General features: G+C 34.8%; 6 protein-coding genes and 1 long non-coding RNA gene across 33 annotated transcripts; 3 read left to right on the forward strand and 4 right to left on the reverse strand.

Annotated features, from left to right (window-relative positions):
- The first annotated feature begins 9710 nt into the window (after nt 1-9710).
- On the forward strand, nt 9711-13562 carry LOC122051329 (peptide chain release factor PrfB1, chloroplastic-like). The gene is made up of 7 exons (XM_042612403.1): nt 9711-9928; nt 10156-10224; nt 10470-10690; nt 11021-11224; nt 11667-11882; nt 12351-12537; nt 13119-13562. The coding sequence occupies exons 1-7, from the start codon at nt 9748-9750 to the stop codon at nt 13418-13420; spliced, it is 1380 nt and encodes a 459-aa protein (XP_042468337.1). The 5' UTR covers nt 9711-9747; the 3' UTR covers nt 13421-13562.
- Nucleotides 13563-14966: 1404 nt separating this feature from the next.
- On the reverse strand, nt 14967-27399 carry LOC122051330 (protein SON-like). 3 transcript variants are annotated; one of them, XR_006131429.1, is made up of 12 exons: nt 26925-27399; nt 26805-26853; nt 24813-25256; nt 21840-22192; nt 21561-21764; nt 21283-21483; nt 18734-18808; nt 18589-18655; nt 17369-18491; nt 17253-17297; nt 15203-15718; nt 14967-15107 (listed from the first exon to the last, which is right to left on the reverse strand). XR_006131429.1 is itself a non-coding variant. In XM_042612406.1 (12 exons), exons 1-12 carry the CDS (start codon nt 27345-27347, stop codon nt 15445-15447), a joined length of 3093 nt encoding a protein of 1030 aa, XP_042468340.1. In that variant the 5' UTR covers nt 27348-27398; the 3' UTR covers nt 15115-15444. The 3 variants fall into 3 exon arrangements, 2 of the variants coding, with proteins under 2 accessions (XP_042468340.1, XP_042468338.1); XM_042612406.1 differs by lacking the exon at nt 14967-15107 and having other exon boundaries at nt 15115-15484; nt 15650-15718; nt 26925-27398; XM_042612404.1 differs by lacking the exon at nt 14967-15107 and having other exon boundaries at nt 15115-15718.
- A 4579-nt stretch (nt 27400-31978) lies between these two features.
- On the reverse strand, nt 31979-57264 carry LOC122051331 (protein SEMI-ROLLED LEAF 2-like). 23 transcript variants are annotated; one of them, XM_042612421.1, is made up of 24 exons: nt 56825-57264; nt 56683-56742; nt 56550-56596; nt 56454-56461; nt 53835-53901; nt 53518-53697; nt 52577-52651; nt 42837-42952; nt 41635-41749; nt 40230-40358; nt 39584-39631; nt 38192-38394; nt 37857-38053; nt 37478-37773; nt 37203-37352; nt 36684-37124; nt 36377-36526; nt 35856-35931; nt 34421-34539; nt 34163-34348; nt 33895-34035; nt 33692-33820; nt 32428-32628; nt 31979-32346 (listed from the first exon to the last, which is right to left on the reverse strand). In XM_042612421.1, exons 6-24 carry the CDS (start codon nt 53650-53652, stop codon nt 32200-32202), a joined length of 3054 nt encoding a protein of 1017 aa, XP_042468355.1. In that variant the 5' UTR covers nt 53653-53697; nt 53835-53901; nt 56454-56461; nt 56550-56596; nt 56683-56742; nt 56825-57264; the 3' UTR covers nt 31979-32199. The 23 variants fall into 23 exon arrangements, with proteins under 23 accessions (XP_042468355.1, XP_042468348.1, XP_042468354.1 ...); XM_042612414.1 differs by having other exon boundaries at nt 56358-56461; XM_042612420.1 differs by having other exon boundaries at nt 56454-56464.
- Nucleotides 57265-57484: 220 nt separating this feature from the next.
- On the reverse strand, nt 57485-61609 carry LOC122051334. Its single transcript, XR_006131430.1, has 3 exons — nt 58364-61609; nt 57884-58171; nt 57485-57819 (listed from the first exon to the last, which is right to left on the reverse strand). It is a non-coding gene; the product is annotated as an uncharacterized LOC122051334 (long non-coding RNA).
- An 824-nt stretch (nt 61610-62433) lies between these two features.
- On the reverse strand, nt 62434-71160 carry LOC122051335. Its single transcript, XM_042612432.1, has 7 exons — nt 70849-71160; nt 67856-67927; nt 67470-67537; nt 64771-64915; nt 64597-64680; nt 63808-63894; nt 62434-62740 (listed from the first exon to the last, which is right to left on the reverse strand). The coding sequence occupies exons 1-6, from the start codon at nt 71137-71139 to the stop codon at nt 63811-63813; spliced, it is 744 nt and encodes a 247-aa protein (XP_042468366.1). The 5' UTR covers nt 71140-71160; the 3' UTR covers nt 62434-62740; nt 63808-63810.
- Nucleotides 71161-79274: 8114 nt separating this feature from the next.
- Nucleotides 79275-84095, forward strand: LOC122051336 (E3 ubiquitin-protein ligase RGLG2-like). The gene is made up of 11 exons (XM_042612433.1): nt 79275-79689; nt 80624-80708; nt 80803-80943; nt 81361-81474; nt 81555-81652; nt 82265-82344; nt 82435-82540; nt 82625-82752; nt 82848-83034; nt 83410-83466; nt 83569-84095. Exons 1-11 carry the CDS (start codon nt 79459-79461, stop codon nt 83647-83649), a joined length of 1308 nt encoding a protein of 435 aa, XP_042468367.1. The 5' UTR covers nt 79275-79458; the 3' UTR covers nt 83650-84095.
- Nucleotides 84096-94405: 10310 nt separating this feature from the next.
- On the forward strand, nt 94406-103762 carry LOC122051337 (actin-related protein 3-like). 3 transcript variants are annotated; one of them, XM_042612434.1, is made up of 11 exons: nt 94406-94789; nt 96480-96711; nt 96992-97216; nt 98567-98713; nt 100241-100333; nt 101143-101262; nt 101498-101614; nt 101896-102006; nt 102108-102233; nt 102302-102400; nt 103339-103762. In XM_042612434.1, exons 1-11 carry the CDS (start codon nt 94743-94745, stop codon nt 103417-103419), a joined length of 1398 nt encoding a protein of 465 aa, XP_042468368.1. In that variant the 5' UTR covers nt 94406-94742; the 3' UTR covers nt 103420-103762. The 3 variants fall into 3 exon arrangements, with proteins under 3 accessions (XP_042468368.1, XP_042468369.1, XP_042468370.1); XM_042612435.1 differs by lacking the exon at nt 101498-101614; XM_042612436.1 differs by lacking the exon at nt 96992-97216.
- Nucleotides 103763-105467: the final 1705 nt, after the last annotated feature.

Genomic DNA, 105467 nt, shown 5'->3' on the forward strand with positions numbered 1-105467 from the left:
GACAGAGATGCCCGCGGGTTTATAAATCATGCAGCCGATTGACCTGAGCCGTTCGATCCAGGGTTGCAAAAAACTAGGGGGAGATCCATCCGTTAAATTCGAAAAGGCACCTGTCACATCGTCAGCGGATATTCGCCTGTCACGTCAAATGTGTTGGTGCAGCGGGACCGACAAGAGGGGGGTGAATTGTCTGTCATTCAAAAAGTATACCCTCCTCAAAGAACTTTAACTCAAAATGAAAGCAACAAGAGTATTATAAATTAAATGACAGAAACAAAAAAAGAGACGACTCAGCTATTTGACTTGATTACAACCGAGACGGTTGTTAATCCAAGGCGGTTGGAAAACATACTAGAAACGTCTCTTTCTTTGAAGGCGGAAAAGTCTTTTACACTTTGAGAGCACAAAAGTTGCTAAGAATGAAAGTACATAGTTGTTGTTTCGAATAACTATTCGAGACCCCTTTATATAGGGGTTCCAGAACTTATCAGATCACCTAATCTTCGGGATCAGGTTTTGACTCGAGAGGGATCGGTCAACCGATCTCCAAGTTCGGTCGACCGAACCTAATGAACTCTCCCAGCTTTCTGTCTAGATGCAGGCTCTGTGGATCGAGCTTAGTTTCGGTCGACCGATCCTTGCGTTCGGTCGACCGATCATCTAACGGTCTCCTTGAGCTGGCCCGATCAGCACACTCGACTAGGTCTTCTGGTTTATCTTCGATTCGGTCGACCGATCAGAGGGTCCGGTCAACCAATAAACCAACGGCTGGATGTTGACGTGGTTGCGACGGCTGGCTTCTGAAGATAGGGGTTTGATCGACCGATCATGGCGTTTGGTCGACTGAACACTTGCCAAGTCAACTCTCGGTTGACTTGCCCTGGTTCGGTTTGCTTGGGTGATTTCGGCCAACCAGAATAGGGCTCACTTGAACCTAATTCCCGACCTTCTCCTAGAGCAGTCTTCCGTCTCGGCTTTACGTCTCTCGAACGCCGCGCACGTTCTTCTCGCCCACTGGTGTACTTTTCCGCAGCTCTCTCGTCCTTCAGACGCACCGAGCCCGTCGGCTCCCTTCCGTGCCGTCCTTCTCGCTAGCTGTGTCTTCCGCTCGACTTCCTGCGCTCCTAAACTCCTACACACTTAGATACAGGGATCAGACAAACAGGACCTAACCTAAACTTGGTTGATCACATCAAAACAACCATGGGGTCCAACAATCTCTCCCTTTTTGATATGCATCAACCCAAGTTTGAGTTAGGGAAAAACAAGCAAATAGTAATTTTAAGAAAATTACTAAACTAACATTTTAAGCACAAAAATAAAGTTTGCACCATAAGGTAGAAAAAAAATATTTAAAAAAATTAATTTTCCTAACTTCCCCTAAATTTGTCACTTAATTTTCCCCCTTTGATCACAACAAATTAAAACGGGGTGAAAATAATTTTCCAAGCCATTTTGAAAAAAATTGCTAAGTGAAAATTTAATATTATTTTCAGAAAAACTTAGCTTAGATAAATCTAATTTCAGAAAAGATCTTAAGTAAAGAAAAATGTGAATTTTTCTAAGTAAAACTTTCAAGAAACATTTTTCTAGATAAACAAATATTTATAAAGAATTTCTAAGGAAATGTTTAAAAAATTTTAAAAGTATTATTTAATTCTAATTTTAATACTTTTATCATAAAGCTAATTAAACATTTTATTTCGATATTTCGGCTTCCAGGTTGTGGCGAGGCACTAGGCCTTCTTGGTTATTGGAGCAACAACCACTTCCTTAGACAAAGCTTCCATAAAGAAACTCATTGTTTAATCTTCTCATTGTAAGCTTTTAACTAAAAGAAAAATTTAAACTAACAAAGATTTTGGAACCCAGTAAAGGTTCCTTCCTACAGGGTTGGTCAAAAACTTAGGGGGTACATATCCTTTAGGTATTCTTCTAAGTTAGCCCTGATGTTTTCTTATATACCAGTTTAATTTTTCATAAACTTTAATTTTTGATTTTTGAAAAGCATTAGTTTTTAAACATGAATTTTCAATTTTCAATTTTCAATTTTTCAATTTTCAAATTTAATTTCTCATTTTCTAAATTCAAATTTTCTAACATTTTTTTTAAATTGACAATTTCTTTTTCTGATTTAACTAAGTCTTTAGTAAGTACTTTGATAAACTTAAAAAACTGAGAAGGAGTGAGATCACATACCTTACTTACGTCACTTGGTGATGCTCCCCCTTCATCATAACTTCTTCTTCTGATTCTCCTCCTTGATCAATGCTCATCTCTGAGTCTGAGTCATCTTCGAAGAGATGGTTGGCCACCAGTGCTACTCCCGAGAAAGCTTCGGCTTCTAGCTCGGAGGATGAAGAATCATCTCATGTAGCCTTCAAGCTCTTGCGTGTAGAGGACGTCGATTTTTTAGGCTTCTCTTTGTTCTTTTTCTTCAGTTTGGGACAGTCATCTTTGATGTGCCCTTCCTCATTGCAGTTGTAGCATCGAACCGTCCTTCTGTTGCGTTGATGCTTTCTCGACTGCGATTTAAATTTATTAGTTTTAACAAATTTATTTAGTTTTCATACCAATAATGTTGCTTCGTTTTCATCGATCGAGGCTTCGGAGTCAGAACCGTTTATTCTTGCCTTTAAGGCAATGTTCTGACTAGTTTTCTCTACTTCATTGGGCTTTGCAACTCGAGATTCGTGAAGTTCAAAAGTAGAAAACAAATTTTCTAAAGTACTTACCTCGAAGTCCTTAGAGATGTAGTATGCATCTACTAAGGACGCCCATTCTGGAGTTCTGGGGAAGGCGTTGAGCACGTACCGGATAGAGTCTCGGTTCGTTACTTCTTCTCCAAGGTCGCTTAGTTGAGTTATTAGCTCCTTAATCCTTGCTTGGAGTTGCGCTACCTTCTCACCGGTGTTCATCCGGAGATTCGTTAGTTGTGTCCGAAGGATGTCGCGCCTCGCTAGCTTTGCTTCCGAGATACCTTCGTGGAGTTCTAGGAATTTCTCCCAGAGGCTTTTGAGGAGTCGTAGCTTCCGATCCGATTTACCTTCTGGGGCGGAAGAACGCTGAGCAAGTGGAACTCAGCCTTTCCGTTAGCCACGAAATCAGCCTGCTCCTTCTTTGTCCATTGACATTCTTCTTTGTCTTTTGGAGTTGCAAAACCATATTTCTTTGTAATAAGAATGTCAAAATCTGTTTTAAAGAATACCTCCATTTTTCGCTTCCATGTAGCGAAATCTCCGTCGAACTTTGGGGGATGAAAGCTCGCGTCGGTGATTGTCCTGATCTTTATGCTTCAGACGACGGTTAGTCCTTCTGAGGCTGTTAGGCTCTGATACCACTTGTTGGTGCAGTGGAACCGGCAAGAGGGGGGTGAATTGTCTGTCACTCAAAAAGTATACCCTCCTCAAAGAACTTTAACTCAAAATGAAAGCAACAAGAGTATTATAAATTAAATGACAGAAACAAAAAGAGAGACGACTCAGCTATTTGACTTGGTTACAACCGAGACGGTTGTTAATCTAAGGCGGTTGGAAAGCGCACTAGAAACGTCTTCTTCTTTGAAGGCAGAGAAGTCTTTTACACTTTGAGAGCACATAAGTTGCTAAGAATGAAAGCACAGAGTTGTTGTTTCGAATAGCTGTTCGAGACCCCTTTATATAGGGGTTCCAGAACTTATCAGATCACCTGATCTTCAGGATCAGGTTTTGACTCGAGAGGGATTGGTCGACCGATCCCCAGGTTCGGTCGACCGAACCTGATGAACTCTCCCAGCTTTCCGCCTAGATGCAGGCTCTGTGGATCGAGATTAGGTTCGGTTGACCGATCCTTGTGTTCGGTTGACCGATCAGCCAACGGTCTCCCTGAGCTGGCCGGATCAGCACGCTCGACTAGGTCTTCTGGTTTATTTTCGGTTCGGTCGACCGATCAGAGGGTCCGGTCGATCGATCAGAGGGTCCGTTCGACCGATAAACCAACGATTGGATGTTGACGTGGCTACGACGGCTGGCTTCTGAAGATAGGGGTTCGGTCGACTGATCATAGCGTTCGGTTGACTGAACACTTGCCAAGTCAACTCCCGGTTGACTTGCTCTGGTTCGGTTTGCTTGGGTGATTTCAGCCAACCGGAATAGGGCTCACCCGAACTCAATTCCCGGCCTTCTCCTCGAGCAGTCTTCCGTCTCGGCTTTACGTCCCTCGAACGCCACGCACGTTCTTCTCGCCCACCGGTGTACTCTTCCGCAGCTCTCTCGTCCTTCGGACACACCGAGCCCGTCGGTTCCCTTCCCGTGCCGCCCTTCTCGCTAGCTGCGTCTTCCGCTCGACTTCCTACGCTCCTAAGCTCCTACACACTTAGACACAGGGATCAGACAAACAGGACCTAACCTAAACTTGGTTGATCACATCAAAATAACCACGGGGTCCAACAAAATGTGTGGCTGCAGAAAGGAGGGCACGTGGCACTCAATCACCGGACGACATTAATGAGGCTTAATTAAAAGGTATGACCGCGTTCTCGGCCATAATGATTGGAGATTTACACAATCTTCGAGAAATCTCGATGACGTCAGGACGCTCGGCTGAGGAGCGCAGGAAAAGAATTTTTTTCTCCAAGTGTTGCCACTCATCGGGTGAGCGGCGTGGTTATGCAGTTATCATACCATTGAACAATGGAGGCACAACTGACTTTGAGGGGCTTGTGCCAAATGGTGTCTACATGACCAGTCGGGTGACGCGAAGTCAAACGACGAAGGCATGGTAGCCACCGAAGATTACTGGTCTAGTCAGTCGGATTTGCAGCCTCCTTCGACTAGACTTGAGGGGGAGACTTGTGATGCGGCGATGGAGGGAGGCCTACCTGGCACGAGGTTAACTGCCAAGGTAGAGGTCAAAATCAAGGTGGTCAACGCCTGGGTGCCAAAGGGCTGAACGGAGGATAAGGGCAATGACCGGTCGGGCGGTTAGTCCCCGACTGGTAGGATATGGGTCCGAACCGACCCCCATTCGGCTCGGGATGATGCAAAACAGGCGATGCTCGAGACGGAGCAACAGGATGTTGAGGGAGACCGAGTAGCCTGCCTGAACGAGGAGAAGGCATGTGTTATAAAACCATTGCATAGGGGAGCCATCGAGGTTGACAGAGTGGAGGGGTCCCGGCCGAGCGGCTACCCCACTCGACCTAGCAACGGGATCACTGTAGTATCTCTCAACATCGTTTTGGGAGATAGTGCCGCTAACACGAGACATGGTCGACAGACATATTGTACGACAGAAGCTTCTACTGTCGTGTCATGGATATGCATGTCTTATTAAGGTATGGTGTCAGTAGTACTTTCCTGGCAAAGCCCTTTCATGGGACACATGGCTCATACCTCAAGAAGTACGCACGCTGCTCACCAGGGCTCTATATAAAGGGGGATCCTTCATCGACAGAGGTACACGTTATTATTAAGTTCTACTGTTACTCCTCTTTTCTCCACATTCTGGTGACTGACTTGAGCGTCGGAGGGCCAACACCAGAGACACCTTCCCTGGTCCGACACTGACGTTGTTTGTTTTGCAAAATGGAGCGAAGCCTGCATTTGGTCAGTGAAGCCACCACCTCCCAACTTTCCAGCTTCACATTTTCGAATAGGATCAATTATGTTATAGTATCTTCTATTGTTCATAACTATTATAATATGAATACTGTAATTATTATCAACACTGGTAAAAAATAAGTATGGCACGATCATAGTTGCTATAACCTACATAATTTATTTCCTATTAATACTAATTATTATTATTATATTATAGTAGCTATGAGATTATAGTTATTAATTATTATAACATTATAGTTATAACATCTATAGAATTATGACTACTACAATTATGTATTAGTTATATGATTATAGCTACTATAATTATATAACAGTTATGGTCTTATAACTGTTATAATAATACTAAAAAAACTAAGGATAATTTTTAAAAATAAAACATATATATTAAGGTAAAATGAAACGTTATTTTGATAATAAATAATAAAAAAAGAAATGTTCTTGACAATTCTAATAAAAAGGAATGTCCTTACATCAACTCACTAAATTTTTTAAAATTATGCTAGATTGTTATCCCATAATCCTCACTTCAAACTCACTACAGACTACCTTCAAACCTTTGTATATATTTACCTCATCTAAATTTTCAATTGATTAGCTAAGTCGATTTCACTTTACTTAAACTATGAGCAATTCGAGTGAATTAAACTCTACTTGTAGTCAACTTCTTTACCAAATAGAGTTACATTTGTTATAGTTCTTTAAAAATTAAAGAACTTCCAATTTAACTCCATGCAAATCTTTCTTTCTTCCTTGAGCATATACATTTATACTCATGGATGATAAAATTATAGTTTTTTTTAAGCCGCAGTTATCCAGTCATTCGGACAAAGTTACAGTCTTTACCAATGATTTCACAAAAGTTTTTTTATAAATCATTAGGATAAATATGAAAATGTTCACCATTAAAAGTCCAATATCTCAGATTTATATTTTTATTGAAAAATATGTTACATTGTAATTCAGAATTAAATCATGAATTTTAAAGAGATTATATGAGTACATTACCCCCATATATATATATATATATATATATATATATATATATATATATATATATATATATTTTATTGTAGTAGGTAGTGTTATTTTTTTCTTTTAATTTTCGCCTTCTGTAACCTAGATATTAAATCTTAAATTAAAAAAAAATTGATGAGGTAATATATATATATATATATATATATATATATATATATATACCGTCGTTCCTCATCGTGAGACCCTTTCTTATTATCAATTGATGTGACAGAGGAAAGAAAAATAAAAGGTAAAAAAAAAAACAAGTAGGATGCCACGTCGATAATTGTGCACAGGTGCGCAAAATAAGCTCGCACATAGTTTTTTTTTGCCTTTTATTTTTCTTTCCTCTGCCACATCAATTGAAATTTCCTTTTATTTCTAAAACCTAACCTCTCAGCGACGAAGTTCCCGCGAGGCCGCTTGTCGATCCCCACCTCGACGTTCCTCTTCCTCTCTCGCCGATCCTTGCCATCTTTCGTCGCTGCCGCCACTGTCTGTCGAGAGCCCCCTTCAGGGCCGTCTCAAGGTTTCATGAGGCCCTAGGCCAAAAAAAAATTAGGTCTTTAATATTTTTTTTTTAAAAAAATATTTCCCCTCACCCTTTTTCATTCGGACTTGGACCGACAATGGTAGGTTTAATTTTTTTTTAAAAAAAATAAATATTAATTTAAAAGTAAATTTTTATATAAAATTTAGTTTTCTAGCTTTTTGAGATGCAAAATTATTAATTAAATTTCTATATTCAAGTTTTGATAATAATTTTTTTCAATTGATAAAATTGCTAGATTATTTAATCTTTCTTGAGATATTGTTGAACGTAAATAAGATTTTATTAATTTTAATTTTGAAAAACTTCTTTCTGTCGAAGCTACACTAACTGGTATAGTTAATAATATTCTATAAGCTATCCATGCATTAGGAAAAGAATTTAATTTTTTTATAAGGTTCAATACCTCAAGTGCGGTTTTTAATTCTGGATTTATTATTTCTTTTAAAACTTTTAATTCTAAAAATAAATCTAAACCATCAATATCAGGTAACATGTACTAAGATTTTTCCAATCTCGACATCCTTCATTTGCTAATTGAACTGTAATTGATTTTTGACTAAATAATTTACAACAAAAACAAAATACTTTATCTAATTTTTTTTGAATATATTAACCATTTTCTATCATGTTTTTCTCCATTTGGCAATTTTCGAATGTAATGAATTATAGAAAAATGTCTAGAATTTTCATCATTTGGAAAAGAAATATTGATTTCTCTAATTGGACCTTTTTCAACTAATAAATCTATTAAATTGGTATTTATATTTTTCCATTGTACTGGATCATATATATTTTGAATAATAGTTTCATCAATATTAATTAAAAAATTATCTTCATGGTCTATTAAGTCATCTTTTTCTTCTCCTGAACTACAATTATTTTCTTCATTAATATTAATATTTGATGAATTCGATTTATGATCATTAGAAAGTTCTGGATAGATTTCTGTTTGTCCTAAAGTATTATCCTACGGTGAAAATTCAATTAATTTTTCATTTAAATTTTCAATTGTATTATTTTCTGAATTTTGATTTTGATTATTAATAATAAATCTATCAAGTGCACCTTTTTGAGATTGGATAAATTCTTCTATTTTTATTTTTTTATACGTTTCATATATCCAGAATCATATTTTTTTACAGACATATTTATATTAAAATAATAATAACAAAGAAAATATAAGTCTCTACTATTTTATCAAAATAAAATTATATAAAATTAAATTAACAATAAAACATGATTTCGCAATGTAGTTTTAATTTAATGATATTTCAAACTTCGACTATTACCTGCACAAATATAATAAGAAAATAAAAATATTAAATTTAATTTGCATTAATCAATTTAAATAGTATATAATAAACTGTACTTAACAACTAACCGTCTAACAAGTATATAATAAATCAGATTATTGTAGTTAAAAAGTATTAAAAATTTATGAATCATATTTTATGATTTTTTAATTGCATAAATCAGGTTAGTAAATAGTAATGCTAGTAATTTGCTTGCATCGAAAAATAAAATATGGAGAGAAAATTTTCATACAATTGGTCAATTGCTAATGATCTATTTTTCTAAGATATTTGGATTCATTCTATCTATAATTTATTATTTATACAAAACAATAAAGAATATTTCGATAAAGAAGAAAAAATCGGAAAAAGTATTACCAGATGATCGAGGAAGACGAAGGACGTCTTCTGAGATTGAGAGTTGAGAGAATCACTGATGCGGCGACGAAGGAGAAAAAATTCAAAGAATGAAATTTGAGAGAATTAGTAATGAGAATATGAGAAGAATGTGATTGTGTGAAGAAAAGAAAATGAAATTCAAATGTAGAAGGTTGATAGCTTTAATAGAATTATATATGAATAAAATAATTATAATTAAGATATCATTAATTAAAGTTTCATTGGAATTAATTAAAGTTTTCATTGGAATTGATAACTGACTTTGACTTGTGGAAATCGAAGGATTATATTTCAAAAGCAACGGTTTTATCATTTGACAAAATTAAATTTTAATTATTAAATATATTTAAGAAAATTTAATACTAATGGGCCTCAATTTTATTGGGGCCCTAGGCATAGGCCTTAAAGGCCTATGCCTTAAGCCGGCACTGGCCCCCTGGCATAGGCCTTAAAGGCCTATGCCTTAAGCCGGCACTGGCCCCCTTCGTCGCTCTCTGATCCTCGCAGCCCTTGTCTCGGCATTCCTCGCTCGTCGATTCCCGTCGTCTTTTGTCGCTGTTGTCGCTGTCTGTCGAGAGCCGCAGACGCCACGCTGCCCTTACCGTCGTCCCTCATCGTGAGACTCCTCCCTATTATGTTTAGAAATAAAAGGAAATTTTAATTGATGCGGCAGAGGAAAGAAAAATATAAGGTAAAAAAACAAAACAAGTAGGATGCCACGTCGACAGTTGCGTACGTAAATTAAGCTTTGCGCATAGTATCATAATGTGTATATATATATATATATATATATATTCTTTTTTATTTATTTTTATAGGTATTATTTTTAAATTATAAAATTTTCCTGATTCAAACCCGGCGAAACGTTATCCTCTTTCTCCCTTCGTCCATGGAGACCGCGAGGACGATGCTCCGGTCTGCGCTCAAGATCCCTCCAACTCCCTTATCTGTCTCCACCAACGGCGGCGGCGGCGGCAGATCCCTCCGGGTATTCTCCGTACCCACTCCGAGTCCCACAGCAGCGTTGTCTCTCTTCTCCAAACCTCTAAAACCTTCTCTTCCCCACCCAGGTAAAATCCTCTTTCGAAAACCCTCTTTGGCTTGCGATTTTACCAGGAAAATGGTTCTTTTTTTATTTCGAACCTTGTAGTGCGGACCAAGATCGCCTTTTTATTCATCAAGTCGGTTCGTTCATTAGAAAACCCTCATTGGCTTTCTATTAGACGAGGAAAAGGTTATTCTTTTACTGGTGAAACGGTTTTTTCCCCCACTAATTTGGTCTGTTCGTTTGGTTCAGTCCACCTCGCAGTTTCTAGTGGTCAGTCAAGCGTGAGTGCCACTTCGGAAACAGAATGGGCTATGCAAGGTATGTAACTAGAGTACAATCATCACTAACAATCAGGTATAATTCATATAAAAATGTACTCCTGTTGAAAATCAGTGTAATACTTTTTTGATTTCTGATAGATTGCTTGGTTTATTCATGCTATTTATGCTTATTAGTTCGACGTTTTGTGTTCCACTATTTTCTTCTTTTAGTATCAATCGTTCTTACAATCCTTAGGGTGAATCAAAAGATCCAACAACTTAGTTAGATTGTGAAAAATGCAGATTTCTATGCATTGAGAAAGGATGTTGAAGTTGCTGCAGTGCGTGTGGAAGACATAAGGATGTCAGCTGGTCTGGAACTGTTAGAAGCTGATCTTGCTTCACTGGAGAAGAAGGCTGCAGATGATTCTCTATGGGATGATCGAGCAAAGGCACAGGAAATACTTCTTTCCTTGACTGATGTGAAAGAGAAAATCAAGTTGCTCAATGATTTTAAATCTCAGGTTTGGATGTTGAAAACTTTTGATTGTTTCAAAAACAAAAGCATCAATGGCAATATAAGGTCAGAAAGAAATCTTATGGCCTCTTCCCAACAGAAAACAGCACCATTATCTTTGATTCTCTCCTTTGATAATGTCGCAAGGGATACAACAATGATTCATTTGAAGTTGAAATAGTAATAAATGTTGAAAATTATACTTTTCCTCTTCATCATACATTTTGGTTAAATAAATATTTGTAGAAATCTATGTCCTTGGATGATTATAAGCTGAATGATAACTCTCGTTACCTTAAGAAACTAATAAAATTATGTTTTTATTTTGTGATTGTAGGTTGAAGAAGCTGAAACAATAGTGGCGCTGACTGAAGAGTTAGAAACTATAGATAGTAGTCTCCTACAAGAGGCTTCTAAGATAATTAGAGGGTTAAGTAAGGCTCTAGATCGGTTTGAGTTGACACAACTTCTTTCTGGGCCTTATGACAAGGAAGGTGCAGTAGTTACTATAACAGCTGGTGCTGGCGGTACTGATGCGCAGGTATGCATCCATTTTTTCCTGGATTATATTGTCTGTTTGTTAACATGGAACATTTAGCAATTGGTGATTAGTTATCTTATCTGTGTAATATGTTGATTGTTAGAGAAAGCCTGTATAAGTCAAACTGATCTTAATCAAAGAGGAAACATCTGGAGTGTAATGGAATTTGCTCAAATCAATAGAATTTGATCATTCTAACAATTAAACACTGCAAGTTTTAGCTTTGTGCTATGAAGATAGATCCATATACAGTCTTCTAATAACATAATTAACTAACTTGAAGTATGTGATTGCCAAGTTCAGTTGATAAAGTCTGCGTGTTCCAATTCTTGAAGAAGTAATTGCAGACAACCTGACACTAATTACCTGTTCTTGGTCCATGGAATGAATATTTCATGTGCACTTCTCTTCTAGTAAGACTTTTGCATGATATCCAGTGCAGGATTGGGCAGATATGCTACTTCGCATGTATGTGAGGTGGGGAGAGAAGCAAGGATACAAGACAAAGGTGGTTGAGAAATCTCCTGGAGAGGAAGCTGGAATTAAATCAGCTTCAATTGAAATTGAAGGTCGTTGTGCCTACGGGTATCTGTCAGGAGAGAAAGGAACACACCGTATTGTTCGCCAATCACCATTCAATGCTAAAGGCCTTCGCCAGGTAATGAAAAATACATTCACTGCTGTACTGTTTTGTAGACTCTGAAAGTTGTGTCGATTAGACAATCATCTCAGTGTTCATCAATTAACTCTGCCTGCAAATCTTGTTACAATGTAAAAGGTATCCTATTAGTTGTCCTGCCACACATTTGCATTCCACCATCCTCATTTCCAAACTTGTTTTCGTATATGTATCCATTTCAGTCTGCTGTTGATGACTCTTTTCTCTAATGAAATCCATCTACTGAAAAGATCTATGCGAATGATATTGATTCCCTGCAATGTTTTCTTGCCATGTGATATTGTTATTGATGGACACTGGCATATTTTACGATCTGTAACGACTCCAGTGTCATTTGAGGTTTCATGCTTGCAGTGTTGATTTTGATAAGTTTCGCCTGCAAAAAATCTTGCAATAATGGAGATGATGATTGATGAATATTCTAATTCTCTGTAATGCTACCTGCAGACTAGCTTTTCCGGTGTGGAAGTTATGCCCCTTCTTCCTGAAGAATCTCTAGATGTAGATATACCCGAAGAAGACCTGGAAATCAGCTATTCTAGGGCTGGAGGAAAAGGAGGACAGAACGTGAACAAAGTGGAAACAGCTGTTCGGATCGTTCACATTCCCACTGGAGTTGCAGTTCGCTGTACAGGTTTGTCTTATAAGGAGTTAGTTGAAACAAACTCATTTCTTTTAAATGAAATTAACTAGTAAATGATGATAAAAGTTGAAACAACCTTTTCCACTTTGATTCTCATATTCCCAATATGTGTTGAACACTAGTATTGTTTATTCCGAAACATGACCAATTTTCGCACGACTCATGTGTCATGATCTGTCTTTTAGGGTTAGACTAATAGCTTATCTTAAGTGAGCTTAGCTGAACCTTTGGTATCTGCTTGTACTTATCATGAAATGAAACTTAATGCCAAATAAACAATAGCTTGTTTTTGAGAGTTAATGCATAACTATGTCAAGTACTATTCATGAACTACGACAGACTTGAAAACAAGTAAATAAATATTATAATTAGACAAGTGAAATTGGTGTAAGGATCATTTGGGACCATGTAACCAATCTCAAATAGTTGAGACTCATGGTTTGCATCTTCTTGTTATAATTTCTATTAGGAACAAACCTGTTAAATTATCAAGTTCGGCTGTCAGTTTAGCATGCTCGAGCAAAAGTTATGAGTAGTTTCATCAGTAAAACCATTTTGTTTTCCTGTTCCAGAGGAAAGAACTCAATTGGCTAACAAGATAAAGGCCCTCGCGCGTTTGAAAGCCAAACTGCTAGTGATTGCCGAGGAACAGCGGGCTTCTGAAATCAAACAGATAAGAGGTGATGCAGTGAAGGCAGAGTGGGGTCAGCAGATCCGCAACTACGTCTTCCACCCATACAAGCTTGTAAAAGATGTGCGAACTGGGCATGAGACCTCTGATATCTCATCGGTGATGGATGGCGAACTCGAACCATTTATCAAAGCTTACCTGAAGCACAAATACACTGCAAATGTTGCTGAAGCCAGAGCTTGAACTAGCAGAGCTTTCCAAGTATTTATATGTTGTAGTATTCTGTAACTACATGATAAAACCGATGGGAAAAAAAGGAGCTACTTTTATCAAGGACATGTAAAACCTGATATTTTATCAATTAATAAAAAGGTTTTTACTAACCTATTCAGTACCTTCACTGATTAAATAAGAGAGTGTTTGCTTTAGGGGAATATGAGTAGGAAATGAGAATGAGAATTATTGATTGTCATTGTTAATGTTTGGATTATAGGAATAGGAATACAAATAAGGGAATGGATCCTTGAAATTAGATAATAACTCATTCTCATGTACCTCTCTTTCAATGAGTCATTATACTATTTTCATAATCAAAATATCTCTTATCTTAAAAATATCCTCGATCTAAAATTAAAATTTTCTCTTAATATCAAATATCAAAATATATTTATTTATTTTTTCTTTCATTACTTCTCTTTCTTTGTTCTCTCTCATCATATTTTCTCTTATTATTTTATCACACGCTTTCTCTCTCAATCTCTCCTATCACATTTTCTTTCCTATTTTTTTCTCATTACACTTTCTCTCACATCATGCTTTCTCTCTCCTCAATCTCTTCCATCGCATTATTTTTCTTCTTTTTTTCTCATCATACTTTCTCTCTCCTCAATCTCTCCCATTACACTCTCTTTTCTCTTTTTTTTTTCTAATCACACTTTCGCTCTCATCATACTTTCTCTCTCAATTTCTTCCATCGCACTGTCTTTCTTCTTTTTCTCATCATACTTTCTCTCTCCTCAATCTCTCCCATCACACTCTCTTTTCTCTTTTTTTTTCTCATCACTTTCGGTCTCATCACACTTTCTCTCTCCTTAATCTCTCTTGTCATACTCCCTCTTTTTTTCCTCAACACACTTTCTCTCATCATATTTTCTCCCTCATTATATTTTCTCTCCTCAATCTCTCCCATCACACTCACTGTTCTCTTTTTTTCTCATCACATTTTCTCTTTCATCATACTTTTTCTTTCACGATACTTTCTCTCTCCTCAATCTCTCTCATCACACTCTCCTCATTTTTTCTCATTACATTTTATATTTTTATCCGCTCCTATCATACTTTCTCTCATATCATATTTTTTTCTCTCATCTTCTCTCATTATGCTCTCTCCTATCACACTTTCTTTTCTAATTTTCTCTCATCACACTTTCTCTCTATTTTTCTCATCACACTTTCTCTCTTATCATATTTTTTTCTCTCATCATTCTCTTTCATCATATTTTTCTCTCACATTCATCTTTTTCTCACATTTATTTTTTTCTCTTATTTTCCTTTAAAGGTAAAAAAAAAATTTTAATTTATTCCGATAGAAAATATACAACCAACCAAACATTATTTTTAAGAATGACATCCATGCTCATACCCATTCTCATTTCATAATACAATGATTCTCACTCCGATTCATATTCTTAGGAAAAAACGAAAAGCTTCCTAAATATCTAATATCTAATAAGGACACCAAATGCACAAAGTTATGACACAATTTTCACATGCAACAAATGCACAAAGCTTAGGAATTACCTTTTTGATTATATATATTTTCTGCCTTAAATCAGAACTAAATCATTAATTGTTTGGACCATGTCATCAGAAACATCCACCCAAACTTGACGGTTTATCATCATTCATGACATGCCATTTCAGTTGGATACTGCACATTAACAAACAAGATGTAGGTAAATAAAGTTAAAATAATGTAGAGATCTAACTCCATTTGGCTTTCTAACAAATGCCACTTTCATTTACCAATTTGTGATTACAAATCCATTTAGCACTGCAAACATATCTGCCATCTGAAAAGACCATTGGCAGATCTAAAAAACACTATTGATCAAAAGCTCATGTTCCTCTGCCAGGTGCGCATGCATGCTTGATTGCTGATCCACTTTCTCCGACGATAGTTTTATCGAGGTACATTCATACTAGTAGTAGTTTTCCACTACTTCCAAACAAACAAACATGGACCACCTTCTCTGTTACTCTCAGGTTTATCGCCTTCGATGAACTGGTGTGCCAGATCTAGACCTCCTGTAACAAAAATAAAAGAACTTTTATCAATAGCTACATAAAAAATAAAACCAATTTGAAGGAAGCAGAGCCTTCGAGCTCAATTCACATTCACCTGGATGAAAATTGTTTTTAGGTGCAACATACAATGTTAACCTCAAAAATGATGGAAATTTCATGACTAACCTCCGTTCAGAAGAATAAGGAGAATGCCTGTGATGAGAGTGCTTCCTATTTGGAGGCCGCGATACTTGTCTAGAAATTGAAACATGAATACTAATTTGGTAAGTAAAAGCATTTGAAAAAACAATGTGTTTCTGAATTCTTTACTCCCTCAACTCAACCTGCAAGCTATTTATCAGTTTCTTTAAGAAACACGGTTTTACACAAGTCAAGACTGGTAAATTAACCATCACAAACAAACTAGAGAAAGGCTAAATATGTGACAGCTAAAAAGAATTCCCAACGTATCAAAAAAGAAAGATTTCAAAGTTCTGTTTGTCAACAATGTTAGAGTACATCCTGAAGCATCTGAGAACATGAAAGTTTAGGAGGAAACCCTACCTTCAAGTAAGGACAAGCATGAGATATATTGAGGATATCGTGAATTGCCTTCACTGAAAGGGAAAGTAAAATCAATTCTTGTAAAGCTTATTCCAAAGTAATTATTAGAACTTTGGACAACTTTTGATCTGCTTTTGTCCTTATCCGTCAGGTAGCATATGGCATAAAAAAGCGAGTTGGCTACATTGACAGGGAAAGTTATCTGAAGAGCTCCATGGCAAAATTATCCTTACAGCCAACACCAACAAAGCTTGAAATAGAAAATTTGCAATTTCAACCAATAACACTAAACCCATCATATTAGAATAAATTTCCTATAAAAAACACTTAACTAAATAGTATGGAGTTTGCCAAGAGGCTTTAAGTGTGATAATTCTTCCTTAAAATTAGCATGCACTAATCAGTATGCACATGGAGATTTCCACATTGGAACCTAAATTTTGGTTTAAAAGATCTATAGCTAATCCTGGTTTCCAATATCTGAATAAGATGTGAAGTGCAAACACAAACAAAGAGCAGGCATAAATCAGCAACAACACTTTAAGGATTACCAAAAGATAGTGGGACAGGACCTAGAGATACAGGCATGAATAATATATTTGAACCTCCCATAAATTTGTTGAGCTAACTTAAACATTGATCTTCCAGTAACTTGATTAGGGTCTCTCAACCTCCAGCTTATACCATTATTTTTCACATGTTAGACTAGTAAGTTTTGAAAGAGATGCAGTAAATCCCCAAATCAACTGAAATGACCTACATCTAGTGTCAGTAAAATCTTACTAATTTATTTAATGAGCATGTGCAAATTGGGCAACTGAAAATTCAATATTCATGTTAAGGTTGATTGGTTGATGACTTGTCACAATGCTCAACTCTGAAGTGACCGGTGGTCCAGTAGACATTTATATTCTCAATACCCTCTCCTCTCTTTTCATGTGTCAAAGACAAACTAAATTCATTGACCTAAATCCATCACATGCATGATAGTGACATGGGGAGTATTCAAATACAGAGGCTCCAGTTGCATAACCATGTTAAAGTGGATTGACTAACCGCTGTATAAAAATACATTTATATTCCGAACAACTTAGAAGGATAAAACTTCCCTAGAAAGAACTATATACAAGTCAAATGCAAAGAAAGGTCAAGAATGAAGACTGCTACATGGTTTAATCTCAACTCTTGATTAGGCAAAAAGATCATGAAAGATGTTCTATAATACCTGGCCTTGGATCTGCTTGGTGATGGTGAACGAGAATGCATCCTCCTAAATTGAGATTAGATTTATCAAGGTGAGCAGGAAACATATGCTAGCTCAATAAAGAAACCATAGCATACCTCCTTTTTGACACCTCACATGATTCGTCATTTGAAATACCATGACTGTGCAAGGAACCTTCCTTGCTACTTCTACTCCTTTGACTAGGTGATTTTCTACTGACATACCTTGAATCCTTTGTATCGCGTTTAGACTTACCTTCTCTGTTGTCCTTTGATTTATCTGTTTTCCTTTCAGTATCCTCTTTGTCTCTTTCCTTTTTATCTTTTACAACACCCATCTTTTTGTTGTTGATGCTATCATGACCTTTTGCATCAGACTCCTTGGAATTTGCTCGTCTTTTACTCCTTTCCTCAGTTGTATCATTTGAATTATTCCTCCCTTTAGCACTTTCTTTCAATCGTTTGTTTTCATAATTGATTGTCTCAGTGCAATCAGAAACCTCACTGATTGATTTTCCTGTGATATGTGATTCTTTCTTAACAGTTTCTTTGCTATAACTCCTCTTTTCTGGGTATCTTTCGCTGCTGTTAAACTTTTTCAATTCCCTTGCATGCTCCTCAGCAGTTAGAGATTCTCCAACTGCATTAGCAGTAAGTGCATTTTCCACTTTCATAACTTTATTACTAACTGTCTTACCTTTTGACTCTGAAACATTGTAACCATCTGAAGAAATTTCAGATGGAAGATCATTCTTGTGAGGTAGATGTTGTGAACTAGTGACAGAGGAATCTTTTGGTTCCTTAGCACGATTGGGTAATTTACTGTCAGAAACTGTGGGATCCGTCCTGACAGAATTTGCAACATGATTTCTTGAATTGGACTTAGAAGAACCAATGGATTCTAATCTTCCATTAGCAACACCATCTGGATCTCTTAGAGGCCCCTTGTTATTTAAATTCTTCTCAATCTCACCATTTCTTGGTTCATTTTCAGAAGACCTACTTTCATTAACTGATAATGATTTGGAGTTTTTGGCTACATCCTCATCCTCATCCTCATCGGAAGCATAACTAGCAAGACCCAGAATATCACCTGCAGGAGACCGCATGCCAGAACTTACATGAACACCATTTTCAGTCTGGTCTTCTTCAACTGTTGCCAAAACCTTTGCAGAAGCCTTAGTTGTCGATACTCCTACAATAGGGACCTTAAGATTTCCTAATTCTTTGTTCTCAGTCACTGCAGGGAAAGATGTGAGAAGTTAAGAGCCCAGGACAAGTTAAACCTTCAACAGAAGAATGTAAAACTTTCAATTGTTTATAAAGAGATTCTTTACTTTCATCAATTAGATCATCTTCATCAAGAACTTTCATAGCAATTTCATCAAAAAGCTCATCTGTAACCTGCTGGTTCAAACAAGATAAGCACTACAAATGCACACTGAGAAATATTAAGAATAGACATCCAGTGAGAAAGAAAACCTTCAACAAAACTTCAGTTAGCACGCGTTTTATCTCCTGGTTTACTGCTGCTGATCTAACAGCTTCAGCTCCATCCTACACAATATAAAGCTGGATTTTACAACAAAAAGAAAAAAAATTGAAAGCACTTTCTTCTGATTATAAAAGAAATCTAACTTCATAGTGCAAGGGCAATAGCATAATTGGAATTACAAAAGCTAGTACGAAAGCCAATTGACAGAATTTACAAAGCTTGTAATGAATAATTCCAGAGACCAACAAAGGCATTTAGGCAAAGATAAATAGAAGCTACATATAAAACAAAATTCTAGCTTCCATAAACTTTATAGATGCATCCTTGTAATATATGTTGCTAGAGTTAAGAAAATAATATATCATAAGTAAATACTAGTTATAACAGATAATGGCAATGGAAAGCAGGATAAAGCTGATAAAAGACTATTGATCAACTAACAAACTACAAAATTTTAAATGTAAGCATGCTACTCAAGAAAAAGTGGCACCAACAGTAACAAAGAGAAGTGATATTGAGAAATAAATATATAAGAAAATAAGTTCATGTAATGGGATTAATTTCAATAGTAAAATAAAATCATCAAGGAAGAATGATAAATTCCTCAGCTAAAAAATGATAATTTTTTCATCAGACTTTCTGTACAACAAGAATTCAACATTAGAGTTCAATTCACAAATATGAATAGCCATCTGGCAACTGACAAATTTCAGAACGTGAGATAAACTGGTAGTGCCAGATCAAAATCTCCACTCAATCAGAGTCATCAGGTAAATACCATGTAAACTTTAATCTCTCTAACGTTCACCTTGCATGTTCATTTGTCATTCCACTAGGTAATTTTACAATTTAAACAATCTTATGAATCATTCAGCTACAATCCTAGTTGAGGAACCAAAATAGAAAAAATAATGTTTATTGAAATCTCAAGAAGAATATCAAACAACTATCTTTCAAATGAACACTAGGTATACACAAAAAGTACAAGACCACACATGATTTTGAGTTAGAATAAAGTCACTACATACTCCTGGCAGCCACAAGCCACTTCCAATTATGTAGGAGTGTATCAATTCATGTCAGCGTTTCCATCATCAAGTCTCATGGCGTCTACATTCCCCAGTTTCACAATATTCTAAATATGCTTTCTATACTTTTCTCATATATATTTTTATGCATATTTTTCATACCTATTTTAAATGTTTTCAGATTTATTTTAAATGTGGTTTATAAAATCACATTTGGTTATGACTACCAAATGAAAGGGGGTAACTCATATTAATTGTGCTAGGTTCTCTTAATATCAATTTAATGGTATAGGGGGAAATATTTCCCCTTGAGAAGATCAAAACTAGGGCATACTATGCAGCAAGTATAGTGCCACATCATCAAGTAGGTGATTAGACTGCAGCAGACAAAGGCAGGACAACAAATATAGTGTTCTCTTAACTGTCTAAAGCTATCACAGTTAAGGTTTCAACAAGTGCATGCAAATGGTATATGATCGACCCACTAAATAGTGAATATATGATAAAAAAAGATATGCAGTCAGTATCCAAAACATATAAAATATAAATATATCAATAGAACTGATTAACATATATACAATACAGTATACCAATAAATACATCCAATTCATAATTTCACATAAAATATATATATATATATATATATATATATATTTGAATCAGACATGACATATTACAATAAATTTAATTATATAGATATATATAACATTCACAAAATCACACTGGTAAGAAAGGAATTTGTCCCTTAAAAGTTATAAGCTACCAAATAGAGTAGCTTAGGGTTCATTTAAACCAGTTCAAATGAATCAAATTTTATTTTCTTACATTTGTGTGTCAGTGTAAAATACCAAAACCCAACCTGACAGAGTAAAATACCTAACATTTTAGATTGTTACCAGAGCTATGTTAGGTTGTCCTAAATTCTAACAACCTCTAATTGAGAATATCAAGGCACAAGAATGGGATAAACATCAATGACCAACACATAAGGATTAAGATGTAATCATAGCATAATTATCTTTATTTCAGAATTAAATGGTCACATGGTGTGAGTGATGAGATGTACCAAAACTTACTGGACAGTTTACCCTTATATATAAGATGCTCCTAAAACCATAATCTGGGAGCCATCACCTCATTCAAATGCTTAACATGCTCGCTTCTGCGTGTCACAATTTTCAGGTATTCTGTGAGGTTCACCAGTCAATATCTAAACATTAAAGTTAACTTTACACTGTTTTTCTTGTGAGATACTACTGTGGTTTTACATGTATGTTTTGCTATATTACCATAAACGAAGACAAGCACTTCCTATAGAGACAACATATGCATTGACCTAGGAACCATCAGAGTATTCAAAAGATAATACTCTTTCTTATGTTTGCACATAAAACCATGTATAATAAGTGAATAAGCAAGCTTGATTAAATGCACTGCAGCTATATGATTCAGCATAAAAAAGAAAGTCCAATATCATAATATTTTGACATCAAAATCTAAGGCAAAACCTCGTCATCATCCTCGTCTACAGAAGATTTGGTTGAATCAGCACTCTTGTTGTCAATTTGATCACCTGTCCTATACAATTTATCATCATCCTCCAGTCCCATAGAATTGTAAGAATTCCCACTTTGATGACCGACATAAGTACTTGCAATCGATGACTTATTTTTTATGATTTCTTCTCGAAGCCAATTAGGTACTGCAGCCTTGATTTAGAAACAAAAATGTTGGTTACACTTAACATTGAACAAAATGAAAATTCAAAGTACACAATCCAACCTACTTTTTTTGGACGTCCTGAAAGATTAAAATTGGCACTTGCATCAGCAGGCATTATTGTTGCATGATTAAGAGATGTCCCTGTGACTAAACCAAAAGGAGGACTAGTAGGTGGCACACTAGGCCGAAATTCAGGCCCCATCAACCTTCCATAGACTGGTGATGGTTGTGGCCCTAAGGTAGGGTGTGGAACAAAAGGATGATCCAACTGTACTAAAAAAAATGAATTCAGATCAGAAATTCAAATACACAAACTACATGGTTATGAAACACCAGTTGTGACCTGTGATACTGATTCAGAAATGGAAACTTGGGGAAGAACTGCTGGAGCAGCTGGAGGAGCCCAAGCATGAGCAGGCATGGTAATCGCATCATGATCCATCATTCCCATAGACTCAGATGGAATGGGAACATAACTGATTTTTGAATGTGATTCAAGGCCCAAGAGAGGCCTAGATTCAAAATCAAGAGGCATGTTGCTGGGATCAGTTGCATACTTAGCAGACTGTCCACAATGGGTCAAATCATACTGATCAACAGCTACATTTGGATTAGTAAATGCTGGTGGTGGATGAGCAAAGCCTTTTTGTGTGGATAATGCAGGCAGATGTAACTTACTAACAGTGTCTCTGTTACCTGTGTTTACAATCAAAAGTCACTTGCAGAAGATTGTGGCACAAGCAAAAAAATGTACACTTCTATTCAATGAAAGTGAAATGGACACTGTCAAGAACACAGAGTTTGCTCTTATAAAAGAAATCAACTTTCTCAACTTATAACGATGATAATTAAGAAATGGCTGAAAAAAAAATATGGACCAAAAATCCAGGAAGCAGTCCAAAATTCAAAACTGATAGATAGTGTGATGGAGACGTGGCAAACTCCATTAAAAGTCTATAAGCGCAGAAATAAAGATTCTAAAACTCCACTATTAATTTGGTATGTCTTGGAAGATAATAAGTATACTTGGGAAATGATATAAAGTTAATCAATTCCTAAGGGTTGAAGTCAAAAAGTCAGCATTAAAGTGACCAACAATTCCAATATGCTTTAATTTCCCATGCTTGGAAAATTGTAGCATATGTATGAGTCTTTTAAGTTTCCTATCTGTGAGTCTTCCTATGTATCTTTATGAGTCTTTTGTGTTTTCAATGAGTCTATCTACTAGTATTTATGTTGCTTGAGTCCTTTGTGAGTCCTGCTGTAATGCTGGAATGCTGGAATATGGAAAAGATATCAAAGTTTTGAGAGTTCTCTTTGGTTGTGTGATTGTGTGATACAATCTCTCTATGGTCTGATGCCTAGGAACCCTTAGATGTAGTTTCTACATTTCTTAATACAATCTGATGCCTAGGCATCCTTAGGTATGATACCTAAGTTTCTACAATCCCTTTACCACTTCATTCCAAATTACTACTTCCCAAACCACCCAACCCTCAATCTCCGCTTGTGCTGCATCATAGTGGCTTTCTAACATGCAGATCAGTATATCAACAAGAAAGAATTACAGCCTCAGTAATTTAACCGAAGTTACAAACTTGATACACAGTTATTAGATCAGTAGTTTTTTTTATTCCAACCTTGAAGCATGCTCTTTTCTGGTCAGGCTGTCTAGGGAAGCCTTGACCAAAATCATAAAACAATAAGAGACTGCCTCCCTTCCCCTCTTCCCCTGGCAAAGATCGCAACAATTCTAAGAAGCTGATGAGGATACAGCCCATCTTCACTATGTTATCATTCCATGATGCCACAGACACTAATACACAGTCACAAGCACCACATAAGATCATCAAGATATCAAATGAGCTTATTCACTTTATGTTATCATTTAAACATTGATGACTTTATCTTCAACAACTTTCTTTTCTACTGCTTTTATATAACAATTATTCTAAACTTGAGCTAAAGAAATTAAACTTAATAGCAGTTTTTCCCTATCTTTTTATGCCAATAATCCTTGAGTGGCATGACTAACCAATACAAACTATCCAGCTAGAATGCACTATATCGAGTTATCCACAACTGTTGAACACAGTTTATGCTAAAAGCATTGAAATACTTGAGTTCCAACATCATTATTCTATCACAAGGCAGTCAACCTCAGAAATCTCTTCAGACATATTTAATCTCTTATGATATTGATCATATACTATAAAGTGTCTTCATCATAATCTGCCATTTTGCAAATGAGTTCCAAAGTGATAACAGTCATAATAATAAAATTTATCAGTGCTGCGGCTTAATAAGAGGAATTACCTTTACATATAACAGGAGGCAAAAGTAATATAAAAGATTTTCATATTGCAAAAATATAAGCAATCTGAGCAACAGGTTTAATTCCATTCTAGAGCAGTAAGCATTTAACATTTACATTCATTCAATTGGATTTGCAAGATAATCACAGAAATGAAACCACCATAGTAAAATATCAGAAAGGAAATTGTTGCAAACAGTGTAGCAAATGATCACAACAACAACCATAATCACACTAAGTGGGGTCAGCTATATAGATCCTCCTTCGCCATTGGGTTCAATCTCCTATTATATCTTCATCTATATTTAAATGAATTTTATTTTTCTTTATCATCACTAACCAAGTTTTCTTTGATCACCTTCTTCCTCTATTAATGTGTGTATCCTAACTAGGACATTTATTGGACATGTAAATATATGCTCATATCATCTTAAATGTGTGTTTTTCTTTAATAGGCGCAAAAACCAACTTTCTCTCTTAAATTCTCATTTCTATCATGTTTGCACATCCACCTTAACATCCTCATTTCCGCGACTCTCATCTTTTGCTTATGCACTCGTTTAATAGCACAACATTCAACTCCATATAACAGGTGTAACTGCCGTTTAATAAAACTTTTCTTCAAGAAAAATATTTTACATTGTAGCAAATGATTGTCTAAGAAAAATATTTTTCTTTGAAGTCATCATATATGCAATTGCTTGTAGCAATAACAGTAAGTAGCTACTAGAAATAAATGTAAGCAGAAACTAAAAACCATCAATAACTAATTGCTCTTGAAGAATTTATACAGTGTTCTGACTAACATAAACAGTGAAACTGAAAATACTTCACAACCACAAGCTTGTTTGTGTATGAAATACAATGTAACATATAATGCTAAGCTACAAAACGCCTTTCTAAAACCAATGAGAAGGAGAAAATAACAATCCAACTAAGATTATGGTCCTGGAAATTGGTACATCATCCAGATGCAAATGAAATTACTACAAGGAACTTTACCTGGGATAGAAGAATAACTATAAGGTACCTCCTGCTCAAAAATGGATGGCGTACGCCCAAAATTTTCCCCAGGCGAAGTATGATCCTTCCGTTGGGCAGCAGCTTCTTCTCCAGTAGTGGAATGGATATGCATGTCTCCTACATAAATTGGACCAGAGGCCAATGAAGCAGAGAGATATGCATGGTCAACTTGTTTCTGTTGATTCATTGAAAAATGGGGTGGCTGTTGGTTAGTGGACTGAGAAAGCAAAGATTGTTGAGCATCTGTAGGAGGACCCATTGTGGCTTGATATTGATCACGATAAGTATGACTATGCACTTCTGTTTTTCCCTCAGGCACAACCTGAGGATGACTATGATGGATATCTGTCCCTGATTTGGCAGTTGCCCATGCTTTTGCTCGAGCAGCCCAGTCATCCACAGCATTATATGTTAGGTTTCTTTCTGAAAGAAATAGAAGGCAAATAACCAGCATATAAGCAATAGAAACCTTCTAATAAAATGTTTTCAAGTCTAAGCATTTCAAGGAAAGAGAACTTTGTAAATTGTGGGCCCAATGGAATCCAGCTACTTAACTTGAAGGATGGTCAAGGAGAACAATTGGATTCTAATAAATGGAAAAGCAAAAGAAAACTGTCAATCTCCATATACCATGATTGTCTTAAAAAGTCAGAAGGCAGTCTAGAGTAGTGTCACTATGAGCTTTCAAGAAGTGAGGAGGCTTTCTAAAGAAAATTGATCCTGTGAACACACTGTGACTTCTCTAGAATGAAAAATGCCTCCAGCCTAGGTGTATTCAAAAAAGCTTGAGACTCGCACTAAAGATGGACTGAAGTATAAAGTCATAACATGAACAGATCCTGATGAATGCAGTTAAAAAGTGTATATAGCATGGTGTTGCATGGAAAACAATCTTAAATAAGTAAAGAAACAACCAAATTGTGGAAGACCAATGCCAATAAGTTTATTCAATTTCCATTGGAAAGCAATTTAATCATAAATAACTAACATATGTCAATATATGATAGATCCGACAAAGACACATCCTTGATTCCTAATTATAATCTTCAGGTCTCAGAAAAAAGGGCCAGCTAGGTAAAAAGATATATAAAATCTTAAATAAGTAAAGAAACAACCAAATTGTGGAAGACCAATGCCAATAAGTTTATTCAATTTCCATTGGAAAGCAATTTAATCATAAATAACTAACATATGTCAATATATGATAGATCCGACAAAGACACATCCTTGATTCCTAATTATAATCTTCAGGTCTCAGAAAAAAGGGCCAGCTAGGTAAAAAGATATATAAAATGAGCTTATATAATTTACAAAATTGCAAAGAACTAATATTTTCCTTGCTTTTGATAGTAAAAGTTTTTTCATAGTATTCTAGCTTGTGGTTTCAGTTTTGAATATCTTTGAATGTCTATAGATTAGTGTATAATCAGAGGGGTTATTTGAGAAAGAAGAGATTGTTTCTCCTGGAACCTAGAAGGCAGGTGTAAGAATTTATAAATATGCTAGCATTTATTTGTTATGGAAAAAAGAAACCCCTACAAGGAGGTCAGCTCTAGTGCTATACCAAATCAAATTAAACACTTTGAGGCTTGTGTCTTATGGTTTTGAAACCCAAAATACCCATCAGCACCTCTCCAAAGCAACAGAAGCAAGAGGCTAGCAAATTGTTTTCTCAGTTATCCGTATTTATTCTTCCTAGAATCATGCAGTTGGTTTAGATCTGTGGTTGTTTTCTATTTGCATCATTACAAAATATCTATTGTGATGTTCAGTTACTAGATAAACAAAGTCTCTAGAGATTTTCTAACCACAAAGGGCAATGAAATTTAAAAGCTATGCTAGGATAAGGAATAAAATGTAATAGATGACAAAAATGCATGATTTATGAAGCGATGACATGGAATAAGATGTCTTCAATAATTAATGATGAATAGAATGAATTCCGTGCATCAACTATAACCTAAGTCTGACCTGAGTATTCCCATGCCTGATTCTGTGGCCAAGATTGGCCTCCCCACCCCTGAAAAAAATCCTTCGATATTAAATAAATATATGCAGCTAGCTCCTTAGGATCATTTCTTCAAAACGAACCTGATGCGGTGGCGGAGGGTAAGCAGAAGGGGGGAGCGGAGGCGGCTGCATCTGCGGCGCATGGTGGAGCGAAGAGTGAGGAGGGTACTGATGTTGCTGCACGGGCTGCGCTGCGTAAGGCGATGGATAGGGCGGTGGAAAAGCCGGGTGATGCTGCTGCTGCTGCTGAAAGTGGCCATCCGGATGAACCCACTGCGGTGGAGGCGGCTGATTCTGAGAGGAAATATGATGCGGAGGGGGAGGAGGAGGAGGAGACGGATAGTGGTTGTGGTTAGGAGGCGGAGGCGGGAAGGGATAACTAGAGGCAGGAAGGGAATGAGATTGGGGTTGATGATGGTAGGGATTAGGGAAAGGGTTCTGCTGCGGCTGCTGGAGATCTCCACCGCCACCGCCGGCGAAGCGGCGACCTTGGAACGAATCCATCGAGAAGGTTAGGGATTCGAGAGGAGGAAGAGAAATCAAACTGGAAGGCTGCCCAAGTGGACTCATTTTTCATGGTTACCGAATGGGCTTATTGGCATCACAATAGGCCTATTGGGCCCATTGGGCCTATTTCATATTCGTATTTCATTGTTTTTTAAAATAATAGTCAGTTATGAAGTAAATAATTTTATCGGACTAGTAATTTTAAAAGCATCTTAATTCTGATAAAAATGTATAAGTGAATTGTTCATTTTAATAATCAGTTATGATATTTGATTGTTTGTTCACTAAGGCCTGTTTACTTGGAGAAAATAGAAATGTAGATATAATTTGACGATGAAAATCTTTTTCCGTTTATTTCGTTATAAAGGATAATTATTTTTTTTCCTCTGTTTACAGATTAATTTATGAATATATTTGTGAATTATTTTTTTTATTATTTTGTGACTACCTAATGTAGATCCGTTACATTAACGGTTTTTCTAGAGATGGCAATGGGGCGGGGCGGGGCGGGGGCAGATTTGTCATTCCCATCCCCACCCCGTTCTCATTTTTTCGGGTTCGGGGATTCCCCATCCCCGTCCCATTTCTAAATTTAATTTATATTATTATTATTATTATTTAATAATAATTATTAATGATAATATTAATATTAATATCAATATCAAAAATATTATTATTAATAATATTTTTAAAAATTTTAATATTAATATTAACACTATTATTAATATTTTTAAAAAAATCATATTATTATTTATTAATATTAATAATAATAATATTCGGGGCGGGTTCGGAGATGGGGATAGTATTCCCATACCCGTCCCATCCCCGAAAAATCGGGGATCCCCATCCCCATTTCAGATTTTCCCCGCAGGACCCCAAATTCACAGGGAAAATTGACATCCTTAGGTCTTTCTAATATCGAAGTATATATAGATACACAACATGTCAGTTGCATGAGATAAATTCTAGATCGTTAGTTCATGATCTCGATCATTACATTAAAAATATTATGTGTCCATCATCTATATCATATCTAACTAGGACAGAATATAATTTCCTTCCTCTCAATTATACAATACAGTTAAATTTCTCCCAACTCAATCGGGTCTGGATCGGCCATGCATGGCCGCCCCATGCGAATGTGAAAGTAGGCTCGTGCGATCGAGGACCACTGCCCCACTCAAGGTTGCCTTGTGTTGTTGAGATAGGCAATCCTATGTGAGGTCGCCTAGCAGGTGCGGAGCCATCCTAGCCTATGGGCTTCAGGCCTATCCATCCTTAAAAAAGAAATAAAACTAAAAAAAAATTCAGCCTTGTTCCTCGATTTTTTTTCCCTATTGCTTGGCACGTGCAGTTTATTAAATAAAAATTGATAGGTGTTGTTGTCTTCCTTATTTTTCTTTGTAACCGTGGAATCATAGGTGTAAAAGATTTTAGCTTCGATTCTCTTTGTCTTTTTTTCGTCACTGGGTTAGAGTAAATTTGTTCATCTTTGGATAGATTTCCTTCGAGCTCATTTCTCAACGGTATAATCTTTTAATTTTTTAAAGATTTTTACATTATTATTCACTTAATATGTCATATTCATGTACAGACATGCAGTAAAGGTTTTTTTTTTCTTTTTTTTGATATTATTGTATGAGTCAATTACTATTTTTTTTTCTTTTGATAAATTGATTAAATTTATTGATAGGTTTATTAATTAATTTGATTAATTTTATTTATATAATTAATTACTTTTCTTTATTGTTGGCTTGATATTATATATTCGATAAATATTAGATTCATCATTAAAAAATATTTTTTCATCATTGGATGAAATAATTTTTGTATTTATTTACTTTAATATAGAAAATTCAGAAAAGAAAGAAAAGAAAAATAATTATGTGATTGATACAACTGCTGCAATACTTAAAAAGGAAATATTTGATACTTTTGGTCATCATGACTTACATATTCACAGCATATGAGAACAAGAATATGATAGTACTAGCAATATGCGTGGTTTCTAAAATAGATTATAAATTTTTTTTTTTTTTTTTGAAAGATTGTTCATGTGCATATTATGTATATTGTTTCACTCTCAACAGTCAGCCCCATGTAAATTAAGATCCTGGTTACGCCCCTGCCGCCTAGCGCAGCTATGACCAACTGCCCTACGTGAGGTCACTTCGTGTGGCCGAATGCAGCGACACCACGATGTCGCCTCGCGTGGCAGCCCCGTGAGGTCTCCTCGGACAATCGAGACATCTCTCGCGGTCACAATGTCATGATTGTATTTTTTTTTTTCCCTTCTTTTATCCTTTTTTTCTTAGGTTTTGTTTCTTTCCTGTCATATGGATTTTTTTTTTGTTCTTTCCTTTCCCTTCTCTTTCACTAGAGATTTTTTTTTTTTTTGGTATCCCTGCCTATACCTACCGACATAGATGAGTTGATATTCAAGATATAGAATTGAATCCCTACTGACATATTTGAGTTGATACTCGAGTTATAGAATTGAATCACTGAAGCAAGATTCGAATCTTCTATGATTCATTTCCTCATGGAATTAGTTCTTTACCTCCTTTTCACAAAGGTTTGGGGCATACAATAGATGAACACCTCTGACATGAACTTAATCATCTTTGATATCACCAAAAAATTCTTTTTCTTGTCAGAGTAAACAAAGGATAATTTTTATTTATAATTATAAAGTACAAATTATAGAATCTGGTTTGAACTAAATTTGATTTGTTGATGAATACTTAGCAGTCATCTTCTTTACACTCGTGTAAGTTGTGCTCTAAATTTAACCCAAGTAAATAAACAAAAAGATGTCATCATCTCAAATCTCAAATACAAATATGATGATTCATTCTTCTTCCAAAGAAAAACAAAAAATTCATGTTGCATAATGATAAAGTACACAAGAAAGCTATCCACAAAATCGAATACAAAGCTAGTACCCCTTTCGAAGTTTCTTCATCGATCTCTCTAAGTTGGCCTCATGTATAAAATAGTCCCTGGGCCGATATCGTCTGTGTCACCTATATGAGGGTTATCGTCCAAGATAAAGATGTTATTACACTTGACGCTTATCGTCTGGAGAGTCTCCCCTTGCTCGGCAACATAGAGCTCGTTGCACGGGCCATGCATCAGCCGCGAGGCACCAACGGAGAAGACGAAGCAAACGACGACGGCTTGAAGGACGAGCAGGATGGCTGAGGATCTCTGGCTCATGACTACAGCTTTGATGTATCATCGAAGGAGGGGAATTGGGGTTATAAACTGGTTGAAGGCTTGGAGAAGTAGAAACTTGAAGACTTTATCAAAGAAATATTCAATTTGGTCCACAAAGTTTCTACATTCTCATCTTAGCCGTTGGCAAGGGTAAAATGGAAAAAAAATAGTTAGCATCATGTATCCAGTTTATATCGACTAATCTTAGGGGTGATCTGTTCAACTCTACGAAAGTTTTTCATCGGCGATAATAACTTTTTTAGATTAACCGTTCATTAAAAAAAAATTATCTGTTAATTTATCGGAAGTTGAACTTGATTCTTAGATGTCTGATAAATTAAGAAGACACCCTATTATTATACTATTACCCGGCAGTATTTTTTATCAAGAGATTCACCAACCAAGTAAATTAAAAATATAACTTATGCACAATTAGAACTCAATCCTAAATTAATATCACATGGGGAGGAAACCCAATTGAAGAAAAATGATCACTGTTTTATGTTGGCATTTGCATCTAAAAACAAAAGTATTGTTAAAAACTTCAAAACGAGGGGTGGTTAAAGTGAATTTCCTCTAATAATTGGTTCACCTAATGAGAGAGACTGATGGGGAGAGCGTTGTTGGTTGAACGACTTGGGTGGCCTTGGCCCTTGTGAGAAAGTTATCAGAAAAGTCCATGAACTTTATTAAATTGGCTGATTACGGAGATGATCATCGTTAAATGGAGTAGGAAATTTGGAGTTGATGGCATGTTTAACATCGCTGTTTGACAAAGAGACAGGGGTGTCTTTTCCATCTTTTCTTTTCTTTTTCTTTTTGTTTTAGAGGAAAAGGAGAAAATGCTCTGAGCTTTGAGTCAATTCCTTGATGAATGATGTTTTTTAACCTGAGATTCAAGAGTAAATCTAAAGTATAACTTGTGCACAATTAGAGATATATCCTAAATTAATATCACTAGACAGGCAGGAAATCCAATTGAAGAAAAATGATCAAACCATTCACTAGACGTAGACGAGAAACACAATCGAAAGGAAATGATCAAACCATTTGCTTGTAATAGATAAGATTGAGCTTGTGTTCACTAAAATTGCAATGTTTGAGACGTCAATTTTATCCTTTAATTTTATGAAGTGCCAGTCATGTCAGTCTACAACGATTCCAATCGAATACGAAGAAAAATTGAAGAAATAATTGACGTTTTACCAATAAGGCTTCACATCTGAAGAAAATGTGGTAAGTTAACCTCATTTTAGTCTTGTGTTCAATTATCACAGTCTTACAAATTGATGGACTATGGAACCCGATTCGTGGTCCATGTCAGGCTTGATCAAGTGCCCATTAATGGACACGAGCTCACGGACCGATTAGTGTCGGGCAAATTTGGAACAGATTTTTGAAATATTACGTAGCATATAATATTATCCTTTTTATTTGAATGAAAGGGAAAAAAAACACTTAAACACACCAATTCCTTGTTTACAGTCGCTTGAAAGAATATATTAGCTGATAAAAGAATAAATGAAAGGAAATATAGACACACTCTATAACATGCATTATTAGATTTTAGCGCATTTGCCTTTTGCCACATTATTAGATTTTATCACGCGCAAACTGATCCAGTATTGACTCAACAGCCAGCAGCTTTCAAGAATTTGTCGTACGGGGTCGCGGCCGGTAGTCTGAAGGACTCCTCACATTCATTTGGCAATGGGTTACTGTGTAGAGCTTGCTCCTCTTCGATTGATCTTAGCGCTGCTGCAGGATAATGCAGGACCTGCCAGGAGATACAGAGTCTCTGTTGTGTAAATAGTCACTGAAAGAAAGATGGTCTGAAAATATATTTAGGGAGACTTGCCAAGTTTGCATCCACTGCATCGGGGATTTCCTCTTCTGGCATGACTCTGCAGTCGACTTGCGGTTGCTTGAAGCTTCGAAGAACCAACATCTTTTCTTTCTTCCCGTTCATTAGGGCTTCACATTGGCTTTTCATCTGGTCATATGGTACTGGAATTGTTGGAGTTGGCGAACTGGCAACTTGTTGCGCTGTCTCGTTAACCTGCAAGTTCAGTGGCAAGAATGCTCATAATTTAGGAATGCACGCATGGAATATCACTAGACTACAAGAACATTTATTTGATAAGCTGTAAACTTGGTGCTAAGAGTTTCAATATCATTCGGGAACAAGTAGGGAGACGATTTTCAAAGTCTGAATTACTTCTTGTGAAGCTAAAAAAAAGGAAAAACAATCTGTAGCATTATCGTTTTCAAATTATAAGGCAATGTCATGCATCTAAATTATATTATAGGATAATATCATTTACTGCAAAAAAAAAAAAAAAAAACATCAACAACAACAAATTCATGAGTCCAGTATTTGTCTCGTCATAAGTTTTTCTAAATCAATAAAAAAACATGTGCAAACAATAAGTCTACCTAAGCATAAAAATCATGTTCACATCTTTTTTCCCATATATTTCTCCATTCATTAATTTAAAATAAATAAATAAATAAATAGCATTCACAGTTCTCTCAATCATCATTTCCCAATGTTTCACAGTTCAGCGGAAGTTCAGACAATATTTTGGCTATCAAAATCTTGCTGACCTGAGTTTGAGGATAATCATCATCATTAGGCTTGGACATCTATAATAACACAAAATTCATAAACCAAATACACTAAATGGAAAAAGACAACCCAAGTTTTGGTTTGTAAGCCAAGTAAAACTTATTTCAGTTCAACCCTGTATGTGTAGCAAAATATTACTATATTAATTAGTATCCCTATTAGAATCATTGGCTATTTGTGTTCATTGTCAAACAAAAAAAATCTTAAACTATAGCAATTTTTGATGTTATTAACCTTGCTTAAAAAGTAGCCATTAATTAATTTTTCATTGATATATTTTCAATTTAAAACTGAACCAACCTGAAATGGAACAGATAATTCAGTTTGGTTCCAATGGCAAAAATGATTTGGATTCAGTTTTGGTTTATATTATTCAAAGAAAAATATTTAAGTTTGGATTTGATTTTTCACAATCTGATACACCAAACCATGCTAATGTTCATTACTAAGTTGCTGTAAGATCTTTATGTAGGATTTCAAAGATAGCACATACCGATTCAATCAATTGGTTAACATTCAAGACATCAAAATTTTTCATAGACTCGGGCATCTTCCCATCAGACTGCCTCCTGAATGCTTCTGAAAATGGGTCCGCATCCTCCAAAAATGTAGGAGTCATGACCTGCATAATGAAAGTAGGAAGATCTCATTTATGAGAATGTTGACCTAGACTAACAACTGAACACGAGAGAGTACCTCTTCAAAAGATTGATGTCCATTTTGAAAAAGAGGTGAAGACGGGTAAGATGTCTCCATGAACAAAGGTGCACCAGTTGGAAGGGTATCATCAGGGGAAAATTCTTGTAACATCTGCTCTCTTACACAAATGAGCTTTCCCTGCAATGTGGTTGATAAAACATTTTAATATTAGCTGAACGGAAAACAAAAAGGGAAAAATTATGAAAAACAATCAGAAAAGTGGAACTAGTTAAAACATGAAAGTATGAGCAAGCAATGAATTTACCTTTGGTAGACTCTCAAATTTCTTCGTCAGCTGTGAAATGACAGCTTCTTTTAGTTGCGTATCATTTTCAACTTTCTCAAGTAACTCCATTGCAGCAATGTCATCTTCCTCAGAACCATAAATGTAAGAGCAAGATTCTATTTCTTGCAACCTACCCTCTTCAATTAGACAAAGATGAGGATCAACCTGCAAATCAGACTACTTAGTACAACCTTAGGAGATTCAAATGAAGTGCATAAACATTATGAACTGTCTAACCATTGTGTCCATCTTCACCGATGTAATCACATCTGGAATATCACCTACCCTGGCTGAAAATATAAGCATCGATGTTGCCAGTGTATACAAACATCTCCTACGTGAAGGCTGCAAAGGGTCTGCATTACTGATGATATGTTAGAACAACAGGATGAAACTTTCAGGGCGCCCTGATGGCACTAATACTGAAAGCCCACACAAATTCTATTTAAACATTTAATTTCCTTATATGTATGTTATAACTAGCATTCTATGGAAATGTAAGGAAAAACATAAGGTTTGTTATTTCAAAATTTCATTTGCTCTAATGATATGTTAAACTTACTGTAACTGCTCCTGAGTTTTGAATTAATATTCTATTCACTATCTCTCTCAATCAAACTTAGTCTACTTAGTTGAATCTTAATAGACTGAATTTATTATAAAGACAATAAATTATCCATGAAATACACAGTTTTGCAGTTCTAGTCTATTAATAAAAAAAATTCTCTTTGATTCTATAAAATTGCCAACAGAGGCATGAGCCATTATTGTGTAATCTCATGGCAAACAATCATATTTTTCCCCTCTCTTACTCTTCATTCTATGTTGTGTTAAGCCCTGTGTTCCATAACCATTGCTGCCACATCACCCCTCACCATCCACAACATCTTCCCCACCTCCACATTACTCAATTCCTTTCCGATCCTACAAAAGAAAAAAAAAGATTGGATTCATTGGAAGGGACCTAGTGAACTTTTATTGCAAAAAACACGAGGGAACAAAGCTTTAATTGGGATCTTCAACGTGCAAATTTCAATTGTCAAATCAATTTGTTTTGTAATATTGCAAACTCACTGAACATTGTTTGTGGTTATTTTGTTGGAAAGTTTGAATATATTGCCAATATATATATATATATATCAAATTCTCAGAAATCCTATACTTGTCATATTAGAAACAATGGGATTAGTTAGTCCCTACATTGTTAGTTCAAGTAGCGTCAGGCTTGGGATTATATAAACATTGGTTGTAAACACTGATTGAAATAGACTTTTCTCCACTTTGTATCAGAACACCCATATCTCTTTATCTCTCTGTAGCCCCTCCTCTTCTGCATCTTTGTAGATCCTACATCAACTCTACTCTTCATTCTCCTTCCACCATTTCCCCTCTCCCTAATCATCCCATCCCTCCTCTCAACCAAGGTTCTCAACTTGACTATTCCACTCAGTTTATCTTCAACTCAACTATTGTGTGTTTAATCCATAATATGCACTAAAGTCAATATATTACCCAGTATTAGCAAGAGGACCACAACTTGGAAATTAAACTTTAAACATTGAAACAAGGAAGATAAAATTTGTCGGTCATGAACTGATCTTTTCACATTGAAAACTAATCATATTGGAGTGATCAAGGAATAAAAAGTAGCATGATAATCAAAGGAACTCACTTTTGATCTCTAGAGCAATCTTCCTCAATGAGAATGCTAACTGAAAACAACGAACCAGGACCACATGACTAGAATTCTAGCAAGAGCATATGAATGTGTCAATCAAACATGAAAAGAAGAATTGGTATCGTCACTGATAAAATGGCACAAGTTGACAATCATTTCTCATGACAAAACAAGTTAGAGTAAGCATGCTGCTCCATTAAAATTATAAATCAGGTAGTTTCCTAACATCCAAAATCATTGATATAGATGATTATCTAATCAAATATTTTTATGTAAGCACTGCACATATGATAATCTGAATCTTCACAAATCTATCTTAATTTCCATTATGAGATTCTCGAAGTCTTGGTCAGCCGTCTAGCCTTGACTTGCACTTTGGCTTTAGTGCAATTTGACTGCGATGGAGATACATTGTAACTTCTTGAGCTTTTTAAAGTAGTGGTTACCAGTTGACAATATGAAAAAAAGAATACTGTACACCAAAATTGTAAGAAACTGGTCCAAGAAGTAGGTACCTTTGTTCGAGAAAATAATAAAACCAGATTGCATGTGTGGGCCAATGCCTCAAAATTTGCAGGGGTATTTTCTGGTGACATGGCTTGGACCCAAATTGATGACAGCAAAAGACCCAGTTGGTGACTACTCAGTCGCATAAGAATCAACTCCTAATTAATCAAATGAAATTAGATGATTAGTACAGACAATTCCATCAGATATGAGAATATAAGTCCAATTTAAATCTATTAGTACAAATTTTTTCTTTCAAGAAAAAAGTCATTGTAAAATGTCATTATCAACAGCTAAAGAAGTAACAGCGCCTACTTCCTCGGCAAGTCTGCCAGTTGCATTCCCCTCAGTTGAATTATCATGATGAAGAAATGCCATGCTCTGACTTTTGTTCTGGCAAGGGTCAACTCTGTACTGCTCAGAGCTTGCATAAGAGTTTTGCAATTCTACCTCCATCCTCTTTCCGGTGGCCTCATTTTTTTCCTTTACATTTACTAGGGATTCATTGACATCGGAGTTCTTGAATCTGAGCTTCTCCAAAATGATTCTAGAGGACGCATAACCTGACAGTGCTACCAAATGTGTTCCTTTTGGATCATATCCATTGAAAGAAAGTGGAATAACTGGAGTTGACCAAGGACAAACAATTGTGGGCGTAAGAACAGAAGAAAAGATCCGATGAGAGCCAACTCTTATATCATGCTCAGGATGTGACATTGCTAGAAGCAGCTGGTGAAATAGTGCATCTGGAAAAGCCTGCGATGTATGGATACGTCATACACCTGAATTTACTAATATATTGGAAATAATAAACAGAACATAAGGCGATCTTACCTTTTTTTGATACGACAAGTCAGGGATGGAGGCAACTAGCTGACAAGCGCGGTAGACAGAAGAAACTGTTGCTCTGGCTACAGTAGTGGTAGTAGGAATATTTTCCAGTAGAACAGCCATCATGTCAATAATAGGTCCAACATCTCCAACCTGTTAATCAAATATGAAAGAAATCAAGAGACTGAAGGAAGCTCCAGTGGCTGATGATAATTGAAAAAGTAAATTATATTCAAAAAGCTAGTTTGAACTCATCTATGTGTTGAAACTAAAAGAACCTTATTGACTAATTTTCTGATACAATTTTCCACAGCGAAATGGAGCACAGAGTTCCATCTCTCAGAATCTTCATCATCCATATTTGATGCTTCAATTGAAAATTGTAAGCATTTGCGCAAATGCCTTATCAAGTCACTTATTGAAGTGATTACAGATAGTGAGGCTTGGAGTTTCGCTTGCAATGTAAGATGAGCAGCAACATTGACGATATTGACCTGCATGATAAGCTGCTTGCCTGTATTCTTATGATCTAGGTGCTTTATTAATGTAGATATCAACATATCATTATTCTGTCCTGAAAGCAGACAGAAGCTATGTTTATCCATGTCTAGCAGAGGCTAAAATGAGAAAACACAACAAAGGAGCAACAGAAAATACCTGAATTCTCCATCAGAACTTGCAATTCAGATAGCACAGAACAAGCAACTCCTTTCTCAGGAGACCAGTACCTCCCACTGTCAAGTTTACGAAATAAAGGATCTAAAACTCGTCTTACAGTGGTTGCTTCTTTGGCAAGTTTAGACATATTATGCAAGCAAACTTTTGACCAGTGTGCAGGGCATTTTGTCAAGTCCCTGCTTAACAATATAGAAGTTAATAGCACGAAACAAGGTAAGAAGGACAAAAACACATCAACAGACAACTTTTTACACTGAAAATTATGAAACAAGATAAATAGAAGGGAAAAAATGTGATAACAGTGAAGTTCTTACACTGTGGCATCAAGTTCCACATTTATGATCTGATGTACTGTTAGAACTTTTTTCCAGGAGTCCTGGAAGGATGAAACATTATCTTCTACCCTAACAACCTCCTCAGCCCATTTATTCTGATCATGAATCGACTGGAAATCATGCTTACTATTATCAGAGCCAATTTGAGGAACCTCGTAGTTATCCAAGATCACTTCGACAATCTGTTTCAAGTAGAGGAAACAAATATAAAACATTTTTCCAATAAAGGCAAGTAGGAAACACACAAGCCCTAGGAAATAAACTAACTTGCGATCAAAATAAATATATCATGAGAAAAGTTCATGAACCCAATTTGAATCTCCTATAAAATCTAAAATGTCACGGCAAAAAATGACATTCTAAATCAATAAAGTCAAATATACATAAATCTGCCTTTTCATCACCTCAAAGTGTTAGGTCAATTTAAGACAGACAGCTAGTAGCTTAGTTGTTATGGGCTTTGGTAATGTTGCACAATGCTTTTGGACCAATTCCTGCCAGTCACTCAGGTGGAGTTTACCCCTTCCTTCAATAGAAAAAAAGGTCCAAAATCGGCCTATTCGTTTTCCATATTAAACAAAACATGAAAAGTTGCATGTGACTAGTGATGTGTATGTGGTACCCCCCAATCTAGGTATATGTCAGCTAACATCAAGAGACAGAGATGTTAATATAGAAAGCTAACAACCCAATAAATTGTATGGAAGGGACTAATATCAATTAAGGAATAAAATCTAAGAATATAACATTTAGTCAAACATGGAAAGTTTGATCAAATTATTGGTCTTCATCTAGCATGACTAGGCAAACTTTTTCAAGGTAAGATTTCAAGGCACAAAGTGGAAACAGGCACCTTAGATTCAGAAATAGGATTCAGTATAATATCCTTCTTAAAATGAGTTTGACACTTCATAGGATCAAATGTCAAATAAATGCCTGAACTAGCGATAGAAACCACAGAGATTAGGATCACCCTACCATCTTAGAACTGTGACAAAAGATTTTTGTAACCATTAATGCAAAGGGATGGTCCTTTTGACTTTCATACTCCAGAAAATTGAATAGATAGTTCATCCAAAATTCAACAGCAAATATTTATATTCTATTGCCATCCTACAAACATAAGCAAGCAAACACAATTGTGCAATGTAAAAGGAATTTAAAAAGGAAGGTGACACCAAAATATATCCTATACATGAAGTGTGCATAACATAAGATTCTTTGTTGCTAAGAATAAGAGCTGATAAATTAAAAAGAACTCGATCAAATGCCTCTAGGTACAATATCTGTAAATTGTAAACTTGGACATAATAATCTTGTTAGGATAATGAAAACTCAGAATACAAGGAACAGTGAAAAGGAAAAACTTACATCATCAAAATTCATCGAGATATGAGAGTATTCACCCATGAAAAGCACCTGGAGTCAAGGGATAAAATTAGTATCTCGATAAAGAAAGAAACTGGAGATAAAAAAACATGAATGGAGGAACGCTAACATGTCTTATCGATAATGCATAGATTCATCTTGTCCCAATTCATGGATTTATTAAAACCGAGAGTTTTACAAATTAATTTGGATTTAGAAACTAGCACAGTGAATTTTCATACATCTAAGAAAAATAAAATATTGGTAAATTATTTGGCATAAGCAAACATGCATCAAGGTATGCCAGCTAATCACAACAGTCAGAATAACTGTTTCCAGAATAACAGCCAATCCCCCCCCCCCCCGGAACCAGGAATAGGGACTTACAAGAAGATAGTAAACTCAAGCCACTAACTAAATTTTGATGATCTTGCACTAAATTAACAGTAAAAAATAAAAAAAATACGACAGAAAGACAAGCTTACAGTAGCAACTTGACCCTGATAATCAAATATTAAGTAACATAGCAAACTGGCATTAGAAAATAATAATAATAATAATATAGATCAAGTAATTTGAATTGAACATTGTGGATAAAGGATTATAGAAAAATGAAATTGCAATTCTTGCAGATCATGGACTAGAGTACCATGGAAGAAAGAGCTTGCAGGCCTGCGGAACGCAAACGAAGTCCCCTATCATCTTCCCCTACTTCTCGACTAAGTTCGCAAAGCTTTGGTATGAAGCCTTCTACATTGAACATGTATGTGCTATCCACCTTGTACAAATGCATACCACAAAAGAACAAATAAGTGCACCTGACAGATGATCGATCAAAATTTAATCTGACAAAATATCAAGAAAGCTGTGCAAACCAAGATTACTACTAGAAGTCCAGGAAGTTCTGTGGTCAACTTTTGACACTTGGCTACAGTAGAAATTTAACATTTTTAAAACCATCAATATCCAATTAGGAGTATTGAAGCCATACCAGAAACCACCATTTTTATGAAAGATGTTAATTCCCAAAGAAAAAGAGTAGGAATAATGATACAACTGTGCAGGGTAATAGTGGTGTGTCTAAGTAGAATAGGTGTGAAACTAAAGCACTTTGAGGCAATTAAGGTGTTTAAAGAAGAAGCCCTAAGGAACTACCAATCCATCTTAATCAAGGAAAAGAAATAAATCATAGTCGGTAGTTAGGGAGGAGGTATCAATATCTAAAATAATGAACTAATGTGCACTTATATCCTACTGGAGCATTTAGAAGCTAATTTAATTTAAACATTCACTTTTCACTATTAAACAAATATCTTCAACCAAAACAAAAAGACAATACAGAAAATAGGTGCCTAACACAAGAAATTCTATAATATATTCATTTCTCTTAAGAAATTGCAAGTTCCAAATCTAACTCTCAAACTTCTTTAATATTGTCTCTCATATAGGACAAAAAAGATGGACAAATGCCAAGATTATTACATCAATTCGACTCTGGAAGCAAATTCTTTTTGACTTGGCAGCTCACATTTGCTGATTAAGTAAACTGAAACAAAGATTTCAGTGAAAGCGTATTACAGCTCTAATTACTTCTGATCTTTCTAGTGGCATATTTGGCACTGCTTCTTTAATTATAGCAACAATAACGTCACCAATATGAGCATATCTATAATTACCAGCTCCTATGATTCGAATACACATCAATTCTCGGGCTCCGCTGTTATCCGCTACATTCAAAAGGGTTTGAGGAAGGTTATGTTATTTAATCATATGTTTGGTTCGAGTAATGAGTGATTCTCAGGTAATGGAGCATGCCTGCCATGTTAGCAAATGGAGGATATGACCCGGAATGGAACATGCCTACCTTGGAAGTGTGAGGATAGCTTGAACCAAACACACCCTTAAATGCCTATCAAAACTTCCCTACACTATGAGATATCAACTCAAAAACATGATCTAATATTTGTTGTTGTTAACTACAATAATATATCCTTCATTACAGAAAAATAATAATTAAAACATATAAAAGATCCTAGCAACACTGAACAAGTTACCTGATTGTTAAGGAAGTCAACAAGTGTAAGACAACCAAGAATACACATATCGTCTTGTTGTGTTTGGTCAAGTAATATTTGCACAATGCTCAACAAGCTAGTAGCATACAACGGCCTGAGTGAACATAATTAAACCAATTAGAAGATGAATTAAAGCCCAATACCACAAGATAACAGAATTCATTCTAAATATTAAGGAATTCGAACTAATACCAAAAGTGCTTTAATTTATTCAAAGCATTATATTGATATATTTCCAATTATTATCCCACCTTGAGAATGATGAAAGAGCTTGAATTACTTGCACAAAAATGCAACGAGATGCTGACTTTGAAATGTTAAAGATAATGAGGAAACATTTTCCTCTCGGATAAAATCATAATGACTACTTGAGAAGTCAAGGGGTCTAGCACATAATTTCCAAAGTAAGAAATTATGATCTCGGACACCAATACAACAAATTTTAAATATGTATGCACTTTGCCCATACACTGAGAGATGCACTGACAACTCCTGCGTAGTAAAGTTGTATAAGATAACAAGAAGGAGAAGCAAGAACTTCATCAAATCTTTGTCAGACAGATAAACATTAGTTGGTGAGAACCAATGCTAGCGGTATTTTTACTTGTGAAGATATAACATGTTGTCAACATGAAATGAATTGAAACAAATTGTATAAGAAATACAGACACCAAGTATTTAACTCACTTTCTCATTCTTCTTTTCAAGTATCATGCCTACAAGACATGTAATTATCAGGTGACTACAAGACATAATATTCAAACATTAGTATGGCTGAGTGAATATAAGTTCACCAAATTACTAATCAGTATCAATAAAATATTTTTCAGAACGTCAAGAGATCATGAAGGGTAGTGTCGAAAATTGAAAGTTCATCATGTTTGTCTCATTAATGTGAGTCACATCTTGCATACTTCTCTGTGGTGTTCATTCATACAACAATAATATGACTGTTGTATTTTATTGACATCAGCCTAAACAGGAAATGTCCAAGTCCAAGTCTTTGTGCCTTTGCATCAAAAGGGGAAAACCTTAGCAAGTTAGAACAAGGTTGACTTAAAAAGTTCAAATACAGGTAATAACTAGCAAGTGCGGAATTTTAAAAAACAAAAAGAAGTTAATTAACAAAACAATATGCATTATAATGTGATAATCTAAGATAACATGTACAATTTACTCACATTTGCTCCTTACATGATGCTAATAATTTCCTATAAACACAAGGGACCACTTTTGCCAAAGAAAAATGTTCATTTCTCAATTCTTTATAAAATCTCTGCTCCAAGTAGTTCGTGATCTACAGATAAAATACACATCAATTACAGAATAAGTCTTCAGATCAAACTCGACAGGAAAAATAGATACAATAAACTAAGTTTCTCTTTAACAACTCGATGAAGAAATTTATACAGCATCTAGATGATGATTTGCGTAAATAACCAGAGGAATTACAAATAGTTTTTACCAGTCTCCTGAAGTGGTGACTAACACTTGAACAGAAGTAATCAGAACTAATTCCAACTACATTTTTATAATTCAACACAAACTCCAACTCATTGAAGGAAGGTACAAAAGTACAATATTCTAGCAAACTTGGATACAATTACACAAGGAAAAAAGTTGCCACTATTTGGAGGCAATTCCAGCATAGAAGCCTGCCAGATATTAGACTTGGAGCTACTTCATTAAATGAAAGGAAAAAAACACAGCAAGCATGTAGTCCATTGACAAAATATATTCATGTCAATCCTGCTATGACATTAAATGTGTTAATTTAAAAGGGAGAAGGGACATCACAGATTCTCAGTGCCTTGTATGAATGGGCTTATGATTATCCACTCGAGCTCCCACCTAATTTTGAGCTATTGATGCCTTTTTCTTCCTTTATTTGTCACATCTCTAATTCAAAGACCATTAACAGCATATGAAACAAAATATGCAGAATACTGTGTCCTATGTACTAGTTTGAGCTTATATTTGCAGTAGCATATGAACCAACACCAGGCCATTAAGATCCTATATGAAAGATAAACTAGTAAAAAATTGTCTCACTGTTGCATTTTTATATCATGCAAATTATTCAATCAGAGAAATGATTGGCATATCACAAATATACATTGAAAAGAGAAGAGGAGCACAATCAGTTAGTCTTGTCTTGCATCTCTGATTTAATAATTAAACATATCTTCTCCCTTCTTGGTCCTTCCCCACTTCAGTCAATTTATGTCAGCTCTCTGTTTCCTGATGAACTTCACCCAGTGCCCAACTCTAGTGGCTAAAGATTTCAGTCTCCAAGCAGCTAAGAATTTGAAACTGAAAGAAGATAATTTAGTCTCTCTTGCCACCCTTCTTTTTTCAGTGTTACACATCGTACATGTCATGCCTCAAGCCTTCACATCAGGAGACTTTTAAAGTGTAACACGTTTTTTTTAGCCAATGTAAGATATGAAATTTATTGGATTGAAACTTTTGAATAATTTCTACTGTATTTGGTGTATTAAAAATACAAAAAATATATAGAATGGGTCATTTCCAAACAACTCAAGCTATTAGGATTACAATAACAACAACAATAACAACAACAAGCCTTTATCCCACTAAGTGGAATCGGCTATATAAATCCTCTTATGTCATTGGACTCAATCTCCTACTATATCCTCATCTATATTTAAATGAGTTTTATGTTGTTACTAAGATCTCCCTATTCCTTGATTAATATGTGTATTTGTCATGATCTCACATCACCTAAGTGGGGCATTTATCGGTCACCTAAGTAGATTGTCATACCTTCTTACACATGTCTCTTTGAGTTTTCCCTCAATAGGTGTAACTACAACTTCCTCTCTAATATTATTATTTCTTATTCTATCATGAAAGTTGTTAGGATTACAGTAGCCATCCAAATTTAACATGGTAACAAAGGAAGAGATCTTATGTTTGAATCATGAAAGCCATTGTAATTCCAAAAATATCAATCAAGTCCATGAGTGGTTGGATGAGTCCAATCAACCCACCCACAACAAAGGGAAGTGTTAAGTGAAACATACAATTGAAGCCTTTCCTAATAGTTTTTGCTGCGGAAATTTTGCTACGCCAATCAAACTTGGCATGATTAGTGTAAGCCAAAATAAAGAAGAAAGGGATATGAAATGAAGGTTACTCAACTAGAAATAGTAGAAAGAGACACATTTAAGAAACAGAATACGTTTCAAAATGAGGTGATATTTCCCACCTAAGCACAAACTATATGTACCTAAGATGGGAAAATGGCAAAGGTACCAATTGTTGGTACCCCAAGGCTGTTTTGATGTGATCAAATAAGTTAGGTTAGGTCCAGTTGTGTTTAACCTTGTGTCTAAGTGTACAGGAACTTAGGAGCACAGGACGTCAAGCAAAAGACGCAGCTAGCGAGAAGGACGGCACGGGAGAGAGTCGACGGGCTCAATGCGTCCGAGGGACGAGGTGCTGAGAAGAGTACGCGGGCGGACGAGAAGGAGGCGCGCGACGTTTCTGAGGGACAAGAAGCCAGGAGCGAAAGCTTGCTCGAGAAAACCGAAAGTTGGGTTCAAGTGAACCCTATTGCTGATGGTCGAGATCACCCAAGCAAGAGGAACCGGAGCGGAAGACCCGGACCGAGGCGAGCGAAACCGGAGCGAAAGGCCCAGACTGAAAAAGTCGACTTGGTTGACTTTCCTGGTTCGGGCGTCCGGAATCGAAGTTTATCTAGATCGCGTTTGACCGCGATCCATTGCTAAGGGGATAAAATTGTATCCCTCTCCCGGCGCCTGGAACCCTTCCAGGTGCCCCGAACAAGACTATATAAGCAGTCTTGCTCTCAAAGCTTTACAAGAACATGAAATACAAAGAAACAACACTTGTGCACTTTAGTTTTTGTTTGGCTTTTTTTTTTGTTCATTGTTGTAAGAGGTTTCTCCGCCTGAAGGAGATTCTTAGTGCGATTCAACTTCCTTGGATTAACAACCTCCCCAGTTGTAACCAAGTAAATCTGAGTCTCGTCTTTTAGTTTATCTTTTATTTTGTTTATACAAGTGTTTATTTTATTTAAGTTATAAGTCCGAGGAAGGTATTTTTGTTTGTTTTTGTGCGGGGGCTATTCACCCCCCTCTAGCCGGTTGCCAAGGGTCCTAACAAGTGGTATCAGAGCAAAGACACTTCAGGAAGACTAACCGCCGATCGAAGCACCGAATCAATGGCCGAACCGAGCATATACCCACCGAAATTCGAGGGGGAGTTCGCAAGCTGGAAAAGAAAATGGAGATATTCTTTAAACCCGACTTTGAATTACTTTTAATAATGAAATTTAATTTTGTAGCACCCGAAGGAAAGGAAAAATACCAGTGGACAAAGAAGGAGCAAACCGATTTCGTGGCACACGGCAAAGCAGAGTTCCATCTGTTGAGCGTCCTACTGCCACAATATATCAACCGGATCGACACCTACGACTCAGCAAATGAGCTTTGGGAGAAGTTCTGCTACACGAAGGGACATCCGAAGCCAAGCTCGCGAGACGGGATCTGCTAAGGAATCAGTTAAGCAACATAAAACTAGAAGCAGAAGAACCCGTTGCACATCTTCACTCGAGAATGAAGAAACTAATCACCGGACTCACGAATCTCGGAGAAAAGGTAAGCAACCGAGATTCGCTAAGGTACGCGCTTAATGCATTTCCTAGATTTACTGAGTAGGCATCATTAGTAGATACTTACTACATTTCTAAAGATTTAGATGTTTTCAACATTTAAAGTCCATGAAACGAGATGTGTAGATCCGAAGGAGCCGAAGCACAATGTTGCCTTTAAGGCAAGGATGGACGAACGAGATTCAGAATCCTCTCTGGACGATGACGAAACAGTAATGATGGTAAGACAATTTAAAAAATTATTTAAATCTAGAAAAACTATCCATCTGCAGGGTATAAAGAAAAGAATAATCAGATACTACCACTGCAACGAAGAAGGGCACATTAAAGACAACTGCCCTAAGATAAAGATCAAGGACAAGGACAAAGGGAAGAACAAGAAGCCGGTCCAATCCATCAAGTACAAGACGCTAAAGGCGACGTGGGACGAAAAGTCGTCTGAATCAGAAGTTGAAGCTGTTGCCGGACTTGCATTAATGGCAAGTCATCAAGACAACGAAAACGAAGTAAGCTTGTCCGAAATGTGCATCGAGAGCATCGATGAAGGGAGAGCGACATCGGAAGAGAGCAGCAGTTCAGGGGGAGCTACAGATAACAAGATCGACAAGGTAAGTTAAGTACGATCTATTCCTCCCGATAAGTTATTTAAATTTGTTAAATTATTATCTAAAGATTGTTGCAAATTAGAAAAATAAATTAAAGAGTTAAAATTAATTCTAGCCAAATCTTGCCTATTAGAAGATTTTGAAAAGTTAAAATTGGAAAATGATGAATTGAAAATACAAGTAGAATACTTGAAAAATCATGCATGCTTAAATATTAAAAATCAAAATATTAGGAAATATAATAATTTGAACTGGCATTTTAATTACCACAAGGGACAAATTAGGAAAATTTCTCAGAAATATATTCCTAAAAGATTTTTAATTAACCCAATGGCTGGAACCTATATTGGGTTCCAAAGTCTTGTCTAAATTGAACTTTAATTAGACTTAGGAATTTCAGCAAGAAAATTAAATATTTGAATTTACTTAAGAGGTTTTGTCTAGAAAGTGATTGTTGCTCCAATAACCAAGAAGATCTAGTGCTCCGCCACAGTCTGGAAGCCAATTAATGAAATAAAATGTTTAATTGACTAACTGATAAAGCATTTAATTGTAATTAAATAATGTTTTAAATAATTACTCAAAACATTTTCCTTTTGGTGTTTTTAACTTAGAAAAAACTTAAAGTTTTTTTTGGAAGTATCAGCTTTACTTTACCAAATTATTGATATTACAATTTTTTTTATATCAAAAATATTTTTTACTTAGAATTTTTTAAAAAAATTATTGCATTTCTTTTAAAGTGCTATCAAAATTATTTTCAAAATTTTCAAAGACTTGATAAGTTTTTCAAAAAATGTTGAAAATCTGATTTTATTTTTTTTTTTAAACTAAAAAACTTTACTATTTTTTGAAAAATTTACACTTAGATTTCTTTTGGTACCCCATTTTTTATGTGCTCAAAGGGGAGAAAGGAAGATTAAGTCTAAGGGGAGGTCGATTAAACATTTTTCAATTTTTGCACTTTAACTGCAAATTTATTGATTTTTGCACTTTAACTGCATATTTATTGCTTTTACTTTATGTTAGTTTACCCTAACTTAACTTGGGTTGCTTACATCAAAAAAGGGGAGATTGTTGATACCTCAAGGTTAATTTGATGTGATCAAACAAGGTAGGTTAGGTCCAGTTGTGTTTAACCTTGTGTCTAAGTGTACAAGAATTTAGGAGCACAGGGCGTCGAGCAAAAGAAGTAGCTAGCAAGAAGGACGGCACGGGAGAGAGCCGACGGGCTCAATGCGTCCGAGCGACGAGGTGCTGTGGAAAAGTACGCGGGCAGACGAGAAGGAGGCGCGCGACGTTTCCGAGGGACGAGAAGTCAGGAGCGGAAGCTTGCTCGAGAAGGCCGAAAGTTGGGTTCGGGTGAGCTCTATTCGCCGAGATCACCCAAGCAAGAGGAACCGAAGCAGAAGACCCAGACCGAGGCGAGCGAAACCGGAGCGAAAGGCCCGGACTGAAAAAGTCAACTTGGTTGACTTTCCTGGTTCGGGCGCCCGGAATCGAAGTTTATCTAGATCGCGTTTGACCGCGATCCATTGCGAAGGGGATAAAATTGTATCCCTCTCCAAGCGCCTGGAACCCTTCCAGGTGCCCCGAGCAAGACTATATAAGCAGCCTTGCTCTCAAAGCTTTACAAGAACATGAAATACAAAGAAACAACACTTGTGCACTTTAGTTTTTGTTTAGAGGCTTCTCCGTCTGAAGGAGATTCTTAGTGCGATTCAACTTCCTTGGATTAACAACCTCCCCAGTTGTAACCAAGTAAATCTGTGAGTCTCGTCTTTTTAGTTTATCTTTTATTTTGTTTATACAAGTGTTTATTTTATTTAAGTTATAAGTCCGAGGAAAGTATTTTTGTTTGTTTTTGTGCGGGGGCTATTCACCCCCCTCTAGCCAGCCGCCAAGGGTCCTAACAAGTGGTATCAGAGCAAGGACACTTCAGGAAGACTAACCGTCGATCGAAGCACCGAATCAATGGTCGGACCGAGCATATACCCACCGAAGTTCGAGGGGGAGTTCGTGAGCTGGAAAAAGAAAATGGAGATATTCTTTAAAACCGACTTTGAATTACTTTTAATAATGAAATTCAGTTTTTTAGCACCCGAAGGAAAGGAAGAATACCAGTGGACAAAGAAGGAGCAGACCGATTTCGTGGCAAACGGCAAAGCACAGTTCCATCTGTTGAGCGTCCTACCGCCACAATATGTCAACCGGATCGGCACCTACGACTCAGCAAAGGAGCTTTGGGAGAAGTTCCGCTACACGAAGGGACGTCCGAAGCCAAACTCGCGAAACGGAATCTGTTAAGGAATAAGTTAAGCAACATAAAACTAGAAGCAGAAGAACCCGTTGCACATCTTCACTCGAGAATGAAGGAACTAATCACCGGACTCACGAATCTCGGAGAAAAGGTAAGCAACCGAGATTCGCTAAGGTACGCGCTTAATGCATTTCCTAGATTTACTGAGTGGGCATCATTAGTAAATACTTACTACATTTCTAAAGATTTAGATTCTATTACCTTAGAAGAAATGTTTTCAACATTTAAAGTCCATGAAACGAGATGTGCAGATCCGAAGGAGCCGAAGCACAACATTGCCTTTAAGGCAAGGATGGACGAACGAGATTCAGAATCCTCTCTGGACGATGACGAAACAGTAATGATGGTAAGACAATTTAAAAAATTATTTAAATCTAGAAAAACTATCCATCTGCAGGGTAGAAAGAAAAGAACAATCAGATGCTACCACTGCAACGAAGAAGGGCACGTTAAAGACAACTGTCCTAAGATAAAGATCAAGGACAAGGACAAAGGGAAGAACAAGAAGCCGGTCCAATCCATCAAGTACAAGATGCTAAAGGCGACGTGGGACGAAAAGTCGTCTGAATCAGAAGTTGAAGTTGTTGCCGGACTTGCATTAATGGCAAGTCATCAAGACAATGAAAACAAAGTAAGCTTGTCCGAAATGCGCATCGAGAGCATCGATGAAGGGGGAGCGACATCGGAAGAGAGCAGCAGTTCAGGGGGAGCTACGGATAACGAGATCGACAAGGTAAGTTAAGTACGATCTCTTCCTCCCGATAAGTTATTTAAATTTGTTAAATTATTATCTAAAGATTGTTGCAAATTAGAAAAAGAAATTAAAGAGTTAAAATTAATTCTAGCCAAATCTTGCCTATTAGAAGATTTTGAAAAGTTAAAATTGGAAAATGATGAATTGAAAATACAAGTAGAATACTTGAAAAATCATGCATGCTTAGATATTAAAAATCAAAATATTAGGAAATATAATAATTTGAACTGACATTTTAATTACCACAAGGGACAAATTAGGAAAATTTCTCAGAAATATATTCCTAAAAGATTTTTAATTAACCCAATGGCTGGAACCTATATTGGGTTCCAAAGTCTTGTCTAAATTGAACTTTAATTAGACTTAGGAATTTCAGCAAGAAAATTAAATATTTGAATTTACTTAAGAGGTTTTGTCTAGAAAGTGATTGTTGCTCCAATAACCAAGAAGACCTCAGTCTGGAAGCCAATTAATGAAATAAAATGTTTAATTGACTAACTGATAAAGCATTTAATTGTAATTAAATAATGTTTTAAATAATTACTCAAAACATTTTCCTTTAGTGTTTTTAACTTAGAAAAAACTTAAAGTTTTTTTTGGAAGTATCAGCTTTACTTTACCAAATTATTGATATTACATTTTTTTTTTATATCAAAAATATTTTTTACTTAGAATTTTTTTTAAAAATTATTGCATTTTTTTTAAAGTGCTATCAAAATTATTTTCAAAATTTTCAAAGACTTGATAAGTTTTTCAAAAAGGTTGAAAATCTGATTTTTTTTTTTTTTTTTTAAAAACTAAAAAACTTTCCTATTTTTTGAAAAATTTACACTTAGATTTCTTTTGGTACCCCATTTTTTATGTGATCAAAGGGGAGAAAGAAAGATTAAGTCTAAGGGGAGGTCGATTAAATATTTTTCAATTTTTGCACTTTAACTGCAAATTTATTGATTTTTGCACTTTAACTGCATATTTATTGCTTTAATTTTATGTTAGTTTACCCTAACTTAACTTGGGTTGCTTACATCAAAAAAGGAGAGATTATTGATACCTCAAGGTTAATTTGATGTAATCAAACAAGTTAGGTTAGGTCCAGTAGTGTTTAACCTTGTGTCTAAGTGTACAATAATTTAGGAGCACAGGGCGTCGAGCAAAAGACGCAGCTAGCGAGAAGGACGGCACGGGAGAGAGCCGACGGGCTCAATGCGTCCGAGGGACGAGGTGCTGTGGAAGAGTACGCGGGCGGACGAGAAGGAGGCGCGCGACGTTTCCGAGGGACGAGAAGCCAAGAGCGGAAGCTTGCTCGAGAAGGCCAGAAGTTGGGTTCGGGTGAGCCCTATTCCTGATGGTCGAGATTACGTTTGACCGTGATCCATTGCGAAGGGGATAAAATTGTATCCCTCTCCAGGCGCCTGGAACCCTTCCAAGCGCCCCGAGCAAGGCTATATAAGCAGTCTTGCTCCCAAAGCTTTACAAGAACGTGAAATACAAAGAAACAACACTTGTGCGCTTTAGTCTTTGTTTAGTTTTTTTTTTTGTTCATTGTTGTAAGAAGCTTCTCCGCCTGAACGAGATTCTTAGTGTGATTCAACTCCCTTGGATTAACAACCTCTCCGGTTGTAACTAAGTAAATTTGTGAGCCTCGTCTTTTTAGTTTATCTCTTATTTTGTTTATGCAAGTGTTCATTTTATTTAAGTTATAAGTCCGAGGAAGGTATTTTTGTTTGTTTTTGTGCAGGGGCTATTCACCACGTAGGGTAAGACAAAATTGCATCTTGATCGATTTCAGAGCTTCCATTATATATCTGTGGCAACTTATGATGCATTGACAGAAAATACAATCAGATCAGCCTCAACAGAATGGAAGTGTAACACATTGAAAAAATTGGGATACTATCCATTATAATGTCTCACTAAATTTGTTATTTGAGATGAATGATGGTCCCACAACAGTGGACATTCGCTATGCAGCTTACATACAGAAGCTCATGATGTGTGAAGGGAACAAACACAAGGGTTATTCTAATGTGTTAAATACTACGCTACAAACCGATTATCAGCAAATAATGGGAATAAATGGCTGATGAATGGAAAATAATGCAGGTATAAGAACATGCATAGCATGACGAAACATCGTCCAAAAGTAGAAAATCACATCACTTCATCAAGAATTTCAAGTTCAAAGTAATTTGGAGTTATACAGTGTGTTCCTTGCTGCATGTCATGGAACTATCATAGATAACATATCTTAAAACTCCTTCAATGACAAGATAGGTAAGCAACAGGTAGGAGGAACTTAAGGTAAAAACACGAATAGCACTGAAGTGGACACCAAAAAGTTCTTTGAACAGGCAAAATGACAAATATTTCTCGTACTCCCAATTAACAGGATTATGTCCAAGTGACAGTATTATTTGATTGTAGCATAAATTCAAACATTATCAATGCAAAGAACAAACATAAAGGGCAGCCTGGTGCAAATGCAAAGAACAAACATAACATAGGAAAATCAGTATTCAGCAGTAAAATCTACCATGGTGATTTAGCACAACATGCAGTGGAATAACAGTAATGATGCAAACCTTTGGGATACGAATTGGATTTTTTGAGGCATAATCACAAAGCTTGCCAATCATTCTGTCATTTGGTTCTCCATCCTGTAATTTCACATAACATTTTTCTATGTTTGTAATATAGGCAATAACAAGTTAGCAAGCTTCATTTTGCACTGGTACTGAAAGTTAATAGATACTTCGTGCATAGTTATTAGTTGGAACCTGGATCAAAACTACTCATAATTGGAGTATGAAATAAATACATGATAAATTATGACATAAAAAGTTGTGTGTCAACTCTTCCAGACCTAAACTGACAAGTTCTTCATACTGGGATACCCCTAATTCCCAACCAATTTCTTTTCTGCTAAAAAGGGATGCTAAATCTGCTCACAAAGAACAATGTGGCCATCAATTAATTACTCAATTGATGTAAGTAGATGCTAGAACAGTAAAATTGCATGTAATGCACATCTATTAGCAGAATACCTTAATGATCTGTGAAAAAGGAAGGTCATAGTTGGTAGATCTATTTGGCCATTTGTAAAAACAAAAATGAGTTTGCATGTTAGAACAGAACATTCTTCCAAATCGACAACATCCATTGAGAATGGAATTAATTCTGGTGGCATTAATTGATAACACCACAAGAAAGGGTAGGTTGGTCAACAAGAAGCAAAACTAAAGTCTGATCGAAGCATTATACACAAACTTGGTCACATTTTTTAAGAAAAGTTTCAGTTTTACCAATAATTATTTCACTAAAATATAATGTCTAGTCCTGTATGAGATTACAAAAACAGTTTGAAAGAAACTAAAGCTGAGATGGATAATGAACAAAATCTAAGGACAGAAAAATAGCATGACAACAAGTGTTGCACATCCATCACAGTCCAGTTAACTAAGCTTCAACAGAATGAAAAATAAAAAAATGAAAATTGTAGTTCCATTGTAAGTGAATGGCTCACCTGAGAGCGAGGGAAGACATCTGTGAGGAGTTTCTTATACCGTTTAACGGGTTGCCGTGATCGTGCCCGCAAAGATGGGCAGAAGCAACAGAGCCTGCTGCATGCAGGCAATACACGCCTTGACATGACCCCCATTTTTTGTCACACCCCAATCGTAGAGTATAACAGAACGCCAAATACCTACTCAAGAAATTACCTTGTATGTTAGAAAACAGACTGTATTAGAACAATTTTCATTTCATAACTAACCTTTCTATAAATCCTTATTTGTAGGATATATGTACATATCAAAAATATATTTACAAGATAATTCTTACCAAAGATTCTTACAAGTACTAGAGCATTCCAGTCAAACCCTTTAGCTTGGTACATGCACTTCTTTATCTGAAAAGAGATTATTAAGCACAATTTGAGTATATACCCAGAAGAGTTAAAGTAGCACATCAATGAGAATGAGGATATTATAATACATTCAAACAAATAAACCAAAAATACTTATAAAAAAACTTAATTATAGATTCCATTTAAATCAAATCGGTGGCATAGAATCCAACATCAAGAATTTAATCTAATCTATTGTCTCAGGTTCAAGTTATGACCATGATCAACTCTAGAGGTACAGGTCACCTAGCACAGCTACACTTTTGATTCAGTGCCATGACAACCTGACCAACATATAACCCCACTATAGAGATCACCTTGAAACTAGTTAATCAATTAAATGTGTTGGTCACTTAGCACAGATACACACTCACTTTTAATGAATAGTGGGAACTAGTATCATATGGCAATTCAATGCCATGTCAACCTGACCAACATATAAATTATAAGCCCACCAAGTTGGTGTCATTTTCACTTTATAGCCATCAACTTGAAAGTAGTTAATCAAGTAAATGGGTTGTCAAACTTTCTCTTGATATAACAATTAACACTAATCAATACACAACATTTTCAATATATATATCATATATGATCTGAAACTTTATTCATTTAATCATAAACAATAACTATACATATCATGACATTGTGCCACTTTTGTGGCAAAAAGCGATTCGCTTGCCCCCAGCGCCCGCCAACCCGTCCCTAGGCCAACACGGAGGAGGTAAATCACGGGCGACTACTAGCCATTAGTGCAAATGGTCAAGGCATGGGGGAAGGCATGCTCGGACGTGCGGAGTTTCGACCCCAAGACCTCATGTGGCAACACCCCATGCCTCAACCACCGCACCACCCCAAGGGGACAACGTTGTGCCACTTTGAAGTTTGAAGTCATATCTTATGGTACAAGTATCATATACTAAAATGATCTAGATGTTCTCTTTTGAAACTGGAATTCCTAAACAAGTTTGCCCTACAACTAATTTAATAATTATTAAAAACTATAAGAAATAAGAAAAAGAACAACCTTGGTATTTTAATGATTCCAAGATTTGGTAGAGGCTTACATTATGGATGGTCAATGTTCTTTCACTTTTGATCAAAGGTCAAACAAGGACTACTCCCCACCACACCCTCTTGTTCTACTTCCTCAAGAACACAACAACATTAACCCTTTCTTCTCTGTTTCTTCCCAATTTCTTCTTCCTCCTTTCCCCTTCCTGTCTCTGTTCACAGGGCCATTCTGAGCAAATCCTACAGCCTGCTGCTCTCTCTCCTCTTCTCTTCCCCATTTCATTCCTGCTCACTGCAAAGACCTCTACTTTCTCTCGAAGTCAGCAGTCCTACTGTCCACTTCCTCTTTTCTTCTTCCATCTGCCTCTGTTTGCTGCCTTCTCTGCTCTCGTCCTCAGTGAGAATTCAACCTGCAATCTTCCCCTTCCTCCGATCCCTTGATATCGATCCTTCTTCACCACTCATTGCCCTTGCCTCAACCCACAGACCCCTCTCCTTCGATCTCCCTATCTTTCCTCCTATATAGTTAGGTGGTTAGCTGGTCAGTTTGATTAAAAAATAGATTTAATCTAAATAACCAATTTCAGGCCATCCCCACAATGTCACCTTCCAAACTAAACTTGCAAGTGTATATCAAGAAACCAAACAAAATGGGAATTTTCCTGACAATATTGTGGCTTATCAATTCAATTTCAAAACAACTATTAGAATTCTGAGAAACAACCAAATAAATATAGCCCTCCTAACTTTTAGAATAAGAAAATAGGTCCAAATTATGTGTAGTCCTTCCCAACACACCCTAACTCACATCATGCTTTAAGTATAGCCCTTATACAAATTCTTCATGTTTAGTGCATCGTTTCACATAAAAGATGTTAAATCTAAAAATGTTTAATAAAATAAATCTCTAAACATGCATCATTATTAGTAAAAAGATAGACATTATATATGCATCATTCTCGGCTAAAGAAACAAAAACATTAAACAAGTTGTATGAGGATAACAAAAGTACTGCAAACATGTATCATGATAAACATAGTAAAGAAGATAATCATGCTATCAATATGCATAGAGTGCAACAGATAATGAGCTTCCTCGAGTCAGGATATCAATCAAAGCCTGCACAAGTTGTTATTCCCAAAGGTAAGATCATCATTCCTGAGCCAGGACCGATTAATTTTGGTGTAAAGAAGAACTTAACCTCAATCTTTCATCTCAAGTTCCACTACAAAACTCCACCTCTTTCAATTTATAGTTCCCACAATGGGAACAATCCCCTCATCATACTCACCTCAAATCACTCTTCAATACATACACACTCCACTCACCTACAACCTGACAACATGATTAAATCACTTCTAAGATATGGAGTCCTTGATTGATTATGGAGACACAACACACAATTAAAGCTCTTTTAATCAACCTTTTTCCCTCGAGTCATCACTAACCTGTTGAATCTTGCCCTTAAGCAAAAGGGGAGGATCCAACTTTAAGAAGAAGGCTTGTTGACAATGAAATGCAGATCCAAAGAAGATGTTTATCACCTTTGAAACTGCTGCCCTAAAACAAAATATAAGGAATTCTTTGTGAAACATTATGAAACAAAATAAGAAAGAGACATCAACCTTCGCATTACTTACCGACTTGCTAGGCTATGGATGGACCGGAGTAGGGACGCTAAGAAAGCCTATCTTAATCAATCATGAATTAGAATTTATTAATCATTCGATTACAATATCGGAGACAAAGATTTGACTTCGATTTAAAACCCACCTTCTAAGCTACCACCGAGGGAGGAAAGAACGTCAAGTTTCTGTCTCACTGCAACAGCACCTGTTTAGCACTGAAGTCCATCAGAGCAGTAAGGATTCCGAGAACTCACGGCTCTAAAAGAAGGATGAAACTCGCTGCTCACCATGAATCGCCTGAGCGAGGATTATCCGTAAGTCCCGATCTCTCCTAAATCTCCTTCCCCTCAAGGCGACGGAGACAGCAACCTCCTCGAATCGGGCGACGGCCGATTCCCTTCCAATTCGGCAGCACCACGGATATCAAATCGATAAGCGGAAATCGAATGCCCTACAACCTCACAATGCCGAAGCAACTTGGAACGTTGTCTTCCTTCCAGGAACGGCGATTGTGACAGGGGCTTCCCAAATTGACGGCGAACCTTCCGAATGGATAGAAGAAGAAGAGAGGGATCAAGAGATTTGGCAATCAAGGAGCTCGCGCGAGATCTTCCGGTCGCAATCGAGGGGAGAGATGTCGGCGTAGACTCGATTGGAGGAGAAGATGGTGCAGAGGAAACCACCGCTGGAGCGAAGACGGAGCCAACGCGAGAATCGCGAATTCCGTCGGGTATAATAAATTTAAAATTTTAAAATAGTTAGCATATTAATATATAATTTATTTAATTAAAAAGCGTAAAAGAAAATATCAATATAATTGGATTAATAATTTTCCAAATTCAAACCTAATATGTTGTGTAAATATTATTTAATATTGTTAAATTAGAAATACAATCGAATAGAGTTAAAATTCATTAAAACATTTAATGGATAACTCATCTTCAATATATAAAACTTGTCCGCATAGAGAAATTAAGCGCCATGAACATATTTTCACATTTAATGTACGCATTTAAACGATTGAACTTCTGGTTTTTAAATTAATAGAAAGTAAATGGCTTTACCCTAAACACCTGCAAGGCAAGAGCTCTTCCTCCATACTTATCATCAAACAAAAACCAATTAAAATGATCAGAAATTAAACTGCAAAGAACTATTCCTCCTAGTTGAGTGTGTTCATAAAGCTTTTCGGGCATGGAACAGAGACAAAAAGTGAGGAATAATCTTGAGTCAATGGAGGAATTTTTGCTTGCCATGATACGTGCCAGCTTTCTGGGGGATCCTGCGCATTAAGCATGCCAATATGAATTATGAGCAATAATGTGGAAACAATGAATACAACTCACTGATGCGCCGAAGAGGGTCATTTGCCAGCACATTTCTTGGAAGGTCTGGAGAATATTAAGCAACTAGGCAGCCTTCCTGCTAAATTAATTGCTACTTAAGATCCATTTGGATGGAAAATATGATGGAGAAGTGAAAGGCTCACAAAATTGCATGTGGAGATCCATTATTGTATCTTCTGTCCGACAGTCCGAGTAAGCAGACCTTAATTGTCTGAGTGATGAAGATAAATAGATGTCTTGAGTCTTTCTAGTAACTCATGTCTATGCTTTATTTACTTCAAATGAATCCTGAAAATATTGGACTGAATCAGAGGTGCATATTAACTTGAAAAAATGTGGAACTTGAACAGACTAATACGGTGACTGAAGGGGGGGAAAGAAAATCAAACACAGTTTTTTTGTCAGATGGATGGGCAAATATCAACGGCACAAAGTAGTAAAGAATTTGGACACCGAGAAGAAATATCTGCAAAAGCTAACCTGCATTTTGGAACGGCCGATTACAAAATAGTATCTCAGCTAAAATTTTGTCTCTTCTGCCAGCTCCCCTTTAGGTCTTCTCTAGCTTCAATCCAAACCATGTTTTCCTTGTATTACAGTTACAGAAGTCTGCTTGTGTTCTTCAATTTTCTTGTCTCTCTTATAAATGCTTTCTTGCCCGAGTTCAAAACATGTCGACTTTTGCAGTAGTTGCTTCAAATTTATTTGCAAAGTTTGCTTCTCTGGAAATGTAGTCACTAAATCATAGACTGATACAACACCATCTTCAGCATGCACGCAGCCAATGCATGCTGAATTACTTTTGGGTCCTGCTCCATTTAGGAATCAGCATGTATTATGAACTCTAGAATGAGCTCGGTTTTCTGCTAGCAAACAGATTTTTCAACTAATCAGATCTGCAGAAAACTAATCTACCCCGATCGAGCTTTGCATCCATGAAAATCATCCATGTTGCTCCAAATCATTCAGTGTCTGTGGCAACCTCCTGCATGGAAGATTAAACGAGGAGGGGTGCCTCTAGTTGGCTCCTCCTATGTTATAGATAGCTGCGGAATAGAGCCTACAAGATTGAGTTTGAATGCAAAAACACACCCTTACCTTTTATAGCCTTCTGTGTTTGGTCTGATTTGAGTGCAACCAGAGCCAAGTGATGTAAAAGAGTTCATATGTCAAACAGTGGTGAAGGTTTTTCAAGGCGAACGAAATCCTTTGAGTTGATGAAAGAATGGACTGATAAGCCTGGGCCTAATTAGTGTTGTGATAGAATGTGGTTGATGAATCATGGATGAATACACCAACATAATCATGAAAGTAGACATTGGGCACTTCTTACCAAACTAGCACATGTTTTGTGTTTCTTTCTTCTCTTTTGTACAGTTCACAGCCCTTGATCAACAACATTATATTTTCTTTCCTAAAGGTGCAAGAATTAACCTAATTCATTTAGCCAGCACAGACATCAAAATTCAATGTAGCTAAATGTCTTATTGGGGTTTCATTTTAATTTGTTATGCTTGTTCTCTAACGGAAGGGGAGCCTTAGCGCAATGGTAAAGTTGTTCCTTCATGACCAAAAGGTCATGGGTTCGAATACTGGAAACAACCTCTTGCAAAAAACAGGATAAGGTTGCGTAAAATGGATCTTCCTCGGGACCTCGCATGGCGGGAGCTTCGTGCACCGGACTGGCCTTTTTGCTTGTTCTCTAACAGTCACTCTCTAAATGTGTGCAAGTTAGAATTCCATCCATTTCTTGACTACTATATAAGTAGATCATGACTCAATATATGGGTGTTCAAAGAATCCACCCTACCTGACCCCAATGAACTCCAAGGCTCTTTATTGTAATGTGTTCAAACTTAATCCCAACCCGATCTATGTTACTAGAAAACAATCTAAAAGGTATACAAAAAATTCACCCTCCCTGACCCCAAAACTCTAAGATTTTGGGTTCTTTATTGTAAAATGTCTTGAAAAAATATTCCAACACAATGTATATATTATTATTCAAGTATGAAAGATCCTGATGAGTATACAACCTACTTGTTCTTTGAGACATTAACATACAGATCCAGATGAGTATACAACCTAATTGTTCTTTGAGACATTAACATACAGATCCTGATGATTGTACAGAGAAAACCTAACATATTTTTCAGGAAACACCCATATCAGACCTGGCAGATTTGCAATATAGAAACGGCATAACTTTAATTCAAAGAATATTAGTGAATGTTTCACAATTTATGGAGTGACTCATAGTTGTATATATGCACACATACATCTGGAAACCAGGCTCAGTTCCAGTGCAAGGCAGGTTTTGAATTCAAAACCAACAACTTCGAAGATCTTTACCAACATGGTAGCATTCTCCTACTTTTTTCCAATGTTTCACAGTTTAAAATTTTGATCTGTGTTAGTTTCAATTTTTGACTGAAGCGATTATTTTGGTGTTGTTCTAACTTCTAGATGTATAGTGACGGTAAGGAATTGAAAGTGGAAAAAAGAAAAATATGAGAAACAACCATATACATAAATTCAGATTTTATATTTCATCTGGAATGATAATTTTAACTTATGTTGCATAAACACATGGTACAAAAAAATATTATTATTTCAATTCATCTTAACATTATGTCAAGGGGCATCAGGTGTCATGTGTTGCATCTACAATGATACAATTTTGACATACGTTATATGGATACGAGCTACAAAAAATAACAAATATTGTTTCAATTTATCTTGAGTGTTATGATCATAGACATGATTGACACAATGGCATAGGGAAGATTATATTTGTCAAATTGTATCGAGATTAGATAATTTATCAAAATGATATGTTTTGACTATGTATGAGATTCCAAACCATGATATGCTCTAGAATTGTTCACTGTTTATCAAAACCATATATTTTGACTATGCCACCCAGCACACAGGCAGCAATCACAATATTAAATTCGTATATATAAATAAGTATTTACTTGAAGTGATAAATGATGAATTAGGAGTAAGAATCCTCAATCTCTTTTTTACAATAACGAGGATAGATAGACATTTGACGAGATAAACGTAAACATTAATTATTAGTAACTCATCCAATACAGAAAATGATTCATCCTCTTCATTTACATCCAAAATGATTTTGAACTGTAGATTTCAAAATCCTAGAAACACGCTAACTACAATAAACGTAAATAACTTGACAGAATTTTGTGTACTGGAATCAAAAAGAGCCAAAGTAACGGAAATCAAATTGCATCCTTTTCCCACAATTTCGGAAATAGAGATCCGGCCAGAAAAGAGAATACCTAGGGGTATTCGAGTTTCTCGGATCCGGCGACGTGTACGCCAGCGCGTTCAAAGGATCCAAAGAGGGAAACAGCGGAGCGGCGGAAGTGCGACAATCGGGAGGGCTCCTGGCCGAGGTCGACCTCGACGGCGAACACGCCGATGCCGCGGAGTCGGAGGGCCAGCTTCTCGCCGACCCGGGACGCGACGCGGGAGTCCCAGGGGAGTCGCGGGCGGGGGAAACGGTTGCGCCAGAGGTAATTCTGGACCAAGAACTCGGGCTCGTCGGAGGACGCCATGGCGACGACGGTGGAGGAACAGGGAGCAGTGACCTCCGCCGCTATCTTCCGGCAGCTCACGATCAGCCTCAGCAGATGCGGCGGCATCACCATTGCAGATAGACTCCTCCGGCTCCTTTTTGGATCCTAATTCGGCCATGAAGAGGCGCTATAAATAAAAGGAGAAATTAAAAAATTAAATAAAATTAAAAGCTAGACATTTTCAAATAAAAAAAACAGACATTAAAAGTATTTTAAAAATTATTCATAAATTTATTATTTTATCAAAATAGCATAATATTGAAAATATTTATTTATTTATTTTTAATTACAGGTGTCCAAGTCATCCCCTTGATTTTCCCATCACAACAATACATTAGTAGTCGATCTATGTAGCATTAGCCGTCCTTATAAGGTCGATCAAATACTGCAATACAATTATAAGGTCGATTAATAATTGGCAAAAAATGATTCGATCAGTCCTAACATCTTGTAAATTTATCTTTAGATCAATATAAAGAAGATAAAGCACGAGTACCTATGATAAAAACATAGAAAAAGACTTGCTCAGACACATTGAATAATTAATAAATTAATAAATAAACTTTTATGGAACTATTATAAAGAAGATATCAATATTAATAATATTCCTGAGACGTTCTAAATTTAACACAACTATCATTATCTGTAGGAAAATAGTCTCCTAATTTGGTAGAATATATTGATGTTACTATAAAGCAAATATTCATTCAATTCTTGATTCTTGATACAATGCACTGGATGTGTAGTTTCCAAGATAATTTTTAGATACATTGCTCTCACTTGCAACAAATGAACTACAATTTACTCGTTAGCATTTACTAAAACTTCGCGATGAATGATCGTCAATATTTGAAAAAAGTAGTTTCCAAACCTCTAGCAACTCAAAATAGTAAGAGCAAATTGCAAAGAAAGTTCATGGGCTCGCGATAAAGTGCACAAATGATACCTGAAAAAGATTCGAAAGATGCATAGAATTGGAAGTCAAGGGATCATTTACATGTCGAATTGCCTTTTTCACAGATAGATAAGAGTGAGCATCAAGAAAGATTGCTCCGCATACACATGTTTTTCAAAGAGTAATAGCTTACACAAACTCGATTGGCATGCGATTACTTGAGGAGGACCACCTTTGGTGTCCTGTCACGGTGAAGAGCTGAAGAGTTCCTAAAGACACACAGCCAGGCAAGTTCTTTGGCTAGCTGTCTAGTTACTGTCGGATGAAAAGCTTCATGGTGAAAGTCGATCGTCAAATCTGCGAGGTAATTGTACAGTGAGTTTGTCAACTGAATCTATCCAAGAAATGTATCTGCGAGCAGTCTATGTTTAACAAGCTTTGTAAATTAGGCTCCCCGATACGCCTTCAACATCAATGAAAAATGAATCGTATAGACAAATATTGCAAATTTCACATCGGAACTTTTAAAAAGTGAATGAATTTCAAATGGCCAAATGACTGAATTTTGACTGAAAAGGGTAGGCAGAAAATGTGGCATCCCGTTAACGACGTGGGTTTAGGGCCGAGGTTTAGTTGCTGAAGAACCTATCAAGTAAGAGCAAGGTTTAATATTATTCTGTGTCGGGAACCATAATGAGAAAATTGTGTTGATTTAGCCATGTTTGACAGTTGTAGTACGGTACTAGCTGCTTCAATGAATAGTAGGAGAGAGAGAAAGACAAGGAGCTTCCTTGAGGTGTGGTTGGCCAAAGAAGCCTTCTACCGTGGCATGGAGGGATTTCACCTAGCATCGACATCAGCACAAATAGGGTTGAAGGATGAGCTCACGACTTTCTCGTCAATGAAGGATCAGCTAACGTGATCGACATGGAATAACATTGCAAACCATGAGCAGTCCAAATCATGTTGATCCACATGATATGGACTGCCACTCCTAGTCTAGGCAACCCTACTAGGCCCGAGAGAAGATAATGTCATCCTATTCTAGTGGGTCACTGAGGTTCACTTCGAGCATCCGACCGAATGTTAGCCACCTAAAAACTTTGAAGACCTTAGGAGGCATCCTTCGTTTGGAGATATCATACTAGATACACTGTGCTCATCTCAGCCAGTCTACTTTGGCAAGCTTAGTCAAACCTACCACCGAAGCTAGCCAAATCATGTAGGCTCAACTCCATCCAGAATACCGAAGACACAACCTCACAAGATTGTGAATATTTGCCATGAAACAATGGTGATTAGCGAGTTACTATATCATGTAGTAAAGGACATTTCCTATGACCTATGCTAAAGCATAACAATTATAGTTTATAAAGCAAGATTGCATCCTGGAAAATGGAAATAGAGAACATCATCGAGCATACCTGCTACCTCCTCCAGTTTGGTATTCGATAACAGGAGCGGGCTATTACATAGCAAGGTAAGAAAAAGCCAACAAACTCCAAAATTATCTGAAACAACAAATATTCAATCAATATAAAAGTAGAATGAGAAATAGAAAGCTTGCATACATAAATACAAAGACACTTTAATGTAACAAAATTTTCCAGTGTTCATAAATGTTGGAAGAAGTAAGCTTTCGATAAGTAGAAGCGATAAAGGGGTGCAAAATAACTTCTTTAATTTGAATGAAAAAGTATAGGGAATTGAATACATAAAACAAGTGGGCTATTAGGTTTTATAGTTAAAAGAATTTTCAAATCAAGTCGTGTAAATCCTAACTATTTCTTACTATATGGAATTCATTCTTTCATGCCGCATCACATCCCTCTATTGTTTCTCATTTTATCATCTATTGGAGTTTCACTTAATTGCTCTAATTAGGCATCTATATTAACTTAAAGTTAAGAACAAACTGTAGCAGCTAGCAAAAATTAATGTTAATTCATACCCACACTAATTCTTAGTGAATGTTAAGATGATGTGATAGACTTGAACAACCACATGCACAAGAAGACGGAGCATCTGATGAGGTTTAAGAGGCTAGCAGTTCTAACTAATCGAAATTTAGCCTGGATTTGTTGTTGCGAAGTTAAAATTAGATTCATAAGAATCAAGCTTTGGGTAAAATATTTATAAAAAAGGAACCAAAACAAAGGAGGAATCACATGATAGAATTTTGCACCTTTGAAAATAGTGTAAAGTTAACTTACATTAAACAAGGTCGATATGTCCTGCACCATCTCAATATTCTTCATGACGACCAAGATGTTGCGAAGAAGCAAGAGAAGCATCAACTGTATGAGTTTGAACCATTTGAGACCTCCGAAATAAAAATAAAATACAGAACAAGGAAACAAGCATGCCACAACAAAAATTTGACATACAATGAGCGTAATGACACGACAACAAGCAATTCCGTTGGCATTTTCAGTTGCATAATCCTCATAATCATTCAGCAGATCTTGCTGTGCAGCAGCAATGGCAAGAAAATGTGGGTCACGGAGATCTATGAGTGTATCCCAATCATCCCTATTAAGAAATAAAATAAGTTAAGTTCAGTTTCTGAATAAAAAGAAAATTGAAATCTGATGTGCTGTTCAATTTCATTGACAGAAATAGTTAGGCGTATCCTAAGCATCAATAAGCGTATGCACAATTATCACTTTCAATCTGAATGTCATGAGGCAGGCCTTGGAGTGTTATGGAATACAAAGTCGGAGTTCATAGGTCCTCCAAATGCAGAGCTGTAACGTTTAGAACCTTTTCCAAAATGTTTCGATTTATTAGCTTACCAATCACATAGTAGCTATTGCATATTAGGAACGAAAGCTGTATAGCATTATGAATCTATTACCAAATCCGGATGTCATTAAGAGATTAAGTTGCATCATTCAAAATCGAGGGTGGGACAAGTAGTGAATATAAGAAGAAATAAGAAACCACAAAATGATCTTACCCAGGCATTCTATCAGCATTATATCTTACATGGAAGCCAGGTCTGTCGACAACTAAATTTATATGCAGTCCATTCTCAATGTATGAATTTAAACCAACATTGACGGCATGGGAATGCTGAAAAACATGTGAGATGCCCAGAAACTCAAGTGCAGAACTCTACAAAAGATGTTCAACCATCGCTTAACACCTAGAGAACAGGTCATGTTTGTCCCAACTTTTTGATAATGGATACATGAATGCAAGGTTTAAAATTTTATTATTTATAAGATAAATATGTTTATGGTATATATAAAAATAAGTTGTATATTGATTTATTATAAGTTCTCAATTATTGAATAATTTAATATTGTTAGAAAAAATAATTAAAAATAAATTTATTTAAATAGAATTGATATAACAATAATTCAAATTAAAATGGAAGTATCTATAATAATAATAACAATAATAATAATAATAATATTATTATTATTATTAAATAAATAAAATAACTATTTATTCATTTAATTAATTAATAATTAAATAATATATATTTTAAATAATTAAATAATATATATTTTAAATAATAAAATTTTTTAAAAAAATAAAAAAAATCAGAATATAAATATAATTTATTAGAATTTTTAAAAAAAATTTAGAATTTTTAAAAAAAATTTAGAATTTTTAAAAAAAATTTAGAATTTTTTTTAAAAATTAAATGAAATTTAAAATAATAAAAAATATATTAGAATATAAATAAGAATTATTATATTTTTTTAATTTTTAAATAAAATTTAAAACATTATTTTTTCAGAATATTAATTAATAAAATTTATTTAATTTATTTTAATTTTAAATATATTTTTTATATATTTTATTAGGATAATTTAATTAGGTTTGTAAAAGCCTCTTCGGAATACCACACTCCTCCTTAGGAATTGTTTAAATTTATTAAATAAAATAAATAATTATTAAAACTCTCCATTAAGCTCTCTATGCACGACAATATCACGAGTAGCATTCAAATCAATTAAATTATGTTTATAACATTAACTAATATTTTCTTAGTGTTCCTCTATACTTACAACTTTTATTCTAACAAATTTGACCCTTAACTATAAAGTGCAATAGTTATCTTTGAATATGTTTATCTATCATTTTATCATGTATTAGTGCTGCACCCAATTGTCTTCTGAATTAGGTTTTTAAATTTTATCCTATTGCCAAGTGCCTTGGGATATGTTATGCTATTTTTTTTTGTCTTGATCAGAAGGTGCTCACACAACATTGATGTGGGTACCCACACCATATTAGATGCACGACTATTATCATAACGTAGAGGGAGCAAGAAGGTTAAGCCCCTTGCAACTTTGGCCAGTTGCCTTCTACGTCTAGCTCACCTACCACTCGACCAAGGAACTTTTAGGCTATTTTATATTGTGGTTACATAGACTTTCCTCCAATATAGATAGAAGTACTTGCAATATATATATATATATATATATATATCATGGTGCAATTGTTGGTTGGCTCTACTCCATGATACTAGCCGCTACAAGATTTAGCAGTTAATGTTGAACTAAAATCTGTTAAGTGTGCAGAAAAATGTTCGCGGTAGAAAAAATTGATAATCATATTTGCATCAGATGAGGAGCTTGACAGTGAGCACTTTAAGCTACCCCAATTACATAATCAGTTTTACCATTAAATTAATTAACAAATCTAATTAAAAAGTTAACTAAGTGTATCCAGAATGAAACTAGGGATAACCAAAATTAATTTCATCAAACAAGAAAGAGGAAGATCAAAGAAGACTTGACTAGCAACAATAAAATAAGATAAAATGTATTTAAATACAAATGATGATATAATAGGGAATAGAGTTCAATAGAGTAAAAGTATCCATATAGCCGACTCCATCTAGTGGGATAAGATTTCATTGTTGTTGATGTATTATTCATATGGGCCTCTTAAAATAATCCCTAACAGTGCATGTGTAAAAGATGAACATTGACCCGTAAAAAAGAAGAAAAAAGGCTTCAAACAATTCTATTTAAGCTCCACTAATGCAACTATTCTTATATAGGAAACTGAAGAATTTACACAAGAAACCACCAAAAAATATCCAACAATGCAATGCAACAAATACCTGATATCAATCGCCAATACATCAGAACTTGGTCTAATTGGCGGTGCAGTATAGTTGGGGCCAAAAGCCTGTAAAGTTAAATTATTCTAACATCAACCATGCTAGACGCATAGGTAATCTACAACAACAAAAGAATCATTGTGGAGTTTTGGCTTAACGAAATGGGAATGTGTTCTCTAGGATCTGATAGAGATACTGTCAGTTCATACCGAAGTTGTACAAGGAAAAGGAAATAGATTTGTTCAACCAAGTATAATAATCAGAAACTAGAAAAGGGCACAAGAAATTCATAAATTTTGCCATATTTAGGAAAGATTACATGATTAACACAAGAAATGAAGTTTGAAAAGAAGGAACAGAGTACTATCAATATCTTAGTGAATTACCTGATTGCATATTTCACAGGTGATATTCCCTTTCTTATCACACCATCTTTGAATACACTTCCTATGCGCAAACTGAAGACATGAAAAAACATCAGATTCAAACAAAGTACTCGCATCATCTGAACATGAAAAGGGGTCTTCTGCATACAGAGCTTATCTCTCAGAATTATAACTTTGCCAAAAACATTACTGAAACTGACGTCATCACTATAGAATTATGGAATGCAGAACTTAGACCTAAGACACTATTACCTAAAGTAGGTGAGGAAAAATGGCTTGTAGAAAACAAAGGCATCAGCAGAAAGAATTACAACTTCATAAAGGAACACAAAACATATTTTAAGTGTTTTTGAATTTCAAACATAAATCTGAAATGCATAAAGAGAAAATTTTGCTTTCAGTAAAACATGATGATATGGATAATTTATATCTTTGAAAAGCACACCTGTAAAAGACCATTGTAGTAAAGAGGGCAAAATTTAGGGACCAGATGACTTTGGTTCTTTTCCTAAACTAGTCAGCCATGTGTTCTGTGCATTTTGGCATTCAGCTGACTGACAAGTGACAACTACCAAAGGACCCAAATGAAGCCTGTGCAATCATCTAGACCGCAGTGGTCCGCTTTTTTTTTTCCAAATATGCTTATTCTTACCACTTTAAGTAGAATAAATAGGGTTTCAATTATATATGCATAGCATGATGTGTGGACCGATCTCAGAGATAATGTGGTAAAAAAGGTGATTTGCTTGCCCCCAGCGCCCCCGCAAACCCGTCCCTAGGCCAACACGGAGGAAGTAAATCACAGGTGACTACTGGCCATTAGTGCAGATGGCCAAGGCATGGGGGAAGGCATGCTCAAACACATCGAGTTTCAACCCCAGGACCTCATGTGGTAATACCCCATGCCTCAACTATCGCACCGCCCCGAAGGGACACCGATCTCAGAGATAATGACATGACAAGCAGTGGTCTTAATAATTTGGAACTTTCAGTTATTATGCACATTTCAGCAATAAACAATTAAAATGCCTAGTTTATTGATTTTAAAATTACATGCTTCCATTTGCAGAGCAGCATGGTATCTTAACTTAATCAGCACAATAATTCTTTGTGCTCTTGTTTCACCTTTACAGCTGCATTGATTTAATGAACACCTTAAAAAAACTTCAAACAATCAGAGAGGTTCATATTACTCATGTTTAATTCATATTACATCATTTGGACAAAAAAGTCTGCCAAACTGCACATAATTGTTACACTGTTTGCTTTTTCAAGGCAATGAAGGTGGTATTAAGGCTAAAAGTCACTCAACAATTTCTATTGCATTAAACACTTGACATCTTTGTTCAGGTTATGTGAAAATCACAAGTCTCTCATTTGCTGACTTAATTTAATGTGAAACTCAATCAAAACTACCATAAAACTAGGATAGTTCTTAAATGCAATGCTCCTTGACGCAAGATCACGTTAAGGGAGGCCTCTGTGCTGCTGGATGCAGTGAGATTTAATCCACGTCATACAACAATTTTTGTGGGCCAGGATTACCAATACAACAGTGGAGAAGCATCTGTCATGATTTGGCCGGGAAGGGAATTGCCCCTTAGTTTCCTTTTAAACAATTTGGATAGGGCATAAGGTTTAAGTAACATAAATTCAATCATTCATCCCAACTGTAAACTAATATCCTGAAGTGATTGAACTTACATTACTTGTGGTTTGCAATTTACACTTGCTGCACGCATGCCCATCCAACCACTCACCCTCCTGACATAGCATCATTGGACTACCCTAGAATCACCTATATGAATACTTAGCATCCCTCAAAAAGTTAATTAAAGAAGTCTATAACCATCCCCCAATGACCAGGCTCATGAACCAATTTGTGTCGTATCTCAGACATGTCCTCTCTGCTGTAAACAAATAACTTAAATAACTAGAATCTAGACACTTCTGCACAGATATTCACAGAGAAACAAGGCATCCACTTCTAAAAACTGAAAATATAAAAGAAATGGTGAGAAACCTGTAGTTTTAAAGTGAGATTAACAAGTCAATCTTAGCTAAAACTAAAGGGGATAAACTTTTAAACCACATAACATGTTCATGAGAAAGCAAGGACACATATGGCTTTGTTCAGAAGCTGAAAACAACAATATGCAAAACAAACTAAAGCAGGTTTAGTTAGATAAACAAACAACTAAGCGCGATAAAGAGACAAATCACGGCTCCAGGATTGTCAATATCACAACAGCGTTTACGAAGTTGTAAAAGCATAGATAGCTTTTAGCTGTGAGTGTTTTACCAAGGTCCCAAATTAACAAACGCCCAAGGAAAAGCCCTCGGCGTGCAAGATAAAGAGAAGGGAGAGCGGAAAAAGTACAAGGGATGGAAAAGAGATGGTTGCTTTCAAACACACATATATAATGAAAACTTTTGTGGGGTACCAAATTTAGGAAAAATACACACACTTTAGTGGATTATAAATCAACAATTATGATCGCTCAACTATGACATTTCCTTGGAACTAGCAACAAATTAGTACAAGGAACCATTTTGGTTTATCTTCTTCGATAAAACTACAAGACATCGTACAAGAAAATATTTTAGATCAAGATGGTATTTTTTACATTTGGAATACAAAGTTGAACGATATCACAAAAAGGGTATTCAAAAGCGGAAAAGTAAATTCATTCCCCGAACAAGAACAGCGAGAAATATTAAGTAGGTCAGAACCACATCTCAAAGGGTCAAATAAATTCACAGAGAGAAAGACAGTGATGAGGGAGAGAAACAATGAATAACTGCGCCGAAGAAAGTGGGGTAATGCGCCAGAAACCTCAAAGAGAGAGAGAGGGAACAAGAAACGGCAAAAATAACCTCGCACATAAGAGAGTTGTTTTTTCCGAGGCAAGAACTAACACCAACAAAGTCTTCAGAACATTTTTCCAAATCAGAGAGGGGGAAAAATAATAGATGGAGAAGGAAAAAAAGACCTTGAGGGTGCCATTGCAAGCGCAAGGGATTTCCATGTCCTCTTCCTCCCCTTCCTCCTGGCATATCCTGCATTCTACTACTACCCTTCCTCCCACTTCCTTGTCCTTCTTCTTCTTGCCGCGTGAACTTCTGTTGATGTTCCCTGGACACCCCACCACCACCGCTGCTCTTCCGCCTTCCCCTTCCCCCGGCGAGGCGCCGCCAAAGCCTCCATTGACGACCCCATTCGCCGGCACGATGCACGATTCCGAGCCCACGAGCCTATCGATGCAAACCATGAACTCCCCCATCTCTCCGCTCTGCTCCGGACAGAAGTCTTGAGCAAAAAGTAGAAGCTTTTATTTTATACGACGAGTCGAGGACAGGAGACAGGACCCAAAAGATAATTTTACGTTAATACCCCCAACACAACCTCAAATTTCCTTGCAATAAGTTTGAAAGAAATTATTTGGTGTATTATATTTATATCCAATTCAATTTCATCATTATCGCACACTATTAACTCGCATTTATTTAAAAAGTTAATCCTATTTTTGAAGGACAAAAATGAAAACACCTTCTTTTATCAAGGAAAAAGCAATAATCAAACACTAATATTTTTGAATAAATTGAACAACAAATCGAACCATATAAAATCAATTAATTTGATTCATTATCGAGTAGTTAGTGATCATTAATTGAATTAATTGATTGTTATGTGGACTAAACTTGTGGAATCATTCAAGAACGAAGTTGGTCACCGAAATGAATATAATTAAGCTAGAATAAGACAAGGGATCCATTGAGGAGGAAGGTCATAGTTTTACATGGCAAAAGATGATTCTATTGGACACGTCAAATTTTGATCCTAAAATTTTATATAATAATGCCTTAAACTTGAATCATCGCACCTCCCCTAAGGGACAAGAAGGTCAAAGCATTAGAAAGTTTGTTTGTTTGTTGATTGTTCGATTGATTAAATAAAAAGATTTAAAAAAAAAAAACTGGTAGATGAAGCAGATGGATTATACATATTGAAGTTGAACAATGAAAATATTTTAAAAATAAAAATAATGGTCCTCAATTTAAAATTGTTTAAAAAATAATAATTGTCCGTGATTCAATATAAACTAATCATAAAGTCGTAAAGTCTCCTTCCTTTGTATCTTTTTTCCATTGAAAACTTTTTCATTGTGATTTGTTTCCCTCTTTCACAAACAAGATATCAATGCACTTCATAATCAGATCTACTTACCTTACGGAAAAGCTAATCATCATTGAACTACTAATTATCATAAAATAAATGCCTTGTCTGCAACAACTATATATGATTAGCATCGATCATTAATTATCGTCCAACAAATTTATTAAAAGGTCGAATTGAGAATTTTTCGGATAAGAAAATTTTAAATTGTCGTTGGATGTGTTGCCCTAGCAGAAAGTTAGGTAGGATTGAAGTGTTTTTGGGTTGGCAACGGTAGGAATGACAAACTTTACCATTCCCTTTCCTTCCTTCCAACTGTCTCTATATGCCTTCCAACTGTCTCTCAACACCAGTGGCAGAGAATAAAAGGCATCTAAATCACTCACTCTAATTAATAGCACTGTAAATGAATTATTTATGGTAATAGATGAAAGGGTAGACTTAAAATTTTGGAATTGTGCATTTAACTCCTATTTTATCCACTCCTGTTAACTACTGTAATATATATTGAATTCAAAGAACATTGTCACTATAATAATGTATTTGAAAAAATATTACTATGTTGGCTTTTAAAAATCAATATCATTTTATTTCTGCATAATCTTAAAATCTGCATCGCTGTGATGGTATTTTGAAAGTCAGCATCCTTTAAACAATTTAAAAGAACTAAATCTTTTACGATCAATTACTGAATTATTTATTAAATACTAATAATCGTACATACATGCTGTAGTATAATATAATTAGATTTGGGAAGGATGCATCAGATCTATGTAAGTAGTATAACGTAAGGGCATAGTAATATAATGTAAGGATAACTTTTGAGAACCCTAATAATAATCTACTGTAAAAAACTCTCTCTCATAAAAAAAAAATTAATTTAATTTTTATATCATATATTAAATTGATAAAAAAAAATATTAAACTTGATTTTAACTAAAAGAAGAAAAAGGTATATTTTCTGATGTTGCTGACAAAAAATATTTATAGAAAATTTTCTATTTACTAAGTTGTCAATCTCTATAGGACTAAAGAGAATCATGATAGTACATATTTTAATTTTTATATGAAAAATAATTATAGAAAATTATTAATAAGTCTTAAAATTATTGTTATTATTAAATGAAGAAAAATATATTAATGTAATTCCATTTTGGGCTTCATAAAAATTAGTTAGTAAAGGGTCCAAATTCTTAATAAAATAGTAAGATTAATAAGTTATACATAGAGATAAATGATAACCTGCACATCCTTATGTGAGTGAGCGTGGATGACATTCAACGTGGGCACTTTGTATCCAAAACTCAATTTTTTTAATTTGTCTCTCATTTACATACAACAATTTTCTTCTCTTTCTTTTAATTGTATACAACAATTATTGTGGTGGTGTTTTTAAAAAATAACGCCACCTTGGTATTGATTATTAAAAATCAACACCAAGGTATTATTGGTATTTAAAAATCAACACCATTAAATCATAATCATCCACCTTAGTGTTGGTTTGTAGAAATTAGCATCAAGATGGTGTTGATTTGTAGAAACTAACACTAAGGTGATGCTTGCACCACCAAATTGATATCATTCATCTTGATACTAGTTTGTAAAAATCAATAGTGCTGGTGGTGCTATTTTCTACAAACCAGCACTAAAATGATGTTAGTTTTTACAAACTAACACATAATGTAATGTTAGTGGTGGTGACACTATCAAACTAGCATAATCCACTTTGATGTTGTTTTTTTACAAAGATGTTGTTAGTTAGTGGTAGTATTGATTTAATAATTATTGTATTTAAGTAAAGGAGAGAGAATAGAGAATTTTAATTTAAATGGAAAGAGAGAAAAATTATTGTAGGTAGGTAGATGAGAAAATGATTAAAAAATTTGATTTTGATGGCATATTAACCATATCGGATATCATCCCCACGATAAAATTATTTATGATCAAAATTATCTCCACAAAAGATAATCTCATTGTAGATAAATAATTATATGATGCATGGATCCCAGGTCACAGACATGCTCAACGATGTTTTGCTTTCTCAGTCCACTGGGCAGATACCTACCCCACTAGTAGTGAATCAAGAAAAGTCAGTGATGCATAATTGCTTTTCCGCTCGATTGGCCTCCTGGTCTTGTGCCAGGACCATGGCCATTGTTGGAGGAGAAACTTTTGCACGTGTTAATTATCTGCCACTTTAATCCATTTTTTTAACAAGTTTCAGTCAATTAATTTTGAGAATAATCAATTCCATCTATGAAATTTTTTTTATTGATTATAAAGATAAATCAAAAAATATTTATAACGATGACTTACCAATTAAAGTTCTTAAGTCAACTGTCTATAAACTATCTATGAAAAGGCAAGAAAAGAATTTAGTTTTTTTTTTCTCTCTCCTCGTGTTGGAGAGTATAATGAGCTTCCTTATTAGAATCGTAAAAGAACATTATTGTTATTATTATTAAAATATAACACTTCATCTCACCTATCACATTTTTATCTATGAAAATATTTTTTATTTTTTTTCTATGTTATTATATCAGCTATGACACCACCACGCATCACACACAATAATAACATTTTAACTATAGTTATTATATTATGAACATCGATAATATTATATTACATTATAGTAACTATAATTCATAATTATTATAATATAAATATTTTTTATCAATATTGTCAACATTATTGATACATTATAAAGGTTGATCCCTAAAGAGTCAAGGAAGATTGATTGAGTTGGCAGTCAAAGTTAAGAAAAAATCAAATACATTAATAATATTAGTGAGACGTCCAAGCTGATCGTAGAGTCGGTACAGCGTGAGGGTATGCCCGGGCCTTTCGCTCAGACAAACCTCCTATCTTGACTCACGTATCGAGTGACATGCCTGACTGTCTTAGCCGAGCAGGGAGGATGGCCAATCAACCATCTTTCTCAATAAGCAGACAAGGTTTTGCCTCGCCTATCATCTATCCGATAAAATCTAAGGGCCAATCGGACATATGGCTTCGCGATAAAATAAAGGATTGAGTGAAGAATGAATAGCTGACCGCATTCTGTAAGGTCGAGCTGGTGATCCACCAGCCGAGTTGTTGTCGGTCCGCTCAACGTGGGCACCATGGTCCACGTTGTCGTACTCTTTTGGAAGTTTATGCTGTCGACAACAAAAAAATGTCCTGCATACAAATCGTATTTTTGAAACTTCTTTAGCCTATCACATTATAGATATTTGCATCATGTAGAGGCTATCGCTTAAGGAAATATTAAGGACAATAACCTACCGTCTCTCGCTCGAGTACTAAAGCTGAAGATAAAGATATCGCTAACGCCACGTCAGAAATTATTTGGCTACAATTTCTTCTTTCAGAATTATACTTTTTCCCAATTGCTACGCCTAAAATATAGTGTGATAATATCGGAGCAACTTATCTTGCGGCAAATCCGATTTTTCAAGCTCGTATCAAACATGTAGAGATTGATTTTTATTTTTTTCACGAGTGTGTAGCGACTTGACAACTTTTGGTTTCTTATATCTCTATGAAAGATCAAATTGCTGATATATTACTAAGTCATTATTTAGACAATATTTCACCAAGTTAGCACTCAAACTCAACGTTCAAGGTCTCCCGTTGAGTCAGTGCCGGATCTGAGATTTTGAGGTCTGAGGCGAGCACAAAATATGATGCTCTCAAAGTTTAATATTCATATATTTTTTATCAATATAAATATAATAATATTTGAAATATGAAATCTAAGAATAAAATATAGATAAAATATATCATCAAAAATAATGTCATAAGCAAATACTAAAAAAAACAAAAAAATCCAAACAAAATATAAAATTCATGTTACGAACTAGTACTAATTTCTCAATAGATAATATAGCTAACCCATTTAGTTTTTCTTGCGATATAGTTGATCGAAGATAAATTTTAATCAACTTCAATTTGAAAAAACTCCTTTCGGCAGATGTAACTATAACTGGTATAGTCAACAAAACTCAATAAACGATGTAGTCATTTGAATAACAACCATCCATTATTTTCAAATAATTCAGCACACCAATTGCTCTTGTTGCTTCTCCAGATAATGAATGTCTTAATAACTCTAATTCTAGAAATAAATCTGATCCATCAACATCGAAACACCCATCATGTGTTAATGAATTTTGAAAATTGACATATGAGCTCAAGAGATCATCATCATCAATAGACAACTTCTTCAAACTAAATAAAAATCCAAAGGTTTTTTCATACTTTTGAAATTGCTCAAACCAAATTTCAAATGAAGAAAGAGCTTGATCAATTATAAATATGAAATAATTAATTCAAAAAGATTCTTTAGAAGATTGAGGTACCTTTTCACTGTTGATCTTATCAAATTGTCTTTTTTTTCGAATGATGCACTTTTCTAAAAAAATAGGTTCAATTACTATTTCACTTACAATATGTTCAACTACAACCATGTTTTGATCAAATCTAAATTTTTTTGAACTCTTAGAGAAAAAAAATAAGCTCCTCCCTCTCTTCGACGTGTAAATGTTTGATGAATCTGTTGATTTCTTCTCTCTTATTTAACGTTTTTTGAATCGGTCAATTTCTTTTCTACATAATCACGTTTAAACCTAAGATAGAATATTTTTTGGGATACAAATTTAGATATGACTTATTTATCAACTATTACTTATTAACTTCTTAAAAATAAGAATATATAAAACTAATAAGTTTTTAAAAAAAATTTGGTGCCCCAAATTTTTTTGGGCCTAAGGCACTTGCCTCACTTGTTACACTATAGGTCCGGCCCTGCGTTGAGTTTGTCGAGTAACGACAATAATGGAAATAATCTTTAACTGATTTCAATCAATTGAAATTTATTATATTTGGCGCACAGTCAAGATCAACATGAATTAAATAGGAAAAATAATATTTCCAAGTCTATTATATTACTACATTTATAATTATTATGATTGTATGTCTTATTTAATATTTTCATTATTGTATTGGACAATTTGTATAAATAAACTATTGATTTTAGTAATAAGATCATCAAAAAAAACTTTATGTTATTTATCTCCTCTACCTATTAATTTCTACAAATATATCAGGGACATTTTTCGACTTGTCTTTTCTTAGGAAGACTTTGGAAAAGGTGCATATGCTTTGGGATGCATGCATAGATGCTACAGTGACATTATAAAAGGTGATCTCTATCTACAGGTGGAGGTATGCGATGATTCTTATTAGCACACAATCCATTACTTTCTTCCCTATAATCGAGAACTGACTTGAATATCGAAGGGTCAACATCGGGACCTCTTTCTTAACTTGGCACTAACATTCCTTGTATTATAGAACAATATGAAATCTTCATCGAGTTAATAGCAGAATCACGTCCTAACTCATTGCGTTCATCAATTTCAGACATGTTCAATTGTATTGCAGTAACTACGGGTTATAACCGTATTTGTTCCCATCCATTAATTAAAAAGTGTGTTAATGTGTTGGGTTTCTCAAGTTCTTCGTTAGATAGCCAAGCTAGCAAACGATGGTTGAGATCTTGGTTCATGGTTCAATTTCTACGTTCAAGTTTTGTTTTCCTTTCAATTTTACACTGAGTTTTCATCTTTTTTTTTTTTTAATTTCCTCAATTTTTTTCTTTGATAATTTAACGCACTCTGTTTTTCCCCCTTTTTCTAAAAACTCAAAATACACACCTAAATTTAATAGTCATCAAAGTTTCTTTAATATAAATCAAATTAAAAAATCACAAGTGTGATTTCCCATCATTTAGTGCTAGAGATTGAGGTAATTACAATTTCATAGTTAGATCATAAATTTATAGTCGACTGGTTACGATTTTGTTGTATAACACAGATGATGAACATAATAATCATTGAGTTAATTAAATCACATACATCTTTTTATCTAAATTTATCTCTCTTCGTATTCCTTCGTGGGATTGACTCTCTAGAACTGGTGAGATGGCGGATTCACTTATTTTTTTAGTTTTTATTTTTGTTAAAAAAAAACTCTAAATCTAAATTTGAAAGTTAGGTATACGTTTCAACATTTTTGAAAGTTGAATATGCAAAAATCGCCTATGTTTTTAATCAAATTTGCCTTTGTATAAATTAAATACAGCATAAATATGGCCGGCGCGTCTGGATTATTCTGCAAAAATGCTCCAAATGACCGCGCGATGATGACGGATACGGGCACGTCACGTCACTAATGTCCGTTACGTTGTGGTCCCCACTCCGCCGAACCCGCTTTGCTCCTCTCTCCGTGCTTCTCCTGCCTGTCTGTTCCTTCAAATGGACAATTCCTTGTTCCGAGAACTGCTTCGCCCCCGCTCACGCATCTTCGAACCAACGGCGTCGCCGAGTTGGTCTCCTCTTCCTCGCCGCCGCCTCAGATCCGTGCTTGAGCCTCGCCGCCTCCGGTTCCGACTTCTGTGTTTACTGATTGATGGGGGGTGGAAGCTCTAGGGATTCGGAAGCCAGGGATTGGGAGTACGGAAGTAGCTACTCCCCCCGCGAGGCGCCTGACTATTCGAGTTACCCTCCTCCGGCTACGGCTTCGGCGTACAGCCATCCTCAGCCTCCCTCTCACGGCGAACCGTATCACCCGCAGGGTGGGCGGCCGAGGATCGACAGGAGGTACTCGAGGATAAGCGACGATTACCATACCGTGGAACAAGTAAAGTTGCAACTTTTATTTATTTAGTGCTTCTCAACTTACGAGATTAGTCCTTTGGGTTCTGGAGCCATAAAGAGCTTTGGTGTTAGAATCCAATTTTCCTACTACGGCCAATCAATTACTTCCTCTGAAGTGATAAAATACTAGGATCCCAAGATTGTCACATACATCTTTTTATCTAAATTTATCTCTCTTCGTATTCCTTCGTGGGATTGACTCTCTAGCACCGGTGAGATGGCGGATTCACTTAATTTTTTAGTTTTTATTTAAAAAAAAAAACTCTAAATATAAAGTTCAAAGTTAGGTATACGTTTCAACATTTTTGAAAGTTGAATATGCAAAAATCGCCTATTTTTTAATCAAATTTGCCTTTGTATAAATTAAATACAGCATAAATATGGCCGGCGCGTCTGGATTATGCTGCAAAAATGCTTCAAATGACCGTGCGATGATGACGGAGACGGGCACGTCACGTCACTAATGTCCGTTACGTTGTGGTCCCCACTCCGCCGAACCCGCTTTGCTCCTCTCTCCGTGCTTCTCCTGTCTGTCTATTCCTTCAAAGTTCAAATGGACAATTCCTTGTTCTGAGAACTGCTTCGCCCCCGCTCACGCATCTTCGAACCAACGGCGTCGCCGAGTTGGTCTCCTCTTCCTCGCCGCCGCCTCAGATCCGTGCTTGAGCCTCGCCGCCTCCGGTTCCGACTTCTGTGTTTACTGATTGATGGGGGGTGGAAGCTCTAGGGATTCGGAAGCCAGGGATTGGGAGTACGGAAGTAGCTACTCCCCCCGCGAGGCGCCTGACTATTCGAGTTACCCTCCTCCGGCTACGGCTTCGGCGTACAGCCATCCTCAGCCTCCCTCTCACGGCGAACCGTATCACCCGCAGGGTGGGCGGCCGAGGATCGACAGGAGGTACTCGAGGATAAGCGACGATTACCATACCGTGGAACAAGTAAAGTTGCAACTTTTATTTATTTCGTGCTTCTCAACTTACGAGATTAGTCCTTTGGGTTCTGGAGCCATAAAGAGCTTTGGTGTTAGAATCCAATTTTCCTACTACGGCCAATCAATTACTTCCTCTGAAGTGATAAAATACTAGGATCCCAAGATTGAGATTCGATAATCCATTCAAGAATTGTGTGCATTGCTTGGCTCAGATATACCAGTCCAACCGAACACAAACTTACTGCTGAGGATGTGTAGCCTGTCTTCCTTTACTATTTGACAGTTTGAACATGTCACTAAGGCATCACTGCCTTTTGGGAGAAGAAACATATTGCTGTGAATTTATCACTTGATGATGATTCATCAAAGAAATTTAACTTTTGGTGGCATGGAAAATGTACATTGGTTAACATGCACAATTAGGCAGTTTGTAAGTAGAGTTGTGAACTCACCGTTTTCTCTTCTTTGTTTGGATCCTAATCTTGAAGTCATTGTTTTGAAGAAAGTGATTCTAAATTGGGATAAGCTTGATATACTTTTTCTTATTATTGCTTAAAAGATGAGTCATTCAACTTCTCAAGCAGCCCTCTTTATCAATTGAGGCTGCCCAAGAAGCTTGATTTGTCAAAAGAACAACATACACTCTGGAACAAACTATTTGGAAGTAAGCTGCAAAACACCTCAGGTTGTCCATTCGGCTTAATTTTACAAAACAGACTGTTCAATCCTTTTTAAGATTCCAAACACAAAAATAAAATCACTATCTTGTGTGTTTTATAACGTTGCATAAAACTGTCTGCCAAAAGAAGTGCACTGTCACCATAGAATGTAAGAGTTGAAGTACCTAATATCTGTATTGGTGATTGCATTGATGCTCTGTCAAGTAGTTATCTAGTTATCTTCCTCCAAGTTTGTTTTATCAGATTAAAGTTTCTGCTCAGGTCACTGAAGCACTTTCGAGGGCTGGCCTCGAGTCTTCCAATCTTATTGTTGGTATTGATTTCACGAAGAGCAACGAGTGGACAGGTGAGGTTACATTGCGGGTTCTTGATTTTTTAGTTGCTAACTTCTTTTCTTGCATAATGAAGGACCTTGATATTTAACTGAATTTGGTTACCAGGTAAAGTTTCATTTGGCAGACGAAGTTTGCATCATATAGGTGATACACCGAATCCTTATGAACAAGCTATTTCTATACTTGGGAGAACCTTATCAAGGTTTGATGAAGATAACTTGATTCCATGCTTTGGATTTGGAGATGGTAAAATTTTCATTCCGTAGAATTTATTTTAATTAGTTATAAACCTTTGGCAATTCAAAACACATACTAGAAGTTGGTGTAATATGCAAATGTAGAAAATTTGAGATTAAGATATGGTTTTTTTAGATTGAAAAAAATGCATATTTAAATTTTTTAAGATTGAGTGAAAATAGGTAGGAAGACAAGTAAACATTAAAAAAAAAAGGAATTAGCCATAAAATTCATCTTTCCTTGCAGTCTTAGCAGTAATCTTCTAATAGTATATAGATTCTATTATCATAGTTAAACAAGTTCCAACCTCCATGGGTATCAAGAGACTATAGAAAACTTTATTTAACACAAGTTAAAAGAAATGTCAAGTTCCTGCATAGTATGATGATATGTGTTCTCATAATGTGTGAAATATTTTTTGAGCAGCATTAACGCATGATCAAGATATCTTTAGTTTTTATCCTGATGGAATGTCATCTAATGGGTTTCAAGATGCTTTGCGGAAATATAGAGAGCTTGTGTGCCATTTGCATTTGTCTGGTATGGTAATTCCTTGTAAAATAAGTAGTGGTGGATAATGTCACTGTTTATTTACTACAAAGTCCTTTAACCATTTGCAGGTCCAACCTCTTTTGCACCACTAATTGAAATGGCTATGACCATTGTAGAACAAAGTGGTGGTCAATACCATGTTTTAGTCATAATCGCAGATGGTCAGGTATGCTTTACTTGATTCTAGAATGGACTACATTGCATCGGTTTAACAATGGGACAAGGTATTATCTGATATACTGTTTCTAAACGTCGATAATTCTTGAAAGAAGGATAAAGAATGATACTGATTGAAGGAGTGAGTTAAAGTTGATTGGTTTTGGCCATTCTTATATGAGTATTTGTTGATTTTACATAGTTGAAGTTTAATGAAGGAAAGACAAACAAGAAGACTAGATTGGTATGCAGATCAGCAATACCATTTTAAACAAATCTGTCTTATACGCTTTACAAACAGGCCTCCCAATGGATGTTGATGCATCCTAGCACATATCAGTTTTTTAAATATTAGGTGCAGTCAAGACCATTGGCCCTCTTGGAACTTCTCAAAACTATGTAGTCAATAAATAGTTTCATCAGTAGAGATAGTAAGAATTCCTTAGAGTAAGGATCATGGAGAACACGGCGGTTTCAATTGTTTCACTAGTATTTTGCATGGGAAACTATTAATTGAAATATTATGGTAGCACAAAGAAATTTGAGGAATACCCTTTCTGGCAAATGACCTCTCAATTTGTAGATTTGTTTTGAAGTTGTGAGTTTGTATCTTGTTATACAGGTTACAAGAAGTGTAGACACTCAATCTGGTCATCTGAGCCCCCAAGAACAGAAGACCGTTGATGCCATAGTTAAAGCAAGGTATGCTGACTATTCATTGAATTGGCAGTTGTTGCCAAATCTGGAAAAAAAACGGTTTTAACAACTTATTAATGGCTACTTCTCTTTTAGTGAATTTCCACTGTCCATAATTTTGGTTGGAGTTGGAGATGGCCCTTGGGACATGATGAAGGAATTTGATGACAATATCCCTGACCGTGCCTTTGATAATTTTCAGGTGATAAATTCGATTTTCTGTCTGCATTATCTCATCAATTGTATATTGTTGCTCCAAATTCTATTAACTTGCACTGTCCTTCAGTTTGTCAATTTTACCGAGATAATGTCAAGGAATATACCTCAAACAAGAAAAGAAGCAGTATTTGCTCTTGCAGCATTGATGGAAATACCTTCCCAGTACAAGGCAACCGTAGAACTGGGGATTTTGGGGTATGGATATTGTATCACAAATCCAACATTTTACATTATTTTGTTTCCATTTGGCATTGAAGTTACAATTATGATTTGGTCAATTTGGAATGCAGCCGTCAATCTAGAAAGTCTCCACAGAGGGTCCCTCTTCCTCCACCTATTGGAGGTTACAGTGCATCATCCGTTTCAACTAATAGTTACAAATCGACAAGTTTCCAGAGGAGTGCTCCACTTTATCCCGAGTATGAAACAACTTCTAGTGCACCTCCTGCACCACCCAGTTCTTCATTAGAACCACAGGTATCGTCCGAAGAATAAAGGTTTTCTTTCTCGTGATTTCAAATTACCTTTTCTTGTTCTTCACATCATGAAATTCTTTGAAATGTCAAAGCTCATCTGCTTAGTTTCTGTTGGTGTAAACTGGACTGACAAGTTCAACCAGTTGAACTAGGAACGGAAAGCAGTTCCAACAGATCATTTAGACATTCAGTATTTAATTTTCAGGCTGAATTGGATTTTTGACCAGCTCAACTCAAAAAAGTTTTCTTTTGCCCCTGGCTGGTCTTGTTTTTTTTAGAAATGCACTGTAGAATTCTGAATCCTGAAGCAATGTTTAAACACTAATTCTGTCTTGTGAATCACCTATTGATCATATTCTTCCCCTTTGGTCTCCAGGTCTGCCCCATTTGCCTCACCAATGCGAGAGATATGGCCTTCGGCTGTGGGCACCTGGTGAATATTTCCAACCTTCCATACTTGTTATCCACCCAATGCCCAACTATACTCCCCATTCCACATCTTCACTCCTACTATGTTTCTTTTCTCCTGTTGCAGACATGTTCGGAATGCGGACCGAGTCTTCAGACATGCCCTATCTGCCGCAGAGAAATCAGTACCAGGATAAAGCTATACTGATCAATCGACCAACAGTAAAACTGAAACCCATTCCCTGATAATTACCGAATGGTTAAATTTGTGTATGCGAATGCGCAAATTTCAACCACGTGCAGTAAGAATATAACATTCGATTACGTTTTTTTCCCGTTAAGTAATGAGGTCCTATTTGTTTGATATAAACAAATATTAGTATATAGCCTTAGCTCTAGAAAACGAAGAAAGAAGTGTGCAAGCAGTCTCAGCAAGGTAAGATTCCGTATGCAAGTTTCTTTCCAAGTTTGTAAGTTCATGTAAATTGTGCATGTCTTTTCCAAAGCAGTCTCAGCAAGGTAAGATTCCGTATGCAAGTTTCTTTCCAAGTTTGTAAGTTCATGTAAATTGTGCATGTCTTTTCCACCGGTCTATAATTCGCCTATGTATTTTTTTACTTCTGTTTACTAATGTCTAATTTCCTTTCCAAGTAAGGTCATGGGTAAAACCTTCTATGGTTAATAAAGTTGTTTCAATGAAGAACTAAACACTTACTAGGTTGGAGAAGGCTCTGCCTTGATTATTTCAAATTCATTCTTAATCTCATAAGATTTCCTCAGTCCTTCTCTAAGTAACTGAAAGATAATAGTGAGTGCACAAGGAATCACAGAAGCTTGGCAGGATAAGTCCTGTGCAAGTTAAGAAAGACATACTATCTAAATTCTTGAAGAATAGCTGAGGCAACAGTTCAACTGTGAGGTCGCTCATCTCATCGGAAGAAAATAGACTAAGAATTAGGTTAGAAAAATAGGATAACCTATCTCTTGACTTAGTTTCTTTTAAACACCCCAAAACAAGTTAGAATCAGCTCAAACTAACTTTCTGAGCACTAGACTCATCCGCCAACCTTAAAATAACATTATTTTGGTAAAATCACACACCACACATTATATCACACACTTTATAGAAATATAATTAACTCTTTTGATGCCACACCCTTTATGTCGCAGACTCAATGAGCACTTACAAAAAAAATTATTTTGATTTTTTTACTTAATACTATAACTCAATTCTTAAACCTTAAAAGTAAAATCTGGTTGGGATAAATAAGAGTTAAAAAAAATTAAAAAATTGGTTACACGGGCGCGCACGACATTGGCGTCGAGCATAACAGTATTATATATATAGCGTATCTTTATTTTCTTTAAATTTTTTATTTGTTTTTTTTAGCTTTCAGTTATGCCAATTGAATTTTACCTTTAGGATTTAGAGGTTGTATTCTAGTATTACAATTAAAAAAAAATTAAGTACTATATATATATATATATATATATATATATATATATATATATATATATATATATATATATGATATCATGCATACCCTTATGTGAGTGACCAAGAGCAACATTCGACATGGGCACCTAACGCAACTAAACATGCAACAACTCTTTTCTCTCTTTTTTGTGACAAAATGTGATTCGTTTGCGCCTAGCACCCCTACCAACTCGTCCCTAGACGTCTTTTCTCTTTTCTTTGATTGCATGTAAGGTGATATTGATTTCTACAAACGAATACCAAGGTAGTGCTAAGACCACGAAACTTACACCATCTGTTGGATCTTGAGTTTCGCTCGAGGGGGAGGGGGAGGGGGGGTGAATAGCGATTTAAAATAAATTGAGAGTACGTAGCGGAAAAGACGAAATCAAAACAATGCTAACACAAGAACCTTTTTATTTGGTTCGGAGCCTTTGGCGACTTCTACTCCAAGACCTACACACAAGGGTGCTTTCGATGGGTAATTCACTAGCAATTCGGAAATTATTACAAACTAAGTACAGGAATGCCAATGAAAAAATAAAGCAATACCGACAAAGAAAGAAACTAAAAGAGCAGTGCGTTGTCGGAGCTTCGCAACGTCACAGGAGCACGTCCAGCCTTGACCCTCCTTATATATGAGGTTCGGGGCATCTGGAACCTTCAGAGTGCCCTGGTTGTCACGTAACCGAGCCAACCAGCGAACTCCACGTGTCAACGTCGTGAAGTGGATATATTTTTGCCTCCGGGCGCCCGGGTACCTACCCAAAATGGTATGATATAGTCCACTTTAGGCCTAAGCCCTCATGGTTTTGCTTTTGAGCTCTACCCAAAAGGGCTCATGCTAATGGAGATATCTTTCTCTTATAAACCCATGATCTTTCCCATGTGTTTTCAATATGGGACTATGTTTGCAACCTTGCAACCCCAACAGGTACCTCCCGGGCGCCCGAACCTTGTTTTCCAACGGTTTCCTACTTGCAAGAAAACGTTAGTCCGAGACACTTATAGCTCCTGCAAAACAAATTATTAGCATAGTTATAATAAACAGAAATAGTATTAATTAGATTTCATCTCTCCGAGACCGGAATCTAGTCAAGATCTCGACTTAGAGTTCTGAAATGACTCTAAGTCGGATTGACGCCTAAGTTCCCTTCCCGGGAACGCGTCGTCACAGTCACTCCCCTCCAGTGACTTACCTTTACTTACCTATCAGACGTCAGGTTAGCCCTTCGACCCGTCTGGACTTCGTGTCAGCTATCCGGTTAGCCCGTCGACCTAGCTGGACTTTGTGCCAAACGTCCGGTCAGCCCGTCGACCCGTTTGGATTTCGTGTCAGGTATCCGGTCGGCCCGTCGACCTAGCTGGGTTTCGTGCCAGATATCAGGTCAGCCCGTCGACCTATCTGGACTTTTCCTGCACACTCAGTCAGAGTGTTAGGTCAACAACAAAACTAACTTAACCTATTTTGTCATTCATCAAACCTTGGGTTAGACCGTTAGTGCTAACCGCACCAACAATCTCCCCCTTTTTGATGGAATGACAACTTGATTAAGTTAGTGTTAAATGCAAGTGAAACAAGCATTAATAGGTTTTTAAGTTAGTTTTTATTTTCAATTTGTTTTAGCTAACTTAACCACCTAACCCTCCCCCTTTGGCATTCATCAAACATAAATATGGATCAAATAATCATAAATACAAAACCATTGCAAAAGGAATGCAAACATAAATTAGATCGACTCAGGGGGGTTAAATAATTATAAATTCTGTTTTAAAAAGTATCTCTTATCCTTTTCAAAATAGCGATAACTTTATAAAGAATAATTTTTAATAATTTTTCCAAAATAGCTAAGTTTTTCAAGTATAAGTTTAAAGTTATCCAAAAAAATCCAAACTTCCAAACATAAGTTTATATGTTCTATTTTTTTTTAAAATAAACTTAAACTTGAAACATTTTTCAAACATAAATTCTATAAAGATAATTTTACAAAAGTAAAATTTTCAAAAACCAGATAAAATTTAATGTTCAAAATCTAATTTTTCAAAGTTAAATTTGTGAAATCTAATTTGCAAAATTAAGTTTGTAACATTCGATTTTCAAAACCAGTTTTCAAACCAAGTTTATAACATACAATTTTCAAAACCAAGTTTTAAAAAAAAATTAACATAAAACTTAGTTTTACAAAGGTTAGGTTTCATAAGCACATTAACATAAAACTTAGTTTTACAAAGGTTAGGTTTCATAAGCACATTTCTAAAACATTTTTAGAAGAATATTTTCCAAAACCTAATTTCAAAAATATTTTTAATAAAAAATAGATGTGAAAATAATGATTGCTCCCTCTGAACATGACATTATTAAAATAAAGCCTTTGAAAATATTTGCTAAGGATATTTAATATAAGATTTTCAAAGTAATTTTTTTTTAAAATAAATTGAGGTAGAATTTTCTAAATAGATTTTAAAGAGAAAATAAAAAAATAACACTTATGGAGATAATTAAAAAAAATAAATCTCCCCCTGAATTTCATACTTTTTTAATTTATTACTCTCCCTTAATTTATTAATCCTCCTTATTTTATTACTCTCCCTTAATATAATGCTAAGGTTTGGGTATATTAAATTTCAAAGCCCTAACATATTTTTCTAGTGTTCTAGGGGATTTAGTAACAATTATATTATTTACATAATTATCTCTTTATCTTTGGTATAATTGTTTATTTGAGTTTGATTAATCAATAATTAATTTTAGATTTAGGTGCTTAACTTCATTTTAAGGTTAAATAAGATAAGATTTTATTAATTCAATAACACTTAACCATTATCAATAATTTATTGATTAATTTTTACTTGATTTAACAATTTTAATACTTAGTAAAATAATTTAAATTTCGTATTAATTGATTGAGTTGGTCAATGAAAGTGTTAGTTATAATTATTTTTTTTATTTACTTTCTTTTAAGTAGGATTAATTTAGTTTGAAGTTAGCATGAAGTTAAGGTTATTAAACACAGTTAAGTAAAGTTTAATTCAAGTCAATTTTAGTTCTCAAATAAAGTTAGACTTAAACAATTAAGTTCTATTTATTAATTACATAATTAAGTTTAAAGTTTAATTTAGTGGAATTTAAGTTTTAAAGTTAGGTGTCTAAGTTTTAAATAAATTTAAAAGAATTTTTTTATTATTATTTTTAAGGGATTTCTAATAGAATATCTAAAACAGTTTAAAAGGATTTTAAAATAATTTTTATAATATGTTTAATGACAATTAACATACGTTTAATTCATTTTTGATTTTAGATTTAAATTAATATTAGTGGTTAATTTAAGTTTAAGTTTAATTTAACGTTTAAGTTAAATTTTTAATTTTAATTGTAATTTCAATATTAAGTTTTAATTTTCAGTTAACTTAAATTAGGTTTTAAAAATAATTTTAAGGTTAAAATAATGTTTAAGATTAAAAATAAGTCAAAAGTCTAAATAATAATTTTTAAAGTTAAAATAATTTATTTATTTTTTTTAGATTAATAGGATTGTATTAAAGTGAAAAATACTATTTAAAAGATTTTTTTTAAAATGATTTATAAAAGATTTTTTTAGTGAAATTTAAGTTTTTAAGTTAGGTGTCTAAGTTTTAAATAAATTTTTTTTAAAAAAATTATTATTATTATTTTTAAAGGATTTCTAACCGAATATCTAAAACAGTTTAAAAGGATTTTAAAATAATTTTTATAATATATTTAATGGTAATTAACATACGTTTAATTTATTTTTGATTTTAGATTTAAATTAATATTAGTGGTTAATTTAAGTTTAAGTTTAATTTAACGTTTAAGTTAAATTTTTAATTTTAATTGTAATTTTAATATTAAGTTTTAATTTTTAGTTAACTTAAATTAAGTTTTAAAAATAATTTTAAGATTAAAATAATGTTTAAGATTAAAAATAAGTTAAAAGTCTAAATAATAATGTTTAAAGTTAAAATAATTTTTTTTAATTAACAGAATTGTATTAAAGTGAAAAATACTATTTAAAAGATTTTTTTAAAAATTGATTTATAAAAGATTTTTTAAAAATACTTTTTAAAAGAATTTTTTAAAAAAATTTAAAAGAGTTTTAAAATAATTTTTTAAAATAGTTTTTAAAATGATTTTTAAAAGTTTTTTTAAAAAAGAATTTTTAAATAATTTAAAAGTTTTTTTTAAATGAATTTTTAAAAGAGTTTTAAAATAATTTTTAAAAGATTTTTTTTTAAATAATTTTTAAAATAGTTTTAAAAATGATTTTTAAAAGTTTTTTTTTATATAATTTTTAAAAGAATTTTTAAAATGTATTTTTTAGATAATTATTAAAAGATTTTTAAAATGGTTTTTAAAATAATATTTAAAAGAATTTTTAAAATAAATTTTTAAATAATTTTTAAAAGATTTTCAAAATGATTTTTAAATAATTTTTAAAAGATTTTCAAAATGATTTTTAAATAATTTTTAAAATAGTTTTTAAAATGATTTTTTAAAATAATTTTTAAAAGATTTTAAAAATGATTTTTAAAAGATTTTAAAAATGATTTTTTTAATAATTTTTAAAAGAAATTTTAAAATGATTTTTAAATAATTTTTTAAAAATATTTTAAATGATATTTAAAATAACATTTTAAATAATTTTTAAAAAAAATTTAAAAGATTTTAAAAATAATTTTTAAAAGAATTTTAAATATTTTTTAAAGTAATTTTTAAAATATTTTTAAAATGATTTTTAAAATAGTTTTTTAAATAATTTTTTTTAAAGTTAAAATAATATTTAAGTTAAATTAATTTAATTTAGTTTTAGTTAATTTAATTTTTATTGGATTTAATTAGATTAGATTTAATTTAATTTAATTTACTCTAATTTTATTTTAATTTTACTCTTATTTTAATTTAATTTAAATTTTATATCTTTAGTCATCTCACCTAATCTAAATTATCAATCTGGGAATTTTATAATTTTGTGAGATGAATTAGATTCCATTTTAGAGTTTTGTTTAACTTTGTGTTAGATTCAGGTTTAGCTTTGGACTCAACAAATAGACATTTTTTGGATAAACTTCTGGACTATGATGAGTCACCTGAACATCATTAGAGTAATCATGTCTTCAAAGTTTTCCAAATAATCCTATCCACTGAACTTAATACAAAACTTTAGTCTAATTAGTTAGGATCCGTAAAGGGTAGCTTCGGTTAGTTTCAATTAACCAAATGCACCAGATCGAAGTCATATCTTCCTAAACATGCATAGACTAAGCTTCCCTAACGTACGTACTACTATCCAAAATTTCATCAGTACCGTTGATCAAGTTAAACCTTGCCCTTTTACTCTAGTCCTAATTACCCTGCCGAGTAGATTGGTTTCGATTACCCTGTTGGGTAAATTATTGTTGGAGGTGCCAGCTATTCTGGAGTCTCCCCTAAATTATTGATTTTCCTTTTAAGATTTTTTTTTTTGTATAATTTAGTTTTAGTTAAGATTTAATGTTTAATTTTTAATTTAAATTTAAGTTTTTAAGTTTGAATTAATTAAATTGGTCAAATTATCTTTCTTTAGAAGAGTGTATTTAATATTTGAATTTTCTTTTCATTTTAATTTTATTAAGTTAATTGAATTGTCTTTATTTAATAGATGATCGTTAATGATTGAGTTTTTATTAATTTTTAAATTTGGATTAATCAAATTGTTTAAATTATATTTCTTTAAAGGTTTATCTTTTAACCTTTTATTAACTGTCTTTAATATGTTATCTTTAACATTTAATTTTAAGTTTGTTAAATTTATTTTTGTTTTTATCAGAGTATTTAATTTTATCCTTATATTTTTTTTACCTTTTAAGTTGATATAATTAGTGGAATTTATTAGATAAGTCTTATCTTTAAAACTTAATTTTTTGTTAATTAAATTATCTTGGGTTTGGATAGAATTTTTAGGGTTATTAATTATTTTCAGATTTTCTGAATTTTCTAAATTAATTAGATTTGTTTTATCAGAAAACATCTTAGGGGTATATTTGCAAGTATTGTCAGCTACACTATTTTCACAGATATTTTCAGAAATATCCAAATTAACATGTATATTCTTTAAACTACTATTAGCACTAGCAGGGCTATTTTGGTAAATATTACTAACCTTGAGCGCAACCCCTAATTCAGTAGGCTTTTTTATTGGATCTGACTCAAGTTTGAATTCGATTTCGACTTGATCGTCCAACTCCAACGGCTCCTCGTGAAGTTTGATCAATTGTGTCCAAAGCTCATATGCATTATTGTATTTTTCTAGTCTGCATAAAACATTGTTAGGTAAAATATTATAAATAATTTTACTTACATTTTTGTTCAGTTCCAAGTTCTGAGAAGGTTTTCTAAATATTAGCACATAATCGAAATCTAAGCTTCCTAAGAAGCATTCCATTAATCGCTTCCAGTAGTTGAAATCTTCTTGATTGTATGGTGGTGGTTCGTAGGGGTTCTGTCCTTCTTGAAGAGTTATTGAATGCTGAAGATGGGAAACTAAAAAGTGGTGCCAAGACTTGGTCTTGGATTAGCAGTACTGGAAAAATATAGTATTGCACTAATTTCGAGAAGAATAATAAAATATTAATAAAAAATATTATTTCAAAATTTTGAAAATGTAATATTTTGTGAATACTAAGCAATGGTGAAAAGATGATGATGTATTTTTCAAAAATAGTTTTGGAGGGGAAAAAATGAAATGTGTAAGGTTTTATTTTAACGATATCTAATTTTTTCTTTAAAAAACACCCCCTTTGCCTGATTGGTTGTTGCACCAAATCAGAGCGGTACCTGCTCTGATACTACTTGTTGGATCGTGAGTTTCGCTAGAGGGGGGTGAATAGCGATTTAAAAAAAATTAAGAGTGCGCAGCGGAAAAGACGAAATCAAAACAATGCTAACACAAGAACCTTTTTACTTGGTTCGGAGCCTTTGACGACTCCTACTCCAAGGTCCGCACACAAGGGTGCTTTCGATGGACAATTCACTAGTAATTCGGAAATTATTACAAACTTAGTATAGGAATGCCAATGAAAAAATAAAACAATACCGACAAAGGAAGAAACTAAAAGAGCAGCGCGTTGTCGGAGCTTCGCAGCGTCGCAGGAGCACAAGAGAGCGGATTCTAAGTCGTTGTTATGACTCCAGCCTTGACCCTTCTTATATATGAGGTTCGGGGCGCCTGGAACCTTCAGGGTGCCTTGGTTGTGACGTAGCCGAGCCAACCAACGAACTTCACGTGTCGACGCCGCGAAGTGGATATATTTTTGCCTTCGGGCGCTCGGGTACCTCCCGGGCGCCCGAACCATGTTTTCCAGCGGTTTCCTACCTGCAAGAAAACGTTAGCCCGAGACACTTATATCTCCTGCAAAACATATTATTAGCACAGTTATAATAAACAAAAATAGTATTAATTATATTCCGTCTCTCCGAGACCGGAATCTAGTCAAGATCTCGACTTAGAGTTCTGAAATGACTCTAAGTCGGATCAGCGCCTAAGTTCCCTTCTCGGGAACGCGTTGTCACAGTCACTTCCCTCCAGTGACTTACTTTTACTTACCTGTCAGACGTTAGGTCAGTCATTCGATCCGTCTGGACTTCATGCTAGCTATCCGGTCAACCCGTCGACCTAGCTGAACTTCGTGCCAAACGTCCAGTCAGCCCGTCGACCCGTTTGGACTTCGTGCCAGCTATCCGGTCGGCCCGTTGACCTAGCTGGGCTTCGTGCCAGACATCAGGTCTGCCCGTCGACCTGTCTGAACTTTTTCTGCACACTCGGTCAAAGTGTTAGGTCAACAACAAAACTAACTTAACCTATTTTGTCATTTATCAAAACCTGGGTTAGACCGTTAGTGCTAACCGCACCAATACCATCCACCTCAATATTGGTTTTTACAAACTAGTACTAAGGTGGATAGTGTTGATTTGGTGGTGCTAGCACTAAGGTGATGTTGGGTGTTGGTTGGTAGAAACCAACACCAAGGTGGAGAGAAGAGAGTTGTTGCATGTAAATGAGAGAGAGATTAAAAAAAGTAAATCTTGATCATATTAGATTGTCCACGTTGGACACACATGCACAAACACATCGTTTTGATATGTTGGGCGACGTGCGGAGGAGCCTCCAATGAGAGGTGCCTATAATGCTAGACGCGTGTCGGCACCTAGCGTATCTTTAGTTTTTTATTTATTTTTTAGCATCTAATTAAATTCTATCTTAAGATTTAGAGATTGAGTTATTCTATTTTAGAATTTAGAGTTTGAATTATAGTATTAAATTAAAAAAATGAGAAAAAAAATTAATTGCTCATGGTGGTGCGTGTGACGTGTCAAAATTTTATATATACACCGTATAACAAAACAATATAAGTTTATTTGTTCTGATAAAAAAGGGTATAATTTAAATTTTTATTTAGTGCTGTTAAAAGAGCGTCCTGTGTTTTCATAGAATTTGATTTATTTTTAGGAAAGACACTTCATTTTTTTAAGTTAATAATGGTTCGCTAGTACTATTTTCATTATTATCCTACTTACATCTTCTATCTAAATATTGAATATGTTAAAGTAGCTATGACAAGAATTTTTTTATAGACAAATTATTTGAAGTTCCAGTAAAATTTTTAAAAGATTTTTTTTTAAACTTGAAATTGGACTGTTATGGATTCTACTTAATAATCATTTGTCGATCTCGTAATATGCTTTGATTTAATATATTATGTGATATGTTGTTCAATTTGAATCAAAAGTTATGATATTTTAAAATTATAAATCATAACTATTTTAATTGTATAGTAACTATTATAAAATATAGTTACTATAACATGAATTTAAAATCAAAATTCATTTAAAGATCTTTCTGATATGAGGCGGAACTTGTAATAATTCAATTTTAAATTTAGAAAAAATATCGTTTAAATTTTTTTCTAAAGTTCTAAATAATGTTAGTCTTATATTATAGTAACTAAGAAATTCTTAGTTACTACAACATATATATATACAACATACATATATGATTTAGACTAGAAATAATAATAATGAGAATAATACTAAAAAGATAATTACATCATTTTACATAAATACAACACTCTTTGATTAAAAAAAAAAACACGTAGAGGTCCCTTCAACGATTTTATAAAACAAAAATGAACCTTTTATGATATGACAAACTGTTATAAGATATAAAATTATTTTTTAAATTTAATAGAAAATATTCTATATAAAATATCTTTATATTAAAAAAATCAAATATTATAAAATGATTAAAATAATTTAAATGGCTGTTATTATTAGTTTTATAATAATTTTAATTAAATTAAGTCTTTTAATATTTTTTTTTGACTTTTAGCCGCACATCAACATGATCTACGTATAAAAAATTAATTAACACAACTTAATAGCTGCTGTTAATTATTTAAATAGGCAGTCAAATGGCATGTGGCTATTGGCGCATGAGAACTGGTAAACATCTATAGCGTTGCCGCCGCAGACTGAGGAACGAGAGAGCGAAGACCAAGTCTTGGTGTCGCCCTAGCTTCCCCGATCCCCATCCCACGGGATCCGCGACGCGTTCAAGGAGGGGGACGAGGACGAGGACCGGTCCCTCGATCGGAGGAAGAGGAGGCGAACTTGGAATCCCTAGCTTTGGCGATCGCGCGATCCGTTTCTATCTGCGGCTCCGACTATCGACTTCCTCGCCTGGCGCGGCGCCGGTCGCAGGAGATCATGAGCGGACGCCCCGAGCCGGTCTCGGATCTCGGCGGCGGTTCCACATTGCAATCCCCCTCGAATGGACGCAGCTTTCCGACCCGCCGTCGTCATCGACAACGGGACCGGGTATCGCCTCCTCCGCCTTCTTGATCTGTGAATTTCCCTTCTGGAACTCCTATTATTTGAAGGGGTATTTTGATTGCGTGTGTTTGTTGTCGATGATACAAATAGACGATCGGAATGTTTATATTCATATAATAAAATACTTGTTAGGAACGGTGGCAGCCCTCTTTGATGGGGTGCGCTGCCTTCTTGGAGGTAATTTGTGGTTGGTCCCTTGTCATGCGGTTTCCTTGGGCTTTGATATTAATGGTCTCGTAACTCTGTCTCTAGGAATGATTAGTCCTACGCTCCTAGAGTCATTTCTGTTATAATATGCGACATAACCAAGCCTTATCTCTCCTGGAGCTTCAAATTCTTTCATAAGATTTGTACAAAAACATGGGTCCAATGAGTGGAGCTAGTTTGTTGGAGTTTGATGAGTCCAAAAAAGGGTCTAAGTTGGCCTTCCAGTTTATTGTAACATTTTATTGAAGCAATATTGCTAGGCGAGCAATTTTAGATTGCTTTAGTTATTATAGAGCTGAAACCTATAACGTACGGATGGGTTTGCCAATTCTGAAAATTGTCAATGTGTCACACTGTACTGTGCATATCTTTTGACATGCTGTAACTGGGCAATTTCAAGTACCACACTGGAACCTATTGTTTAAGTATCTCATAGCTAATCCTAATTAAATACCTTCTCTTCAAATGACTCACATCTAAACTTTCTTAAATGGCAAACTTTTCAGAACTATCAAATATGTTTATTCATTTAAATCTAAATTAAACCCTACTTGTTGCAATAATAAATCTAATGCATAAATGGATTGTTGTAGAGGTGATATTCTAAGCAACTCTTCCTTTTTCTAATGGATTAGTAGCCAGAACACATTTGGTTTTTATGTCAGAAACTCTGATTTTTTTGTACACTATAACCTATCCATCAAACTGGTTGCTATTCCACTGTGGTATCAAGACACCTTATGGTCAAAGACCCCTCGAAAAAAACTGGTCACTATTCCTAGCGGAAGTTCTTGTCTCCGTAAAGGATGACCTTATTATTTGCAAATTAGATCAATAGCTTCTACTGAAAGAGAAATTAGTCCGCATGCGACTTCTTTGTCTTTTGATATGAGGCCAGCTTGAGTACCACAAAAAGAAGTCCCATAGAAGGATAAAAATTGATCTGATAATTCCTGTTGGCACTCTAAAGCTTGCTGAAATTTTTACCTTGCAAATTAGCTCTATTTTTGTGGTATTTGATTGCGTTTGAGAATAACTATATTTTTCATTTTGGAACCATAAAGATTTGTTGAAATAACTTGGATATTTGAATAATGGTAGGTATATGTGACAATAGTTTTGAGTGAGGTTAATAGTAATTGGGCACAAATATCTAACATGGGTATCAATCCAACTGTTTGCCACGACTATTTTTAAAACTTTGCATTTGGCCAAAAAAGAATTTCTAATGCTAGGTGTCCACATGGAGTCTCAGTTCGGGACACAAGTACATTGGGGATAGATGAAGAGTCAAAGTATCAAAGGATTTGAGAACAATTATTTATAGTTTCATTCATTAAATGTCTATTCATCGGGAAGCTTGATATTTGACTTAAATGCAACATCCTTATATTATTTGTATGCACAATGCACCTTCATAAGGTTTAGCTTCACTTTTATCTTGCTGATATGAATTTTCTTTCTACAGGTATACTAAAGTGGGTTTGGCTGGCAACGTTGAGCCATCCTTTTCTATTCCTACTGTTGTAGCTGTCAATGAGTCTTTCTTGAACCAGTCAGATGGTCGCAATATGGGAAATTATTTAGCACAGTATAATGCTGGAATAATGGCTGATCTTGATTATTTCATTGGAGAAGAGGCTCTATCACTGCCCACAAGTGGAGTTTACAATCTCAGTTACCCTATACAACGCAGTAAGGTGTGTTTTAATGGTTGTTTGCCATTACTACCTAGGCTTTATTCAGGAGAATTTAATCAACAAACAAACTAATTCTGTTCATCTGAGCTCAAAACTTGTAATATTTTCTGCTGATTACATGTGAATTGGTGTCTTCACCAGCAAATTATCCTTTGCAATTTTAATGCATTACTAACATAATACAGCATGACTGACATCACTTTCATGTGCATCATGCTTCAGTTTGTGCTTTAGAACGTCCCTTCATTTAGACTATGTCAATAAACTAAAATTTTTGCAGGTTACTAACTGGGACACCATGGAAAAATTCTGGCAGCAGTGCATCTACAATTACTTAAATTGTGATCCTGAGGATCACTATTTTCTCTTGACTGAGAGCCCAATCACTTCCCCAGAAGATCGCGAGTATATGGGAGAAATCATGTTTGAAACATTCAATGTCCCTGGACTTTATATAGCAGTCCAACCAATCCTTGCACTATCTGCTGGGTGTTCAACTGACAAAGTTAGTGAAATATTTTAGTTAATATATATTTGTTGGAAGTTTGAAATGAATTAATCTAGTCCATATACCATACTTTTTCTACAGTTTATTCTATTTATTTAGAGACTTTTTTATACTTCAATTTTGAAAACTACTCCCATAATATTTCTTAAGAGCTACAGTCTTCCATGACTGTTATTATTTATATTGACCATGATACTTGATTTTTTTGGCATCCACCCACCTCTTCATTTGTTGTCTTGTAAGTGCAGTATCAATAGATGTTGGTGCTTACCTATGATGTTGCTTCTTACTGCCTCCTACCATATTTCTGAGCAGTCACTTAAGTTTACTTCCCCAGATTTAAACTTACCTATGCTTCACGGTGAAACTTGGGTTGTCATATAGATCATTGATATCTTTGATTTTCAGTGAAAGATTTTTAATTTTTTATTAGGTCTCTTTTTCTGCATTGTACCTTTGTAATTTTACCTCACTTATTTCCTCATGGAAAATTTTTCTTCGATACAGATTTAGATTGATAGAAACATCATTGTTTAGAAATAGTTTATAAGTTGTAGGATGTTCTGAAACTTGTTTTTTCTATCTACAGCAAATGTTTTACAGAATTTGTTCAAATTAACTTTAAATAATGAGTACAAAAGTCAATGGCAAGTATTTTCAATACCTGTATTGTGTGTCCAATTTTGAAAACTGAAACCACAAGGATGGAATGTGCATCATCTCCGCTGTTAGCATTCAAATTTTTTTTTTAAAACAAGTTACGATTCATAATTGACATTTGAATTCCTGCAGATAACTGCTCTTCCTCTTAGCCTCTTAGGATAAAAAGGAAATTTTAGAAGTTCTAGTTCAATCCACCGTTCTTCACAGATTGGAGTGGTGGTCTGTTAGAAAGTAACATATGGTAGGCTTGAAAATCGTAGAACTAATGTGTGGGGTTACTAAAAAGGATAAAATCTTAAATTACTAATGTGCGTGAACTTTATTTGTATGATTTGGATAAAATCTCAAATTATTAAAAAGGATAAAAGGAGAATATGCTTCATGAACTTTATTTGTATGATTTGGAATTTTGAGGGGAAGAATGAAACTATTGTTCAACTGTTTTTCTGTCAAATACATGTGAAATGGATATTCTCGTTATGTAATATTGCCATTAAGCTTCTCATCAGGCTACATCTTTCTCCCCCCTTCTCCAATCTATTGTAAATCTATTGCCAATTTGTTTTTAATATAAGCAACTATCTCTTATCTTGATTGTGAATGGAATTTTCTCATAACTTAAGTTGCATAACTCTGTGTGCTCTGTATGCTTTCCCTTTAAGGTTGGTTGGTTTATTTTGTCAGCCTCAAATGACAGGAGTCGTAGTTGACATTGGAGATGGAGCTACTCATGTTGTACCTGTTGTAGATGGCTATATAATTGGAAGTAGCATTAAATCTTTCCCAATTTCTGGCAATGACGTGACTCAAATTGTTTTACAACTTCTACAGGTGAAATTCTTCTCTACCTTATTGGATCATATAGTTATTGTTATTGGATGCATACATGGATGTTTCGAGGAAATATTACATACTACTGAGAGTTTCAGTATGGTGCAAATATATTGATATGATTTCAGTATTTGTTGGATCACCACTGTCGTTTTCTGATTATTTCTGGTTTCAGAAGTGCAGCATGTTGTCATGTGCCATTTCCATCTCTTTTTCTTATCCTCTCCATGCTAAAATTAGTAAATATTATTTGAAATTTTAATGATTTTATGATTATTTTTGTCGTTCTAGAACATCTATTTTTAAAGTTATGTTATGTCTATTTAAATAACTTGTATTACTATGTCTGAAATTCCTCTACTGATAGGCCAGTAAGTTCCTGGCCCCGTAAGACCACCATGTTAATCTCCTCTTTGGTAAATATGATTCCTGGGAAAATGATGTTCTCCTCAGAATCTGTTTGTCACTGCAATCCATAGATGGCAAGAACAGCTATTTTTCATACGCTTTCAAATTTGCAATTAATATCTTTTTGTCCAAACTACTGCATACAATTCTGCATATTACTGCATCAATCATTTTACTGCATCACTCATTTTCTTATAATGATTCAAAATTTTCTGATTGGTGTGTTATTCAATTTGTTTTTTGACTTACAATTATCCAATAGTAATTAACACAATACTCAGTTGTGATTAGCACCAAGAAGGGCCTTTGAATTAAATTGAATCTTATTATTCAATGACATGGTATTTTGATTATTATTCGGCTCAATGATTGAATCTTCATGAAAGAATGCAAAGCTGTAGCAGATAAGAGAGGGTTGACATAGGACAGCATGTATTAGGTGGTACATATATCATTTTGTTTCTTTATTTGCATTCATCTTGTAGTTATGTTTTAATGCACCATCAGGATTTCATTGAAGCTTCACCTGTACTGATTGTTCTTGGTTAATAGGAGATATCTTCCAAGACAATGATCTTAGAAAAAAAAAGTAGGGGCTTCAAATTTTTCACTCATTATCAGACTGTTGAAAAAGAATTTCTTTCTCTAAACTTCAGTAATATAGGAACACAGCTCGGTGATATTGCTGAAAGCAGCAATTTTTTGGTTCATGTAACACATCTGTCAAGATATTGATAGTCTAAACAAAGTGGTCACATTGTGGGATCTCTTTTGCTTCTTGTACAGATATCATGTTCAATATTCTTTTTGCTCTTTCCTTAAGAAATGCAACTGAATTGAAGCAACAGCAGAGAAGGACAAACTAAGTAAATTTTGATTCTTAAGTTTGATATAAATAACTAGACCAGAAGATTTTTTCGTGATGTCCAATAGTTGAACTTCCCTGGATAGTGATAGGGTTTATTCTTGCGCGTCAAGTGTATCTAATATTTCTGTACATGTTTCATTTCAATTTTCTTAATTTAGCAGAATGGGCCAGCTTTGTTTCATTTTTCCTAGATAAAAAAGATGGCATACATATGATATGTTCACAGTGAGCTATAACTAAACTCCGTTCAGGAAAGAGGAGAGCTTATTCCACCAGAAGATTCTCTTGGAATAGCTAGGAAGGTGAAGGAAATGTACTGTTACACATCATCAGATATTGTCAAGGTAACTCTTATATTTCAAATAATGGATATATTTATTTTGTATTGAGTTGTTCTGCTTCCATTTGTGAGGATTGTGAACTATCTTAAATGTTTTAATTTTGACCTAAGCTGAAGGTATGATGATCATCATATATTATTCTATCAAACAACCTGCCACTTCTGTTTTCCTGTTACATGAGTGGCTCAATTTTCCAATTCCCACTGAGGCTGGCATAGATGGCTTTAATTAACCTCTGACTGTGTGTGGGCTTTTTATTGAAGATGATTCAAGCTCAGTCCACCTTGAATCAGAGAAAGGGTTCTGCTTGAAAAATGATAACTTAACCGTCTCTCTTATAGAAGATATAGAAGATAAAGCTAGCTGGACACTGATAAGGCTGCCATTATGGCTTTCATTTGCACGAGACAGACAGGTCATCGAATTTGATTTGGCTAGGATTCACCTACAAATGCCACAAGTAAAGGGAAGGAGAGTTATTTGGATTTGAGTCATTACATGTCTAGAATCTAGGGCTCCCTGTGAGCTCCAAATATATGGATAGCAATTTAGCAAAGTTAAGGATATTTTGCTTTCATCTCCCAAGTGACTTGTGTTGGTATTTTGGATGTTCCCTCTCCCATGAATATGGACTCCAAGTGTGTGTGTGTGTGTGTGTGTGTTTTGGAGGGGGAGTAATTTCATATTATGTATATCTAACTAACCTAAAAAACATTTATTTTTCTTAATAAACATCTTGTCATATTTTTTTATGCATACATGATCACATAACATATGCAGGTTTCTAATAATGGTAACTTGAATGATTTCAGGAGTACATTAAACATGACAAGAAACCTGACAAGTATATCAAGAAATGGGCTGGCGTTAAACCAAAGACCGGGGTGCCCTTTTCATTTGATGTTGGCTATGAACGCTTTCTTGGACCTGAGGTCAGTTGTCATTTTAAATCTTATCGTATTCAAGATAGGAACCTGTCTTTGTTACTCAAAATGTTTATATTTCTTTTGAACGTTTTTGAATTTGCTTCCTCTCTTAGCCTATTTTGCATGTCATTATCTACTTTCTAATGCATATTATCCTGACAAGTTTTGCCCTTGATGTTTGTGAAAATCATATTGTATTATTAAGAGATTGACTAGAATAATTTGTTTGGTGCCGCTATAGGACTTGGGCCAATCAACGTCGACTCCAAACTTTGAACTTTATGGGATTTTAATACTTTCCAATTGGTACATTATAATGAAGGTTATTGATGGGGTCCCAACCAGCTGGCTTCACAAGGTTTATGAGTGTTTTTCATACAAAATAGATAAATTTGATTGAAGGAGCTTGTCATGAGCTCTGAAACAGGGAGAATTAAAATTTAAATATAGGGAGAATTAAATTCTATTAGATACTATGTGCTATAGATTTTTCCTCGCTTAGTGCTTTCTGATGACATGGAGAATTAAATTTTAAAATCATTCATAAAATAACATTCTTGTATGCTCATCTTCAAATTTAAGCCTTTTTGATTCTTCTCACTGCTGGCTTCTTTACCAAACATCTAATTCTTTGTGCAGGTTTTCTTTCATCCCGAAATCTACATTAGTGACTATGGTACTCCATTATCTGAAATAATTGACAACTGTGTTCAGTCAGCACCAATTGACACCAGAAGGGGTTTATATAAGGTATAATCTATAACAGAATCAAGTAAACTGCATTTTGTTAACATCATTTATCAGATAGCAAAAGGACTACTAACTTTTTGTGCTTTTGGAACTTCTTTTAGAATGTAGTTTTATCTGGGGGATCAACTATGTTTAAAGGTTTCCAAAAAAGATTGCAGAAGGATTTAAAGAAAATAGTTGATGATCGAATCACCACATCCAATGCACGCCTTGGTGTGGATGTAAAAGTAAGTTTGGCCTTGTTGACATTTTATATTTTATCGGACAAATGTGACCATGTTTCTTCTGTTTCCAGTCTCAGCCTGTGGAGGTTAACGTTGTAAGCCACCCTATTCAGAGGTCTGCTGTTTGGTTTGGTGGTTCTGTAGTTGCATCTCTACCTGAATTCTACGAGGTCCATAACTTTTCCCTTTCATTATTCATTACCCAATTGTTTGTTGTAAATCATACAGTACATCTACTGTGAAATACTTATCTCAGCTATACGCATTTGTTTAATATCTGCCCAACATTTTATTCCAGCACAAAGCTTGTCTAACTGCTTCTAAAATGTTCTCCTCTTTAAATCCATGACAATCACACATGATCAAGTCCTCAAATTTATCTCCATTATAGTTGTTTCGCATTTCTTGTGAGCAGAAAATCTTAATGGATTTTTCATTTAATCTGTTAATCATAACAATTTTTAAACGAACAGTTTAATAGACACAGAACGGCCAGTTATATTGTTGCTTATCCATGTCTTTCAACTCAAGTTTAGTTGGGAATCTTGTACTATAGAATAGAAGAAATATTTTCAACTAATGAGCTCAATGTTATAAACTAGGGCAGTTGGATTTTCCTCTCAATTGCTATGGAGATGTGTCAGCATCACATTGCCACGGATTAGAATTCTGGTCTATAACTTCATTTGCTTAACTATAGAAAAGAACCAACCTGATTAAATATTCTTACAGATCAATGCTAACTTGGATGAAAAGATGGGAAGTAAAGGAAGAGGGGAAGAGAAAGGAACACAAAGTTCATATGAATCATTCGTGATCATCTGTACTTTTGTGAGCTAATTTTGCATTTTTTAGTGCTACCTTAGAAATATGGTATATCTTACACACGCTAAGTGATCCTAGGTCTATTAAATTCATTTCTTAGACTTTTGCATTCAAGGTTTTCTCGGTGTTGGTAGTATATCAAATTGTCCTGTTAAATTTTACCAGTTAAGGTAATCAAAAACTGAATTTATTTTCTCTTTTATTTGCTGTTTGTATCCTGATGATGTTTTTCTCTGATCTTTTTATCATGTTTTGTTAATCTTTCTTCTAAGTTTCTTTTCAGTCTTGTAACACAAAAGAGGATTATGATGAACATGGAGCAAGTATATGTCGAACTAGTCCTATCTTCAAGGGGATGTATTAAGTTTTTCTTGCCCAAATTCAAAATGGATAATGCATCTACCTCCGCTGCATTTTTGGTTGTACGTTCGAACTAAGGTTGCACTCACAATTTGAAGGGGGAAAAACTAGTTTTTTGAGTTGTATCTTAGATTAGATTTCGTGTGAAGATTAATAATGTTATCATTGATTCATTTTTTAATAGTTCACAATTGTATAGCATCCATCTAATAAATAGTTATTGTTGCATTATAATGCAATCAAGCAGGATGAATTAAGAGGGATGACTAATTGTTTTGTTTCTATAAATTGTAAATCAATCATTATATTTTGTTAGATTTCTTAAAGAACTCATCTATAGTTTTCAATGATTCAAGATTCAGTGTGGTGGATTTGAGATTGGTTTTATTATATTCTTTTTCACCATTTCATGTTCAAATACAAGAAATCGATTTTCCCCATCTAACTCGAAAAATACTCTTATAGAATATTTTAATTTATCCTCTTTTTTAATGTTAGATCCAATATTTCAATTATCTTTAATTTTAATCATCTTTTAGTGTGACCGAAAACTATCATCATGTGTATGTCTTATCCAAATAAAAAATTAATGTGTTATAATATGAGCAAATTGTCTAAAAATTTTCATGTGATGTTTAAATTTTGTCGTCAGTCTTTATTTTAGAGAATATTTATTTCAAATTTCTAATCATGTCAATTCAGCTAATTCATTATTTGTATATAAATTTTGAAAGGTTGTTACAAAATATAGATATAAAAAATTTAAAAGGAGGCATTATTTGTCTAAAAAAGATATAATTTTTTTTAATTTAATATCATTTAAATTCAAATTTAGCACGGTATCTATACACACAATTTTTAACTTTATGATAAAATGTAAGGACAAGAAGTTCATAATAAAGTACAATTTTTCATAAATTTAACATCATTTTAATACACATATTTTTTTAAATATGTGACAAAATATAGATAAAAAAATCTATAATAAAATATAATTTCTCTTAATTTCAACATCATTTAAATTAAAATTTAATATATTTTTTTATCCAATTAGCACTATTTATAATAGACCAATTTACATTAATTATATATATATATAATCTACTTTATTAAGTATACAATATTTAAAATCAAGTATACATATAGTTTAATTTGATATAATTGTATAAGATTATGTACATATAGTTAATTAAATGAATTAGTATGAATTAGAGAGTTCAAACAAATATTTTTTTATATGACAGTAAAATTAAGATTTTAGGATAATTTACCGTTATAATATATTTGTACATTTCAAATCTGTTTATTATGCATTTGATTCATTTCGTTGTAATACTTATTACTTGATCTTTTTGCGCGCAAATCGATTTTTTTTTTTCATGTAATTTTCATTTAAGAAAAATAAATTATAAATGTATGTCTTTTATTTTTTATGATAACTTTTTCCTTTTTTTTAAGCATTAACTCATTATAAGTATAGGTGTTTTTTTCTGTCATTCTTGTTTAAAAGGTTACAACATTTTGGAGAAACAATAAGCCTGTGTTTTTGATGAAAATATTACACTGTTTTATATACATATAAGTTATTATTATTATTTTCTTTAAAAAAATCTTGATTATTTCAATTTATTCGTTTTGATGTTTACATTTAATTTTAATTAAATCAATTAAATTTAATCAGACATATAGTTGACTGCTATATCTAAATCATTTTTTCTCAATGGACTTATGTATTGAATTTGATTGATTTTTATGGTAAAATTGATTTGGATTGTTCAATAATAATAATAATAATAGTAATAATAATAATAATAATTTATTCGATTTAATCGATTAACTATGATTTCTGATTGAGTGTTGAACCTAAATCTATTTTATACAAATCAAATAGACTTAACCAAAAAACAGCACTATAATGAGGATGGAAATGAAATTCCATGTCTATAAGATAATCACTGGTTTCACAATGCCATGTGGCTCACTTCTTCTGCGTCATCTCCCCTCCTCAAATGACGTCCTGGGACTATGATGTCACAAGGATATCACGATAGA

This window comes from Zingiber officinale, chromosome 3A, assembly GCF_018446385.1.
Source record: "Zingiber officinale cultivar Zhangliang chromosome 3A, Zo_v1.1, whole genome shotgun sequence".
Taxonomy (NCBI): domain Eukaryota; kingdom Viridiplantae; phylum Streptophyta; class Magnoliopsida; order Zingiberales; family Zingiberaceae; genus Zingiber; species Zingiber officinale.

Excerpts from the sequence above, each read along its gene's own strand:
- LOC122051329 (XM_042612403.1), top strand. The coding sequence starts at position 9,748 with ATGGAGACCGCGAGGACGATGCTCCGGTCTGCGCTCAAGATCCCTCCA. Across the intron at positions 10,225-10,469 it reads AACAGAATGGGCTATGCAAG|ATTTCTATGCATTGAGAAAG; the intron begins GTATGTAACTAG and ends TGAAAAATGCAG. Across the intron at positions 11,225-11,666 it reads CTGGCGGTACTGATGCGCAG|GATTGGGCAGATATGCTACT; the intron begins GTATGCATCCAT and ends TATCCAGTGCAG.
- LOC122051330 (XM_042612404.1), bottom strand. The coding sequence starts at position 27,347 with ATGGATTCGTTCCAAGGTCGCCGCTTCGCCGGCGGTGGCGGTGGAGAT. Across the intron at positions 22,193-24,812 it reads TAGTTATTCTTCTATCCCAG|GTAACAGAGACACTGTTAGT; the intron begins GTAAAGTTCCTT and ends TTGTAAACACAG. Across the intron at positions 18,492-18,588 it reads AGATGATCTAATTGATGAAA|TGACTGAGAACAAAGAATTA; the intron begins GTAAAGAATCTC and ends CTTTCCCTGCAG.
- LOC122051331 (XM_042612427.1), bottom strand. The coding sequence starts at position 53,652 with ATGGGGGTCATGTCAAGGCGTGTATTGCCTGCATGCAGCAGGCTCTGT. Across the intron at positions 52,652-53,517 it reads ATGTCTTCCCTCGCTCTCAG|GATGGAGAACCAAATGACAG; the intron begins GTGAGCCATTCA and ends GTGAAATTACAG. Across the intron at positions 38,395-39,583 it reads TCTCGATGAATTTTGATGAT|ATTGTCGAAGTGATCTTGGA; the intron begins GTAAGTTTTTCC and ends TACTTGAAACAG.
- LOC122051335 (XM_042612432.1), bottom strand. The coding sequence starts at position 71,139 with ATGGGGGAGTTCATGGTTTGCATCGATAGGCTCGTGGGCTCGGAATCG. Across the intron at positions 67,538-67,855 it reads CCTGTGAAATATGCAATCAG|GCTTTTGGCCCCAACTATAC; the intron begins GTAATTCACTAA and ends TTAACTTTACAG. Across the intron at positions 64,681-64,770 it reads GTCGTGTCATTACGCTCATT|TTGATGCTTCTCTTGCTTCT; the intron begins GTATGTCAAATT and ends AAACTCATACAG.
- LOC122051336 (XM_042612433.1), top strand. The coding sequence starts at position 79,459 with ATGGGGGGTGGAAGCTCTAGGGATTCGGAAGCCAGGGATTGGGAGTAC. Across the intron at positions 80,944-81,360 it reads ATGCTTTGGATTTGGAGATG|CATTAACGCATGATCAAGAT; the intron begins GTAAAATTTTCA and ends TTTTTTGAGCAG. Across the intron at positions 83,467-83,568 it reads CCTTCGGCTGTGGGCACCTG|ACATGTTCGGAATGCGGACC; the intron begins GTGAATATTTCC and ends CTCCTGTTGCAG.
- LOC122051337 (XM_042612434.1), top strand. The coding sequence starts at position 94,743 with ATGGACGCAGCTTTCCGACCCGCCGTCGTCATCGACAACGGGACCGG. Across the intron at positions 97,217-98,566 it reads CTGGGTGTTCAACTGACAAA|CCTCAAATGACAGGAGTCGT; the intron begins GTTAGTGAAATA and ends TTATTTTGTCAG. Across the intron at positions 102,234-102,301 it reads GCCTTGGTGTGGATGTAAAA|TCTCAGCCTGTGGAGGTTAA; the intron begins GTAAGTTTGGCC and ends TTCTGTTTCCAG.